The sequence below is a fragment of the Nicotiana tabacum genome, chromosome 22 (genome assembly GCF_000715075.1).
Source record: "Nicotiana tabacum cultivar K326 chromosome 22, ASM71507v2, whole genome shotgun sequence".
NCBI classification, from domain to species: domain Eukaryota; kingdom Viridiplantae; phylum Streptophyta; class Magnoliopsida; order Solanales; family Solanaceae; genus Nicotiana; species Nicotiana tabacum.
Window position 1 is genome coordinate 161,399,675 of NC_134101.1, and position 144,179 is coordinate 161,543,853.

Consider the following 144,179-nt stretch of genomic DNA (forward strand, 5'->3'; position numbering starts at 1 on the left):
GTTGAAGAGAGGAATGGCATTCATTTTTGTTGTTGAAGTTGGGAGTCCGCCCATAGAACAGAGGCATACATTTCAGTCTTTAATTTTCAAGCATTGAACTTGGGAGCCCGCCCAGATAACAGAGGCATACATTTCAAGTCTTTAATTTTCAAGTATTAAAATTGGGAGCCCGCCCAGATAACAGAGGCATACATTTCAAAATCAAGTCAGAGGACAATAAAACAGAGGGTTACAATAGGAATCCCCAGCAGGAAACAATAAAATTCCCCGGCACCGGGAAACAGAAGGTTGCAACAAGAGGTCACAGTACAAACTCAAGTACATGTGTCAAAAGAAGTAAAGCACCGAAAGAGAAGCAAGGCGACAAGGAAGCAAGGCAACAAAAAACAAATTGTACTCTAGCCTAGCTTCTTGTTTTTTTAAGCACGGTGTAACAAGGAGATCGGTAAGCAGTAGTAATAGCATGCAACAACAGTAACATTGCAGTCCAACGGTAGTCCCAGCTACCAAAATTTCTCGAACTACATTGACCTGATTCCTGTTTAGCCCAGGATATGTAGGAAACCTTTGAAGCAAAGGTTCGGTCAAATCTTTTTCAAAAAAATGCTTCAACGGAGTACTCGGATGGGCAAAAATCGCTCGCTTTATCTTTGCACGAAAACCCTTCGTGTCTCCGGGCAAAGAGGGGCAGCTGTAAGCACGTGATTTTTTCCCTATATGAGAATTACTCCCAAAAAATTCAAAAATAAAATGATTTTTCTTTGGTGTGCAATTTTGTGATATTTTGTGATATTTGGAAGAATTATTTGTATTTGTCTGTGCGTGTTTATTCGCTAAATTAATAAAAAATACAAAAATAAGTCGCATTTTGCATGTATGATTTAATTCTACAATTGTTAGTAATTAAAATTGTTTTACAAAAATTAAAAATTACAAAAATAGGCATCGTTTGCATTTTTAGCATTTAATGTCCAAATATACAATTTTATGCTTAATTAATACTTAATTGTGCGTTAATTGTTATTGGGAGTTAATTTGCGCCTTTATAACTTAATTTAGTTCTTAATAATAGTTTAAGTATTTTTATAATTTAGTTTTAGAAAAATAAAAGAAGAAAAGAGAGCGAAAATATAAAGAAAGTCGGAATTGGGCCTCTTCTTCAATTTCAAGCTATAGGCCCAAAAAATGGCCCAATCTTCCCTACGACCCAGTCCATTTCGAACTGGGTCGACCCAGTCCATTAACCCAACACCCCTTCTTCATTTTTGTCCAACACAAAACAAAACCAAAAAAATAAAAAAATAAAAATAAAAAGTGAATTATCACTATTAATAGTTTTATTTTTTGTTTTTTTTATATATATAAAAAAAAATCCGAAAATATTTTATTTTATTTATTATTTTTATTTTTAAAAAAAATATATATATATATATATATATAGTAATTTCGGAAATGATTTTAAAAAAATAAAAAATAAAAAAATAAAAAAAAGTAAAAGAATGTAGAAAATTTAAAAAAAAGTAAAAAGTTTTAAAAAATTTAAAAGTAAAAGAAGGTTGGAATTAAAAAATAAATATAAAGATATCTGAAAATTTAAAAAATTTAAAGTAATTGAAAGTAGCATTTTTAAAAGAAAAAGAAAAGATAGTGGTTTATTTTTTAAAGAAAAGTTAAATAAAGTGAGATTCTCTTTTAAAAAAATAAAAAGTGGGATTTTAAATAAGATAAAGTAATTAAAGTTGGAATTTTAAAAATAAAAGTAAATAAAGGTGGGATTTCTTTTTCTAAAAAAATAAAAGCAATTTGTAAGTGGGATTTCTTTTAATTAAAAAAATAATAAAATAATAAAAAACAAATCTGAAAATTTCAAAAATTTTGCTATAAATAGAAGAGAAAATTTAGGAAGAAGGGTGGAAAAAAAGAGAGGAAAAACTAGATAGAGAGAAGAAAAAAAGAGGGGGCGGAGTGAGAAGTATACACCCGATATACATTCTGGATACACTGAATATACAGGGGCAGAATTCATTTTGGAGAGTTTTGAAGTTGAAAAAGAATAGTTACTGCTTCATTGCCTCGCTTAAGATCTGAAATAGTCAGAACCTTCCTACCTTTTACTTCTTCACTATACTTGGAGTCGTTTATAGTCTCCTGGGTTTTCTGCTATTCCTACTGTACTGGTTTGCGATGTTGCTGAATCTGCTGTTGCTGTGTTATTACTGCTGCTGACTTCTCCTTCTTTTGTTCTTGTACTGCTGTTTCCAGGTACACATTTGTACAATCTCGGCTTGAAGCAAAAAATGAAATATTAATCAGGCTTTGTTCCTGTTGAATTCCTCCTGTTTAGATTTGTGGTTGAATATAATTTTTCTTTCTTCGTATAAAGATGTAGTTGAATGATTAATGAATAATGAGGTTGCATATGTATACTTTCTTCATCTAATAATGTTAGTTTAAATTACGGAAAATAATTAATCTGTTTTGATATTATGGTCAATCTCATGTTCTAGTATTATTGAATAACAGAATATAAAATGAAAGCAGTTTTTCTTTGTACAAACTCGATCGCAATTTTCCATTCGCATTAGCCGTAAACTAATAACTAATAAGTTACGTATTTCAGCATGTAAATAATTAAGAGATTTTCTTTTATTTTAGAGACGAACTTAATAGAAAATATAGTCATTGTAGGTTTATCCTTTAAAAATAAAAATGAGACGAGCCTCGCCAAATAAAACGTATAGATTGCGGGGCCCTCACAAAATGTATGGTTTAATTAGAATTCGGAAGGACCGTTTAGCGAATTTCACGGTCTTCCCCAAAATAATAACGCGATAGTCTCTTTAGGCGCGTGTTTAATATTTTACTTTCTTAAGCCTGGGTGTGCATTTCATGCGACCCGAATCCAAATCCCAAAACATCAAATAAAACGTGTTCCGGATTATGGGTGCATTTCATGTAACGCAGTCCAAAGACGTGTTTTAAGCGATGTTCATATTTCTTTTAAAAACAATAATAATAAAGCGGTTAAAAGATAAAATTTGCACATAAGTTCATATTTGTATAAAATCAGATAATCAAGCCGAATATAACAGTTGAGCGACCGTGCTAGAACCACGGAACTCGGGAATGCCTAACACCTTCTCCCGGGTTAACAGAATTCCTTATCCGGATTTCTGGTACGCAGACTGTAATATGGAGTCATTCTTTTCCTCGATTGGGGATTAAAATTGGTGACTTGGGACACCCTAAATCTCCCAAGTGGCGACTCTGAAATAAATAAATCAATCCCGTCTCGATTGTCCTTTAATTGGAAAAACTCCCACGCACCCTCGCGGGTGCGGAAAAAGGAGGTGTGACAGAAGTCACAGGCTTCGCGTGTCCCACCTTGATCCAAGGTTGAAGAATGAACCAGCGGTTACAGCTGACGAGCATCAAGATTCAGATCGGAGTCTGCAGCAAGAACCAGCCAAGACTCAAGATCAAGCTTCAAGAGATTTATAGATAGGAATCTTGTAACTCGTAGTTGATAGGTTTAGCTAGTTTAGTTTTTTCTTTACTTTCAATTTTGGTGTAATAAGGAGCTCAGCAAGCAGAAACAATAGCAACAGTAGTGAAATCATAGCTTCCCAGTAGTCCCAGCTACCAAAACTTCCAGAACTATATTGAACTGATTCCTTTATAGTCAAGGATATGTAGGCAACCTCTGAAGCAAGGTTCAGTCAGGCTCTTTCCAAAATGCTTCTCATGGAGTTTCAAACGGGCAAAAATTCCTCATAATTGCTCATTTTATCTTTGCCCGAAAACCCTTCGTGTCTCCGAGCAAAGAGGGGCAGCTGTGAGCACGTGATTTTTGCCTCGCAAGAATTACTCCTACAGAATTCCAAAGAATTAGATTTTTCTTTTAATTATTTGTTATTCTAGGAATTATTGTAGAATTTTTTTCAAATTATTTGCATTTTTCTATGCATGTTTAATTTTATTTAATTCATGAAAAATACAAAAATATATTGAACTTGCATTTAGGATTTAATTTTACGTTTTTAGATTAATTAGTAAATTAGTTGTTTTATAAAAATAAAAAATCACAAAAAATAGCTCATTTTTACATTTTTTGTCTTTAAATTTAGTTTATTGATTTTCCTCTTTTAGTTTAGAATTAAGTAATAATTACAATTTTCATAATTAGTTTAATTTCACATTTTCAAATAATTTAGGATTTTTTTTAATTATTAGGTTATTAATTAAAAAAAAAAGAAAAGAAAAGGAAATTAGAAATAATAGAGGAATTATAAAAGAATTGATTTGGGCCATCTTTAATCTAATTCCCCCAGCCCAAACATTTCCCTACAGCCCCAGCCCAAATCGGGCTAACCCGCCAACCCGACCCGTCTGTTTCCCTTCAAATCAGGAACCCTAGAGAAAATCGGAGAAGCGGCTCTAGGGACTGTTCATCGTCTTCCTCAACTCGCAACTTGCCATAACTCACTCGAGTTCACTCAAAATGGTCCCCCCTCCACGTCATTTGATTCCTAACGATTTTTGTCAGAAGGAATTCGAATATTCTCTCCTAAATCATACGAATTTCTGTACAAAAAGGACAATTGTTGGATGAATGGGAGCCGTGGATAGATGTGAATCAATCCACGCCCTCCATTTGTCCCAAAATTGTTCAAAAACTTGAGGGATTTTTCGGATTTTTGGGCAGATTTTCGAAAGTTTTTGAGGGCTATATATTTGAGGTAAGTCTTTTGTGCTAGGTTAGAAGAAAAATTAGAGGAAGAAAAATCGGAGAAAATTTTCAGAAAACTCAGTCAATTTCTAGGGTTTTTAGTCGTCACTATTCTTCAAGCCCTTTTTCTTCCTCAATCTGCTTCTTTTCTTTTCAGAAAATATATAAAAAAATGGTTTGAGTTCATCATTCATTGGAGTTTTATTTCGTCTGTTTTCAAGTGAAAAAATCCAAAGAAAATTACCATAAGGCAGTGTTTTATTCGGTTCAAGCTCGTGTTTCCTGTTGAGATTTAGCTATTGGTTCTCTTGTCCGGAGTTTGGGATTCGAAGTGTTGTCGACGATTCTTTGTTATTGGAAAAGGCTTGAATCTTTCAGGTTCTTGGCTTACCATTTCCTCTTGTCTTATATGTTATTCAAATGATATTAAAAAAATGTTGTTTTCTGTTGGATTTAGACAAATTAAATGCCTAAAATTATGTTAGTTTGATATGATGAATGTGCTCTGTTTTTAAATCTTTTGGATACATCTTGCTTTTGTTGAGATTAAGAGTGAGTCGATTTTCTTAACTTTCTTCATAAGGTTTTCTGTTTGGTCTCAGCCTCGTTCGTTTGGTTTAAGGTGCCAAAAATTAAGTATCGTTATTCTCATTCGAAAATCTGACCCCTTTAGGGTGTTGTCATTGAATCAAATAAATCATTATTTTCGAACAGAGATGTCAAGTGACTCTAAATGGCTGATGGTACTCGTATGTGCTTGATTTTGTGTTGTTTCCTTCAAATAAATATCCTTCAAATCTAATTCTTTGAAATAATATTTTGAATATAATTCTTTCAAATAAAAGTCACATTGTGACACCTCATTTCACAATCATAAAAATACGGGTTTCAGCCCACCTTCATATTTTTCGTAATACGGGCCTCACCCCACTTTCATATTTCCACGGCACCTCGTGCCCATATTTCTATCACAACTGCACGGACAACTCACATGCCAAAAATATCAATATATAAAAAAATATGCACGACCAATTTATTTTACAAATAGTTTGAGTGAAGAAAATGACATTGCACTTAAATTAAAGCATCATATAAACTATTGATTTGGATGTAAAACTTATTAATTTAAAACATAATAGTAATTTCTTTTATTTAAAACAACTCAATCATTGAAAATCGCTAAAACCAAAAATATAAATCTTCAAAGTCTCGTACTAAAAAGCCAAAGCGAACACAATGCAACAAGGAGCACAAAACACATAATAATAATAATGTCAACTAGTACATCACGGAAGAAGATAAGAATTTACATATTAATGAAACAAAATCACCAAAGACAAGAACATAAATAAAGATATATCAACAGGGCACTACCGAGGTACCGCCTCGTAGTCCTAAATCATAAATAAATTCACAATATCTCATTTTCTTATATCACCGCGGGAGCCTTCACATATAATTTTAAATAAAACAATTTTCCCCGAAATAGCATCCCGCGTTTTAGCCACCCTTATCACACCGCATGATTTCTAGTAGTTCTCCTACTAGCCACGCGTTTCAAGTCACCCTTATCTCACCGCATGCGTTTCAACACCCTGGCCTTATATCACCGCATGTGTATCAATATCACAATATTTCACAAATCGCACCTCAAGTGCCTAAATATCACAACATAATACAACTTGCACCTCAAGTGCCCAATTATCGCAACATAATACAACTTGCACCTCAAGTGATCACATATCAAAGCATATCACAAATTGCACATCAAGTGTTCAAATATTACAACATATCACAAATTTCACATCCAGTGCTCAAATCTTACAGCATATCACAAATTTCACGTCAAGTGCTCAAATATTACAACATATCACAAATTGCACATCAGGTGCCCAAATATTACAACTTGTCACATGAATCAACAATACATTATTTTTCCACAATAAGAAGCCCACAGCTCGGTCATAATGCGCACAAATATTCTAACAAAATATCTGGGAGTGAAAACTCAACAAAATAATATTTCACAATTTAACACTTCGCCTCAATATGATTTACAGCCTTTATAACTCAATATCAATTTCAACAACATGAATTGAAAAGAAATTCATCAAGGGACAACACATTTCTTTTTAATTCACAACTTCATGAAATAAATAGATTTATTCATCTTATTAACTAAATTTCTCATTTAAATTGTATGTAGATAAAATCAATAATGAAAATTATTTCCATAAAAATAGCAACTCAAACAAACACAGAATTCACATAAAAGTCAAGTAGCAATCGCACCAAATTATCATATAAAAATAATCTAGACAAATAAGAAATGATATATGACAAATAAGAGATTTAATAAGTCCCAACAATTTTCTAATTTAATACATAAGGTTGTCTATGAATTTTAACCGATATAGTTTGCACATATAAACCGAGTGCATACTCGTCACCTCGCGTACATGGTTTTCAATCACACAATTTCCACATAAGACTCAATGCCTAAGGGAAAATTTCCCTCACACAAGGTTAGGCAAGATACTTACCTCAAATCACGTTATCTCAATCCAATAATTGACATTTTTCCTCGATTATCCAACTCTGAATGGTTCGAATCTAGCCAAAAATATTTCAATACAATCAACACAGATTATTGGAATCAATCCCATGTGAAAATACCAAATTTTCCAATAAAATCCGAAATTAAATCAAAAATCGCCCGTGGGGCCCACGTCTTGGAATCTGACGAAAGTTACAAAATATGAATGCTCATTCAACCACGAGTCCAACCATACCAAAATTACTAAATTTCAACAACAAATCGACCTCCAAATCTTAAATCTAAGGTATAGAGAATTTCTACCATTTTCAACCCAATTCACTAATTTCATGATAAAAACAACAATAGATTCATGTATTTTAACCAAAATCGAGTTAGAATCACTTACCCCAATCCATATGGTGAAAATCGCCTCAAAAATTGCTTCAATCCGAGCTCCATAGCTCGAAATGTGTTAAAAATGACTGAACTCACGTTTTGTAATTTGTCCAGGTAAGTCGCAGGTGTCGAATACGATTTATAAATCGCATTGGGTAACTGCGATTTGCCTCTGCCCCAAAATACAGCATTACCCGCCTTCAATAAATCCATCATAACCTTTTGTACAAATGTCCAAATGATGAACGGTTTGAAGCGTTAGAAACTAGACTCAAAGAACTTTAATTTGATAGGTCGTGCATCATATAACACCTTATATATATGTAGATGTGCTCGTCCAAAGTGTGATCTTGTGCTTGCTCATTTAGAATTTTAGCCTATCTTGAAATTTTCCAACTTGGTTTAGACATAGGCTTCTCCTTAGACCCCAAATCACTTATAATATACTTCGTATGCTTATTATCATATCCAATTGATATTCATCATATTAATAGTCCGTATTTGCGCAAAAAATAATATAATTAGCGCACATCAACTTTCTTAATAGCTTAAGTACTTCAAAAAATTTCTGCGGTGTTACAGAGGGTGCCCGCATAGGATGAGCGGGTTGGGCACATGGGCGTTGGTAACCTCACTTGACCTGGGGATCAACTCAGGGTACCCAGGGATTGCACTTGGTGGTTCCCTACCATTAGACCAGGCATCCCACATTTCCAATATGCGGAGACACAACATCTTATTCTATTCAGCAGCTGCTGATTCTAGCTGCAGGATAGCCGATGTCGGGCTATCCTCAGGACCGATGATTGGTAGATTGCTTGCGGAGGCCATCTGTGCCTTTGGATCTTGTGAAGGAGGGGAGGCTAGACTACCAACAAAACCAACCACCAAAACCTGGCTAGTTTGCACACCCAACAACGTTGTTAGTTTTGAGATGCTTAACAAATAGGAAATCGCACGTTTGGATGCAATGCATCTAAACAGTTAAACGTTTCTACCATATGTTTGAACGGTTGCATGTTACATCCCGTCCTTAGTTAACCCTTTCAGTATGTACCCCTTTTCTTTTATTACTGCCTTTCTTAATCACTCTTGATTTTTTTTTTGTCGCTCTTTTATTTTTTGGCACTCTGTTTTCTTCTTCTTCTTTTTTTGTCACTCTCCTTTTTTTCACTCAATTTTTCTTTCTCTTTCTTTTTTTTTAGTTTATTTTTCACTCAGTTAATTTTATGGCTATGATCGAATCCGATGACGATTGTCTAAGTATCATGATGCCGCATGAATCAGATCTTGCATAGTTTGGGAAGATCGAAAATGGAGTAAATAAACTAACTTTTTTTGTTGGAATTTTTGAAAGAAATATTTTAAAAGAAGAAAGGAAATATTTTTTTGATTTTGATTTTTGTTTTGTCTTTGAAATAAAGACTTCTAAAAATTCTTTTGCTTTTGATTTGAACTTTGGAAATTTTAAAAGTAAAAAGAAAATATTTTTGTTTGAATTTTCATTTGTTATCTCTTTTTCTAAAGAAGAAAGAAAATATTTTTGGATTTTGGATGTCGCCTCTTAATTTTCAAAAGAGGGATTTTTAAGAAAATGTGTTGGATTTCTGAGTTTTTATTTATTTACGAAAGCACTTCCAAAGAAAAGCGAAAATATTTTTGGACTTCAATTTTTTCAATTTTGTTTTTTGAAAGAGAGACTTTTAAACAAGGAAAAGATTTTTTTTTAATTCATTTTTTTGAATTTTTGAGAAAATACTTCAAAATAAAGGAAACCCGTATTTTGGATTTTGATTTTTAATTGATTTTTTTATTTTATTTTTTTTCCATATGAAAGACTTCAGAAAGAAGGAAACTATTTTTTTTGAGTTTAAAATATATTTTTTTTGAATTTTCTAAGGAAATGTTTCTAAGGACGGAATTAAAAGGAAGTTATTTTTGGATTTTTTAAAAAAAATTGGGGCCGGAATTGATGAGGTTTGCCTACGTATCTCATATACGGTGATAATCAAACCCGCGTAGTTCGTTCAGTTTTGACATAATTGGGAAAAGCACGATATTGACTCACTTTCATTTTTTTATTTTTTTTTATTTCTTCTTTTTTTTCGAAATTTTTGGCAGAGTTTCGAGGCATTTTCAAATACCGGAATTTTCAGACTCGGGTGAATTCTCTATCCTACCTCACTCTTGGTTTTCTCTTGAGTTCCTTTCCCTAGTTGGTCAACCTGCAAGCCGAAACAAATAAATATTCACATAGCACGTAGGATGCATCAAGATGGTCTTTATTTTGGATACATCTGTCCTAGACGGACCCAACCCCTATGTTGAGTCCCCAAGGTTAAATGCACGTGATGCAAATAAACGTTCCTACTAGGGATCCAGCATGAGGTTATGTTATTCTAAGTTTAAACCTGGGGTTGTGTTCTAAACCTGGCTTACCCAAGCGGACAAACTCGAGTCGAGGAGGGGGCAACGTACTGGGAGCATGAAAGTCTGCTCGGCCTTATTGCTTGCCCAGCCCCGTTCTATTTGGCATAACTCTAACAGAAAAAGAGGGACACGCGAACGTGTGCACCGTTTTTTAGAAGACTCAGAAGGGAGGCGTAAGAAGACATTTAAATGCAGTTCAAGTAATATCAAAGCGGTAAATAAATGGCAATTAGCATATTAAGTCCACAAAATACAGTAATATCGACAATAAAGCCAAATAAGAAATCATATTAATAAGCTCGAATTCTTGAACCCTGAACTAGAAGTTCTGGGTTCTTATCTCCAGCAATTGCCAAAGCTGTCACACCTCCTTTTTACCCACCCGAGGGTATATGGGAGTTTTTCTAATTAAAGTGACATTATTCGAAATGGAATTATTTTATTTATTTAATCAGAGTCGCCACTTGGAATAATTTAATAGATGTTCCAAGTCACCAGTTTATTTAAAAATCCAAAATCGAGGAAATTTTCGACTTTATTTAAAAGTCTGCGAACCAGAAATTCTAAGTAAGGAATTCTATTAACCCGAGAGAAGGTGTTAGGCATTTCCGGGTTTCGTGGTTCTGGCACGGTCGCTTAGTGATTATTACTTGGCTTAAATTGTTTAACTACTCATTTTTAGGACCTATACACATTTTTACCTTTTACCACTTTTAATTGCTTGATTTATTTGTAATTAAAGAATTATCTAAAAATAAATGAGTCACGTGTATGTGTACTCATTTCGTTTGGTGCGTCAAAAATTATGTCACGCGAACATGTCCACAATTAACAACGCATTGTTATTAAAAATGTTAGGCCGAAGTTGTGCGAACGCATACCTCGATTTATTTTTTTAGAAAAAATCATAATTATGTTACGCGAACGTATACATAATCACGATAATAGATTAAGTCGCGCCTAAAGCAAGCTACGAATGTTCATGATTTTCTTAAAACTAATTTGGGATTATTGTGAGGCCAAGACTTATGGGAAGATGGGTTGGTTTATTGATTTGTGGGCTAAACTCTTTGGCTCAAATTCTTTTATTGTTATGTAGCCACGTAGCCCAAAGCCATTCTCCTAGTTAAGAATTAATTCCAATAAACCCATTATTAAATTGACTTAGGCCCAAAACTGATTTAATATCTTGGAGAAAACAATTTTTAAGATAATGAAATAATCTCCCACAAGATCTGAACTTAACTAACAAAAATCCCTTTCAAACTAAACTGAAGAAACAAAATTGAATTTAGCATTAAAAAGAGACATAGAACATATTTATGTATTCAAGCCTATCTAACAGATATGTCCAAATAAACAAAAACACATGTTGTTACCGAAGAATATAAGAATGAAGTGCACATGCATTTATGCTCCTTTATCATCACACTCTGCAAAACTCTACATTGAAATGTAACAGCAACTTACACGCAAAATCAAACACGAATAAGCACAATTCAACATGTATCACACAATATTGATTTATTTGTTTCAAAGATAAATAGAAAAATCGACAAATTATCACAGACAATTCAAACTCTATCAGGTATGTAAATACTAAACCAATCAAACATCATAATACATTTGGAGAAAAATCAGTATCAAGAGCTAATTGCACATGTTCTTATTAAGCTGTAAACGATACCTGGAGATACTCAAAATTTACACACACGTACACACTCTAACACAAGAAATATATAACACAGAATCACAATAAAATAAAACAACATCAGCTCATATAATATAATATTACCGTAATAAGAGAGATGTCAAGAAATGGACCTGAGATAGTCTTTTAGTTAATGAAAGTCAGCAATTACAACGACTAAATCGAACAAAATCGAGCAAAGTTTGCTTTTGAAATCTAAACGAAAAAAAAGCTAATTCAGAGCCGCGGGCTGCACCTCGGATGGCAACGGGAAACTCGAAGCGACCTCGGCTCCATCAAACTTGAGTTTCAACCAAAGCTTCCACACCGATAGGAACCAAGTGAGGAATTGTAGCAAAAATTTTCTATTTCCAAACTAAGTCCTAAGAATTCCAATTGTATGGTTAACCAAAACGTTGCTTGGATCAAACTTTAAAAATATTATTTATTAACAACTGCTTTGAGAAAAGTGGGTTTGAGAAAACCCCATGTGAAAATTTCACATTTTTGTAGCCCAAATGAATGTGTATCTGTGTATGAAAAGGCAAAAAAATTGATGTGGCTGAAAAGGGTGATATGAGTTTGCCTTGGGGTGGGTGACTGATTTTTTCGAAAATCAGAGAGCTCACGTTCTCTTTTGATCTGCCGTTCTTGGATTTCCTAGAGTGAGGAATTTTCTGTTTCGTTTTCTTGTCCACGAGAAGGTCTGTGGCTGATGATCTTTTGAAGAAGAAGAAAACGGTGGGGGTGGTCCTTGTGTTAAACGGCGCTAGATCTCTAGGTCTTTTTATAGTCTAAGTCTAGGGCTTTAGGGGTATTGGGCTTGGGCTATTATGGGCTAGGTCCGAAAATTAGGACTAAAAATGGGTTGTTTGAGCCCAAATTTATTCTTTCTCGGTGAACGAGACTAAAAATACGACCTCATTTACTAATTAATCTTACTTATGTAAAATAGCTATTAAAATAAGACTAACCGTTAAAATAAACTTTTTTTTGGTATTTTCAAATATCATATTAAAATAAGAATAAGGTACTATTTTTGTATATATTTTTTTTAGCTTTATGAAAGGTACATAAAAATAAAAATATTTTTTTTTTGTAATTTTCATTTTTGTGATGAAATAAAGTAAAAGAGTCGAAATTAGATGAAATAACTATATTAGGCCTAAACTAAATATTTACATGCTAAAATATGTAAAATCTTGGGGAGAGTAAAAAATCACATGTCTACAGCTGGTGGTACTGGTGGTCGTCCATCCTGACGGTAGCACGTGTCCTCACCATCTGTGAGAGAATAGAATAACAGAAGTTTAGTACTTGGATCAACAGATTCGCACGACAAGAATTTCAAGAATATGAAGTTTTTCCTAAAGGTTCTGCAGCCTCTCGAGTATAAATACAGACATCTCCGTATCGATCCATGAGACTCTACTAAACCTGCTCATGACTCGTGAGACCTATGTAACCTAGTCTCTGATAGCAACTTGTCACGACCCCAAACCAAACCCAGTCGTGATGGCGCCTCTCGTGAAGACAAGGCCAGCTGACATAACACCCAATTCATTTTAAGCAATTAAAATAATACAATTTAAGTCTTTAACATGATTAAATCTCAAATAAACAATGAAACAGTACAATTTGCGGAAAAACCAACACAGCCCGACATCGGGGTGTCACCAGTCATGAGCATCTACCATAAGTCTACAAGTCTGAAAGGGGTTTATACAGTCTATTATAGAACTAGGAACAGAAAGTAAGATAGGAGGGAGAAACACTGGGCTACGAACGCTGAGCAGCTACCTAGTGGACTCCAAATGGTCTGTTAGGAGCAATCAACCCTCACTGGCGGGACCTGAATCTCCTGATTCTGCACACAGGGTACAGGGAGTAAAGTTAGTACTCCAACTCAGTGAGTAATAATAATAAATGAGGACTGAGCGATAAGAAATCACGTAAAAACACAACAACATACTATAAAGAAGCGGTGTAAAACCAATAAAAGGCAATGAAACAGTGAAATCCTATAAAAAAAACACCTTAGTTTAGAATAAGCTTCTTTAAAAAATATTTTTAACAGTTAAACAAGTAAATGAAAAGCAACTAGAAAAGATAAACACATAAAATCCGCCCCTCGGGCACAATATCAACAGAATCAGCCTCTCGGGCAATAACATGGAACAGCACCAGCCCCTCGGGCTATATTTCATATCACAATGGGTACCCGCGCTCACTGGGGGTGAACAGACTCCGGGAGGGCCCCCCTACGGTCCAAGCGCAAATCAAGCCATCTCGTGGCATAATCAATAGGCTCTCGGCCTCATATCAAGCCACCTCGTGGCGTACAACTCAGACCCTCGACCTCATAATCATAATCAGTACAACACTGTTGCGGCGTGCAACCCGATCCCATAATAATCCTCACAACACAGGCCCTTGGCCCTACTAAGTCAGAAATCTCTAAAAGCCACTCGGACACAGTAAAATATGATGCTCAATCCAAAATATCATTTAAAGTGTTAAAACAGAGTAAACATGGCTGAGTTATGAAAACAGTACAATATAGCATGACTGAGTACAAATATAAAAATCAAAACAGTGAGGAAATAGCAGTAAAAATCCCCTAAGGGTCCAAATAGTTAGTACGAGGCTCAAATATGGCATTCAGCCCAAAACATGATGATAGCAAACAGTTTTCAATCAAATACGCGGTAAAACAGTCATTCGGGATGGACTAAGTCACAATCTGCAAAGGTGAACTACCCCATGCTCGTCATCTAGCGTGTGCGTCACCTCAATATAGCACAACGATGTGAAATATGGGGTTTCATACCCTCAGGACAACATTTACAATTATTACTCACCTCTATCCGGTCCAATCTTCAGCCCGCGATGCCTTTGCCTCTCGAATCGGCCTCCGGATGCTCCAAATATAACCAAAATCAGTGCAAAACCATCATAATATGCTAAGGGAACAAAGCCCACTCGAAAGAAATCAAATTACAACACAAATCCCAAAATTGGCAAAACCCGACCCTCCGGCCCACATCTCGGAATTCGATAAAATTTACATCAATAGACTCCTTAACACTTCCCGAGTTCATACATACCAAGAATACCAAAATCCGACCACAAATGGTCCCTCAAATCCCTAGATTAAAGTCTCAAGTTTCCAAGCCCTAACTCCCCAATTTAGGCTTCAAATCCCCCAAATTTCATGTTTAATTAGGTAGAAATCATAAATAGATCAAGTATTAAGTCCAAAATTCTTACTTCCAATAAGTTCTCTTTGATTCCCTCTTCAATCTCTCTCAAAAAGCTCCAAAACCGAGTCAAAACTGGTGGACTTAGGCCAAAAATTGCGAAAATGGCATTTTTAAACATTCTGCCCAGCTCTTTAATTTACTTAATCACGATTGCGAAAAATCCATCGCGATCGCGAAGTACAAATTCTGCTGGCCCAAAATTTCACTCTACGCGATCGCGTATACACCCACGCGAACGCGATGCTTAGAGTCTTACACCTACGCGATCGCGAATGAGCCCACGCGAATGCAATACATAGAAACCTACGCTCACACGATCGCAACCCTATCTACGCGAACAATAACCTGGATGCCCCCTGAGACAGCTCTATGCGATCTCGAGCCTTCTCACGCGATCACGAAGAAGAAAAACCTGCAACAGAACTAAAGCAAAAACCTGCAACTTTTTAACATTCAATTTGATCCGATTAACCACCCGAAACTCATCCGAGGCCCTCGGGACCTCAACCAAACATGCCAACATATTCCCTAGCATCATTCAAACTTGTTCAAACCTTCGGAACGCTCAAAACAACATCAAAACACCAAATTTGCATTGAATTCAAGCCTAAGAATTTTAAAAACTTCCAAACTCCGCTTTCTATCAAAAAGTCTATCAAACCACGTCCGAATGACCTGAAATTTTGCGCACACATCACAAATGATACAACGGACCTACCCCAACTTTCAGAATTTCATTCCGACTCCTATATCAAAATCTCGCCTATCAACCGGAAAACGTCAAAATTTCAATTTCGCCAATTCAAGCGTAAATCTACTCCGGATCTCCAAAACACATTCCGATGACGCTCCTAAGTCCCAAACACCTCCCGAAACTATCCGAACCATCGGAACTCACATTTGAGCCCTTTAACACATAAGTCAACATCCGATTAACTTTTCTAACTTAAGCTTCCTCAAAAGAGACCATGTGTCTCAAACCTTACCAAAACTTCTTTGAATCCGAGCCAACTAACCCGGTAACACAAAATACAGCTGAACAAGGCAATAAGAAGCAGAAATGGGGAAAACGGAACGGTAACTCATGAAACGACCGACCGGGTCGTTACAACTATCGAGGTAGCTACATGGCGTTCGCAGATCTTGACTCTCCTTCTTTATCTCTATCTGTTTTTTAGTTTTTATTCCCTAGACACTATAGTGAACTGTATTCTGGTTTAGACGCTCATGTACTCTGTGACACCCCGATTTTGGGATAGATTGTATCGTACTTTGGGTTGTTTCTGTTTTCAAAATGCTTTTTCTTAAATATTAATTGCTTCCGCCTTTATATTTAAAGTGTTTTACTGTATTGAGATGTTGAGTTGTAGCTGGCCTAGTTCCACGATAGGCGTCATCACGACAGTTGATTTTAGGTTGTGACAATTAGTATAAAGCTTGAGAAAATATCCCTTAGGACGATCCTTTATCAACTTTTGGCTAGCTTATTTTTCTTATAAAATTATTCTAGGAAAATAGTTTAAACCGTTGAAGTAACAGTAAAGTTTAAGAATTTATCAATTGAGGCTTTAAGGACGTCAATTTCTTTTTTTGGGTGTAAGATATGTTTTTATTGGAATCATTTTCCACTTCAACTTTGTCTTTGACATTTTCAGCTTTAGTGTTTGAAGTTGACATTCACAGAGTTTATATTTTTGCATGTCCACTATGTCACAAGTAGAAAAAGTTTACTCTTTTCATCCTAAGTTCTCATCGAATGTTAGGAAGTTGCTTTAAAATGAAAACAGTCTTTCACCGTCTCTAGAAGATTTATTTAATTTATAAACTCTCAAGTTGTACTCAAAACTGAAGTTGATACGTAAAATATCTTTTGTTATGTTATGATAATTCAATTTATTCTCAAAGGCTATTTAGAATTCATGTTGGGCCCGTGCAATAGCACGAGTATACAATACTAGTATATTTACTACAACGCTAATGGAAGCCAAATAGTTTAGCAGCTTGTTTTGATGGTTGTTACTTATTGTATCATATTGTATTGTTATCTCAAAATAATATTTGTTTTGATTCTTTCATTAAAATTGGTTGTATAATATTGTTAAATCTATTATTCTAGAACAATGAAAAGTCCCAATTTTTGAAACGACCGATTTGGTGTTGTGGGATTGTTCCTATTTTTCTTTCCATTATGCCCCAACTTATTATTCCATAATATTATTTTACTCTTTACCTTCTTTTTTTTTAACTCCAAATCTCTCACCTATAACCTACTTTGTCTTCGTCCCTTTTTTTCCAGAACTTCTGCCACTTCCAACTCCAACGTAAAATTCTTAATTTTGTTAGAATTTGCATGAATTTAATTGCTTAATCTATTTATAAGACATATTTGGTGATAAATTAGTAGAAAGGAATTTTCTTACATCATTTTATGCATAATTCTTGACAATTTAATAGTTAAACAATTGACGGTATTTTAGTAAACTTATTAGTTATAGTACAGTACGATACAGTCAAACCACATAGCAAATATTATTTAATAACAACAAATAATACGATCTATTCAAATATTGTATTTACAAAACGCTACAATACAATACAATACATTATAAAACGGTGGGTAACAACCATCCAAATAAGCTGTAAGCAATACCAATATTTCGCAATCCTAATTCCTAGATTTTAGTTTTTTTTTTGGCTGATGATTTTAGTACCTTTGTAATAAACAAGAATCCATTCTAAAGTCTATAACTAGTGTTTAGTGGGATCAAATTTTAGAACTATCTATGTTTATGTTGTGCCGAAAAAAATTAAAAGGTCCAACTAACTTCTAAGCATGTATAATAGCTATACAATTAAGAAATATCCACTCAAAAACAATAGGAATTAAGGGTGTGTTTGGTATAACGAAAAATATTCTCTACGGAAAATATTTTTCAAGAAAATATTTTCTTGAAAAATAAGTAGTAATCTTACTTATTTCTAGTGTTTGATACACAAATTAAGGAAAATAATTTCTCAATAGTATTCATAAATAAGTTAAATACAATAAACATAAAGCCATAAACTTTCAAACCAACAACCTTCTGAACTCACAAATTTCATAAACTTTCAAACCCGTAAACTCTATTGCTTCTAAACCCGCAAACTTTCAAACACATAAACCTCTGAACTCATAACTTTGAAACTCATAAAGTTTCGAACCTGTAAACTGAAAAATGAAAAATCAGAACTGAAAATATATATAAATTTTTTTTTGCTAGGCGTGTTGTTGGGGTGGGCGGGTGGTACAGAAAAATGAAAAAAAAATCAGAAAATACAAAATTTTCCCCCAAGGGGGAGGGGGCGCTGGGGGGTGCTGTAGAATTTTTTTTACAGAAAATTAAAAATCCAGAAAAAGAATTCGGGGGAGGGGGTTAGTAGGGTGGGTGATTACGGAAAAGAAAAATAAACCAAAATCTTAAAAAAAGTTTTTTTTTTGGGAGAGAGGGGGTGGGAGAGGTGGGGTAGGGGGTTAGATGTGAGGGTAGGTAGAGTTTTTGGAAAATATTTTACCAACTTTTTCTAGGGAAGTCACTTTTCTCCAATTTCATGAAAATGTGATATCTAGGAAAATATTTCTCAAAGTATTTTGTGCAACCAAACCGTGAAAAATGGAAAAACATTTTCCGCCATACCAAACACACCCCAAGTTAAAACACTTTTCCTAATTAGAGCAGCTATATTAGTTAAGTTGAATATTCCTTGCTTAGCATCGGTCGGGGATGTAGCTCAAATGGTAGAGCGCTCGCTTTGCATGCGAGAGGCACGGGGTTCGATCCCCCGCATCTCCATATTTTTTCTTCCTGCAATTTCGTTTTTCTCTTTTACGTAATTATTTTTCCTTATCGCTTCTCCTCTCGAAGCAAAGTCCTCTTTACTCCCACTCTCCCTCGCTTTATTTTGCCAATTTCGCCGAAGTTGTCAATGGCGTTTGTAGTTCCTCTCTGCAACCTTGCTCCAGATTTAACCGTCTCGACTCTCTGCTTAGGTTAAACTTTTTGCTTCATCCATGTCTTTAGTTGGTACAAAGCTGGAGAATACTGTCGTTTTTGACGCCTTGTTTATTCTCACAGGAACCATGACTTTCGGCGAGCAAAACACTTTGGCCGAATCATTTCAAATCCTCGACAAAGCCTTCAACTCCGGAATCAACTTCTTCGACTCTGCTGAAATGTAATCCTCAAACCTTACGTCTCTCTGCTCAATTTTATGCTAACACCTCAACTGTGGATTTAGTACTCCTCTTATGTAAGTTTCAAAAAGAAAAACTGGTTTTAAAATTGAATAAAGAATGAGGATTACTAAATTACTCTAACTATAATTCTTAAGCGGAATGGATGTAGAAGATTAATGTAACTTCTACTAATTTAGGATTGGAGCTTAATTGATTCATAGAATATGTTGATATTAAATTGCATTTATTTATTCTTTTCAAAATCTATGAAAACCAGGTATCCAGTACCTCAGCGTGCAGAAACTCATGGCAGAAGTGAGGAGTATTTTGGGCGTTGGTTTAGAGAAAGAAAAGTCCCTCGTGATAGTGTTGTTCTCGCTACTAAGGTCTTCAATATTCAAGTCTTCTTTATTTCCCTCTGCATTTCATCCTATAGATTAAAATATTGTATGAAAGATATACAACTGTGTTAGAAGATTGAATTTTCAGTTTAAGCGTTGCATGGTTAAATGTACTGTGTATGATGTGTAGGACTCGTTAGGAGAGTTTAGGCTGAATAGGCTAGATTTTCCAAAATATGTCTGGTCTTTGTGGTACTAAAATGTGACAGAAGAGTTGATTATGCAGGCAATTAGCAATTATTTCCTATGCCTAGCTGTCCATGAGGCAGGATTGAAAGCTTTGTTGCCATTAGAAACAAATTGCATTATGAGATGCATTCATGCTTGTTTGAGTCAAAAGGAGTAAATTTGTAGTTATCTGTGAAAATATCTCTTTTTTCTTCTTTAATTTCTTAATAATGAAAGTGCTTTATTTCTTTCTAACATGTGGTTAGTGGTATTTTTCCTTTTCTTTGTTCGGGGATCTTATTGCAACTGCACTAGCATTTTGATATTTTTTGCCCAACTATATTGGTACAGGTCAGTGGACCATCTGGACAGATGTCTTGGATCCGAAATGGACCAGAAAGCTTGGACGCTCAGAACATAACTGAGGCTATTGATAATAGGTTGAGTAAATCCTTGTTTGTTGTTTTGTTACCATTACATTGTCCATTCAGCTTTTGACTGCATCAGAATATCAGATGATTTTTGACAATTAAGCTTGCTTCTGGAGATGACCTCTATCTGCTATGATTTGTATTTTGTACTGCTTCTGATGTGGTACCTTATTGAATTGATGCAGCCTGTTGCGTGTAAAGACTGACTACATCGACTTGTATCAAATGCACTGGCCTGATCGGTTTGTGGATAAATCCTACTGTACATTTTCTGGCTTGTTTTCTCACATATGTAAATGCTAAAAAATTTTGATGTTTGAACAGATATCTTTAGACATTAGCTTCTTCCCCTGTCAACATCCAATTTGATGTTCACCATTTTAAACTTTCTGGCAGCTATGTTCCTATGTTTGGAGAAACTGACTATGACCCGCTTCGAAATTATGCGTCAATCAGTTTTGAGGAACAACTTGATGCTTTAGAAAGAGCTATTGATGCTGGTAAGGTCAGTCATGATGGCAAAGATGCTACCTTCACAAACTACTTTTCCTCATGAAGGCCGAGATATTAACTTCATAAATTTGATCATTATTTTCTATTGGTTGTTCAAAATATTCTCCTTAGATCAGATACATTGGCCTTAGCAATGAAACACCATATGGTATTATGAAGTTCCAACAAGTTGCCAAAAGTAGAGCTGGGAATCTTCAAATAGTGTCTGTTCAGGTGTTGTATTGCTCAATCCTGTATAACGTAGAGACTTCTTTGTCTTTGCCTCCGTCAAATATTTGTTCATCACTAATATAAGATAACACTTGATTCGGCTTCTTTTTTTCCAGAACGCATACAACTTGCTATGTCGAGATTTTGATTTAGCTATGGCTGAATGCTGTCACAATGAGAGGTAATCCTTGTCTTGTATGGATAAATTTGGGGTAGGCATTCTATATGATTACATGGTGTTGCTTTTTGTACTAGAACATCCATTTGTGCAAATGATGCATCTAAGAGTGGGAATTAGTGCAGTCTTGATTGTTGTCCTAGAAACACACATTATACTAATAATGGGGGTGAGATGCATATTATGGATGTACAATGGGAAATACCTGAGAGAATGGAGGGTGTGATGCATAGCTGGGCATGTAGGAGAAGGAGAAGATCATATAGAGCATCGATATAGCCTCACTAGCACTTATGTGGATTCTTTGGGGGGAAAGGAGGATAAGAGCATCCGAAGGGGTATAATATGATTTTGTACAGATTAGGGCATCTCTTTTGTTCTCGATTATTTTTGGTGCACCTCTGATTGTATAGATGATTGGGTGTCTTGTTATAGAGAACCATATTTCTGTGTAGGTTCTCAACCTATGGTATACTACTTGCGTATGGGGTTTCTTTCCCCAAACATCAATGAAATATTATCTTATCAATAAAATCATACTAGTCAGATTTGCACAGGCTTCTATGCACTCTTATCGCATGTAGGATGCATGATGAAGAGTGAGCATGCATTGGGAACCTTCTAGGATACTGTTTGCAGAACATGGATGACTCTAATAAGGGGATATTGGTCCTAATTTTTCTGACAAGATCAGGAAACAAAAAGGCATGTGTCAGGAAAGCACATTGTTTATCAATTGATTCCAACAATCTTCTTCTAACTTTCTGACTGTTCCGGGATCATCTAGTAACTCCTGTATTACAATTTAAGCTGCAACCATATTAGCACTGTTTAACATTCTTTACGGTTACACTAAGAGCCCGTTTGGACATAAAAAAAATCACTTTTTTCGAAAAATTTTCACTTTTTTTCGAAAACAGTGTTTGGCTATAAACTTTCTAATTTTCACTTGAAGATGAATTTTGGAATTTTTTGAAAATTTGAAAAACTTCAAAAAGCTGTTTTTCAAAATTTTCACTCAAATCACTCACAAAACTTCAAAAACAACCCAAAATAATATTCATGTCCAAACACAACTTTAATTTTCAAAGATCATTTTCACTTCTTTTTTTTTTGGAATTTTACAATTTTTATGTCCAAACGCCCACTAAAAGCTTTCTATTTTATGTCCTGTCATCTCATTTTTGTTAGTGATACTGGTATATCATTGTGTCTAGTAGTCTTTCCTGCAAAGGCATCATTAGTTTGTACTACATGATTACTGTCCCAGGAGCTAACTTGACTTGTTTCCGTTATCTTTGTGGCCAGTTTGACCATGATATGTTTTGCTACTTTTCATCACTGTTTGATCTTAGCATATTTATAAAAGATTTTCATGTACCCTGTTCTGAGATTCAATTTAGAAGAAAATGAACATGCTCTTTAGGATTTGAACCTATGGATCTTCTAGGGAATGACAAAAAGGATATTGCTGGTAGAATCTCTCTTCAGTCTGGCTGCTTTCTGCTATTACAACCTGCCTATTGTCATCTTAATGGGAAAAAAGTTGTTGTGAACTTACTGACAAAGATGAGGTTCATCTGTTCGGTTGAAATATTTGCGGAATTGACTGTTGCTGACCTCTTTGCTTACCTAATGCTGAATGTCTCCAGGATAAGCTTGTTGGCGTACAGTCCGCTGGCCATGGGCATACTTTCTGGAAAGTACTTTGCCGAAGATGGAGGTCCATCTGATGCTCGTTTAAATCTGTTTAAAGGTCAGATCAAATGCCAGTTTCATTGGAATATTTAACTAATGCCTGTAGATTTTCTCACTATACTAATCCCAAACCTCTGATAGGGAGGTATAGGGAAGGGGAGTCCAGATACAACCTGTCAAACTCTAATGCCTTGTATGCCGCCAAAGTAAGGGATTCTTCTTTCTAAAGCTGTCTTATAATTTTGCAAAACTCAAATATATATTGGTCAGTAAATACACAACTTTTGGCACCCAAGGGTTATGGTCTATTGGTCAATGAAGTTGGTTGAGAACCACGAGGTCTCAGCTTCAAATTCCAGCAGAGGCAAAGAACACTAGGTGATCTCTTGACCGAGCCTTGGTGGATAGAGTTACCCGGTACCTTTGCTGGTGGGAGATAGCAAGTACCCCGTGGAATTAGTCGTGGTGCATGAAAGCTGGCCCGGACATCACTGTTATAAAAAAAACACAACATTTGGTACAGAAAGACCACTGTTTCTGTACAAAGATGATGCAACACTTAATATGCGCGTGTGTGAGATCTAGTATCTGTTTGTTCATTTTCTGCTTGACAGTAGAACCCAAACTTCTTGGGGAAAAAAAGGAGGAGGATGCTCTTCTACAATAAACAAATTTTCTCATGGTTCTGATATAGTTTCACTATGTAGTTGAATACCTTTTATCTTTTAAGACTGTAAAACATGTCCTCTTATGTCTGTTCCTATAGTTTCCTATTGTCTTCACTAAAACATTTTAGTTTTTCTTAGTTTTATGTGACACACCAAATGAATTTTACCTTTGTGATGAATTTTGCTCACTTTGCAGTCATACCTAGAGATTGCAGACAGATATGGTATTCATCCAGTTTCTCTTGCAATTGGTATGACCAATCTTCCTCCGAATTCCCTATTCTAGTTTAAGTCATCTACTAATCACAGATTGGCCTTTATGGCTATTTCTTAATAGGCTAAACTGACATTATTATGCATTTGAATAGGTAACTTGCTTGTGCTGTTGAGTTTAATTTCAGATTTAAGATTTGTCATTTAGTCACCAAAACATATATTTCGTTTGATTTTGAATTATTTGGCCAGCCTTTGTTATGAGACACCCTGTTGTGGCTAGTGTTGTCTTTGGAGCCACAAAAGTTTGGCAGCTCGAAGAGGTTCTTGATGCGTGCAAGGTCAACCTCACTCCTGAGATAATTACTGAGATTAACAAGGTCCACGCGAGATTTCCAAGCCCTTGTCCTTGAAAAGTATTGCTCTATAGGTCCATAATCACCGCAATGTCCTTGCTCTGAAGAGGCAATTTAAAATACACTGCTTGAAAAGATTTTAGCTAGACCATTTGGACTTTTTCATTAACTGATGGAGGTCTATCAAATGTGTGAAAATGACAAATCACATGTGAAACCAACCAAGAATCTGGGCTGTCGATTGGTGCTTTGTATCTATCTAGCATGAAAAGAAAAAAAAAAAAGATAGGAATCTAGGAGTATTATAGCTTGTTTGGCCAAACTTCTTTTGAGTCAAAAGCGTTTTTTTTTTGTCAAAAGTGTTTTTTTCTTAAATTAAGGTGTTTAGCCAAGCTTTTGAAAGAAAAAAAAATGCTTTTGAGGAGAAGCAGAAGTAGTTTTGGAGAAGCCAAAAAAAATAGCTTCTCTCCAAAATTATTTTTTTGAAAAACATTTTTGAGGAAAATACACTTAGAAGCAGTTTTTTAAAGTTTTGTCAAACACCAATTGTTGCCCAAAAGTGATTTTCAAATTAATTAGCCAAACACAAATTGATTCTCACCAAAAGTAAATAAAAAAATTATATATATAACTTTTGAGAAAAGCAATTTTCAAAATAAATTATTTTTTTGAGCTTGGTCAAACGGGCTATTAATTGTTTCTTTTCCTTTTTGTATTAATTGTTTCTTATTATAGATTTCAACAAGGCAAGTCGGCAACCAACGCTGTTAAGTAGTCACTTAGGCCGCGTTGCCGGATGTTACTTCTTTTTGCAACAAGAATATGTTTATTTTCTCCAATGACTTTTCAAGGGTAATAGGTGAAAAGACAATGCCTTGGGACACTTAAAAGGATTCATATTTCATAGTAACTGAATTGTACAGTATTTATTTGTTGATGACTTCTTTAAGGAGGACTTGGGAAACAAAAGACTTGGGATCTGATGAGAAGGAATGCATGTGTTAACGGGGAAACAAACGTAGATAAATCAAATTAGTTGGTCCAACCGAGATAAGAGAAGAGGTGGACAAATTTTCAAGATGCACTAAACATTCCAACTCTTGTGGAAAATTATCGGGTAAATGGTCCAGAGGAAAAAGTTTAATCGGGGTGGGCATCGGTCGGTTCAGTTGTGAATATTATCGGTTTTACATATCGATTATCGGTTTACAAATATGATAAACCGATAACCAAACCGATAAGATATCGGTTAATCGGTTATTGACCATTATCGGTTTGGTTATCGGTTTACCCGATAAGATAATTCAATCTAGAGTTAAGCAAAAAAAAGAAGACAATTCACCGGAGTTAAGCAAAAAAGAGAAGAATTCACATATAGTATACTACCCATTTCTGCGTTCTAGCCACAACTAATATTTGAAGCATGCTTCATTTTGACAAATTCAAGACCTGTGCAATCTCAAAAATCGATACTACAACTCCACAAGCATTTCATCTCCAATTCGCTGGAAATAGAAGTTAACAGGAACATAAATAACAATTTTTTGGTTTCCTGCCAAACCATAGTCAAGAGATCAATGTCTTTTTCCAGGGTCTAATTGTAGCAAGAGCAACAAGAGTACTAGTAATTCAACAGGTGTCCAAGCACAACTGAAATAGTACTAATTCTTATTGGGTTATCGGTTTACCTATTAAGAAATTGGGCAAACCGAGGCCCGAACCGATAGTCCAATAGTGAAAAAATATTAAACCGTTACCGAACCGTTAACCCAATAACCCAATATCAATACCCCAATAAACTTTTTCCGGTTCGAACTATCGGTTATACCCGATATATGCCTTGCCCTAATCATAATATGGTAACAAATTTCTTTCAACCTTATATCTTTCGAATAATTAATGTGTCACCATTTCCTTTTGATGTGAAATATCGACATAGGTACATGTTTCTAAAGGAAAGTACGAAAATAAATACATTATTTAATTAATTTTCATGTATGAAGTCAATTGATATTTAGATAGACATTTATATAAGTGTAGGGAGAAGTACCTTTTCCATAAGACTTTCCCACAACAAAAGAATACGTAAGTGTATCACTTAATCATGGTTAATTAATTTTTTTTAATCTCAATTTATTACTCCACTTAGCCATAATAAGTAAACAAGATTTAAGCATGCACATAGTTGTGTAGATTTTTCCAGGGTTTCTTTAATTTTATTTTAGCTTTGAAGTCTAGAAGGAAATATGATTTAAGTTGATTTCAATGCTTCAAATTATAGACTTCCAAGTCTAAAATTTGACCAAGCAGGCAGCGTTTTCCTTTGGAAATAAGTTAGCAATAAGATATCTGGTTGACAAATCTTTCTTCCTCCCCACATTCATTTTTCCCAAATCAAACAACATAAAGGTAAAAACTTTATGATTCAACATCATCTTCATCACCATTTTTTGCACTTCTCTTAACAAAAAAAAGTAAAATAATCTCAAAAATATTAAACATTATTCCCATGCCGAACTTTGAAAAGTGAGTTAGCCAGCTACTCCTGCTACTACCTGTATTAGGAGTACTACTTTTAAGTCATTTCCTTTTTGTGTCCTCTCTCAAGATCGGAAAAACATCCACTTTTATGTTCTGTAATTCATAGTCTTTTTGCTCTTCAAATAAGAAGTTTGTTTGTTGTGCTTGTGTACAGTAGAAAGTTTGAAACTTTTTGGTGATGGGTTCGAAGCCGTGGCTACATCCGGCTCCAACCTATCGTATTTTGGAGACGTTTTGGGACACAGATGATGATGCCCCAGGTCCACGTTGTGGTCATACTCTTACTGCTGTAGCCGCTACCAAAACTCATGGTCCAAGACTCATCCTCTTTGGTGGCGCCACTGCTATTGAGGGTGGCAGTGGTGCTGCCCCCGGCATACGTAAAATTCTTCTCTTTTACCCTATTTACTTTGTGACCTTTTTTTCAAAAGATTGAAATTTCACTGTTTCTTGGACTGATACTTTGCTTAATTGGGTGTTAATCTTGATTTTAGGGCTGGGTGGTGTAACCAATTGTGTTCATTCCATATGATGTTTGCCCTTTTGTGTAAAGATTCAAACTTTACTGCTTTTTGGACTGATACTTAGCTTAATTGGTGTTAATCTTGATTTTTAGGGCTGGCTGGTGTAACCAATTGTGTTCATTCATATGATGTTCTTACCAGAAAATGGACCAGGTGTGTTTTCTCTACTCCTCTAATTCTTCTAGGATCTGCAGAGCTAAGTGTGTTGAAGGGGGTTCAATTGAATCCCATCGTCGAAAAATTACCCTGAAAAAATCGGGTAAAAACAAACATTTTTTTGGGTATATATGTGAATTGTTGAATCCCCTTGATAGTTAAGTGTATTCGCTTTCTATGCAAGTTTGTATTTTTGAATCCCCTTGTTAAAAGTTCTGGCTCTGCTACAACGTCACTCTTTTGTGTGGCGGGGTTTAACGGAAGTTTGTAAATTAAATGATGATAGTTTCTTAATGGTGGTGATATTGATCTCATGCTGTTTGAATTAACCAGAGTTAGACCTGCTGGTGAGCCACCTTCACCAAGGGCTGCACATGCGGCTGCTGCTGTTGGAACTATGGTTGTATTTCAGGTGATCAGAAAGCTAAATTAAAGTCTTATCATTTTTATTGTTAGTACTAAAATGATTATTAGAAACAATAACTACTACATATCTCTTGCTGTTTTGTTACTAGGGTGGGATAGGACCGGCAGGGCATTCAACTGATGATCTTTATGTGCTTGACATGACTAATGACAAATTCAAGTGGCACAGGTTAGCTTCTGGATATGCAGTTGAATTTCATCTCCTTTTTTTAATTATTGTACAGCAAAAGAAAAGATAGAACTTAATTCTGTAATTTAGTCCCTGACTAATTACCTCGTTTGTTTCTAGAGTTGTTGTTCAAGGTCAGGGTCCTGGACCGCGGTATGGCCACGTAATGGACTTGGTTGCACAAAGATATCTGGTAACTGTCAGTGGCAATGATGGTGAGCAGAATATTCCTATGAATTACTGATTGAGCAGGTTCTTTTTCTTATTACCTTATCAGAAGATAGAGTTGGCGTTCTTTCGACTTTCAACATAATTCACTGCAGGCTATATTTGCTATGACGATGAGTAGATGAGATATACTACCTATCTTCGCTCCCCCCCCCCCCCCCCCAAAAAAAAAAAAAAAAACACACGCACGCACCACAAGTTTGGTCAAACAAAAGTTGGAATCATAGAGAAGCACTCTAGAGAATTAGGGTTTTAGGACAAGTCGAAGTAGGAAAAAACATATATGTACTGGCTAGTTTAGCCGCTCTCCCCTCCATAAAAGAAGAACGAAGATGTAAGAGCGAAAGATAAAATGCTGATTTTATAGAACATTGATCAGACCAGCAATGTTATGCCAGAGTGAACATTGGCCTCTTAGGCCCAATATAGTCATAAGATGAATGTCCTAGAAATGCAAATGTTAAGATTGATGCGAAGTAAACAAGATTGGGCAAGATTACAAATAATCAAGTCTAACAGATGGTACAAGTGGCAACCATGAAGATGTTAGAGCCTACATTGGTTGAGGACATGAACTGTTGTCCTCCTAATAGTATTGGATAATCCTCACTTCATGAGCTACTCTTAGGATTGAGTTAGGCTCAAGGTTCATTTTCTTAACATTGTATGAAGGGTAAAACCCATCGCTATTCTTGGTTTATGTTGGGGGTCCTATTTTATGGTGTCCTTGCTCATAATTTTTTTTTTTAGGGGGGGGGGAGGGGGGATCCCCTTACCCGAGGTATGGATTGTTTTCTTCTTATATGATTTTGAACAATCTTCACCTCATTAGCTAGCTTTTTCATAGAGCAATAGCTAGCTTTTTGGGGTTAACTTAGACCCAAGGTGTATTTTCTTAACATAAGATAAAACAAAGAGTAGATTGCATTGAATAGTTTAGCCATGACTTACATAGACCTCCATATGTTCCAGTCCATATGCAATGTGAGCTAAAAAGGAGATAGGTATGAGTAAAATCATAAGGAGAGTTGTGTCAAAAGACTTAAAATCTCTAGGAACCAATGCATATTTAGCAAAGATCAGAACACAATGGAAACAAAGTAGGAGCCTGATGCAAATAAAGGATTTGTATAGGTGATACCAACTAGTTGGGATTATACTGATCGTCCATGTGGAGATAATTGTGAGTTTTAGAGAACCTCTCATTGCCTTAAACAAAATAATTTAGTCTTCGAATGAAATGGACCTAAATAGAGCAGAATTAGTACAGACAATTCGTATAGTTGACCATAATTGATTTGGGATTGAGGCGTAGTTCATTGATAGATTGTTTACTGACGGACTATGTACTCATAAATAGAATTTACATATTTGAAATTACATTATGGATAGTTATGTCTTGATCTAGCTTAGTTTTCCACAATTTTACTTCAATGGTGTCATAGCGTATTTCCACAATTTCCACAATCTTATATTGCTGGTATTTTATTATGCATTTTTATGGTACTAATATATCGGCTCCTGTTGCTTTTTTGAGCCGAGGGTCTCCTGGAAACAGCCTCTCTACCCTTCGGGGTAGGGGTAAGGTCTGCGTACATATTACCCTCCCCAGACCCCACTTGTGGGATTATACTGGGTCGTTGTTGTTGTTGTTGTTGTGTTAGCTTGAACTATTCGCCTAAAAATAAAATTCAAATTCTCTTAGTTTTTAATTAATTAGATTCCTTTGTTTTATTTACAGTTGTTAGGCATACCTTAGGAGCAGAAAAGAGACAGCAAAAAGAAATATGCAGTGGTAGCATTACTTTATCATTAAAAAATTTACCTTTATAAAACCCTGTAACGTGACTGATAAAAGATGATTGGAAGACCTCTTTTCCTTAGCTGTCCTAGACAAACATCCATTGTTTTGGATCAAGTTGACTTGATTGAATAATGCACGTCATATCTCATTCTGCAGCTTGCCTTTCAGATGGATTGAGAGTTCTATGCTGAACATATATATGCTGCATGAAATTTCCTTCTCAAAAAACATATATGCTGCATGTAGTTTATATACTGCTCAGAAACCTTATGTATGGCAGAGGCTCAATCCAGAAGGCGATAAACCGTCAGCTAGAATGTGAGTCTCCATGTTTAATCTCAGTTCCAAGTATTCTTGGTAACTTTGTGGGTCTTCCTGGTTGATTTTTCTTGATGTTATTATTGTTGTTAAGTGTACTCTCATTAGATAGTCCAATTCATGAATTTCAGACAAATAGATCTTCTATATCCATTTGGAATACTACCCTTTACAACAACAACAACAACGACCCAGTAAAATCCACTAGTGGGGTCTGGTGAGGGTAGTGTGTACCCAGACCTTACCCCTACTCTGAGGTAGTAGAGAGGCGGTTTCCGAAAAACCCTTGGCTCAAGAAGACGAAAAAAGACGATATCAGTACCACCAACAGATACCATAGGAATAATAAAAGCATCATAAAGACCAACAAATAGATGAAAAGCAAAAGCGATAGCCAGTAAATAGACCCGGCACTTTGAAAAACGAAAGAGTAGTGATGACACAACATTAACCACTAGCAGTCTAAGACAAAAATCCTATCAGACTAACCTCACATAGGTACGAAATAGAAATAGACTCAACTACCTCCTAACCTATAACCCTAATATTCGACCTCCACAGCTTCCTATCAAGGGTCATGTCCTCGGAAATTCGAAGCCATGCGATGTCCTGCCTGATCAACGCTTCCCAATACTTCTTAGGCCGCCCTCTTCCTCTTCTCATGCCTTCCAAATTCAGCTGCTCACACCTCCTTACCGGAGCATCTAGGCTTTCCCTCTGTACGTGCCTCGCTTCCCGCATCTTGTCGTCAATGGGAGCCACGCCCACCTTCTCCCGAATTTCATTATTCCTAATCTTATCCATCGTAGTGTGCCCGCACATCCACCTCAACATCCTCATTTCTGCGGCTTTCATCTTCTGGATATGTGAGTTCTTAACTGGCCAACACTCAGCCCCATACATCATGGCCGGTCTAACCACCGCTCTATAAAACTTACCTTTGAGTATCGGTGGCACTCTCTTGTCACACAGGACTCCAGATGCTAACCTCCATTTCATCCACCCCACCCCAATACGGTGTGTGACATCCTCGTTAATCTCCCACCCCCCGATAACCGACCCAAGGTACTTGAAACTGCCTCTACTTGGAATACTGCCCTATGTTCATGCCAAAAAGCTGTTTTGGGTTGACTATAGAAGCGTTTCTCAGAAAGTAGGTGATAAATGATAGACGGGAGTAACAAAAATAATTACTTGATGTTCAGGATCCTTTAATTCTGAGCAAGGGCTTGAGTCGCTTGACCCATTTAGGACATTCTCCTCTTTAATCTCTCTGGTCAGATCACCCATGTGTCTTCTATTCATACTTCGTCACTGTCATTGGGCATAAAATGCTACTTCGCAATTTATGGTGTTCTTTCAATTCTTTTTATTTTATTGCAGAAGCACATATCCACTATTATATATATCTCTTCCCCATATGCTATGAAAATGTGTTTCTGTCCTCGAAACTGTCCATTAAAAACTGTCTGGTGCTGCTATTGTCTTGCAGTTATTATTTACTCTTTGTCATACCTCTCTGAAGTAGTTGATCAGTAAATGTTCTTGACTTGATACCTCCACAAAGATTCTGCTTCTCACATAATTCTCTTCTTCAATCTTACCACGGTAGACTTCTTTTATCTTGCCCTTTTCAATCTAGTATCTATGATTGCTTCTCTATCTCTGTCGTTCTTTCTCTCGCTCTCTCTTCTTCTTTGTGCTTATTATTTGTTCTTGGTAGCCTACATACTCTTTCATGGTTTGGTTTTCTTACTCATACTGGTACTGAAAATTTATGTTCTCTTAGGTATGCAACAGCTAGTGCTCGGACCGATGGCATGTTTTTGCTTTGTGGTGGGAGAGATGCTTCTGGCACGGTAAGTAAGTTGTTTATAAATTCATCAACATTTAGACTGATAAACTCTTCCACTGGCTTGTTTCCTGCTTCAAAATAGCGAGTTCTTATTAGCTAATGCTCACAGTTTGTTAGATTTTTAACATTATTTGGATATTGTATTTTTAAAATGGCAGTCAAATTGTGTTATGTTGTGGCATACACAGGAAAATTGAAGTAGCTAGTTTTAGTTGTTTGTAAGCTCAATCTTCTTGGATATGTAATCATTCTTTCAGCAGTATATTGCTGTTGAAGCAACTGATAGTCCTAAATGAGGATGGCCTCTGATACTGTTGGTTACGACCTGGATAGTGCTTTTGATATGTAGCCTTTTAGATGATGTGGTTGCTGATTCCTGGATGTGCTTCCATGTGCAGCCCTTATCAGATGCTTATGGCCTGCTTATGCATAGGAATGGTCAGTGGGAGTGGACTCTTGCACCAGGAGTGGCACCATCACCAAGGTATCAACATGCTGCGGTGAGTACTACTCCCTCTGTTCTATTTTCTGTATAAGTGTTTGACTTCAGAAATTAAAGAATTTTTTTTACGTGTAAGCTAAATATATGCGAACTACCAAAATTGTCTTTTTAAATGAATGGTGGTGAGATTTCTACATGTCTTTTCATCTTTTCTCTCCTTACAAATGAATGAACTTCGATATCCAGTGAGTCCAAACAAGTCATATCGTTAAGAGTAAAATGGAGATGCTAAGATTAAATAAGAGAAAGGTGTCATTCTTTTTGGGACAGACTAAAAGGAATGAGTGTCAGGGAGTAATTTTTCTGCAGTTTGGGTCATGTCTATCCTGTTTGCCTCCCACAATCCACACTTTTTCTGAAATTTTTGGAATAACATTTTTGCTGGTAATCAGGTATTTGTTGGTGCAAGATTGCATGTTACAGGAGGTGTTCTTAGAGGTGGACGTGCAGTAGAAGGGGAAGCAGCTGTTGCAGGTAAATGTGGGATTTATCCGTTTGTGCATAATTTGATTGCGTATATATTGTCAATGGGATGTCATTAAATCTTTTCAATTTTATTGCTTTTAAAAAGTCTTGGACACAGCAGCTGGAGTTTGGCTAGATAGAAATGGACTGGTAACCGCTTCACGTGGTAGCAAGGCCCACACTGAACAAGATCCCTCTTTGGAGCTTATGCGTCGCTGTCGCCATGCAGCTGCATCTGTTGGTGTTCGGATATATATCTATGGTGGTCTTAGAGGAGGTAATGAATGCCGCTGGCAGATGCAGATTTTAGACTGTTCGAATGATGTCTATCCTTCTCCTTTTAGGAACCACACTCCCAACTCGTAGAAGAGCTTCAACTGGTTTATCTCTGTACACTTATCTTGCAGGATGCTCAATCTAGTGATAAATGTATTTACATGAGTTAAGCTATGAGAAGGTTAAGGTTTCTGTAAAGTTCTGTGTCACTAAGCAAAAATCTTCTGTTAGCACTCCATCTACAAAAGGATTGTCAAATGCTCAGAGTTTATTCACTTTCAGCAACAGATGTTTGCTGTAGGAATATTATTTTGGCAAAAGAAAAACCAATATTCCTACAGCAAACAGTACCCCCTCCATCTCATTTTAGTTTTTCAATGAATGATATTGTGAAAAGGACATTCATATGGAACATAAAGAACTTCATAGTAAGGATGGTATATGCTTTTGTTAGTCCCATGCTGATCAAGATACTCTCTGGATCAATTGGTTCTTAAATCAGATTATTTTTGCTGCAGATACGCTTTTGGATGAATGTCTGATTGCAGAAAATTCTCCATTACATTCTGACATCAATTCCCCAGTCTTAACATCTGAGAGAGTCCCAACCATTGGCTCTCCAATGTCAAACAACTCAAATCTTTTAACTCCAGATGGAAAACCAGAGACCCACCCATCTGGTGGGTTGAGGTAATATTTCGCTTTTATCTCTAGTTCTTGACATCATTTTTCATTCAGCTCATCCTCATTATTTGAAGCGTTACATTTTAACAGCATGGATAAAGATTCTATGGAAAAGTTGACCAAGGATTTTGCTGCTGAAGCTGAGGCTGCTAATGCTGTCTGGCAATTAGCGCAGGCTGCATCTGCCACTCCTGAAGAAACATCCGTCTCAGACGAGAGCTCTCAAGTTCCAGACATCGGTTCTGAGGGTAGCGACAGTGAGTCAGCTGTCCGCCTCCATACTAGAGCTGTATGTACTCTGCTCTTTCGTCTAGTGTTAGTTTATTTTGGCAGGCGGCGAAATCACTTTTCTAATACTGCAGGTTGTAGTTGCAAAAGAAACTGTTGGGAACCTGGGGGGAATGGTGAGGCAATTGTCATTGGATCAATTTGAAAATGAGAGCAGACGAATGCTTCCCTCATATAATGATATTTCAAATCCAACAAAAAAATTCGCGCGGCAGAAATCACCTCAAGGATTGCATAAGAAGGTAAGCCCCAGCAAGCTGCAATTTTTTTCCTCAATCCTTAATGATTTAAAAACAGTAATCTCTATTTGTTATATTCCTTTTGCTAATCTTTACTTGTCGGGATATGTAATCTTCTGTTGCTGTATTGCAGATCATATCCACTTTGCTTAGGCCGCGAAATTGGAAAGCACCTGTTAATAGAAAGTTCTTTCTCGATTCATATGAAGTGGGTGAGCTTTGTTATGCAGCTGAGCAGATCTTCATGCATGAGCCTACGGTTCTTCAATTGAAAGCTCCTGTCAAAGTCTTTGGTGATCTTCATGGACAGTTTGGTGATCTGATGCGGCTATTTGATGAATATGGATTTCCTTCAACTGCTGGAGACATTACGTAAGTCTGATCAAAGCTTGACCATTAGGTTTTTCATTTGTAGTAGCTTGACTGCTCTGAACAATTTCAACATAAGCTTGCGTTTCAGTTTCTAGCATGGTTCCCAAATCTAATTATCTCAACTCTGAACAAAGATGAGTAAAGGAAGTAATTATGTTAAATTTGAGATAAGTTGAAAGGAATCTGAAATTTAATTTTTCCAGGAAAGTTTATTCATCCTTATCAAGATCCTTCTGCAATAATCAGCCATATACAGCAGTAGTGGTGTAGTAAAATAACTTGGGGGAATAAAATCTTCCATGATCAGAGTGTAAAGAATGTCTCCTAGCACCAGCAGTCAGCGACAAACTTATAGATGACAGCTACCCCTGCCAAAGAAAGATTAGTTTGCTTAGCATATGATAGCTAAAATAATTGGGATAACTCCTCCTTAGCTTAAAGCGTTAGTTAGATTCTGTGGAATAGCTCCTATTTGCATCTAAACCTGCTCATAAGTTCATGGGTGTGCAGTTTCCTAATGCTTTTTTACTACTTAAGTATCCGGACAAGTGTTCGTTCGTTGGCCTTAGGTAGCCTGTTACAGGAATTATTAGGTGGAAGTCTGGAATATTGTACTTTTGATATAGTTTTACCACTATTGTTGGTTTGGCCAAACTAAATTGCTAGTAATCCATATTCTCCAGCCCTCAACTTTGGTTCAACATATGTAGAACAACGGGGGATGTGTGGTAGGCACACATCACAAGTTCGAATCCTGGCTGATGAACCAAGTCTGGTATTTCAGAGGTGGTTAAAGGGGTGGGTCCCATTATCCCCTTGAGTTTCAAAGCTGAAAACAACGAATCTCTGGAGTCTTACCACACACACAAAAAAAAGTGAATCCCCAGGTCGATTTTGCAAGTTCTTTATCCCGGTCACTAAGTAGAAAATCCAGTGTCTAGATATTTATATTTTGCTGAACAATATGCCGCAGACTGTTAATGATCCTATTAAATACTATTTCTTGTGCTTGAAAGATCAATCTCTTGATTCTTAAGGTCCGCCATTACTTGAAAGTTTTTTTTCTGCTATAATTCCATCGTCTATAAACTAAGAAGTTTGATGTTTGTCTTTCTGAGGCTCGAAAGTTGTTATCACTTTGTAACAATCAAAAGAAAATGTTAAACAGTTTTGAAATTTTTTAACAATTAATGAAATATTTACTATTGTACTCAATCTCCCGTTATCAACTTCTCTAGAGTCTGATGACACACTGCTTTGTGTGATTTCAGTTACATTGACTATTTGTTTCTGGGTGATTACGTTGATCGAGGACAGCACAGCTTGGAGACAATCACTTTACTCCTAGCTCTGAAGGTAATCCTTGACTTGTCTAACACGGTACTTTGCCTGTCATGTATTGATATCCCTTATTTAACCAAATCGTTAACTTGTTCTGAATTTCAGATTGAATATCCAGAGAATGTACATTTGATAAGGGGGAATCATGAAGCTGCTGATATAAATGCACTTTTTGGCTTCCGTATTGAATGCATCGAGAGAATGGTAAGTTATAATGTCGAATATATATCCTTAAAATGTATTGGGCTATTCTGATGTAAGACATCCATGTAGGGAGAGAGTGATGGGATCTGGGCATGGACGCGTTTCAATCAACTTTTTAACTATCTTCCATTGGCTTCCCTCATCGAAAAGAAAATCATCTGCATGCATGGTGGGATAGGGAGGTCAATTAATTCAGTTGAGCAGATAGAGAAGATAGAGAGGCCTATAACAATGGATGCTGGTTCGATAGTCCTAATGGATTTGCTATGGTATGTAGCTTTTTCAAAACCGTCTGGCAAGCAATTCAGGGAAAGATTTTTATGTCATTGATTTTATTTGCAGGTCTGATCCCACAGAAAATGACAGCGTAGAAGGATTAAGACCTAATGCCAGAGGGCCTGGTCTTGTAACATTTGGGGTATGTCACGCTTTTTTTTTAATTGAGTTCACTTGTCAACTAGAAAATTGATAGTAAAAGTTTCAGACAGCCTGCGATAACATAAATCATTTTAAGTGTTAAATTTCTTATTCTGTATTTTTCATCTTGTATGGTCTTCACTGAAATTTTTTCTTTTCTTTTAAACTCACTTTTTATTTATATTCGTGATTTGATCCACCATATTACGGATTAACTGAAGGATGCACATGTCTACTATCATATGGGACCTTATATTTTTCATGTCAAGTTTCATATGCAAACTACAATGTGGTCTTACAACAATTGTGGCTTTCATGACTTTGCAGCCTGATCGTGTTACTGACTTCTGCAAGAAAAACAAACTACAGCTGATTATAAGAGCACACGAGTGTGTTATGGATGGATTTGAAAGATTTGCCCAGGGGCAGCTGATCACTCTTTTTTCTGCCACCAACTATTGTGGTATGCATTAAATACTAAAGTTTTTTCTTTCCCGTGTATTACAGTACGCATTCTAACCAAGAAAGTACATTCAGGAACCGCCAACAATGCTGGTGCTATATTAGTAGTAGGCAGAGGGTTGGTTATTGTTCCAAAGTTGATCCATCCTTTGCCTCCTCCTCTTCAATCCCCTGAAACGTCTCCAGAACGAGTAATGGAGGACACTTGGATGCAGGTACACTAATATTACTTTAGTTTTTCCTGTTTGAGCAGACATTTTATTTTACAATTGTCATATTGTTTCCTACTGATGTTCTTTGTCTTTAGGAACTCAACATTCAAAGACCGCCTACTCCTACTAGGGGTCGTCCACAACCAGATCACGACCGGAGCTCACTTGCCTATATTTGATGCCCAGTCGTCTATTTTGGATATTTCATTTTGCTCTATTGTGGAGCCACAAATTCTGTTGTGATGCGTTCATAAATTGCTTGAAAATTCAGCACTGATCGACCATGTAACTATTTCCGTACAGTCTACAGAAGCCCTGTTGTATTCTACAGATACTAGTCAGAAGGCATCCAACATGTAACATAGCTGGAGAGGTAGAGGTTTAGCTGTTAAAGAGTGTGGAAAGTTGATATAGATTAGTATTAATGAAGTTTAAACAGGGTTAGTTATAGAAAAGGGAGTATTGTTAGCAGAGTGCTAGGTGTGATGTAAAAAGCTACGGATATTTTTTTCTTAACCTAATTATCAGTGTGGCTTCACTGTAAAATATTATTTCGCTGAAATTAGAAAAATCATCTAAGTCGATGTGTACCAGATCATGTCGCAGATTTTGAAATATTTGGATTTCAATCAATAAAAGTATCCAACTGCCTGAATATTAAAGTGCGTTGCATTACTTGGTACAGGCAGCTACCTCAGAAACTAATTGTGACAAGCTAGTAAACTGCACACTGATAAGCAACTCAAACTAGAGGAACAGAAAGAAATAAACAGTGTTTTGTAAGGTGAAATTGTGCGACATCTTAACTGCCATTTTTCAAACTTTCGGATGTTATACAGAATGTTGCATGAGAACAGTAATCTTGCAAATCCTAAACCTCCACAATGTACAGGGAGCAAATAACTGAGACTTGTCTTTGGGAATCTGGGCATGTTTTCTGCAGAAGTAATATCATCATGGCCAGCACCATGGACGGTAGGATGTGAACTATCCCGAGATAGTTCCACAACAAGCCACGAGGATAGTATCGCCTTTCACGAGAACTGGATAGTTTTCCAGTTCAGGCATCAGCTCAGTGACAGCATGGGAAAGATTTTTCATAAGACCGCCAACATGTGGACCTTGAATTCAGCGGGAATTATCAAATCTGTAACAAATCAGCAAGGAGTAACCAGCTAAAGTATAATATAGACAACTGGAACAAAAAAACTTAGGAAACATGCGCCTCCAGCTTTCGTTTTTAACTACTTGGAACACGAACTCCAGTGAGCAAATATTGTAACAGGTGTCGCTTCTTTAATCTATACATAATCAAACAGGTTTTAGCAAGAAGTTTCAAGAGTAACAGAAAAAAGAGTCCAACAATTCTTACCAGGAACTGAGGTGCTTTTGATTCACCGAGCTGGCAGCACAAAAAGTTTGTTGGACTGCCACAAGACTCGCATGAAGCCAAATTTTCTTTCAGCCTGATCAAATGATGTTCCAGTTAGTTCTGATGGGTAAGGAAGCTTAGCAGACCTGTCGACCTTGAGATCAATAATATCCACAACACAGGTCCCTAACTCCTCCAGGTCCCTTTGATACCACTTGCCACTGACTTGACATACCTTTCCTCTCCCTATCTCTTCTGCTTTGTCATTTACAAGTACAACGTACTGGCCTGCCATACACTTGGCCGTTTCAGTTGAAGCTACAGATACAGCGGCTGGGTTTTCTGTAAAACAAGTGCTCGGAGCCGGGCCAGTTACCCTCTGAACATTTTCTCTAGCAGCAGAGAGGTTACCGACATCCTCGACAGGACTACCAGGTGAGTCACAGGGAGGTAGTACGAGGGACCCACAATGTTTGTCAAGATTATCCCCTTCAGACAGCGTACGACCATCCTTAGCAGCACGAGCTAACCTCGCTTTCCGATTATTTAGCCTGTATGTATTCAAAATAGAAATGATTCTCCAGCGTGAGGACAAGACAAGAAACATAACTCATTAAATCAGATTGAGGCCTATTTGTAAATTGTAAGTCTTCTTTTCTTTTCTTTTCTTTCAGGAATAAGTGACTTATTTGTGCATTATCTCAATAGATGGCACACTTATTAGCTAGAGAATACATGAAGCAAAACAAAGTTGCATTATGATACACCAGTAGAACTCTGTTGGACCCTCAGATAACTGTGGGAGCAACACATCAAACCCTCAGACCTTTTTGTTGACTCAGCACACCAATGGAACAGGTACCTATCTTTCATAAGGTACTAGGATGTGTTCCCTGGGCAACAGTAACTTGGGTAGTCATGGATGCTGGCCCTCAATAGTGGGAAGGCAGTACAAAGAGGTGTGAAAAGAAAAAACCGTCTAGGTACTTCACGATAAACATATTTAGACCCCCACCATTCTGACAATGAAATAGTTTAAGATAAATTATTCAAAGGTGTTAACAAAAAGCATAAGGTTATCAGCATTAAGATAAATTATTCAAAGGTGTTAACAAAAAGCATAAGGGTTATCAGCATTACCAATTCTTGAGCTGTGACTTTGTAACCTCTGAACCCTGGAAACAAAGCAGGAACTTGTTAGGGAGGATTTAAAAAGAGAAGAAAAAAGAATCTATGTGAGGCTTGCAACATACATGAACACTTAATTCTTTAGCCCAAAATTCTAGTGACGCTTTATTTCGCTGCATATCAGGTTCGTCCATAAGGGCCTTCTCCATAAGTGATATCTGTTTTTCGTTCATAATAGTTCGCTTCCGTTTCCTTTGTTGCTTCTCTTCATGCTGTGAAGCTTCAGCCATTTCATCCTCTCTACCATCTCCAGGACCATTGCAATTTATTTTCTCAACTTTCCCAGCTTGATCTGTTGGGTGCCTACTTCGTGAGGAGCTGGAATCGGAGCCACTAGTTTCCACATTATGAGTATCTTTCTCAATATCCTTCATCTCTATATCTGTAGCAATAAATTTATCTTGTTCTGTCATTTCGGCTTTCATCCCAGCCTCACCTGATTGACCTTCGCCATTGATCCTGGAATTGAGCTGGTTCAGTCTGTTGTTAAGATCCATGGCTACTTCCCTGAGTTGAGGGGGCAAGCATGCCCCCAGGTTCTGAGCCTCCTAGAGAAAATGAAAATATTAATGCTCCCTCCTAAATAAATTGAGTTTAAGCCGATTAAAGAATGAAAACAAAAAACACTAGAATAAATTGGTATAAATAAACTTCAAGCCATCATTATGTCCAGTTTTAAAGTACTCCAGTCATTCTAGTCACTTGACAGAACTATATTTATTTCTGCTAACAAGGTGGTCACATTTGGCAAGAGTAATCATGGGTGGTTCACAAGAAATTCAATTTCATTATTTTCTCCCTAAAGAGATTTCCAGATTATGGAGGAGATATGCATACATAACTTCTTTTCTCTTCTTTAGAATAGTATAATTTATGTGCATGTGACCAATACCACCAACAGTAGACACAACCACTACCCTTCCCTATGGCCAACTGCTCTCCTCCTCTCAGCAAAACTTAGCATACGACCATTTTCCATAGAATAAATACCACTGCTGCCCTCCCCTCGCCCCAACTGCTCTTCTCTCCCTCAGCATGTGCCAAGTTCCTATTTTGTCACAATGTTACTATATGAGAAACTATGCCTCCAAGTTGACTAGGGACACAATCCTCTAGGAATAAAAAAGATCACAGATTTAAAATCTCCAACTTGGAGCTCTCTAATAATTCTGCCAAATAAAGTTGCGAACAAGAAATAGTCAGGATCTCATGTTGCCGCTATTCTCCCTACATAATCAAAACCAGCAAACTTTCAAGTATAAAGAGTAAAGAGCAGCAAAGGTTTCCTGAAACTAATTAAAGAAGTGAAACTGTATCCTCGAACCGCAATTTACTTGTGTTAAATCCTAGAAACATTTTATAAGAAGTTAAACAGTGCCCTCGAACCGCATTTTACTTTGTTAGGTCCTTGAAATGTTAAGAGTTTCTTCCTAGCAATTTTGCCACAAGATGGGGCCAGGTGCACATCATGTCACCAAACGAACTACCTTTGTAAAACCTAATCCCCCAACCTATTGATTATTTTTATATAACACTGTTTTTGATGAAATATTTAGTTATCATATAATTTAATATAAAAGAATACTACTCTGTTGATCCTACTTTGCCCAGCCATATCTTCAGCACTAATTGTCTTCTTCCTTCTCCACCCCCCTTCCCCTCCCTGCCCATGTTGTGCCCCTTATCCCTTCCAACCAGGAAGATAGGAAACAGACACATCAACGAAAGTCACCACCGAGCCCCCAAAACACACCTACCTAAGCAAAAAGGAAAAACAAAATGATAAACAATTAACCAAACTCCACCACATCTCATCTCTAAAACTGCAAATCAGCATCATCATTCCCCTGTAGCCTTTCAAGAAGCAGCACCATAGTCCATACACCTATTCTTCATTCAACCACTCCTTTCGTTAGAAATCCTAATCGTGCCCTTTAGGTTTTCGAAATGAATTGTCCAAAGGTTTCCCTGTACCCTTGGCTTTTTAATCTTTCTACTCTGTGCAGGTCTTTATTTTGCTTTACTGATTTCATTTGCTTTAATTGATTTAATCTATATATATAACCAAAGCCTCACTCTGATTATGTCGAGAGGCTAACCGAATCCAATCCATAAACAAAGAAATGAAACATCCTTCATTGCACACGGCCTTCCCTATGTATACATCAGTTCCTTTCTTATGAAAAATAGAAAAAAGTCCCCCTAAGTACTTCACTTAGCCTTTCTATAGTCTTTCTTCCATTCTTCCCTCAAAGAGCGCTCTTTCATCCATGCGCATGGTTCTTACTTTCATTTCCTGCTCGTTATTTAGAACGAAGTTGGTGAAATGACAAAATCTGCAAAGATTATTCAACATGCTCCGGAAGGAATTCCAGGAGGGCCTTACAGTTATCCTTGTACTTTGTTTGTTGCACATAGCCTATGTACACTTGCCCCTTTTTTCTTTCTTTTGACGGGGCAAGTGTACATTAGGCCCTCCTGGAATTTTGATGGGGCAAGTGTACATTTTGCTACCGAAAGACGGAATATATATTTGTCTTTTCTTAGATCATGAAGTTTCTTTTTTTAATCGGTTTTTCTTGGATGGTTAAGTTGGGCAGCTGGCTGTTATAGACGTTAAGGAAAGAATAAGGAAGAAAACAGTTGTGGGCAACATATGGGGGGCTGAATGGGAGGTAGAGGTGGCTGTAACGAGGCTATGTAGGCACCAGCCCAGGTTGGTGTTGTTAGAGGCTGCCTGGAAGTTGGGGACGGCAATGAAGGTAGTCAGAAAAATGAAGAAGAACAGTCCCTTCTTTTGGTTTAAATTAAGAGGAAGAGCATACTGGATTATTATGTAGTTACCTGATGCATGCCGCTCTCTAGTGGAAGAACTGATCAGATTTTGCACTTCTTAACTGAGGACTTAACGTGACATTTGCTCAATTTTAACACGAGTCTCACATTTATTACGAAGAATAGATAATTAATTCAGCAAGAAATACAGCTCGCGGGTAAAAGTCATTGGATTACAACAGCTGAAAATCCAAATACACCTAACAATCTTCTCCGAGATTGAGTTTTCACAGCTTCTCCAACGACAATGATTCCTCAAACATGCTTTCCTAAATGTTATCCAGCAGCATAGTTCAATAACACATTGAATTGGGACAAAATGACAATATCAACAAACTACTAAGAAGGAATAGTGAATGGTCCATGGCGACAGCAAGGTTCCAATAAATAAATAATGCAGTGTATATAACTAAGGGAAAAGAAGGATGTATCCAAAGAAGAAAACAAAGTAGAGATCAGAGGATTTACTTGAGTTCGATTTTCTCCGCATGCACGGGGAGTAATCAGAGATTCTAACTGAGTGATGAACACCCTTCAGAAAAGAAAAAAAAGTGACAATATTAGTATTAATTTATAGTAGAAACGATAATTGTTCTAATTGAGTTTCTTGCATAACCTTTTTACAAGATGCAGAGCTTTCTATAGAAGATGTTGTTGTTGTTGTTGTTTTTTTCTGATAAGTAAGATGTTGTCTTTAAGTCTAATGGATCAAGCACAGGGTACCATCATGAGCATGATTTTGCAGTTACAGAACACGACCACCGTAAAGCAAATCATATAAGATGCATACCTTACGGTTCAAATGCGAGAATAAGAAAGATGCCAGATTATTAGTCACCTTAAAAGCTGCACGTCCTCCTCATTCAGAAAAGCAGGTATCAGAGACTCTGCATGACTTAACAGGGAACCTACAAGGCACAAGTCAATGATAAAGCACATTGCTTAAAACTGGATGACACTCTACATATTAAAGATGCTTACCAAGGTTTCGGCTAACAGTGGCTGCTTTCTGAGAATCAGAAATGGATTTAAACCCTTCTGGGGTTTCGGAAACTTTTGTTCTCAAACAATGAACAAATTTATTAAGAAAAAGATCCTTCTCCTCTGCAATCAAAACTAGCATGATTTAGCAATAACCAGGCAGCAGTACTACACATCAGGACAGTCAAGAAGGTTTTATACCTTTGCATATATCAGGAACAAAACAATGGAGATTTGCTAATACTTTGACCAACAATGATGTTCTCTGATGTGGATAAGACAGTCGAGGCACATGAGAAGGAACAAAAGTTGGCTCTATACTCATTGCAGCACTTGACTGATCAGAAAATGGAAATAAATCCAATACCCATCCAGCTGCTGCAAAAGGGTCATATTCCAAAGTAGCATCTTCTTCACGTATTGGAAGGTCAGATGAGCACCAACTAGATACAAACTCTCCATGCGCTACCGAAAAGATTTCGGTCAAAACTTCAGTCTGAAGGAATGTATAACAAGGTAAACATGAAAAAAGGATCTCTTGGTAGATGAAAGAACAGGCATGAACATGGTGCAGAATTACCCAAAATAGTACTCCCTCCGTTTCAGTTCATGCGTCTTACTTTCCTTTTTAGTCTTGTTTCAAAACGAATGCCTCTTTCTATATTTAGTAACTTTTTAGCTTCAACTTTCCACATGGCATATTTAAGAGCGCAAGATTCAAGGACGTTTTGGTACATTACACACATCTTTAGTTTAAGACCACAAGATTTAAAAGTCTTCCTTACTTTCTTAAACTCCGTGGCCAGTCAAACTAAAATACATAAATTGAAATGGAGGGAGTAATACTGTTACAGGAAAATCCTTTAGCAGCTATTATAGGAAAAAATATCTTCTTACAAAGTGAGTGGTGATAAATGACCGAAAATTTGAGTCATCTGAGAAGATGTCAGCTAGCCGCATTGCATTGAGTTGTAACAGTCCTTTCGGATAAATTTTGTCAGATGGAGCAACAGATTGTTGGAAACCCGTTCTAAACATTTTCTTCAGCAAATTAAGAACCTAGACCAACAAAATTGCATCATACAAACTGTCTGCTTTAATAAACTTATTTCCAACTAGAAAGATAAGTAGCAGCATACAAAGCATGCAGTTCGAGACATACTACATCTCAACAAGCATCCCGCACACTTTAACATATAGTATCTGAATGAATAACTTATCTGAACCATTTAACGCAGCTACTTTTGTTTCTGGTGGTAACTATTCAACTTTCGGAGTGATTCCCATAAGTTGTCTTTGCATCACAAACAGGGGCAATACCCATCATGCCATGTTTTTTCAATGAGTGATTCCATTATCCTATCTATAAATATCCCTTCTTATACAATACCATCTCCGATCAATTATCTACTTTGTAACATGGAATTAGGCATCTCTAGATGAAAAGGGACAGTAACCCCCCCCCCCCCCCCCGGTATGCTGGGTTTTATTTAAGATAGAGTGCACATGATTCATCAACAAACAATCAACCCACGTATAATCAGAAATCTCAATTTTCAAGTATCCTAGAGTTTCCATGCCTTAGGTCACCTCACCACATTAAAACGGATTCAAAGCTTGATAGTTACAGTGTTGCTCCAAAGGGGCTTTCTTGTATTATTAATGTCCTTGGTCTATTCAGTCTTGCACAGATTAAGGTTAACTAACTTAAAAAATGGTATTGTCAAAATGAATAGGGAATGCATTAAGTAGTGCTCATGCCAACAAGATAAACTGTAAATGAATAAAGTTGAGCTTCTATAGGAATATCACTTAATGTCGTTTATTGTCTACTTTTGGTGCCTGCATGTAGGATATAAAATTAATTGAACTCTCACATCTTGGTTTTTACCAGTGGATCGCCGAAAGAACATAACAAGTCAGTGCGATGAATTTTGATTAAGGAAAAGAAGATAAATCTGACTTTTTTAAATAAAATAAGAACACTTTGTTATTAATGGCCATGCAGAAGCCTGAAGAATCACTGTCATACCAATAGTGAATCATCAACGAGACCACGAGAGAACTTGCTCTGTCTATCACTAAGCTATTCACCTCCTGAATTAGCAACTTTAAAAGAGAAAAGAAAAACACGATTAGTGTCCAGGGACAGACCTCGAGAGCAATAGACTTTGCTAAATCAAGGCTTGCAGGGGTACTGGCAACCTCATCCAGGTAGGATAGACTCTCTGCTTCACAGAGATTCAACAACTGCAGAAAATATTGCTTTAAATTAATTCCCACAAGAAATGCTTTTACTGACTGTTTTCAGCAAATTTACTAATTTTACAAGGCCTCAAGTAATAAGAATAGCAAAAGACCCCACTGATCAGTTGGACTTACAATAGATAATACTTTAGATTTCAGTCTTGATACAGCAGCAACAATTGAGGAGGATAATGTAACTAAGGGAGATACATCTAAGTGCATCACAGCTTGTGCCAACAAAAGAACTCCGCCTTTGCTGCTCAACTCCTGGCATAGATTTAAGAACAACAAATTCATTAAGAAGAAAACGCACAATGTTGAGTTTAGGAAAACTTTTCAAATCTCATCACACAGAACAGTTAAAAACACATTGAAGATGTCAAATGCTTGCAAGAATTATGAAAAAGATCCACTTCAAAAAAGAATTATGAAAAAGATCATCACAATAAATGCTCAGAAAATCAGTTTTCAACTGCTACTACTACTACTACTACACCTCAATCAGTTTTATATGCTGGTAAAATAGGTTCATAGTTCTATAAATGCAAAAATGGAACGGACACATGCTCGGACAACTTAAGTGAAATAACACAGCAAGCACAAAATAAAAATGTTGTAGTATGAGCTGGGACCATGCAGCTTTGCCAGGTTCAGAAAGACAGCAAGAGGAAGTTGAAGATAGGTAATCAAGTACTCTCTTGAACTTGCAGAAGTTAAATTTGGTCAAACTAATTTTGTTTAAAAATCATATTATTCTCGTGAGATAAGAAATTTGATTCTGTAATCCACTTTATACCATAAAGCATGTAAAGGGAACAAGAATGCCGAGTAAGGAAAGCAGGGTTCAAAAAAAAAAGGTTAATTTGTGCGTCATATTTGGTTCCATCAGACAATTGCAGACTCACCCTACTGAAGCTAAACCTGCTAAAAATGGTCTTTATCTAACTCTCCAGCAGTTATTTTCGTTTCAGGTGCTATAACTAATATAATTCTAGGAAAAAACCTTATTCTTAACAAGACGCTCCCGAAATGATTTTTGCTGACATAGTGACTGAAGAAACTGCAGAGAAGCCTCACACTGCTGGCAGAGATGGTTTAAAGTTTCTTCAGCTTTAAGACCATATTCTTGCTGGGAATGAGCATGATTAGCTGATAAATTCCTCCGCAGAATTTTAATATCAGCAGTAACAGCAGCAAAGGCAGTATCTATGAGTACATCTACCTGCCAAAGAATGTGGATGATCCTAAGCCCAAGAACAATCTCTCAAATACAAAAGTAATGCATACAAGTAGTACGTTATCTTTTTAATCCTACATGAAGGTCCTGTATTGTTCAATATTACCTTGTAATATGCAAGCAAAACTTGAGCAAGCTCATGCCATTGTGAAGATATACAAACAGTCAATAAATAGAGACTGGAAGCAACCAGAGTAGAATGCAAAAGGCCCATATCAATTGAAACCTGAAAATTTGAGATACCGATAAATAATCCTTAGCACAGTTAAAATAGAAACAAAAAGATAAAAAATCCAGGTGAGGGGAAAAACAACCTTACTGTAAGTACAGAGAATAACAAGAGAATAGAAGACGAGATCAAGCAGCTGTTCTGATACTTTCACATCATCAAGCAATATCTGGAACAAGCACATCAAGATTTCAGCGTGATCTTGTTCTATGTCACAAGATATAATAACAAATGTTCATGATCTGCTCGCCTTTTGACGAAAAATGCAGAAAATTGGAAATATACATGTGTATGTGCACTTATAACTATCTGGGACGGAAGATTGTAAGGCCATATATCCTATAGATATTTTAAGTTATCTTTCTTAATTAGTATATAGCTGTAGAATGTCAAAAAGTACAACCTTTGAGAAGAGAAATAAATTGACAGGTCACAAGATCAGCAACCCAAATAAGACAATTACACTCAGAAGAGCAACATATAACAAAAATATTCATGAGAACTTTGAAACCTAGCTCAATATACGCCCTTCATCCCAAGTAGAATATGAGTTCGAAATACAAGGCTTGAAGTATCTAGTTTTGGTATAACTCCGGACATCGATTCCTTAAATTTACGTGAAATAGATTTTACATATTTAAAACCCACATTGTTCAATATATTTGCAAATGTAAGAGATAATTGTAGTCAAAGAAAAACGGTCCAACTGCCTAACTAGTAATAATGTCATAAAAATGAGCCACATAGACTACTAATTGTTTATGATTTCTTTAGTACTAGCCTGCTAAAACCTTTCCTGTTTTTTTTTCTCCTTTCATTATCTCAATACATTAATATTATAGAGAAATACAAAACTCCATTTGGCCCACAAATAGAACAGGAGAAGCAGAAATGGAATAAAAGCAACCACTAAATCGGCTCTTGTACTAGCTAACAGTTGTGTAAACGAAATAAGAAATGTCCTTGACCACATAAATAAACCAACAAATAAGGTGCCAACCTGCTCTATTTTTGGATTACGTGATGCTAGATCACTCAAGGAGTGCAACAGTTGAAACCCAGATAGCAAGTATTTGAGTAAGCCTGCATTGGCTTCTGATGCCAAAATCACCGCAATAAGGTGCAAAGCAAGATATCTTGCAAGTTTTTCCACGTCAATCTACAAACTTAAGAATGTCTCAGAACGCATAAAAGACTACAAAACATAATTTAACCATAATGGAATAACAAAGAAGATCACACGTTGCCATGGCCATTAAGAGTTCCAACCTGTATGTTTAACCCATTATCAGGTCTGTGTTGAAGGATATTGTTTTCAGCTTCTCTTATAAACCTGCTCAGCTCTTGAGAGCTGAGACCATGTAGACCTTTCACAGCTGAAATCAGGTCAAGTGCCTATAATCAAAAGAATTTTATGAGTTAAACATGCACAATGGAGCACAGCGTAACTGTTGGCAAGCAGTCATAGGGCTCTCAATGCCAAACTAGTTGATTGGCTACGTGAATCCTCCATATCGATTCCAATCTACCCGTGCTCATTCCATTTACATCCATATTCTATCTTACTTCTACTCATCCAAAACCCCTTACACATTAAAGACACTATCCATGCCAGAGTACAGAATTAATCTGATGGCGCACAGCATACACGTGCATCAGCAGCTCAAACATTTATTTATCAGCTGCCTAAGCCTAGCTCGAACACTAGGTGATTTTTTCTTATCTGCCAAAGCCACAACCTTGCCTTAGTGGGCAGAGTTACCTGGTATACTGGTAGGAGGTAGCAGGGTATCCGAATGAACAGTCAAGGCACGCGCAGAGTGACCTGGTATACTAGTAGGAGGTAGCAGGGTATCCGAACGAACAGTCAAGGCACGCGCAAGCTGGCCCAACACCACAATTATCAATAAACATGTATTTCTTGTTAGATTCAATGTTGTTGGATACAATACAACTATGTTTACTATTTTCAGCACACAACAAATGTTCCCTTTTTGTGAAACCATGAGATTGATAATTTCAAAATAGCAAACACAAATGAAAAAAGAAAAAACATACATACAGGATAATAGTTGTTCCTTTTGGGTTTTGTTTTAATAACTGTAGTGTTTGGACGAGCTTGCGCGCACCTCGACTAATTCCACAGATACTCGCTATCTCAAACCAACACAGGTACCGGGTAACTCTATCTGCCAAGGCTGTTACTTTTGGGTTATTTCCTTCTTTTTTCTTTTTGGCTATTAAATCTGTTTCCCATTCTCTTCTTTAATAAGAAACTGTAACGCATGCATACGCCTTATGGACCAATATTATTGCCCCTTAAAAAGAGAGCAGAAATTAGCTGCTACTGCATCAGAAAATAAATCAAACAGTTAATCTTGTTAACTTACAGGGTGGATGGATCTTGCAACTGGGTCAGTGCTGCATGATGCTCCTTCTTCTTTCATACTTAGAAATCTGCACCAAATTCAAGAAAGCAGAATGCTCCAACCCAACTGATGACGTGTACCCAATAAAACATATAAGGGTTATAATTCTTTGGCAAAAATCTCAGATAAGACCAATATATGCAGCAAATCAGAGAAAATTAAAGAATCCCCCAATGCCTAACAAGTTTAAATTTCTTAATTCACAAAAAACAAAAGAAAAAGAAACACACTCAAAATCAGAAAGGTTAAAAAGATGAAGCAACGAGACCTGAGCTTCGCAAATTGCAAAATGAGAGATGGTTGAGGGAGAGAGAATGGGACGGAGCAAGAAAATAGAGCGAACAGTAATGAGACTTACTTCTTGTATTAATTTCTTGTGCTCTTCGATTATATAAATACTCCAGTTGACTATTAAGTCCTAATACTCCTTCAAGGGAAGTTTTATTTCTTTTTCTTTATATATATAATGGTCTTTTTAAAATAAATTAATAAAGTTTTACTTATGGTTGGGTATGAAATGTTCATATACAAGCAGTATATTAAAAATATTATATATATAATACTAGCTTTTTAAATTTTACTTCAGATTATCATATATTCTTCCTGTTCTAATTACTTCCTATTCTAATTAATGTAACGCTTATTTTATTTCAAAATATTACATATTTTTATTTTTATATAATTTTCAATATTTCAGTTTGTTCAATTATTCATATTCTAACTTTGATACACTAATTAATCTCTTTTCAATTAATATTTTTATACTCCCACATCACTTATATATTACTTAAGTCAAATTAATATTTTAAATTTTGTATCCAATCAAATAGTATAATAATGCGGGAAATATAATTTCACATACAAAATAATACTATTTTTTATAATATATTGAGTTATGTTCTCTTATCAATGTGATGATGTTACCATTTTCCTTTTTCTGAAATGAAGACTATGTGAAGCCATATATACCTTTTGATTTTTTATTTATTATATTTGCCTATTGAAATTTATAAATCCTGTAAGGAAACCAAAATCAAATCATTTAATTAGTCGTTTTTAATAAATTGTTGATTCTTCTTATTTCAATCAGGAATTGAACGTGGGCTGATTATTTTAAAATTCAAAAATAATTGGAATGTTTTAATATTTATAACTGAATACAAATGTTATTCCTAGCTAACATAAGTGGTAGAAGAAACTTAAACACCTACAATAGTTTAATACTGTAGGAAAAGTAAGGAGCAAGCACCAATCAATTACCAAAAGTGGAGAGATTTTAATTCCTGTCTAGGAAATGGATCTCAACCCTATGAACAACAACAACACACAATACCTTCTAAACCCCAGATATTGATCAAAGCATGATCAAACCTAGCTTCAAAGCTATGCTTACCACTTCGAACTATGGGTGTTTAACGGGCTAACCGGGCCCGGGCCTCCATTTTTTGGACCCGTACGGGTTACGATCCGGGCCGATTCCGGGTTGGTTCTTAACGGGTTTAACGGGTTCGGGTTTATCCGGGTAAAAACTTAACCGTACGGGTTACGGGTTGAGAGGGTCAGGCCAGGTTTAGTGTAATTTTAATTATTTTTTTTGGAATTTTGTATAAATATTGTAATAAGTGCATTACAAAGTACTAACATAAAGAATACAAGGGAGATGGGGAAAAAATGCACTTATTGCAAGTGCTACTTTTATTTCTTAATTCAAATTTCAAAGTTTCAAACTTACAAATTGAAAGGTTTACATTATTTTCAACAAGTAAAATAGTAAATTCAAAGGTTTTGCATTGCCTTAGTAAGTTCATCATAATCAATATGAACCGATTGACCTTCTTCTGGAGTGTTAAATTCGGATGAGTTACCATGTGTTAATATATCTCTAAGTTCCTCGTCTTCTGGGCTATCAAGAGTTACTATTCACTCTACCGGGTTCAACCGGTTAAATAGGCTATTTGTGCAATATTTCCGTTGGCCAACGGACCAAAACATGGTCTGACCGTTGCCAATGGTCTGTGGGGGCCCCAAGTCCGAAATTTTTTTAAAAAAAAAACTAGCCGTTTGAACCGGGTCGGTCCGGGCCGGTTAATCCGGTAAGAGTTACTATTTACTCTACCGGGTTCAACCGGTTCCGGTTACCCGTTTGGGCCAGCTGAACAGCGCCAACCCCCCAAACCCTCCTATCCAGCCCAGCCCAGCCCCTTATTACCGGTCTGGGCCGGTTTCGGGTTCTATCGGTCTGGGCCGGTCCGGAACCGGTCCAACCCAGCCCGTTTAACACCTTTACTTCGAACCCTTTACTCTTCACCACTATTGAAAATCATCAAGACATAGACCCCCCAATGATGGACTCAGAAGATCAAGTAGTTGATCAACCAACCTTAACGACCTCAAAGGGCATCAAATTGATAACACTCACTGATGAGGAGAAGGTACGAATCTATGAGCCATGGAAAAATTCCATAGTGGGCAAGCGTATGTTACACCACTATCTAAAGAGAAAAATTCAAGAACTATGGAAACCAACTGAAGATTTCCAGTTGATTGACCTTGGAGTAGACTACTACATAATCAAATTCAAGAAAAAGGAAAATATGGACAAGGTAATGAATCAAGGCCCTTGGTTCATTAACGGACATTTCCTCTCTATTACTAGATGGAAACCAAACTTTGTTGTCACTCAAGAGAAAGTCACAAACTCAGCAGTATGGATTAGGCTTCCTCAATTACCTACAGAATTTTACGATGGCAAAATTCTGGAAAAAATTGGTAATGCAATTGGCCGGCTCCTAAAAATTGATGTTTGCACATCAACAACTCTGAGAGGTCGTTATGCAAGATTATGTGTGGAATTACCATTGGAAGTTCCAGTTCAACCGTTCATCTATGTTGGCCACCACAAACAAGCAATACACTACGAAGGTGAAAATTTTCTTTGTAAAAATTGTGGACGATTGGGGCAAATAGCACAAAAATGCTCCTTTATTATTCAGAAAATAGAGATAGAAAAAATAAAGATACAAGCAAGGAATTATCAACAATTACAAATGATGGGGAAAAAGAACAATGGACAACGTTTTTTTTTCCAAAGGAAGACATCAAGGTGCAAAAGTCAACTGTCCCACTCTTTGCTCTTTCTCTTAAAAGATTTGCTTCGATCTATTGATAATTGGAGGGCAAAAACATATGATATTTGCACCATACCAATACATGCATAACACTTGTTTTGCACGTGAATTTCAAATACTTAACCATGATCAGTTATATGCATTGTCATGTCGTTAAATCGCTTAACTAAGTTAACATGATTTGGTGTAAACAGTCGATGTAGAGCAGGATTTGGAGCTTATTTAGGGATTATAGTTTGTTTAATTTATTGTGTTCTAAATTAATAATTTGTACATAATCAATAAATTTTTTAAAATAAACACAAAAGTTTAACCAATATTTCTCGGTTCTGCTGATACAATAATGGGTAGCCCTTGATTGCCAATCTAGCCGTACTTTAATGAGTAACTACTCCAATAATATCATAATTGTTATAAATATATTATATTATGGATGTTCATTTAGTACTCAGTTGTAAATAAACTTCCTGAAGAAGCTTATCCATATGGGACTCCACCGTAAATATGTTTATCTATTTAAGTACTCTATTGGAAATAAGTTTCCTGAAGAAGCTTATCATTTTGATACCCGATTATGGATAAACATTACCTCCGGTAGAAGATTATTCATACCGGGTATAATAAGTTTATCCTTTCAGTACTCAGTTATAGATAAATATTATCCCCGGTAGAAGATTATCCATACCGGGTATAATAAGCTTTCTTTTCAGTAACCAGTTATGGATAAATATTAACTCCGGTAGAAGATTATCCATACCGGGTATAATAAGCTTATCTTTTCTGTACCCAATTATGGATAAATATTATCCCCGGTAGAAGATTATCCATATCGGGTATAATAAGCTTATCCTTTCAGTACCCAGTTATGGATAAACATTACCCCCTGTAGAAGATTATCCATATCGGGTATAATAAGCTTATCCTTTCAGTATTCCGTTATGGATAAACATTGCTCTCAGTAGAAGATTATCCATATCTGGTATTGTATCAGCTTACACAACAGCTTCCTTTCTTCTATAAATAAAAGAGATTTCAATTCATTATGTACATCAGTTTGAATTCGAATAATATATCAGTTTCTCTCTATACTTGTTTTTACTTTATAGTCTTTATTTTATAACACGTTATCAGCACGAGACTCTGCCATCTCGAGCAAATATTTTGAAAGTATCTGAGGTAAGAACTTTCTTTTCCTAAATAATGTCAAATCTTTCTAAACTTAAATTTGTAGCCCTGGATATATCGGGCAAAAGCTACATGTCTTGGGTGTTTGATGCTGAAATTCATCTTGATGCGATGGGTCTAGCAGACACCATCAAACACAAAAATCAGGCATCAAACCAAGACCGTGTCAAAGCAATGATATTCCTACGCCATCACCTTGATGAGGGCCTGAAAATGAAATATTAAATCAGGCATCAAACTAAGATCCAGTCATATTGTGGAATAATTTGAAAGATAGATATGACCACCTGAAGATGGTCGTTCTTTCACAAGCACGATATGATTGGACTCATCTAAGACTACAAGATTTTAAATCTATCAGTGAGTATAATTCTGCTATGTTCAGAATTATTTCCCAATTGAAGTTATGTGGTGATAATATTACTGATCATGATATGTTGGAGAAAACTTTCACCACTTTTCATGCCTCGAATATGCTCCTGCAGCAGCAATATCGAGAGATGGGATTTAAAAAGTATTCTGTACTTATCTCATATATTCTTATAGCCGAGCAACATAATGGGCTATTAATGAAAAATCATGAATGCCGACCTACTGGTTCTTGTCCATTCCCTGAAGTGAATGAGACGAACTTCCACCAGGCTAAACATGGAAAAGGTCGTGGCCCCAGTCGTGGTCATGGTCGTGGTCGGGAAAGAAACTCTAATCATGGTAATAATAATGCACCAAAGAACACTCCTCACCACCAGCAGTGGAAAAGGAAGGAACAAAAGCATAAAGCGGTGCAAGCACCAAATGCAGAAAATGCATGTTATAGATGTGGAGAAAAAGGGCATTGGTCACGTACCTATCGTACGCCAAAGCATCTGGTTGAGCTTTATCAAGCCTCCCTAAAGAAGACAGAGAAAAATGTTGAAGCACATTTTATTTCTGAAGATAATTTAGACTTCATGCATTTGGATGTAACTGATTACCTTACACTCCCAGAAGGAGAAACAAGTCATGTAATCGGTGGTGAATCTGTAGAAATGTAAATATTTTAATTTTTGTTATTTGTAATAGATAGTACGGTTATGTAATTGTTGTACATAAAGAAAAATTATGATTTGATAATGATGTTTACTATAATATATCTTGTTTATGTCATTTTGAAGAATATGGATAACATTATTAGATCAACTTAAACTCTAGCAGAGTTTGCAAGAAATATACAACCACAAGAAGTGGTTATATTTCGTATATCTCATTGTAATTATATTTTGTTAACTACCAGAAGTGGTATATGCCTATGATCACCAAAAGTGATAATTTAGGCTTTCTATGGTTACAATTGAAGATAAGCTACATAAATATTCTCTATATTAAATGCACGCCTCGATTTGCTCCTGAAGTAGTAAATATTTTAAAAGAGGTTGAGGCATCACAATTTGATGTGATTAATGCGCATTCAGATAATTATGTTCGATTTCCTGAAGGATGAGAACTTTTGATAATATTAATCCATTCCCTGAAGTGAATGTGACAATACTAATAAGTCGGGTAAATATGAACGCGCTCTTGATGTGAATACATTACAATTCACCTCCAGAAGAGTTAATATAATTGAGAGAATATATACTCAATATTTCGTATTTTAAATTTGCTCCTGAAGAAGTAACACAATTGAAATTGCCTCCTGAAGTGGAAAAATATTATGAAAAGGAGTTTTCGTGTGCTTAAACAATTGTTTTACATTGTTTATTTGATTGTGATTTTCTCTCATGACACCAGCAGTGTCTGAGCAATATTTGATAGTACAAAATGTATCAACAACTCCTGAGGAGCTAAATGTTTGCCTAAAGAATACATGACACCAGTAGTGCCATATAAATATTAGATTGTGGATAATAAATGAAGGCTCTCGAAGAGCTTATATACAAATATGTCATTCATATTATATGATTATGGTCAAAACTTATGTTGTAGTAAACCTGAAGTTTACTAATACAAATGGCTATCATATTGAGACTACAAATGATTGGAAGATTGATAATCTTCATGTTTCCACAATCATAGGGGGTAAATTAATATGTATGTGAGAAGTTACCCGCCTTATTCTTTAATTTGTACTATATCATGTATCACAGTAAACCAGAAGTTTACTAAAGCAAAAGTTTATGCCATAGTAAACCAGAAGTTTACTAAGAGATAACACATGACATGATAAACTTGAAGTTTTCATTTGCCATTTTTAAATGAGCTATTTGAGAATTCAGATAAGCATATACTAAAGAACTAGAAGATTCTTCAGGAATTCTCATGTGTTGCTTGTTCTCATAATGAATTGATTATACCAGCTAAAGTTGGGACTAAGACCCCTGATTCTGAAATATATAAAAGGTGAATATGGGCACGTTCACCTATCATGTGAACCACTTATAGGTGCATATATGAGATGGTTACATGTGTAATTATTGTCAACCTGCAGTTTGGCATTTGGAATTGTTTTTCTCGATTAAGAGCATAATTTTCAGATTATGAAATCAAGATAGTTCATCTTGATAATGTTGGTTTATATCCAAGCTGGTTTAGCATTGAATACCTCCTATTAATGGCTAAACCATTGCTTATGAGAACAAAGCTTCATGTGTTGGTCTAAGATTTTCTAAATTGCATATAGCAGCACTTGTATGCATCATATCAACAATATATGATAAGTCCTCCCTTCACAATTGGTTTAGGATCAGAAACCAAATATTTTTACTATCTTTTGTTGCATGGTATATGATTAATTTCTCTACCATAATACACAAAGATATGTTTCCCAAAGATGATTGGGGATATATGTTAGTTTTTCTAACATTTGGGAGATGGAATAAACAGTTGAAAAATATGATATATGAATCGAATTATCATGATCCTCACTTAGAAGATAATTCAAGTCGAATGCCAGAAGCATTTGCTGATCCAAAATTAAATATCATATTTCAGCTGCAAATGCTCCTATTAAAATTAAAGTCCCTGAAGGATAGAGTTTACTGTACGCATGAAGCGTGGTAGACCAATCGGTTCCAAAGGTAACAATCCTTGAAAAATAGTAGGAGCTAATGATCAAAATGATCATAATGAGGAGGAAATAAGCTCTAGAAGAGCCCACGACATAACATTTCATGAAACTCCCGAAAAAGTTTAGGTACCTGAAAATAAAGAAAGTGATGAGATCTCTACAAGTTATGTCGCTTCGGAACTGACACAAAATGATCGTCGACGATATATTTAATACAATATAGTGCACAATATTGTAAAAGATTGTGAGGATCGGACTAGCAGTCCAGACACTTGAAAATGTCATACCATTTAGATACAAGTCTTAATCTATATGACTTATTTGGCTAAATCTATATGAAGATCCTTGAAGGATTGAAAATGCCCGAAGTATATAATTCAAAGTCTTGAGAAATGTACTCGATCAAATTATAAAGATCTCTGTACGGTTTAAAGCAATCTGTGCGCGTGTGGTATAATCGCCTCAGTAAATATTTACTGAAAGAAAGTTACATAAATTATGTTATTTGTCCATGTATTTTTATAAAGAAAATGTCATCAAAATTTGTTACACTTGTTGTTTATGTTGGTGACATAAATCTTGTTGGAACTCCGGAAGAGCTCCAAGAGGGTCTTAAAAATACTTTTACATGGACAAAGTGTACTCATTAAGTGCACCAATGAATATTCAATCACTTGAAGTGAATAAGGATTCGTTCCAACCTCTAGAAGAGGATGAGGAGCTCCTTGGCCCTGAAATACTCTATCTCGGTGTAGATGATGCACTTATTTATCTTGCTAATGCTAACAAAAGTGGTGCAGATTGTATTGATAATGCATATGCAGGTTATTTATCCGATACCCATAAAGCTCGATTTCAAACCGGCAAGCAGGGAGTGCATATGATTGAGATCAATGATTCATTCGAGAAACATGTGGGTTGGAATGTGATAAAAGACCCACAATATTATACGGAGACAATATTTCATGCATAACACTATTAAAGGGAGGATTTATAAAAGGAAATAGAACGAAGAACATTTCACCAGAATTATTCTACATACATGATCTTCAGGAAAATTGTGACATTGGTGTGCATCAAATTAGTTCAAGTGACAATCCAGCAGATTGTCTTTACCAACATCAATTTTTGAGAATATGGTATACAAGATTGGAATGCGGAGACTCAAATATTTGAAATAAGATTTTTTTCAGGGGGAGTAAAATGTGCGCTGTACTCTTTTTCCCTTACTAAGGTTTTTCCCACAACGTTTTCCTTATAAGGTTTATAATGAGGCAGCCAACAATGCGTATTACTAAATATGTGTACTCTTTTTCCTTCACTAGGATTTTTCCCACGTGGTTTTTCCTAGTAAGGTTTTAATGAGGCACATTATCTTTTAATGAACATCCAAGGGGGAGTGTTATAAATATATTATATTATGGATGTTCATTTAGTACTCCGTTGTAAATAAACTTCCTGAAGAAGCTTATCCATATGGGACTCCACCGTAAATATGTTTATCTATTTAAGTACTCTATTGGAAATAAGCTTCCTGAAGAAGCTTATCACTTCGATACCCGGTTATGGATAAACATTACCCCCGATAGAAGATTATCCATATCGGGTATAATAAGCTTATCATTTTAGTACTCAGTTATAGATAAATATTATCCCCGGTAGAAGATTATCCATACCGGGTATAATAAGCTTATCTTTTCAGTACCCAATTATGGATAAATATTATCCCTGGTAGAAGATTATCCATACCGGGTATAATAAGCTTATTCTTTCAGTACCCAGTTATGTATAAACATTACCCCGGTAGAAGATTATCCATATCGGGTATAATAAGTTTATCCTTTCAGTACTCCGTTATGGATAAACATTGCTCTCAGTAGAAGATTATCCATATCTGATATAGTAGCAGCTTACACATCAGCTTCCTTTCTTCTATAAATAGAAGAGATTTCAGTTTATTGTGTACATCAGTTTGAATTCGAATAATATATCAGTTTCTCTCTATACTTGTTTTTACTTTATAGTCTTTATTTTATAACAATAATCTTATATAGATTTCTAACAACAAACAGATAAAAGTTAACGTAGAGTATAATGGTAAATTCATGTTTACATTTTGAGTAGAAATTAGTGATTATGAAAGATTGATTTTTGTTAATGCAACAAATAATGGCCACATCTCACATCACCTTCAAATTTTTAAAATTTGAGCTTATGGATCTTTTTGACCGAAGAAAAAAGATGATTAACAACAACAACAAAGACAACTATACATAATTAGATATAGAAAAAACTTCGTTTGGTATGAGGGATAAGGTGGAATAAAATGTGAAATTAAATTTATATTGTGTTTGGTTCGCGGTATAAATTTAACCAAACACGATATAAATTTAATCCAAGACCTAATCTAGGATATCCCATCTTATCCCACCGTATTCTATTAAACTTGAAATTATTTTATCTCACCTCCATATGGTACAAATTAGTCCCGAGATTATTGTAGACATGTGATTATTGATCCTCCCCAAGATTTTTTATATTTTAGCATGTAAATATTTAATTTAGGCCTAACATCGCTATTTCAACTAATTTTGATTGTTTTACCTTATTTCGTCTCAAGAAAATGAAATTACAAAAATATTTTAGTTTGCGTATCTTTCATAAATTTAAATATAAAAATATACAAAAATAGTACCTTATCTTTATTTTTTGAAAACACAAAAATAGTTATTTTTGCACTTTTAATTTTAATTTTTAAACTTTGGTAGTTTTTCCTTTAACTTGGTTCTTAATTATTGATGGTAATTGTTATTAGGGTATTTAGTCTGTTAATCAATTTAATGTAGATTTATCAGTTTGGTTAATCCTGAATTAGTAAGTCAATTAGTATAATTTTAATCGTTGAAACCATTTCAGTATATGTGACATTTTGTGCTTACAATTTGATAATTAGATAAGGACTAGTTTTAGGATTGTTTAATCAAAAGAGGTTTACCTACTTAAAAAACTTCTATAATGGTAGGGATAGAATTGCACTAATTAAGTTAAGTGGAAGATTAAAAATGAAAAAGTTGAATTGATAATGGGAATGACACTAATTGAATGCCTATTAGAGGACTGGAAAATACAGATATAGAGAGGATAGAGTCCAAAGATAGAAAGAGAGCTATAGAGCCGCAGACCCTAAGAAATTGGATCATCTTTCACTTTGAGAGAACAAGAGCAGCGGCACACAATTGGGAAAGGGGAAAGCAGAGGGGACTCAGACATTTTCATAGAAGAGAGAACAAGCTTCAATCCCTAAAAATTTTGAAAAAGAACGCACACCCGCTTCGGCTCGAGTTGTCCGCTCTGGTAAGCCAGGTCTAGAATAATAAATTCAGGTTTTCAAACATAGTATAACATAGCCTCACGCAGGATCCCTAGTAGGAGCGCTTGCTTTCATCATCTGCATTTTGACTTTGGGGACTCAACACAGGGGTTTGGTCCGTCTAGGACAGGTGCACCCAAAATAACAGACCATCTTGATGCATCTTATGTGCTACATGTTGCATTTATTCAAGGGTAAAAGGGTCATTTGGCAGACCAATGATAGTTGAGGGCAAATGAAAAATGAAAAATGAGAAAGAAAAAAAAGAAAAAAAGAAAATAAAGAGTGAAGTGTGGAGATAAAGCTAGTTGGCTCAATTATGTTGTTAAAAAAAGAGTTTGAAAATTCAGGAAAAAAAAAAGATTTTGCACTTTTTCATCATTTTTCAAAAATCAGAAATAAAAAAAAAATCCTAAAAGATTTTGCATGTTTCATCATTTTTCAAGAAAAAGCAAAAAAAATAATGTTTTCTCTAAATTAGTTGTTTTTTTTTTAATTATCGCCCATATCCAAGCTGCCCGAACTACGCGAACCTGATTCTCGTCTCTCGGGGCGGCATACGTAGATAACCCACATAAGGTCCAGTCTTCCTAGTAAATCTTAGGTTCTTGGCTTTGCGGGGTCTTAGCCAAATTTTGTACTTCTAGCCACCTTTTGGCCAAATAAGCCATTTTGCAAAAATAGCCTCAATCATGTCTTGCATGTGTCCAGTAGAGAGTGTTATTGTCTCACATAGTGTTGGTTTAAAGTTTTCTCATACATGTGTGGATTTATTTACCGGAGTTTGAGCATGACAGACACCCCGTGACCATCCAGTCAGGATCGCTCAATCAGGAGTTGCTTAAGGAGATTTGTTTTATTTTTATGTTTTGAGTTCGTTCTTCATTTTATGTCGTCTTTTACTTTCTAGTTTTGTACAGTAATGTCAAGTCTTTTGTTATTGTATTTTCTTCTTCATATTTGAAAAAATGTGCTGCAACTCAAAAATCCCCAAAAAAGAGATATTGCATTTTATATTTCCGTTATAAGTTTTCTTTAGATTACTAATTCTAGAAATGAAAAAAAGAAAAAATTTTGAGGTTGTTTTTCCTTTAGGCAATTAATATCTAGGACTTAAAATGAATTGTTTTTATGTTTTCTTTAAGTATATTAGGATCAAAATTCAAAAAAATAGAGAATTTTCTTTTAGTACTTCTTTAAAAGCTTTGTTTAATGTGTTAATTCAAAATCCAAAAAGATTTTCTTTTGAGAAGTTTCTTTGGGAAATTAGTGAAAAATGAAAAAAAAATCTTTTTATTTTCATTAGAACTTTAGGATATTGTACATAGAAGAAAAAAAGACAACATACTTTATCTTTGATTTATTTTCAGAGTTTCTCTTTTAGGGAATCAAAATTGAAACCAAAAAATATTTTTTTTTGCTTGTTTCGAAATCTTGCGTCAATATATCAAATGAAAATTCAAAATATTTTTCTGTGGTTTATTTTTTAGATTTTCTTCCTAAAAAAAAAGAATCAAAAAAATATTTTTCTCTTCTAGGATATTTCCTTAATAGAATATTTGTTTCAAAAGGATAAAAAAAACATGCCCGTTAAACTTGAGTTTAGAATAGGTCATAGAACGTTAAGTCTAGAAAATTCAAAAAAAAAAAAAAGGATTTGTTGATTTCTCTCTTCTCATCAGAGTAGTCATTAAGGTAAAAAAGAAAAAAAAGAACGTTAGTTTGTTTGCTTTATTCTCGATTTTCCAAAACTACGCAAAGATCTGATTCATGCGGCGTCATGATACGTAGGCAACCTACATAGGGTTCGATCGAATCATTTTATTTTTTTACTATTAAAAGAAAAAAGGGTGAAATTATGGGATGTGAGAAATGAGACATGAGAAATGAGAGGAAAGAAAAGAGTGATAATTAAAAAAAAAAAAAGAAAAATGATCAAGCAAGAGCTAGAAAAGCAAAGAAAAGGGAGGTTGAAATGAACAAATTGGAATGATGCCAAGTGACCTTATGACCCTCGAAGTCATTCTAGAACCGTTAATTGTGGCTAGTTGCATTGCACGCAATGTGATATTTTGCTGTTAAATGCCCTAACGCTAACGTGATATTCTCATTTTGTTATATTCATAACATAAGGGTGGTTGGTTTGTGGTTTTTTAAAGCGATAACTCTTCTCTACAACACAAAGTCAAAAGGCAATGGCAGACAACAACAGAACTGAGTTGGTTGATACCGGTGCCCGAAAGCAGTTGGTTGAACAGGACAATGGGTTGGTTGAAGAGGTAAAGATATTAAGACAACACATGGCGGACATGTATCAAGCTTGGATGACTGGGAAGGCACCACCCCCGCCACCACCTAGCTTCCTAGATGCTGCCCTTACCCAAACTCCGGACACAATGCCAGATGATCCTCCATACTCTCCAGATCTACCCGCTTATCACAGTTTTCCCAGCCACCCTAGTAGCTCCATCACTCGTCCTCCAAATATCTTTTTCCCAAAAGTGCCCTCCTGTCATATCCACTATTCCCAACAATGAATATCCACTCAAAGCTCATGACCAAAACTACCCTGTAGAGGTTGCCTACAAGGTTCCTGATTCATACAAGAAGAGCCCTCGAGATAAGCTTTATGTTGAAAATGAAAGGTTCACAGGAAGAGAAGGGAAAGATGGGATATCCAGGAGGCTGAAAGGCATAGAACAATCCTTGAAGAACAAACAAAGAAGGGAAGACCAGGGTAGCATGGCTTACAAAGAACTGTCTGTGTCCCCTGACGTTCGCCTACCCGCGGGGTTCAAAGTGCCAAAATTTAACTTGTATGATAGGCGTGGAGATCCGGTAGCCCACCTGAGGGTCTATTGCAGTGAAATAAGAAGCGTTGGAGAGAAATATGACCTTTTGATGGCATATTTCAGTAAGAGCCTGACTAGAGCAGCTTTGGATTGGCATATTCGTCAAGATGTTAGTAAGTGGCCTACATTGGGTGACATGGCTCAAGATTTTGTTTGATACTTTCAATACAGATCAGACGTTACCCCAGACCGCTCCTCCCTATCTAGAATGGAAAAGAAGCCGGAGGAAAGCCTTAGAGAATTTGGACTCAGATGGAGGGAGCAGGCTGCTCGAGTCAATACCCCGATTGGTGAAGAAGAAATGGTTGAGCTTTTCCTAAAAGCCTAGGGGCCCACCTACTTCAGTTATTTGATCCCGGCCTTGGGAAAGCCTTTCAATGATGTGTTAAAAATGAGGGAGTTACTAGACGAGGGAATCAAGTCAGGCAAAATCATGAGTTGTTCGAAAGACATTCAGAACATCCCAATAAGCTTGGGTGGAAGAAAGAGAAACAGAAAAGATGATCCGATGGGCTTTCCCGATCAACACTTCCAGTCTCGACATCGCCCTCGTGGATATCCTTGTGCACCAGATGACCCTCCCCAATGCTACTTCTCTCCACAAAACTCCCAAAATCGCACATCACTTTCCCAGTACCCAGCTCCACAAAATGCCTATCTACCCCCACGAGCCTACCGAAAACCCTTTGGATCAGGTTTTCGGCCCAATCAAGCCTTTAAGAACGAGAGGTTACAGAAGAAGAAAACATTCAGTCCATTGGGAGTGTCATATGCCAGTCTGTTCCAGAGCCTAAAGAAATTGGACATGTTGAAGCCGACCTAGATAAAAATGCCAAATCCTCTTCCAAAGAAGTTTGATTTTTCTCAAAGGTGCGCCTATTGCTCAGATGCCCCGGGGCATGACATAGAGAAGTGTTAGAATCTGAAGAATGCAATTCAGAAGCTTATTGATACAGGCGACATTGTCGTGCAAAGTCCAGATGCAGTAGACACTAGCCAAAGTCCATCACCTGTGCATAATAAGACATATATGGTGGGTATGATTTGTCCTGAAAAGGAATATGAGAATTCTTCTGAAGTCCTCGGAGGTCCACGTGCTGTGAAACTTTCAATGCTATCAGAGGTTGATTTTAAGAACGAGATGGCAAAAGGAACCCAAAAGCAATTTGTTAAGAACAATATGATGAAGACTTGTGAAGTTTCTAGTATTGTTTATGCAGAATTCAGTGGCTAAGATACCGTGCTTGGCAATTGGAAAGACGCTCCATTTCTTGGGCAGCCGGAGGAGAGCTTTGGTGGCTTAGTTTATTGTCATTTCTGTTGTCTGGGTTATTTCAGGGTTGTAATCCAGATATTGTCTTGTAATCCAAACCCCTCTATCCTTTTATTTTGTCTAGCTCATTTAGTCGTAGTATCTCATTTAGTATTATCTAGGTTTGTTTTAGGGTTGTACCCCAGTTCATTTTGCTTATTTTGTTGTTCAAACCCTTTCACCGTCTGTCTAATGCAATTCTCTGCTTTCTGCTATTTATAGTCATTCTTTTAGTCCTCTTCTCCTTTTATAGTTCTTTTCATGATGGTTCTAGTGATATGACATGCATAACATAATTCTCAGCTTGATCTTTAAAAGTTAGTTTAGTCAGGAAACAATGAGACAATTTTGAAGATGATGGGGATATTTGAGGGAAATACGTAAAGGCATTATGAGATCACTTCAAGTCCGAATTGTGTGAAACTGGGGCAGATAGAGCATAAAGAAACTCTATTGAAACGCATCATGCCGCATCAGGTTGAAGCTAACGGCAAGTTTGCCCAAATTGACAGGGGCCGTTCGTGGTAATGAGAGTGAGGGTGTTGTCCAATGGTGCTTTGTAGTTAACAGATGTAGAAAGCGAATGTGTGGATATGGTTATCAAGTCTGGTACAATCAAAAGATGATACAAATATTTTCCTTGGTTTATTTAATTGTATAGTTTGCACTTGGCATGTTTTGGAGATTGGAATGACGAAGGTATTTTGTTCTGCTATCTAAATACTTTATCCTCCGTTACCCCTTTGAGCCTTATTTATTTTTTTTCATACCCTTCTTTCGGAATTAGTAGCAAAGATCAGAAATGCAAGCGTGAAAGATAAGTAAAGGAAAAAGAAGAAGAAAAAGAAAAAAAAAAGAAGAAAAAGAGAAGAAAAAGAAAAAAAACAACAAAAAGAGAAAAAGAAGAAAGAAGAGAAAGAGGAAGAAAAAGGAAAGAAAAATCACAACAACAAAGTAATTTCTATGACATGAACTACGTTCGACCTGATTCCTTTTAAGGATACGTAGGCAGCCTCACGGTTCAGTCCCATTAAAATAAAAATCCAAAAGTCCCCAAGCAAAGAAACTGGGGTAGAAATTGTGTTTACTGTAGGAAATCTGATTCTGAAAGTTGTAATTTTGAACCCATTTGAATTGTTTTGAGCCTTTTATACCTTTTTTTCTAATCCCGTCCAAAAGCCCATGTTATGGTCCAAAGAAAGACCTTCTGATCTGTCTTCGAGAGATGCCAAGTCGAGCAAATAGAGGTGATTCATATCAGGGGCAACACTCTGGTCCAAGTAGGAAAAATAATGAAAATGAGAGAGTCTTATCGGTGAAAACCCTTACAGGCACCGTAAGGCGACGGGAGTAATAAAAATGAGAGAGTCTTATTAAGGCGGCTGAAAGTTGAGAGAAAGAATCAAATGAAAGAGGCTTGATGGTGAAAACCCTTTGGGCACTACAAGTCGAATAAGTAGTGTAAATCAAATTGGATAATCGGAGCATTGAAGCCCAGTTTCACGGCTTAAAGGGTACAACAATAGTTGAACATCAGACTTGCTTGACAGAATAGGCCACATGTGCATGTCATGGTCGTTAGAGTTGGTATCCAATCTGATAGGTTTCTCCTTTGTAGTTTTCTTGTTATGAATCATCTCTTTCCCTTGTCCTTTACTCTATTTCTTTTGTCGTGTTTACTTCCTTTTTCTGAGCCTGTTTGGTCAAAACAAGCGAGAAATGACTTCAAAATTTGCCACCAACTTTCCAATTGCACAAAATGAGATCTGGCTAGCACATCAAAGCGTCATAAGTCAGGAAAGAACAACAAGCGCACTGAGCCGGTAACAATCAACATGCTTTGGGATCCTTGTGAAATACAAAGCTTTGGTACATATCAATCCCTGGACAATGCAACAAATGGAGGGTGTTAGGTGAACGGATCAAAGGTATCTTCTGTGGTAAGATTGAAAAAAGTGGTTAACCAGTGGCAAACGAGGTCTCCATGCAGAAATCAAAGTTATCATGGCAAGCGAGGGAGCATTAGACCTCAAGACCAAGGCCAGTGATTTAAATCAGGAAAGACCAACGTGCGCATTGAAGTTGGTAATAATCAATATACCGTGGGGATCATGTGAAACACAAAGGTTTGGTAGATGTCGGTTCATGAGTAATGCAACAGATAGAAGGTATAGGGTCTGAACGGATTAGAGGTATTTTTTGTGATAAGGGTGACAGAGAAAGTGGCCAATCAATAAACAGACAAGGTCTTTCAAGTTGAAACCAAAGTTATCATGGGAAGTGAAGGAGCAATCGCCCTCAAAGTCAAGGCCACAAACCAACCACCATATTTATAAACTCACAAGTTTTCTTTATTTAAAATAGGGATGAAAATTGTGTCCAAATCAAAGTTTGGAAGTTTGATTTTTTTTTTCAAGTGTCATGCCCAAATTTTGTCAGCACAAAGGCGGTTTGAGAAGGGGAAAGGAAAATTCGTTTGATCTGTAGGAACCCTCCATGAGGAAAAGCATGGTTCAGCGGCAGGGAATTTTGTTCGTTCTGTAGAGATCCTCTAGAAAGAAAGCATGGCTCAACTACCAAAGTGGGGCAGAATTTTTTTTTGTTTTGTCTATTTTGTTGCAATCAGGAGCCCACTTGAAGAACAAGAGAATACATTCAAGTTCAGCAATCAGGCGCCCACCTGGAGAGCAAAGGAATACATTCAAGTTCAGCAATCAGGTGCCCACTTGGAGAGCAAGGGAATACATTCAAGTTCAGCAATCAGGCGCCCACCTGGAAAGCAAGGGAATAAAATTCAAGTTCGGCAATCAGGATCCCACCTGGAGAACAAGGGAATACATTCAAGTTTCGGCAATCAGGAGCCCACCTGGAGAACAAGGGAATACATTCAAGTTTCAACAATCAGGAGCCCACCTGGAGAACAAGGGAATACATTTCAAGTTCAGCAATCAGGCGCCCACCTGGAGAGCAAGAGAGTACAATTCAAGTTTCAGCTTTCAAGTTCTTATTGATATTTGGTAATATGAACGGGTTAACAATCACATATGTACCCAGCTACCAAACTGGGGCAGAAAATATTCTTTGTTTTGTCTATTTTTGTTGAAATCAGGAGCCCACCTAGAGAGCAAGGGAATACATTTCAAGTTCAGCAATCAGGAGCCCACCTGGAGAACAAGGGAATACATTCAAGTTTCGGCAATCAGGAGCCCACTTGGATAACAAGGGAATACATTCAAGTTTCAGCAATCAGGAGCCCACCTAGAGAACAAGGGAATACGTTTAAGTTCAGCAATCAGGCTCCCACCTGGAGAGCAAGGGAATACAATTTAAGTTTGACAATCAGGAGCCCGCCTGGAGAATAGGGTCAGTCTTTACTTTAATCAAGCTTAGTTTATAGTTTTCTTAGTCTATTCTTTAGTTTACTCTCATCATTGTATAAATAGTACAAGTGGTTTACAATTTTACTAACAACTCACAAATCTTCCTAGTGCAAACTGGGGCAGAAAAAATTTCTTTTGTTTTGTCTGTTTTGTTGTAATCAGGCGCCCACCTGGAGAACAAGGGAAGACAACTCAAGTTTCAAGGGAAAGCAGTTTCGAAGGAAGACAACTCAAGTTTCAAGGAAAACCAGTTTCAAAGGAAGACATTTCAAGTTTCAAGGGAAAATGGTTCAAGGTGCAAGGGAAAACAATGTCAAGTAACAAGCGAAGACGGTCCAAGTTCAGCAATCAGGCGCCCACCTAAAAAGAAGAGAGTTAGAATGCAATTCAGGTCAGCAACAAAAGAAGCTCGCGTCAAGAATGCGAGTCAGCAGTCCGAGATGATCAACAGAAGTTAGTCACAATTCAGAATAAAAAGAAAAAAAAACAAAAAGAACGACAACAAGTGAATCCAAATACAGAAGTTAATGAAAGATGTGAGCTGCTCAAGACAGGGCTGAGGTCACAAGCTCTGCATGTCCCGTTTTGATCGGAAAAGTTGAAGAAGAATGAACTAGCACCTGTAGCTAACAAGCGCCAAGGTTCAAGTCTAAAGTCTGGATAAAGAACCATTCAAGACTCAAGATCAAGCTTCAGAAGACTTATAGATAGGAGTCTTGTAACTCGTAGCTGACAGGATTAGCTAGTCTTTTTCATTTCTTTTGATTTTGATGTAATAACAGGACCACAGATCGGAACCTCGGCGGAACGGCACCTCGATTGGCTCTCCACCTCGGCATACTCCATTATCTCACTCACTTCTGAACTACACGTGACCTATTTCCTTTATAGCCAAGGATAAGTACGCAGCTCAGATACCAGGGCTCGGTCACATTCCCCTTTTCTCTTAGTTTTAGTCTCTCCCAAATAAGGGTCGGGTCAAAAAACCTATCTAGTCGTTCTTTGTCTGAAAACTCTATGTGTTTCCAGTCAAAGAGGGGCAGCTGTAGACATGTGATTTTTGATCCTCCCCAAGATTTTTTATATTTTAGCGTGTAAATATATAATTTAGGCCTAACATCGCTACTTCAACTAATTTTGACTGTTTTACCTTATTTCTTCACAAGAAAATGAAAATTACAAAAATATTTTAGTTTGCGTATCTTTCATAAATTTAAATATAAAAATATACAAAAATAGTACCTTATCTTTATTTTTTGAAAACATAAAAATAGTTATTTTTGCACTTTTAATTTTAATTTTTAAACTTTGGTGGTTTTTCCTTTAACTTGGTTCTTAATTATTGATGGTAATTGTTATTAGGGTATTTAGTCCGTTAATCAATTTAATGTAGATTTATCAGTTTGGTTAATCCTGAATTAGTAAGTCAATTAGTATAGATTTTAATCGTCGAAACCATTTCAGTATATGTGACATTTTGTGCTTACAATTTGATAATTAGATAAGGATTAGTTTGAGGATTGTTTAATCAAAAGAGGTTTACCTACTTAAGAAACTTCTATAATGGTAGGGATAGAATTGCACTAATTAAGTTAAGTGGAAGATTAAAAATGAAAAAGTTGAATTGATAATGGGAATGACACTAATTGAATGCCTATTAGAGGACTGGAAAATACAGATATAGAGAGGATAGAGTCCAAAGATAGAAAGAGAGCTATAGTGCCGCAGACCCCAAGAAATTGGATCATCTTTCACTTTGAGAGAACAAGAGCAGCCGCACACAATTGGGAAAGGGAAAAGCAGAGGGGACTCGGACATTCTCAGAGAAGAGAGAACAAGTTTCAATCCCTAAAATTTTTGAAAAAGAACGCACACCAAGGAAAAGAGGAGTCGTTGCTCATCTTCTTTTTCCTCAAAAATCAATCAAACTGACCCATAAAACTCCACTAATCTCACACTTAAGAGAAGCTAATTCCTCCATTTCTACGGTTTGGTTGAAAAGATTTGAATGGTTATAAGGATAACAACCATTTTTCAACTCCACCGTAGGACAGCCGCGATTCCGTCCCTTATACAAAAAACGAAAAAAAAAAACATTCTAGTTTTCTTCTTTCATTTTCCGACTTTCGTTTCAAAACCAGAGGTGTTTTCCTTTGATTTTTGTTCCAAAATGGAGGTAATTTGAGTTCGTGTGTGGATTCGAAATTGATTGTGCCGATTCGAGGTTCCGTCGAGGTCCGAGTTTTGGTGCGATAAAGTTTTCTGTTTGGATCTCTTGTACATCGGCTTCGATTGATGAGAGGTTCTGTTTCCCTCTTCTTAATTTCTGCTACTATTGTTTCCATGACAAATTTTGTCAATTTATGAATGTTTTCAGTTGAAATGATGTTCTTGCTGGTAGCTATTTGTTTAAGGACTCTGTTGTAGTTGATGGATAACACATTTCCTAAGATCTGGACGTGAAGACTTTAAATTCCATAGCTATCTAGTTGTTCTGATGATATTTATAACAATTTAGGATAATCAGTCTAAAAAGCTACCTTCTTACTCGTGAAGTATTTTGAAGATTAAAGTTTGCCAATGTTTTAAAAAATCTTTAACAATTGAGGCTCGAGCTTTGAAAAAAAAAGAAGGAAAATTAGTAAATATTTCTCTTCAGAAACTAAGTTTTTTAAACTTCAGTTCAAAACGATTTTCCTTAAAAAGTAAGTTTTATGAATGGCCAAACAAATAGATATTTCTAATTTGAGTCAATGGATTTTTCACCTTTGACCATCTTAGCCTAATTTACTTTTTAATTGTTTAATTCTTTAAAGGTATGAATTACTAAGTCCAAGTCCTGGGTTCTTTGGCAATATTAATCTAGTTAATCAATTAGTGATATTATATGTATTTACTTACCGTATATTAATTAACTTAGTATTTGCTAAATTTACCATCGTTATTGCGTACACGTTCGCGTGACGTAATTACGATTCTAAAAACAAAACTGGAGTATGCGTTCGCGCAACTTCAGCCAAACTTTCTTAATAATAATAAAGCATTACTAATTGTGGACACGTTCGCGTGACATGATTTTCGACGCACCAAACAAATGGGTACACGTGCGCGTGACCCGTTTCAAGATAATTTTCTTAATTAAAAAGCGGTAAAAGGTAAATGCACATAGGTTCTAAAATCAATAACTAAAACAACTTAATAAGCCAGGTCTGATCAAAGCGACCGTGCTAAAATCATGGAACTTGGGAGTGCCTAACACCTTCTCCTTGGTTAACAGAATTCTTTACCCAGATTTCTGTGTTCGCAGACTGTATAACAGAGTCAATCTTTTCCTCGATTCTGGATTTAAACCGGTGACTTGGGATACCATAAATTATCCCAAGTGACGACTCTGAATTTAATAAAAATGATCTCGTTTCGATTGTCACTTAAATTGAAAAAAACTCCTTATATCCCTTTCGGGGTAGGAAAAAGGAGGTGTGACAATTATAATCCCAAGAATATAATTCCGCAATAATTTAGTTCGCGTACCAAAAGACCCCAAAGCAAATATTTAGTATCTAGATTTTGATATAAGATCTTAACAATCAAATATATATTTAGTATCTAGATTCAGGCCAGCCATCTTAATTCGTAAATACAAAATAAACCGAGTGTAATAACCTATTTGGCCAAGATTCTTATTGACTAAAAGTACTCTTTTGCAAAAAATATTTTTTTTAAGCTAAGGTGTTTGACCAAGCTTTTAGAAGGGAAAAAGTGATTTTGAGTAGAAGCTAAAGCAATTTTGATAATTAAAAAAAGTAGCTTCTCCCCAAAGATATTTTTTCCGATAACTTTTGAGAAAAATACACTTTTAGCTTCTGTTTGGCTATAAAATTTGGCTACTTGTTTTTTAATAAAAATTTAAAAATATTGTTTGTTCATGAAATATGATCAATTTTTGAGAAAGTTTTGAAAAAAAAATTCAAGATCCCAAAAACTGGTTTATGACAATTTTTGGATGAAATTCTTTCTTCCGCTCACAAAAACTTCAACTTTTTTTTCCAAATAAAATGCATGTCCAAACACAACTTCAACTTCCAAAAAGTATTTTTCAACATAATTTCAAAAATATTTTTTAAATTAATTAATCAAACAAAAGCTACTTCTTACCAAAAGTACTTAAAAATACGTTTGAGGAAAATAGAAATTTGACCAAACAGGCTATAGAACGCATTATTGTTCAAAGTATTAAAAAAAAGTAAAAGAATAAATACATGAAAAAGAGAAAAGAATTATTTTTAAATCATCAACGGAAATATAATATTCAAACAACAATGTCTCCTTAAAACTCAACAATACTTTTCTCTCATTTCTTGGAATCAAAATAATTTTTATCGGATTATTTCGATTAGTTAAACATTAAAAGAGCACTTCATGACATTACGTTTTTAAATTGGATTTGGTTTTTCTTTTTTCAATATTTTGAAACTATTTTGGTCAAAAGTTTAATTAGGAGGTGACATAGGAAAAATATTTAGTCGTACCACATTTACGTTAATCCAATAATTTAATTTTAATTGTTAATATTTAAAATCAAAATATATACATTCTCTCACTAGAACCAAACCCAATGGAAAACCCACCCAAAACAACTAACATACCACCGGAACTACCGGATCCCAACAACATGGAGGAATATATCCCTAATATTCACTCTTACAAAGAAATGCTTCTTGATAAGCAAACTACTTCACAAACAGATTACTTCGTAGCTGAGATGAGAAACACAGAAACTCAACAAAAAGGCAAAGGGAAAATGGACCCAATCTTACCATCCCAGGAAGATAAAAGCAGACTATATGAGCAATAGCGCCACTCGGTCATCATCAAGCTCTTTGGCCGGCGTATGCCACATCACTTCCTCCGAACCAAACTTATTGAACTACGGAACCTATCCGAACAATTAATTTTGATTGACCTAGGATGAGACTTTTTCATAGTCAAATTTGGTAAGGAAGAAAATTTGATTAAAGCAATTCATCAGGGGCCATGGTTCATTGCTGAGAGCTTCCTATCTGTTAGAAGATGGGAGCCAAAATTTGTCCCACAAAAAGCCACCTTATCTTTCAGCGCGATATGGGTTTGTCTCCCCCAACTGCCCACCGAATTCTATGATAAAGAAATCATAGAAAAAGTTGTCAGAAAGCTTGAAAAACTCCTTAAAATTGATACATGCACCTCTGCGACCCTGCGAAGAAAGTATGCCAGAATCTGTATCCAAGTTTCTTTGGAATTACCAGTTGCAACCTCTGTCACCATGGGAGACCACAAACAACTAATTTTTTATGAAGGAGAGAACATAATATGTACAGTATGTGAAAGAGTAGGCCACATCCTAAAAGGATGCTCTCACAGGCAAAAACAAACTTCACCATCACCTTCACAAGATATCCTGCTCCAACTCAAAAGCAACTACCGACGACAAAAAGGAATGGAAAATTGTGTCCTTCCTAAGAAGGCACAACCAAGGGCACCCCCCCACAATAACAATGTCCAACATCAAATCAGAATAGAAAAAGAAAAATAACCACTCAATCGGATGGAATTCAGGTTCGGTTGTTCGACGCCATCTCCGGTAAGTTTCTCAATACTCAAACCTTTAGATATGCTACAAAAACTAACCCAATGCAGGACTCAAGCCCAGCCCAATGCTCAAAAATATTACCCACCAAATGAAAAATCAAACTGCTCATGGATAGCCCACAAGGGATAAGCCCAACACAAGCATGAAGAGGAAAGCGCGCCCAGAAGACAGGGAACCAAAACTCTGTGTGGAGTCGGGGCCTACTCCCCAAAACCAAAACCAAACTGACCCCCCTCCCCCCTCCCCTAAAGCTAAACCAAACTGACCCACTCAGAATTCAAAAGTCAACCAGCCCAAGGGCCCAGAAGAGTATCTGACAATCCATTAGACGGAGACCCACTCCAACTCCCATCCTATTAACTCCCTAGTAATTACCAATAATGATCCCTACTACTTTGCATCACCGCTAAAAATGCACTGTGTGCAAACTCACTCCATAGAAACCCCAAAGCAAAATCTTAAAAATCCAAAATTGGCAACTGATTTGATACCAACAATCAACTCAACCAGATTTTTCCATAACCCAATAATTTGTGTATTAGACTTAGATACCGAAACATCCACGATGAGAGACGATCCAGATCCATCATCAACAAAAACTGTTGATTATCCTAATAACCCCCCATTTATTAGCAACCCAAAAAAGGGTAGACAGAAAAAACCCAAAAATGGAATCCCCTCCCAAACCCCCTATCATCCTGACTTCTGTTCCACCACCACCGGACCACGCGCCGACATCCTAACTGGAGATAGTCATCCATGGTCAGGCACTATGCTACAGTTTTCAGCTGGGCAACCAGCCCATATCCCTCATTATCCAAAACTCAGCACATCTAGCCAGAGTAACTGCGAAGGCCCTAAACAAGGGTTTGGCGATGTTTGTATCTCAGTTATGGCAGTCGATGGTGCTTCAGAGTAACCTCAATCCGATGCAACAAACCACCGACCCACCTTCAGTCCACAATATTATGCAACAGATGTCACACCTCCTTTTTCATCCGCGCACGCAGGGGCGCAGAGGAGTTTTTCCAATTAAAGGACAATCGAAATAGAATTTATTATTAAAGGATCAGAGTCACCACTTGGGAGATTTGTGGTGTCCCAAGTCACCGATTTAATCCCAAATCGAGGAAAAGAATGACTCTGTATTATAGTCTGCGAATCAGAAATCCGGATAAGGAATTCTATTAAGCCGGGAGAAGGTATTAGGCATTCCCGAGTTCTGTGGTTCTAGCACGGTCGCTCAACTACTATATCTGGCTTAAATTATCTGATTTTAACAATTATGAACCTGTGCGTAAATTTCAACTTTTAACCGCTTTTATTATTTATTATTCTAAAAGAGAATTGCAACGTCGTGAAAATGCATCTCGAACTGCGTCACATAAATGTACCCGCAGTTTTTGACACGTTCTAACTTCGTTGAGATTTAGATTTGAGTCACATAAATGTGCACTCGAGTTTAGGGAGATATTATTAAAAACCCGCCTAAAGATGCTAACGCATTATTATTTTGAGAAGGCCGTGAAATTCGCTAAACGGCCTGTCTCGAAATTTAAGCAATTAAAATAACCATTATTGAGGGCCCCACAATTTGCGTTTTTTATTTGGCGAGGCTCGTCTCGTCCATTTTAAGGATATCCTAAAGCGACTATAATTCTCTATTTATTTTTGTCTCTAAAGATAAAGAAAAGGCATAATTAATTACATGCGTATAATGGCCCAGCTTTTATTATTTGCTCCAGCAACTTAGCAATTTCAGCGGTTATACCAAACGAAAAGATACTGTTCAATTGAATTCCATTCAAGTTGTTCAATTCTACTAAATGCAAACTTAGGCGTGTATGGTAGACTGATGTAAACTGCAGTAAATTGAAGTTGATTCGGATTGATATACATGAGAAATTAAGTTGACAACTAACAGCTCAAGCTCTAACATTCATCAGATATTTCGAGTACTCTAAATCTACTTCCCTATTCTACTTCAATTCTGTTTTTCAAAAAATAAACTATGTCAGTTGAGATTATACTATAGCATGGCTAAAGGGCAAATATCCAACTAATAGTTCACTGTTTCCATCACGCACATGAATATAAATACACTAACACTCAACTAACAACCACGTGAACAACCTAGGCATAGGGTTTATCAGTTCATTTTCAGGCAACAATTTACATTAACTGAAGATAATTCTAACTAAATAAATCCCTATCCAATACAACTCAAAACCATCAAAAATAACGACTAGGCAGTAGCTATCAACAATCAGGCAGCACAGAGACTCGTATCATGCTTCATTTCATTCCAATAGCCAAGGATATACATATGTGTACCTGGTATTGACAATACAAGAAAAGGAAGAAGAGGATCAGCAACAGCAGTAGCAATACAATACATTAGAACAGCAAACAACCACTGCAAATACCAAACAGCAGGTACCAACAGCTATCACTGAAACAGTAACAGAAACAAATACTGATTTTTCAACAGTAAAGGGAAACAAATATCTTTAGTTCTTTTACTCTCAAAATACTGAACTCCCCCTTCTTCCCCCTCCCCATCAATGACTGATTTATAGCTCTTTTAATAGGCATCCCATTAGTGCTCAATCCACTAACATCTTATCTTTTCAATTCTTTAATTACCCACATTACCCTAGTGCTTTTACTTTAATCATTAATGCTTATTTCAGTCCCTAAAATCAGCAAGTGCATTTCCCACTATTATATGTTCCTTGCCATTATCTAATTCAATTGGTATGGGCATACTATATTTAAATCAATTCCCCTTGACCCATGTTACTTCTGACTTAATCCAAACCATCATTCCCCTTTTCCATCAACCAATTTGAATTAGTTTAATGGTATATTGGTACCCACTGACAAACCACTTAACCTTTTCAAGTTTTGGATCCTAAATTAACCCTGATGCCCTGTGATTAATGTCCTACCTTAACCCCGTTTAATGTGTACTACATCTTTCAGCTATAACCAATTCAACTCATCAAATTCAATCAGCAGTTCGAGCTAGAACTCAGATCGGATCAAACAGCATAGAAATAAAGACCAATGAATCCGAACAAAACCATATTGAACTACCAAGGTCAAATTTCAGACCATGATTGACACCGATACGCGGGAATGACTAACTACATTCTCAATTTTAAATTAAACTTAGACCAAAATGAACGATCACTGTAAACGCACTGAATCGACAAACAAACTGAATTCATATGCAAAAATGATGAACAACAAGAAAAAGGTCTGATGGAGAAGAGAGAAAATAACAGACCTAATTTAGGCAAACGAAGAATTGATTGAACTACTCAAACAAACATTGGAATATTTAATCTAACCAGAATCAGAAAAAGAAGTAGAATATATACTGGATTAACTTAAACTGAAAACCTAAAGAAGCGACTAATTACATAGACAAACAAACACATAGAAAAAAGGAAAAGAAGAAGCTAAGAAGAACTCACTGTTCTTTTCTCGGATCTCACCAATATGCCCTTTCGAACTTGAGTTCCAATTAGTATTATACGTCTATTTCATAAAAAATAGGCTTATAATACTAACCAGAACCCGTTCGACCCTGACAGCTTCGAAACAGTCTCAAACTGTCGAACCCTAGATCCGTCATTTGACGAATTTTACTCGGATTCGAGCCAATCGGGTTAAGGATTAGCGACGAGGAGGTCAAGGGGATTATTGGGGTGTGATTTTGAGGTTAAGTGGACAAGCTAGGGTTTGGGACGGGGGTCTTTGATCGAAGATTCGAGAAGCTGTCGTATGATTCGAGGTTAATGGAGTATGGAATCGTGTTGAGGGTGGTTAGGAGGTTCAGGGGTGTTATTTTCACGGCCATCAGAGCCGGCGTCGCCGGGTTTATGGTGAAGGGATGGGGTGGCGGCTATTAGGGTTCCTCGTCTCTGAAAGAGACGAGGCTTAGGAGAGAATGAGAGGGATGGGGGGCTTGGTTTGGGAGGGCGGGGTATGGTTTGGGAATATATAGTGGGGTGGGGATTTGATCCAAGCCGTTCGATCAAGTGAGATCAATGGCTTGGATCAATCCCCCTATAGGAAACAGTGTCGTTTGGTTTTGTTGGGGGGCTGGGTCGATTCGGGGGCAAATGGGTCAGGTTGTGGGGATTATTCTGAGGCGTTGGATCAAATGAAATGAATGGCCTGGATCTATTGGCTATATACGACATCGTTTGGATATATCTGGAGATGGACTGGACCATTCGATCGAGTGAGATAAACGGCCCAGATTCTTCATGGCCGAACGGCGTCGTTCCACCCATCTCCAAGACTAGTTGGATTGGACCGGGTAAAAGGGTATTTGGACTGGGCCTGAACTTTCTTTTAAAATTGGCCCAGTCCAATTTTCTTCTCTTGTTTCTTCTTTTTCTTCTATTTTCTTTTTAATTCCTAATTACCAAAAATTTGTCAAATAAATTGTAAAGCCAAAATAACTCAAAAATACTAATTAACCCTTAATAACAATTATCACACAAGATTAAATACAAAGATAATCACCCACTTTGATATTAAACACTTAAAATGCGAAGTACATTATTTTTCGATTTTTTCATTTTTCGTAAAACGAATATTGTTTAATCAATTCCTAATTGTGAAATTGAACCCTAACTACACATGCAACACATATTTTATATTTTTTCTTAATTAAAGTAAAAACAAACGTGCACAGGCAATTACAAATAAATCACCAACGACACAAAACTATTTTATTTTGAATTTCTGGGAATCGTTCTCGTGGGGCAAAAATCACGTGCTCACAGCTGCCCCTCTTTGTCCGGAAACACGAAGAGTTTTCGTGCAAAGATAAAGTGAGCGGATATGAGCGATTTTTTGCCCGTTTGGCTACTCCGTGTGAAGCATCTTTGAAAGATTTGACCGAACCTCTACTTCCAAGGTTTCCTACATATTCTTGGCTAAAAGGAATCAGGTCAATGTAGTTCGGAAGGTTTTGGCAGCTGGGACTACCATGGGACTGCATTTTTGCTGTTACTGCTATTGCATGCTGTTGCTACTGCTTTTCGATCTCCTTATTACACCGTGCCAAAAGAAAACAAGAAGCTAGACTTAAACTAGGAATTACAAAATCTTATCTATCTCCGACTTGCTCCTGTAGTCTTCTTTCTGATTTCTGAAATGGGATTCATGCTGGGGGTATTTTTGTTGTAACCCTCCGCATTACTAACTTTTGGCTTGATCTTGAAATGTATTCCTCTGTTCTGCAGGCGGGCTCATGACTTCAACTTGAATGTGTACTCCTTTGTTCTACAGGCGGGCTCCTGACTTCATCAACTTCAAATATAACAAACTCCGTTCTACAGGCGGGCTCCTGACTTCTTCAGCAATTTGAAATTTAACGACCTTCATTCTACAGGCGGGCTCTTGACTTCTTCGACTTAAAATTATAACAACCTCCATTCTACAGGCGGGCTCCTGACTTCGACTTGAAATTGAAACAACCTCTGTTCTACAAGCGGGCTCCTGAATCCAACAACAACTTTGAAAGTAAATCAGCCTCCATTCTCCAGGCGGGCTCCTGACTCCAACAACAAAATAATTCAGCCTCCATTCTCCAGGCGGGCTCCTGACTCCAACAACAACTCAAAAATAATTCAGCCTCCATTCTCCAGGCGGGCTCCTGACTTCATCATCAACTTTGAAAGTAAATCAGCCTCCATTCTCCAGGCGGGCTCCTGACTTCATCAGCACTTTGAAAATAAATCGACCTCCATTCTCCAGGCGGGCTCCTGACTCTAACAACAACTTAAAAATAATTCAGCCTCCATTCTCCAGGCGGGCTCCTGACTTCATCAGCAATTAAAAATAATTCATCCTCCATTCTCCAGGCGGGCTCCTGACTCCAACTTAAAATTAAACAATCTCCATTCTCCAGGCGGGCTCCTGACTCCAACTGAAAATAAACAACCTCCATTCTACAGGCGGGCTCCTGACTTCTTCAGCAATTACTTCCCTCAATCTGGTGTTTTCACTTCTCTGAAACCTGCCGGGGATAACACTGCTGGGGAATTATCTTCCTTCTTTAAGACTAGTTACTTTCCTCCTTTTAAAATGGTGGGGATTGTCACACCTCCTTTTTACGTACCCGCGAGGGTACAAGGGAGTTTTTTCCAATTAAAGGACAATCGAAACGGGATTGGTTTATTTATTTCAGAGTCGCCACTTGGAAGATTTAGGGTGTCCCAAGTCACCAATTTTAATCCCAAATCGAGGAAAAGAATGACTCTATATTATAGTCTGCGTACCAGAAATCCGGATAAGGAATTCTGTTAACCCGGGAGAAGGTGTTAAACATTCCCGAGTTCCGTGGTTCTAGCACGGTCGCTCAACCGTTATATTCGGCTTGATTAATCTGATTTTATACAAATATGAACTTATGTGCAATTTTAACTGTGAGCACGTGATTTTTGCTTTAATGAAAACTACTCCAAAATAAATCAAAAAATAAAATAAATTTCTTTTACTGTGTAATTTTTGAATTTGCATGATGCTAAATACTTGTGTTATATCCGTAAGTGTTTACTTTGTCATAATAAATGTAAAAATAAAATAAAATACATGTTGCATGCATATAGGATTTAATTATGCATTTAAAAGATAATTTAAATAAAATCACAAAAAATATGCAATAGTTCTATTTTAAATATTCCACTGTGTGATTGATGTCTTGTCTATGTGTTAAATAATTGTTATAGAGTAATTAATATATTTTTGTGAAGTTAAAATTGTTTTATAATTAAAATTGGAAATTTAAATTAGAAAAATGAAATAGTTGAAAAAGAAATAAAAAAATATATATATAATAATCGGACCTGGATTTAAATCCAGGCCCAAACCAAATTACCCCCTTTAGCCCAGGTCCGGTCCAGTCCGAAAAGAGTCAAAACGACAGCGTTTAGTCGTGGTTCATCATGGACCGTTCGATCAAATCCAATCAACGGCTGAGATACACTACCCTTACCCGTAACCCGTAACCCGACCCTTTGACCCAATACAGGCCGACCCTGAACTTAGACCAAACGACGACGTTTGGTTAAGTGGATTGATCTCAACCCTTCATTCTATCTAATCCAACGGATAATATCAATACACCCCACCCCTATATAAGTCTCAGGCCCCTACCCCGGCCCCAAACTAAACACCCCCCCCTCCTACACTGTTCATCATCGTCCCCCAAACCCCTACTCCTAACCCTAGCCGCCCTAGGATCCCACCGCCTGAAACCCGGCGGCATCAACGCCGCCGATCACCAAAATAACACCCTAGAACCCCCTGAACCTCCTCTATCCAAATATGTTAGCCGTTTGGCTCGAATCTTCCTGAAGGTTCTCGAATCTTCATTTGAAGATTCGAGCTGAGTTTATATCTAAACCTAACAGTCCCAAATCGACACCATAGCTTCCCCTAGCCACCCTGAGTATGGATCTATTGTTTGTTTGGCTCGAATCAGTTCTGAGCTTCTCGAATCTTCTTTTGAAGATTCGGACCAAACAAGAGCAAACTCAGATTTGTTTTAAGCTGACACCAAATGACCCCTAGGCTACCCTCACCCTTGTATCATGTTTGGTTCTCCTCGAATCTGACCAGAAATGGTTAAATCCCAAATCGAACTTTCAAGAACCCTAAAAATACCAAACTTTTGGATTCTGTTCATATTGAGTAAAGATTGAGGTTTAATCGACCTTAGTCGAAGTATTTTCAGTGGAAAATACTTCGACTAAGGTCTGTTTGATTTCAAACAAAATCCGAAGCCAAGATTGAGTTCGAGTCTGATTAAAATTCAGAGGTACTTTTCTATTTCTGTTTGTATATTCTGTATGTATTTTCGTTTGTTTTAATAACTAGTTAATTTTTCATATTTTATTTTGATTAATTCTGTCATCTTTGTCTCATGTCCGTCTTATGATCAAAATATGAAATTATTTCTGTTGGTTGTGATTGTTTACAATGTGTGTAATCGACTCGATTAAGTTCGTCGATTAGTTATATTACGAATTTTCATTTCTGAAAATGTTGACTGAAACAGTCTGCTTCTATTATTTTAGACTAATTATTGACAAATGTTGTAAATAGTCAACTGATTAATACTCGTCAATTAAATCATGTTTGTTTATGAATCAGTGAATTCAAATGTATGTTGTATATGTTGTTTTCTGAACAGGGCATTGTCAATATTGACAATGTTCCTATGTATGTTTGATTTTAGTTTAATGCTGAAATTCAGTTTGACTTGCTACGTTGAATTCAGTATAATTTGTTGTGATATTAGGTTTAATTTCAATTTCACAAATGTTGGTTAGATACCATTGTGTTAGAAAAGTGCATTCTCAGTCAAGATTCAATCCAGAACTTGATAGGATTGGTTATAGCTGTTTAATTCAGAAGGATAATCGATTTTGAACAATTTTTAAAATCTATTTTGTATCAGACTCTGATTTCCTTAAGGGCAGTAATAACAGTAAGCTTTCAAGGGTACTACTGGTAATGAAACAGTGAGGATAGTAGTGTGTTGATAGTGGAGTGTTAGTGGCTTTTAATTTAATGGAGTAATGGGAACAAAGGGTAGTGGGCTGCTTAAAACCAGGTTAGGATCATATAAAGTATTAAAAAGTAGTTTGTAATGGAATTTTCTGTTTTTAAAAGATAAAAGGGGGTCCGGGCAGCACTTAAAAAGGGGGGACAGACCTGTATAAGATGGAGGGAATTGGGACTGATTGAGGGGAGTTTTTCAGAAAACTTGAAGAGAGTTTAAGAGTTTTTTTTTTGGAGAGATTTCAGAACAGAATTTAGACAGACTTTAAGAGTTTTCAGAGAGAGAGAGAAATCAGTTTTCAGACAGAAATTTTAAAGTTCAGTTTTCAGAGAGATTAGAACAAGGAAAACTGAGATTTTGGGTAGATTTTAAGAGGAGAAACAATCTGATTTAGAAAGGCAGTTTTTGTTTTTCTTCAGGTTATCTGTTTAAGAGAGGCTGATTTCCAAAACATTAGGAAATACACACAGAAATACATACACATTTGTGAAAAACAGAAAGAAAGAAATGTGAAATAGGAATCTGAAACAGGAAGAGGAAAGAAACTGAAATCTGAAATGTTATCTTTCTAGAATCTGTCCGTTGTTTGCTTGTGAATATTGTTCAGTTCAAATCTGAAATTTTTTCTCAAGTCTCTGTCACTGTTCATCTGGGATAATTTCAGACTTGCTATGTTATTGGTATATTCTGTTGATTTTGTTACTACTGCTACTGCTGAAATTTACTCCTTCTACCTTCATTTTCAGATACATGTCTTTTAAATTTTAAGTTGGAAAGAGATTCAACATGACTCATCAATGAAGCTTGAATTGAAATTCTGTTTTTTTTCATTTGTCCAAGTTCATCAGTTTAAATTTCATTTTTTGTTTCATGTTAGTTAATTAGTAGTGAATTCAATTGGATAGATATGAGCTAATTGTCTTACTTTGAAAGTTCGTATAAAGCTTTGTAATAATGTTAGTCCTTCATCTCATTAGTTTAATCATATTTGAACTGTCAAGGCAAGAAACATGACATAAAGATTGGCCATTTACTAGGCCTTATGGCGTTGTTAGAATAGAGTGAAAATATCAAAACCATATTGCTAGTTTATTCTTATACTTGATTTAGTTATGGATGGAATGATATAAGTTGTACGTTCTTATGTGGTATGATAACAGGTATTTATAGAACCATTAGTGGATGGTGAGTTGAGTTGTTATGGCTCATTACGATGTTAAAGTGCTACGAATGTTTCAAGACGTACAAATAGGTGGCATGTAAGGCAATGTTGTTAATTAATTTGTACAATAATTCCCTTTATTATCAATTTGATGCCTATTTACCATCCTAAATAAATAATTAGGCCTATTAGATTAAAAGCAAGTATATGAGAATAAGATGAGATATACAAATTGTAACACTTTTTATCAACGACAATTAGAAATAGGACTTGCACTAAATAGAAATAATAAAAGTTCTTAAAAAAATATTCTTCCCTTTATAAATCATTTTTAGTTTCATATACAATTCATTATTGGGCATGTAGATATATATGTTGTATTTGTGAAGTATAGTATTAATCATGTTTTTATTCTTTATTTTGAATTTGAATAGTCTTGGATGAACATGTTATATGCGGAAATTATAATCAACGGGCAACATTCAATAAATTGTGAATTCTTTTTCAAGAATTAAAGGGTATCTTAAATGAAGATTTCTCATAATGTAATAAACAATTTGTGGAAAAATCCCTAATATCATTACAAATATTTTGCGCAATGAGGGATACGTTCGCGTACCCTGGTTATATTTTTAAAAGCAAAAATTCGGATTATGCGTACGCGCAATTTCGAGCGAATATTTAATAAAAGGATTTTTCCAAAGGCGTTAAATCAATTTCATAAAAAACCGAGATGTACGGTTCACTATTTAAGAAAAAAAAACAAATATTCTTGATATCAACACAATCTCGAAAAATGATTGTTTAATAAATATATTATCAAAAGTTATTGTGTACACGTACGCGTGACACAATTCCGCATCTTTTTTTAATTTATAACACGAATATACGTACGCGTAATTCGATTCAAAAGAATGGTCTTTAATCACAATAGGTAAAAGCGGTAGAAATAAAAATCACGTAACAAAAAGTATTTAATAAAAATCAAGATAATTAAGCCAATAATAAAAACAGTTAAGCGACCGTGCTAGAACCACGGAATTCGGAAATGCCTAACACCTTCTTCCGGATTAACAGAATTCCTTACTCAGGATTTCTGGTTCGCAGAATAATAAACAGAGTCATATTCTCCTCGATTCAGGGATTGAAATTGGTGACTTGGGACGCCTTAAAATTCCCAGGTGGCGACTCTTAAATAATTAAATAAATCCCGTTTCGACTGTCCTTTAATTGGAGAAAACTCCCCACGCACCCCGCGGGTGCGGAAAAAGGAGGTGTGACAGCTCTGGCGACTCTGCTGGGGATCAACCAGTGTTATTGTAACCCAAAATCTCTGGTTCAGGGTTTAAAGAATTCGAGCTTAAAATATCTGTGTTAATTGGCTTTATTTACTATATGATTTTTAACTGTTTATATGCTAATATGCTAAATGTTTTTTTACCGCTTTAATATTATTTGAATTGTGAATATATACAACTGCTACGAAACCCCCTTCTTTCTGAGTCTTCTGAATTTATGGTGTACACGTGCGCGTGACCCACCTTTCTGTTAAAGTCATACCAAATAAGACGGAGTTGGGACAAGTAACTAGGCCGGGCAGACTTTCGTGCTCCCGGTACGTTGCCCCCGCTTCGGCTCAAACTGTCCGTTTGGGTAAGCCAGGTTTAGAACAATCAACCTAAGGTTTTACACTTAGAATAACTCAGCCATGTACCGGATCCCTAGTAGGAACGTCTATTTGCATCATACACATTTTGCCTTGGAGACTCAACACAGGGGTTGGGTCTGTCTAGGACAGGTGAACCCAAAATAAAAAGACCATCATGATGCATCCTACTTGTTACTTGTGCATTCATTTGCCTCGAACATGCTTGTTGACCAGCTTAAATAAAATCATGGTAAGAAGAAAGGAATAAAATGGGTTGTTTTAAAAAAAATTCGAAAAAAAATAGTTTTAAATTTTGAAATAAAGGTATTTAATAAATAAAAAAAAATTCGAAAATGATTTTTTTTTTGTTTTAGTATAAATTTTCAAAAAATGAATTTTGACTTTATCAAAATTAAATTTCAGATACAAAATGAGCACCACACAAAGCCCCTCATCCACAAGTACGGAAGAATTTCTATGTCAGCTTCAAATGTGGTGGTATGATTTAGGCGAAGACGGTCAAAAATGGGTCGTCAAGCATTTGGGAAATCTCATGGACATTATGAAAGTTAAACCCCGTGATGATCTGATTACGGCGTTAGTAACTTTCTGGGACCCTGTTCACAATGTTTTTCGTTTCTCTGACTTCGAGCTTACTCCTACATTAGAGGAGATAGCTGACTATGCTGGTTTTGACGGAAGTCTAAGAAATCAAAGCTTGATATTCACAAAGGCTCCTTCGGTACATCGATTCTTCGGTCTTTTGAATATCAGCAGTCAAATCAGGAAAAGCAATGTCATCAATGGATGTTGTTCTTTCAACTTTTTGTATTCAAGGTTCAGAAAGTCAAATGGGTTCGAAATTCATGAGAAAGGCCTTACTAATAAGCAAAACAAAGACACTTGGCAGATGCACCGTCGATTTGCTTTCATGGTGGCTTTTCTAGGAGTCATGGTCTTCCCAAATAAAGAGCGAACAATTGATATTCGCACCGCAAAAGTTGTGCAAATCGTCACCACTAAAGAAAATCACACCCTTGTTCCCATCATTCTATCAGATATTTATCGGGCTTTGACTTTATGCAAATCAGGAGCAAAAGTCTTCGAAGGATGCAAAATTTTGTTGCAAATATGGGTGATTGAACATCTCCAACAATAGCCCAAGATCATACAGTATGGATCAAACAATGATAATTACATCGAAAGCTATGAGGAAAGAACAAAAAATTATCAGGTTCCAGAAGGGATAGAAGCATGGGTATCTCATCTTAAGGCTTTAACGGCAAATCAAATTGAATGGACCCTGGGATGGCTCCCGATGAGGGAAGTAATACATATGTCAACCTCAAATAGTTATCTACTACTATTGGGATTGAGAAGCATTCAGCCGTATGCACCACTAAGAGTCCTAAGGCAACTAGGGAGATATCAAATAGTTCCTGATGATGAAGATTTGAGTATGCAAGTAATCGAATTACACCCAGAAGCCACTATTCCCGAAGCTCTACTTCAGCAGATGTGGAATGGGTGCCGATACTTGAAAAGTGATACTCAAGTCCTAGACGCTACAAAGGGTGAGATAAATCCTGGATATGCAAGGTGGTTCGAAAAACGGTCTCGCGTGGATGATGTACCAGAACCTGAGCTAAAAAGGCCAACAAAAAGACCCCATGTTCAAAACTTCAATGATAAAATCCAAGAGCGGTTGATCTGGGGAGAAAAAGAAAAAGGGTACAAAGCAACTATCCATGCCCTAAAAGAAAATCTAAGAAGCCTCAGTTTGGAGAAAGATTTGCAAGCACAAGAAGCCGAAGGCGAGAAAAAGAGTCTAGCTTGTGAGAATGAAAATCTTCATGCTCGATTCCAAAAAATGAAAAGAGTTTTTGAAACGCCAAAGAGGAGCTGGAAGGATCAAAAAACCATCGCCAATCTCTTTGAAAGAATGGAAGATTATGATTCCATTCTTGCGGAAAATGAAAGGGCATTGAGCAAAGCAAAAGAAAGGATCCAACAATTAAACGAAGAAGCCAGATCTAACAAGGAACGCCAAGATAGGCAATCCGAAAAAGACAAGGCACAATTCAAGAAGGAAAAAGACTATTGGATGCGATCAGAAGACCAGCTTCGTGCACAACTAGAAGAGGCAAGAAGATGCAACAGAGAACATCAACAAGCAGACCTCGACAGGGAAAGATCGCAAGCAAGATTAGAGCAGGCCAGACTCCAAGCTCTGTTAGAATCAGCTCTAGATCGTGAAAACCGTGTCAGAGATATAGCCACCACTCGTTAGCAGCAATTGCAAGACCAAGACCAACGTCTCCAAGGTTTCAGGGCACAAATCCACGACCTGGCAGTCTTCACATCTCAAAGTTATGTAAACTGCCAAGGAATGGATTATGAAAAGTTTACAGAGCATGCGCCCACTTTTGCTCGTCATCTAGCAATGGAGTTGGAAAGGATGTATCGAATGCTGGGAGGCCATCCGGGTCAAGTCCCACATTGAGCAGATAACCCAATATTTGACAACAAAAGTGGAAAGTGGGGCACGTTGTGAGATGTTAAGAATTGTATCTTTTATTTTGATTTAAGTGTGTGTGTTTTCAAGCCATTTTCTTAAAGTTTTCAAATGTAATTCCATCTTTGTGTAATGAATAAAAGTGATTGCCTTTGGTCCGAACTACGCAAGGTCTGATTCATGTAAGACATGATACGTAGGCAATCTCTAAGATTCGACCACCACGATAAAAGATATATAATAAATAAAAGTGTATAACAATAAAAATTTCAAGAAAGCTGGGACGACACAAGCAGCCGAGCAAATGCATAATAGAAAGGGATTATTTGTCTAGGAGCATTGCATCTCAACGTGTGATTATATATGTGTTAAACTCTCAAAGCTAACAAGATTGTTCATTTTCAGAATTCAAGCAGTTAGTTTCTCTAAAGAGTATACTGGCATATTATCACTATCACACAAGATCAAAAGGACCAATACCCGAAAGTATGTCTATCCCAGATGTTGACACAGGTATGGAGATAGAGGAGATGGATGTCGGGAAAATGAAAGAAGAGATGTTTAAGCTCAAGCAGCAAATGGCTGAGATGTACCAAGCTTGGTCTACAGGACAGTTACCCCCATCTTACCCAAGTAACCCTGCTCCATCAATGACTCAAACTCAGGATAATATCACCACTGAATTATCCCCAAACTTCCCCATTTACCAGCACTACCGAGGCACCACCTCTCAGACACCACAGTCTCCACCTCCGAAACTCGTTCCATATTTTCCTCCACCTATGACTCCTGTTTTCGTAGCACCTCCCCCTGCTACATTCCACAAATCTCCTAGTGAGCCTACATTCCAGGCCCAGGACAACCAATATTACCCCCCGGAGCCCACCCTCAAAGCCTCCGAAATTCATTCAACCACTCCTTGTTTTGATCTCCCAACCGAAATTGACAAGCCAACCAAAAATGTTGAGCAAGAAGAGATGTTCAGGAAGGTCAAGAGTCTAGAACAATCATTCAGAGACATGCGAGGATTAGGTGGGCAAGTCAGTGTAGCCTACAAAGATTTGTGCTTGTTCCCCAACGTACAATTACTGGTTGGCTTCAAGATGCCCAAATTTGATTTATACAACGGGCACGGTGACCCAGTAGCCCACTTAAGGGGTTTCTGTAGCAAGATGCGAGGAGCTGGGGGAAAAGATGAATTATTAATGGCTTACTTCAGTCAAAGTCTAAGCGGATCAGCTTTGGAGTGGTATACACGCCAGGACCATGAGAGATGGTACACCTGGGATGACCTGGCGCAGGCATTCGCATACCATTTCCAATACAATCTGGAAATCATCCCAGATCGATTATCTTTGACAAAATTCGAGAAGAAACACAATGAAAGTTTCAGAGAGTATGGCTTTCGGTGGAGAGAACAGGCAGCAAGAGTGGATCCTCCTATGAAGGAGAGCGAAATGGTAGACTACTTCCTCCAAGCCTCGGAACCAACTTACTATGCCCACTTGGTTTCAGCGGTTGGGAAATCATTCAACGAAGTAGTGAAGATGGGAGGTATGGTGGAAGAAGGCCTCAAGACAAATAAAATCATGAGCTATTCAGCAATTAAGGCAACTACTCAAGCTATTCAAGGCGGGGTAGGAGGAATCGGAAGAAAGAAGAGGGAGGAAGCAGCAATAGTTGATTCAGGAATTTGGTCGGGACCCAGAGGTTCACCGCTTTACTATAATCAACAACGACCTCGCCAATCAGCTTACCACCATGATTCATCCTACTATCACCCTTCAGAGTCTCATTTTTCCATTAACCATGCTCAAGCATACAATCAGCCACCTGTTCACACCAATTGGCGTGCTCCTGTCACACCAAATACTTACCCACGATCCTATCCCGGACCAGGTTTCAGGCCTAGGCCAGCATTCAGGGGAGAAAGGGAACAGAAAAAGAAAACTTACACTCCATTGGGAGAATCTTACACTAGTCTGTTCCACAGGCTGAGACAGCTAGACATGTTGAGACCAATACAATCCAAGCTACCCAATCCTCCTCCAAAGAATCTGGATTACACCATTAGCTGTGAATATTGCTCCGGTGCACCAGGCCATGATACAGAGAAATGCTGGCATTTGAAAAATGCAATACAAGAGCTGATTGATACTAATAAAATCGAGGTTCAAAACCCCGAAGCCCCAAATATCAATAGAAATCCAATGCCAGCCCATCAAGAGGTTAATATGATAGAAATCATACAAGCTGATGGGGAGACAAAGAAGTCGTCACAAACTGTCATGATGATCAAGTCTCATGAAACCAAGCCAGACAAGTAGTTAATGGAGGAGAAGCCAGTGTCTAAGCAGAACAAAAATGGTGATGAACCGTCTATGATAGTCGATGAGGGATCATCGAGCAAAGTTGCCGCAAAACAAGAAAAGCCGAAAGTGATAGTACCAGGGGTTGCTAACAAACCCATTATATTCGTGGAAGGAGCCCGTACATATCGGGTTATTATTGCACCTGTAATCCAGCTACCGGTCATCAACAACAAAGCCATCCCATGGAGCTATGAACGGGTGACTGTAATGTACAAGGGCAAAGAAATCAAGGAAGAAGTGTGTGAGGTGCAAGACTTGACACGTTCGGGAAGATGTTTTACTCCCGAAGAGTTGAGAAAAACTAAAAACAATCCAACGCCAACAAAGAGAGCTGTGACGGAAGAAGAGGCGGAGGAGTTTTTAAGAAAAATGAAACTCCATGATTATTCTGTTGTGGATCAATTAAAGAAGACCTCCGCTCAAATTTCATTGTTGTCATTACTGATCCATTCAGAGGAGCACCGTCTGGCTTTGATGAAAATCCTGAATGAGGCTCATGTTCCTGAAAAGATCTCTGTAAATCATTTGGGAAAAATAGCCAACAGAATCTTTGAGACAAACAAAATTACATTTGCTGATGATGAATTACCTGTGGAAGGTACCGAGCACAACAGAGCTCTTTACCTCACCGTGAAATGTGAAAACTCCGTAGTAACCCGGGTATTGGTTGACAATGGGTCCAGTGCAAATATATGCCCTCTCTCCACTTTAAACAAATTAAAAATTAAAGAGGAGAGGATCCAGAAGAATAGTATCTGCGTACGAGGATTTGACGGTGGAAGCAGAGATTCATTTGGCGACATAATATTGGAACTAACTATAGGGCCAGTTGAATTCACAATGGAATTCCAAGTGTTGGACATGACTATTTCTTACAACTTGTTGTTGGGTCGACCATGGATCCATGCTGCTAAAGCAGTCCCGTCAACACTACATCAGGCTGTCAAGTTTGAATGGGATCATCAAGAAATAGTCGTGCATGGAGAAGAAAGTTTAAATGCTCACAACAGTACCATTGTACCGATCGAGGGAACAGAAATTGACCAAGGACCATGGGTATACCAAGTGTCCGACACGATGTCGGTAGAGAAAATTCCAGAAAGGAAATACCTTCCGAATCCAAAGATATCCTCTGCATCAGTCATGGTAGCTTATGAAATGTTAAAGAATGGCTTTATACCCAGCAAAGGTCTGGGCTTATCTCTGCAAGGAATTGTACAACCAGTATCTCTCCCCGAGAACTGGGGAACATTCGGTTTAGGGTTCATACCCACCGCCAATGACGTGATAAGGGCCAGGAAGTTGAAACACCGAGCATGGGTTCTTCCAAAACCAGTACCACATCTGTCAAAGTCTTTTGTCGAGACCAGTGCTAAAAATCGCCCGATAACAACAATTCCTAAATCCCGGGTCAATCCTGAAGAGGAATTAATTGAAAGGTTCGAGAAATTGTTTAGTGATGTGAATATGTTGGAAAGCGGAGAAGGGTGTAGCAACGCAGAAGTTCAATTCATTGGGCCAGAAACAAAGCTCAATAATTGGAAAGCCACTCCTCTCCCAATTCGAAAGGAGTCTTGGTAGTTTATTTTGATTTTCTTTCAGTTTGTTTGGGTTACTTCAGGGTTGTAATCCCAAAGCTTATCTTACAGTTTGTTTGAAGTGTGCAAACCTTGTTATCTTTCATCATCCAATAAAAAGCAGTTTCCTTTTTATTATCATTCCTGATAGTTTTCTTTTCTTTTTCTTCTTTCCTGTACAGTTCCTTTTACGCTGGCTCTAGTGATATGGCATGCATGAGGAATCCTCAGCCCAGTCTTAAAAATCAATCTGGTTCCGAAGTAATAATTCAAGAAATATATTGTGATTATGAATCAGAATATGATGAAGATGGGGTTTTTGAAGAGATTAGTAAAGAGTTAATTCACTTTGAGGAAAAAATCAAACCTAACTTGAGTGATACCGAGGACATCAATATAGGGGACACGAGTAATGTCCGGGAAACTAAAATAAGCGTCCATCTTGAACCAAAGATCCGAGAAGAGTTAATTAAAGCACTCATAGAATTCAAAGATGTTTTTGCATGGTCGTATGACGACATGCCGGGCTTGAGCACTGATTTAGTGGTCCACAAATTGCCCACCGATCCAACGGTGCCTCCTGTCAAGCAGAGGCTGAGAAAATTCAAGCCTGATATGAGTGTGAGAATTAAGGAAGAAATCACCAAACAATTGGAAGCAAAGGTCATTCGAGTCACTCGATATCCTGTTTGGTTAGCTAATGTCGTTCCTGTGCCAAAGAAAGACGGCAAAATTAGAGTATGCGTCGACTATCGCAATCTCAACAAAGCAAGTCCAAAGAATAATTTCCCATTACCCAATATCCATATTTTGATCGACAATTGTGCCAAGCATGATATAGGGTCTTTCATGGATTGTTATGCCGGGTATCATCAAATTCTAATGGATGAAGAAGATGCAGAAAAGACGGCATTCATCACACCATAGGGAACTTATTGCTACCGGGTAATGTCATTCGGTTTAAAGAACGCCGGAGCAACCTATATGAGAGCAATGACCACAGTGTTTCATGATATGATACACAAGGAAATTGAGGTATACGTGGACGATGTGATTATAAAATCAAAGCATCAGGCCGACCACGTTGGGGATTTGAGGAAGTTCTTCTTAAGACTTCGCAGGTACAACCTCAAGCTTAACCCTGCCAAGTGCGCATTTGGAGTTCCGTCTGGAAAATTGTTGGGATTCATAGTCAGTCGACGAGGCATCGAGCTAGACCCCTCAAAGATCAAAGCCATCCAAGAACTGCCACCTCCAAGAAATAAAACTGAAGTAATGAGTTTGTTGGGGAGGTTAAATTACATCAGCAGGTTTATTGCTCAGCTCACAACAACTTGTGAGCCAATTTTCAAATTGTTGAAAAAGGATGTTGCGGTCAAATGGACCGATGAGTGTCAAGAAGCGTTCGATAAAATAAAAGGGTACTTGTCAAACCCACCCGTGTTGGTCCCGCCAGAGCCAGGAAGACCTTTGATTCTTTACTTAACGGTTTTGGAAAATTCATTTGGTTGCGTATTGGGGCAACATGACCTCACTGGCAGAAAAGAACAGGCCATCTACTACCTTAGCAAGAAGTTCACAGCTTATGAGGTTAAGTATACCCATCTGGAAAAGACATGTTGCGCCCTAACATGGGTAGCTCAAAAATTGAAACACTATTTGTCATCCTACACTACTTACCTCATTTCTCGGTTGGATCCATTGAAATATATTTTTCAAAAGCCTATGCCAACGGGAAGACTTGCAAAGTGGCAGATATTGCTCACAGAATTCGACATCATCTATGTGACTCGAACTGCAATGAAGGCTCAAGCACTGGCCGATCATTTAGCCGAAAACCCGGTCGATGAGGAATATGAGCCGTTGAAGACTTATTTTCCTGATGAAGAAACAATGCATATCGACGAGGTGGAGCAAATTGAAAAGCCTGGCTGGAAACTTTTCTTTGATGGAGCCGCTAACATGAAAGGAGTCGGAATAGGAGCTGTAATCATTTCTGAAACAGGGCATCACTATCCTGTTACAGCTCAATTGCGATTTTATTGTACCAATAATATGGCTGAATATAAAGCTTGCATTTTGGGGTTAAGGCTAGCTGCAGACATGGGTATCCGAGAAATCTTAGTCATGGGAGATTCGGATCTTTTGGTACATCAAATTCAAGGAGAATGGGAAACCCGAGACTTGAAGCTCATCCCATACCTGCAATGTTTACATGATCTTTGTCAGCGGTTTCAATCAGTAGAATTCCAACATATTCCAAGAATCCATAATGAGGTTGCCGATGCATTGGCTACCCTGGCATCAATGTTGCACCATCCGGGCAAAGCTTATGTAGATCCGATACATATTCAAGTCCACGATCAGCACGCTTATTGCAATATGGTTGAAGAAGAATTTGATGGTGAACCATGGTTCCACGACATCAAGGAGTATATCAGAATGGGGATATATCCCACACAAGCCACAGGGGATCAAAAGAGGACCATTAGGCGATTGGCAAATGGATTCTTCTTAAGCGGAGGAATTTTGTATAAAAGAACACCAGATCTTGGATTATTAAGATGCATAGATGCCAGACAAGCTACAACTGTCATGTCTGAAGTACATTCAGGAGTTTGCGGACCCCACATGAGTGGATATGTGTTGGCAAAGAAAATCCTCCGAGCTGGTTACTATTGGCTTACCATGGAGCGAGATTGTATCAGTTTTGTGCGCAAGTGTCATCAATGCCAAGTACACGGAGATTTGATTCATTCTCCACCATCCGAGTTGCATACAATGTCGGCACCATGGCCCTTCGTTGCCTGGGGCATGGATGTGATTGGACTAATTGAGCCGGCAGCATCCAATGGGCACAGGTTCATTCTGGTAGCTATTGATTATTTTACCAAATGGGTTGAGGCCAAAACATTCAAATCAGTGACCAAGAAAGCTGTGGTCGATTTTGTCCACTCAAATATCATATGTCGATTCGGAATCCCGAAGGTGATCATCACAGATAACGGTGCTAATCTTAACAGCAACTTAATGAAGGAAGTATGTCAACAGTTTAAGATTACACATCGTAACTCTACCCCATATCGGCCCAAGGCGAATGGAGCAGTAGAAGCAGCCAACAAAAACATAAAGAAGATACTTCGGAAAATGATAGAAGGTTCAAAACAATGGTATGAAAAATTACCATTTGCATTATTGGGATACCACACTACTGTTCGCACTTCAGTAGGAGCAACTCCTTATTTGTTGGTATATGGCACTGAAGCAGTAATTCCTGCAGAAGTTGAGATTCCTTCCCTTCGGATCATCGCCGAAGCAAAGATTGATGATGATGAATGGGTCAAAACCCGTCTGGAACAGTTAAACTTGATTGATGAAAAACGATTGACCGCAGTATGCCATGGTCAATTATATCAAAGAAGAATAGAAAGAGCATACAACAAAAAGGTGCGACCCCGGAAGTTTGAAGTAGGTCAGCACGTGCTGAAACGTATTCTTCCACATCAGGTCGAGGCAAAGGGCAAATTTGCCCCGAATTGGCAAGGACCATTCATTGTGACCAGAGTATTATCGAATGGTGCACTATACTTAACAGACATTGAAGGCAAATGCATAGAAATGGCGATCAATTCTGACGCGGTAAAGAGATATTATGCATAACTTTTTGAGTGTTTGTATTTAGCATTATTTCGAAGATTGGAATGACAAAGGCAATTTGTTCTGCTATCCAAACACTATACCATTTGCTTCCCCTTTGAGCCATACTTGTTTCTTTCCTACCCTCTCTTGGAATCAATAAAAATCAAGTATGAAATAAGTAATAAAAAAAAATCACTATTATTTGGTGAACTACGTTTGACCTGATTCCTCAAAGAAGGATACGTAGGCGCCTCACGGCTCGGTCATAGGGTGCACAATATACATGATGTGCACAAAAAGTTATGTCAAGCGACCCTAATCAAAAAACTGGGGCAAAAATTGTGTTGGAAATAAGAAAAGATTCCAAGAGTTGTAATTTTAAACCCATACCAGAACTATTTAGCTGTTAATACCTTTCCATTTCTAACCCCATACCAGAAAGACCTTTCGACCAATCTTAGAAAAATGTTGAGTCAAGCAAATGAAGATGGCTCATAATACTCTGGTACAAACAAGAAAAGAAAGTAAAAATGAGAGAGTCTTATAGGTGAAAACCCACACGGGCACCATAAGGCGACGGAAGTTGAGAGAAAAGAAAAATGAGAGAGTCTTATTGGTGGAAACCTTCGTAGGCATCATAAGGCAAAAAGGAAGTGAGAAGTGAACAAATGAGGAAAGTTTATCAGTGAAAACTCTTTAAGACGTTACAAGTCCAACAGGTCTGTGAAATGAAAAATGAAGTTGGGTTATGGAAATTTTGGCAAAAACAAAAATGAGACAATTGAAAGGAGATTGATTAAAAGATTGGGTTGATTAATCTGAAATGCATACCCTGATCATTGGTGCCAGTAACTCCAATCAGATAAGTTTTTATTCTTTCTCCAACAGTCATCCAAAATTAGATTTTTCTTTTCATTCTATAATTGTCGAAATCAACGTGTTTCGTCACTAATAATCTTACTTTTCTAAAAGCTTTGAGATAAGTTTTATTTCAAACAAATAAGAAGGAATGTCAAGGTATACTACCAAGATTCAAGGTTATAAAATACAGCCACGAAAGGTGGGAAATAAAAGATATGGGTATAAGAAAGATGAAATCGAAAGTGGATCAGCAAAGTCAGAAGGGACATATGATTAAAGTTAAAAGGGTTTGAAGGAAAACATACAGAGGGGAATCCTATAGTCAAGGATCAATTACAAGAACAAAACAGTCTTTTCAACCATTCCAAGGCAATAAAGAGAGATGAGGAGAAGCCTCACCATCAGCAAGAAATACCTGGTAGAGAATTAAAGAAATCAGGCGTCCACCTGGAGAATGAGGATGAGAATTAAAGAAGTCAGGCGTCCACCTGGAGAATGAGGATGAGAATTAAAGAAGAAGTCAGGCGTCCACATGGAGAATGAGGATGAGAAAAGAAGAAGTCAGGCGTCCACCTGGAGAATGAGGATAAAGAAATTGAAGAAGTCAGGCGTCCACCTGGAGAATGAGGATGAGAAAAGAAGAAGTCAGGCGGCCACCTGGAAAATGAGGATGAAGAAAAGAAGAAGTCAGGCGTCCACCTGGAGAATGAGGATAAGGAAAAGAAGTCAGGCGTCCACCTGGAGAATGAGGATGAGAATTAAAGAAGTCAGGCGTCCACCTGGAGAATGAGGATGAAGAAAAGAAGAAGTCAGGCGTCCACCTGGAGAATGAGGATAAGAATTAAAGAAGTCAGGCGTCCACCTGGAGAATGAGGATGAGAATTAAAGAAGAAGTCAGGCGTCCACCTGGAGAATGAGGATGAGAAAAGAAGAAGTCAGGCGTCCACCTGGAGAATGAGGATAAAGAAATTGAAGAAGTCAGGCGTCCACCTGGAGAATGAGGATGAGAAAAGAAGAAGTCAGGCGTCCACCTGGAGAATGAGGATGAAGAATTGAAGAAGTCAGGCGTCCACCTGGAGAATGAGGATGAGAAAAGAAGAAGTCAGGCGTCCACCTAGAGAATGAGGATAAAGAAATTGAAGAAGTCAGGCGTCCACCTGGAGAATGAGGATGAGAAAAGAAGAAGTCAGGCGTCCACCTGGAGAATGAGGATAAAGAAATTGAAGAAGTCAGGCGTCCACCTGGAGAATGAGGATGAGAAAAGAAGAAGTCAGGCGTCCACCTGGAAAATGAGGATGAAGAAAAGAAGAAGTCAGGCGTCCACCTGGAGAATGAGGATAAGGAAAAGAAGTCAGGCGTCCACCTGGAGAATGAGGATGAAGAATTGAAGAAGTCAGGCGTCCACCTGGAGAATGAGGATGAAGAATTGAAGAAGTCAGGCGTCCACCTGGAGAATGAGGATGAGAAAAGAAGAAGTCAGGCGTCCACCTGGAGAATGAGGATGAGAAAAGAAGAAGTCAGGCGTCCACCTGGAGAATGAGGATGAGAATTAAAGCAGTCAAGGCACCCACCTGAAGAACGAGGGAATACAATTGAAGTGTTGAAATCAAAAGCCCGCTCATATGATAAAGGAGCACACTTAGAATCAATAAAGCAGAGGAGTCCAACAGAATCCCCAGCAAGAAACAACAAGAGTTCCAAAAGAAAATACGAGACACAATGAAAAGGAATACGGAATAAGCCAAATGCCCAAGAGTCACCAAGATATCAAGACAACCAGAAACGCGAGGGCATGATCTAGATAAGATTTTTATAATTCCTGTACCATAATCTAGTTTTTGTATTACCTTTGAAGTAAGGTGTAATAAGGAGGTCAGCAAGCAGTAAAAACAGCACGAAGCAGCAGTAACATCACAGTCCCACGGTAGTCCCAGCTACCCAAAACTTCCCGAACTACATTGACCTGATTCCTTTATAGCCAAGGATATGTAGGAAATCTTTGAAGCAGAGGTTCGGTCAAATCTTTCAAAAATGCTTCCCACGGAGTATTCGAACGGGCAAAAAATCGCTCGTATCCGCTCACTTTATCTTTGCACGAAAACTCTTCGAGTTTCCGCACAAAGAGGGGCAGCTGTGAGCACGTGATTTTTGCTTTAATGAAAACTACTCCAAAATAAATCAAAAAATAAAATAAATTTCTTTTACTGTGTAATTTTTGAATTTGCGTGATGCTAAATACTTGTGTTATATCCGTAAGTGTTTACTTTGTCATAATAAAATGTAAAAATAAAATAAAATACATGTTGCATGCATATAGGATTTAATTATGCATTTAAAAGATAATTTAAATAAAATCACAAAAAATATGCAATAGTTCTATTTTAAATATTCCACTGTGTGATTGATGTCTTGTCTATGTGTTAAATAATTGTTATAGAGTAATTAATATATTTTTGTGAAGTTAAAATTGTTTTATAATTAAAATTGGAAATTTAAATTAGAAAAATGAAATAGTTGAAAAAGAAATAAAAAAAAATAATATAATCGGACCTGGATTTAAATCCAGGCCCAAACCAAATTACCCCCTTTAGCCCAGGTCCGGTCCAGTCCGAAAAGAGTCAAAACGACAACGTTTAGTCGTGGTTCATCATGGACCGTTCGATCAAATCCAATCAACGGCTGAGATACACTACCCTTACCCGTAACCCGTAACCCGACCCTTTGACCCAATACAGGCCGACCCTGAACTTAGACCAAACGATGACGTTTGGTTAAGTGGATTGATCTCAACCCTTCATTCTATCTAATCCAACGGATAATATCAATACACCCCACCCCTATATAAGTCCCAGACCCCTACCCCGGCCCCAAACTAAACACCCCCCCCTCCTACACTGTTCATCATCGTCCCCCAAACCCCCACTCCTAACCCTAGCCGCCCTAGGATCCCACCGCCTGAAACCCGGCAGCATCAACGCCGCCGGTCACCAAAATAACATCCTAGAACCCCCTGAACCTCCTCTATCCAAATATGTTAGCCGTTTGGCTCGAATCTTCCTGAAGGTTCTCGAATCTTCATTTGAAGATTCGAGCTGAGTTTAGATCTAAACCTAACAGTCCCAAATCGACACCATAGCTTCCCCTAGCCACCCTGAGTATGGATCTATTGTTTGTTTGGCTCGAATCAGTTCCGAGCTTCTCGAATCTTCTTTTGAAGATTCGGACCAAACAAGAACAAACTCAGATTTGTTTTAAGCTGACACCAAATGACCCCTAGGCTACCCTCACCCTTGTATCATGTTTGGTTCTCCTCGAATCTGACCAGAAATGGTTAAATCCCAAATCGAACTTTCAAGAACCCTAAAAATACCAAACTTTTGGATTCTGTTCATATTGAGTAAAGATTGAGGTTTAATCGACCTTAGTCGAAGTATTTTCAGTGGAAAATACTTCGACTAAGGTCTGTTTGATTTCAAACAAAATCCGAAGCCAAGATTGAGTTCGAGTCTGATTAAAATTCAGAGGTACTTTTCTATTTCTGTTTGTATATTTTGTATGTATTTTCGTTTGTTTTAATAACTGGTTAATTTTTCATATTTTGTTTTGATTAATTCTGTCATCTTTGTCTCATGCCCGTCTTATGATCAAAATATGAAATTATTTCTGTTGGTTGTGATTATTTACAATGTGTGTAATCGACTCGATTAAGTTCGTCGATTAGTTATATTACGAATTTTCATTTCTGAAAATGTTGACTGAAACAGTCTGCTTCTATTATTTTAGACTAATTATTGACAAATGTTGTAAATAGTCAACTGATTAATACTCGTCAATTAAATCATGTTTGTTTATGAATCAGTGAATTCAAATGTATGCTGTATATGTTGTTTTCTGAACAGGGCATTGTCAATATTGACAATGTTCCTGTGTATGTTTGATCTTAGTTCAATGCTGAAATTCAGTTTGACTTGCTACGTTGAATTCAGTATAATTTGTTGTGATATTAGGTTTAATTTCAATTTCACAAATGTTGGTTAGATACCATTGTGTTAGAAAAGTGCATTCTCAGTCAAGATTCAATCCAGAACTTGATAGGATTGGTTATAGCTGTTTAATTCAGAAGGATAATCGATTTTGAACAATTTTTAAAATCTATTTTGTATCAGACTCTGATTTCCTTAAGGGCAGTAATAACAGTAAGCTTTCAAGGGTACTACTGGTAATGAAACAGTGAGGATAGTAGTGTGTTGATAGTGGAGTGTTAGTGGCTTTTAATTTAATGGAGTAATGGGAACAAAGGGTAGTGGGCTGCTTAAAACCAGGTTAGGATCATATAAAGTATTAAAAAGTAGTTTGTAATGGAATTTTCTGTTTTTAAAAGATAAAAGGGGGTCCGGGCAGCACTTAAAAAGGGGGGACAGACCTGTATAAGATGGAGGGAATTGGGACTGATTGAGGGGAGTTTTTCAGAAAACTTGAAGAGAGTTTAAGAGTTTTTTTTTGAGAGATTTCAGAACAGAATTTAGACAGACTTTAAGAGTTTTCAGAGAGAGAGAGAAATCAGTTTTCAGACAGAAATTTTAAAGTTCAGTTTTCAGAGAGATTAGAACAAGGAAAACTGAGATTTTGGGTAGATTTTAAGAGGAGAAACAATCTGATTTAGAAAGGCAGTTTTTGTTTTTCTTCAGGTTATCTGTTTAAGAGAGGCTGATTTCCAAAACATTAGGAAATACACACAGAAATACATACACATTTGTGAAAAACAGAAAGAAAGAAATGTGAAATAGGAATCTGAAACAGGAAGAGGAAAGAAACTGAAATCTGAAATGCTATCTTTCTAGAATCTGTCCGTTGTTTGCTTGTGAATATTGTTCGGTTCAAATCTGAAAATTTTTCTCAAGTCTCTGTCACTGTTCATCTGGGATAACAGGTCTTGTTCAGACTTGCTGTGTTATTGGTATATTCTACTGATTTTGTTACTGCTGCTACTGCTGAAATTTACTCCTTCTACCTTCATTTTTAGGTACATGTCTTTTAAATTTTAAGTTGGAAAGAGATTCAACATGACTCATCAATGAAGCTTGAATTGAAATTCTGTTTTTTTTTTCATTTGTCCAAGTTCATCAGTTTAAATTTCATTTTTTGTTTCATGTTAGTTAATTAGTAGTGAATTCAATTGGATAGCTATGAGCTAATTGTCTTACTTTGAAAGTTCGTATAAAGCTTTGTAATAATGTTAGTCCTTCATCTCATTAGTTTAATCATATTTGAACTGTCAAGGCAAGAAACATGACATAAAGATTGGCCATTTACTAGGCCTTATGGCGTTGTTAGAATAGAGTGAAAATATCAAAACCATATTGCTAGTTTATTCTTATACTTGATTTAGTTATGGATGGAATGATATAAGTTGTACGTTCTTATGTGGTATGATAACAGGTATTTATAGAACCATTAGTGGATGGTGAGTTGAGTTGTTATGGCTCATTACGATGTTAAAGTGCTACGAATGTTTCAAGACATACAAATAGGTGGCATGTAAGGCAATGTTGTTAATTAATTTGTACAATAATTCCCTTTATTATCAATTTGATGCCTATTTACCATCCTAAATAAATAATTAGGCCTATTAGATTAAAAGCAAGTATATGAGAATAAGATGAGATATACAAATTGCAACACTTTTTATCAACGACAATTAGAAATAGGACTTGCACTAAATAGAAATAATAAAAGTTCTTAAAAAAATATTCTTCCCTTTATAAATCATTTTTAGTTTCATATACAATTCATTATTGGGCATGTAGATATATATGTTGTATTTGTGAAGTATAGTATTAATCATGTTTTTATTCTTTATTTTGAATTTGAATAGTCTTGGATGAACATGTTATATGCGGAAATTATAATCAACGGGCAACATTCAATAAATTGTGAATTCTTTTTCAAGAATTAAAGGGTATCTTAAATGAAGATTTCTCATAATGTAATAAACAATTTGTGGAAAAATCCCTAATATCATTACAAATATTTTGCGCAATGAGGGATACGTTCGCGTACCCTGGTTATATTTTTAAAAGCAAAAATTCGGATTATGCGTACGCGCAATTTCGAGCGAATATTTAATAAAAGGATTTTTCCAAAGGCGTTAAATCAATTTCATAAAAAACCGAGATGTACGGTTCACTATTTAAGAAAAAAAAACAAATATTCTTGATTCAACACAATCTCGAAATATGATTGTTTAATAAATATATTATCAAAAGTTATTGTGTACACGTACGCGTGACACAATTCCGCATCTTTTTTTAATTTATAACACGAATATACGTACGCGTAATTCGATTCAAAAGAATGGTCTTTAATCACAATAGGTAAAAGCGGTAGAAATAAAAATCACGTAGCAAAAAGTATTTAATAAAAATCAAGATAATTAAGCCAATAATAAAAACAGTTAAGCGACCGTGCTAGAACCACGGAATTCGGAAATGCCTAACACCTTCTTCCGGATTAATAGAATTCCTTACTCAGGATTTCTGGTTCGCAGAATAATAAACAGAGTCATATTCTCCTCGATTCAGGGATTGAAATTGGTGACTTGGAACGCCTTAAAATTCCCAGGTGGCGACTCTTAAATAATTAAATAAATCCCGTTTCGACTGTCCTTTAATTGGAGAAAACTCCCCACGCACCCCGCGGGTGCGGAAAAAGGAGGTGTGACATTAACTTTTAACCGCTTTTATCATTTACTGCTATTTTTATCAAGAATTGCAACATCGTGAAAACATATCTCGAACCACGTTATATCAATGCACCCGTGGTTATCGACACATCTCGACTCGGTTGAGATTTGGATTTGGGTCACATAAATGTGCACCCGAATTAAGGAAAATAAATTATTAAAGGCGCGCCTAAAGCGACTAGCGTATCGTTTACTTTGGGTAGGGCCGTGGAATTTTGCTAAACGGTCCATCCCGAAGTCTAAGCAATTTTAAAGCAAATATTTACTGAGGGCCCCGCAATTTTGTATTTCTATTCGGCGAGGCTCATCTCATTCTTATTTTTAAAAGGAATTTGCAACGTCATGAACACGCATCTCGAACCACGTCACAATCAATGTACCCGTGATCAGAGACACATTTCAACTCCGCTGAGATTTGGATTTGGGTCACATAAATGCGCACCCGAATTTAAGAAAGTAATTTAATTAAATCGCGTCTAAAGAGGCTAACGCGTTATTATCTTCGGGGAAGACAGTGAAATTCACTAAACAGTCCATCCCAAATTCTAAGTATTTATTATGACTAATTATTGAGGGCCCCGCGATTTGCATTTTTATTTGGCGAGGCTCGTCTCATTGTCTTTAAAAGGATAAACCTACAATGACTATATTTTCTATTAAGTTCGTCTCTAAAATAAAAGAAAATCTCTTAATTATTTACATGCTAAAAAACGTAACTTATTAGTTATTAAGTTGCGACTAATGTGAACGGAACATTGCGATCGCGTTTGTACAAGGAAAACTGCTTTAATTCTACATTCTATTATTTACTAATGCTAGAACATGAGATAGATACACAATAATATCAAAAACAGATTAATTATTCTCCGATTAATTTAAACTAACATTATTAGATGAAGAAATTATACATATGCAACCTCATTACTCATTAATCATTCAACTACATCTTTATACAAAGAAAGAAAAATTATATTCAACCACAAATCTAAACAGGAGGAATTCAACAGGAACAAAGCCTGATTAATATTTCATTTTTTGCTTCAAGCCGAGATTGTACAAATGTGTACCTGGAAACAGTAGTACAAGAACAAAAGAAGGAGAAGTCAGCAGCAATAATACCATAACAACAGCAGATTCAGCAACACCGCAAACCAGTAACAACCAGTAGAATAACCCAGTAATAGATTGAAAACTCAGCAATACCAAAATGCAATCCCAATCAAAGCAGAGGAGAGAAAAGATACAAGATGCAGTAGTTTCTGATTTTTGAATAACACTCGAAGAAAAGCAAACGGAATTTATTCGAGTGAAAGTTCAAATTGCATTTCTCTTTTACTCTCAAAATGTTTCAAGTTTGTCCGCTCTTAAGTGTAAAAATCTGTTTTCTTTTAATGTTCAAATCGGGTCTCCTTCCCTCTTAATGTTCAAGTCCCAATTCCCGTCCCCCCTTTTCTCTCAAATCTTCTCAAAACTCGGTTCCCTTAATGTGTCAAAATGACCCTATATATGTAGCAAGACAAGTCTTCAATTCTCAACCCCAAATTATTCCTCCAAGGCATGTTTTGTCCCCACTATTAAATGTCTTCTTTATTTTAAACCTTGTCCCCCATGCCTACATTAAATAAGTACATCCACCCAATCCCATTATAATTTGTCCCCATGCTTACATTAAATAAGTACAATATTCCTTCCCATTATGTTTTGTCTTGTCCCCCATTATATTAAACAAGTACATCAAAAACCACCCCATTATATTTTGTCCCACATGCTTAACATAAAGAATCAAAATAATGTTCAATTACCAAACTACCCCTCCGACCTTATTGCAATTACCATTCTACCCCCGAATGCAATGCAATTTACCAAACTACCCCCATCAGCTCTAAACACTTAATTAATCATAACTTAACCAAAATATAGCCAAGATGACCCATTTCTCAACAATCTTCAACAACAAATTATACGAACACGATGAACAACACAACTCCAAATTAATGGAACTAAATTAACCATATAGGGAACCAATCATGGTTAATTTAGCAAGGATACAACAATACAAACAACAAAATACATGATTCAAACTAAATCAAAAACAAACATAAACTCACATTAAATCACTGGATTTAAACATGAACTTCAAACCAAGACGAACATGAATTAAATCTATTTTTAAGCAACAAAACATGACGGATTCACATGATTCAAACAACATTAATAATTTCTGGAAAATACATAACAACATGAAACAAATTGAATTAATTTTCAATTTGAATCTAACAAACATTAAACTAACAAATATTTACCTAAACAATAATACAAACATGAAATAAACATGAAAACAACTAATTAACTTCCATTTGAAATCTGAAAATTAATTTAACAAAGCACATGAACAAACTAATTAATTCAAACAATAGACATGAACAAAACAAACATTTGTTGATCTTAGATTCGAGAATATCAAAACGAAAATATGGATAGAATAAAACTCAAAATCTACTCACCGGATTGAAACGAAATACGTACGGACCAACGACGAACTCGACTAGGTGGGGACTGTTTTGACGAACATCGACCAAAGCTCGACCACACGACGACGAATGAACTTAAGAAGCAAACTAAAGCCGCGCCGAAACAGCAGCAGCAGCAGTTGTCGCGGCAGAAGCGCTGCTCGAGCAGCAACAGCCTTCATGGACGACGACGGGGAAGGGTCAGCCATGGAGTCAGCTGCGACGAGCTGCTGTGTCGATGAAACATGAAGAAGAAAGCAGTGTTCGGACTATTGTTCATTGGACGAAGAAGATGAAGCGAAAACAGAAATAGCTGGTTCGTTTTTGTCCGAGTTTCGGGACTGTTTGGTGCTGATTTTCAGCTGAGTTTTCAAGGTTGTTTTGACTGAGATTTGGGTTCATTTTAGTGATGTTTTGGTGGGCTCATTTGAAGACGTTTTGGGGGTGTTTTGGATGCATTTCACTGTTGATTTTGGCCAGCTTTCATGGTGGTGAGGTTTGGCTGGAGATGAACGCCGAAGCTCAGGCGTGGTGGAGCTGGATCTCGCGACTGGAGGAGGACGATGGTGGAGAGTGTGTTTAGTTAGCTGCTGTGGAGCAGATGAAAGCAGGAGAAGCGAGGTGGAAGAGGGCAGCCATGGATGTCGAGCTCAAGCTCGAGCTTGACGAAGGACGAAGAAGATGAAGCGACGACGCCGAGATAGCTGCGTGGTCAGTAGCAACTATGGCTCTTGGGGTCGTTTGGACATGATGAACTGGAGCAACAATGGTGGACTGCTTGTGGTCTTTGGTATTTTGGAGAAGAAGACAACCAAGGGAGGGGGGCGGTTCATTTCCTTAGTTTTAGGGTTTTCTCTTGTTTTTTTCCTTTTTTTTGTGTTAGGACAAAAATGAAGAATGGGTGTTGGGTATTTGGGTTAATGGGGCTGACCGGGTCTACCCGGTCTGAAGTGGATTGGGTCATGGGGAAGGTTGGGCAATTATTTGGGCCTTTGGCTTACAATTGAAGAAGTGGCCCAACCCGACTTTTCTTTATTTTTTGCTCTCTTTTCTTCTTTTATTTTTCTAAAACTAAATTATAAAAATACTTAAACTATTATTAAGAACTAAATTAAGTTATAAAAGCGCAAATTAACTCCCAATAACAATTAACGCACAATTAAGTAATAATTAAGCATAAAATTGTATATTTGGACATTAAATGCTAAAAATGCAAAAGATGCCTATTTTTGTAATTTTCATTTTTTGTAAACAAACTTAATTACTAACAAATTATAGAATTAAATCCTACATGCAAAATGCGACATATTTTTATATTTTTTATTAATTTAAGAAATAAGCAAACACAGACAAATACAAATAATTATTCAAAAATATCACAAAATCTCACAAAATTGCACACCAAGGAAAATCATTTGATTTTGAATTTTTTGGGAATATTTCTCATATAGGGCAAAAATCACATGCTTACCGCTGCCCCTCTTTGCCCGGAGACACGAAGGGTTTTCGCGCAAAGATAAAGCGAGCGATTTTTGCCCATCCGAGTACTCCGTGTGAAGCATTTTTTTGAAAAAGATTTAACCGAACCTTTGCTTCAAAGGTTTCCTACATATCCCCGGCTAAAAGGGAATCAGGTTAATGTAGTTCGGGAAGTTTTGGTAGCTGGGACTACCGTGGGACTGCAATGTTACTGCTGTTGCATGCTGTTATCACTGCTTACCGATCTCCTTGTTACATCGTGCTTAAAAGAAAACAAGAAGCTAGGCTAGACTGAAATTTGTTCTTGTTGCCTTGCTTTTTTGTCGGCTTGTGTTTCCTCCGGTGCTTTTCTTCCGTGAATTTGGGAATGATACTGGCCCTTTGCTTTTCTGAATACCAGTTTTCATCATTTTGCTCGGTCCGCTAGGGACATGGCTTTCTTCATCAAGCTTTTCGGCTGTTCCTCTGGTGGGTACGGCTCTCTTCATCAGACTTGTTATGCTGGGCATGGTTTAATGTTCACCAGTTGCTTCTTTCAAGACGCGTCCTTTCTTCCTTTTGACTCATGCGCCTGAACTTGTGCTGGGACCTCTTGTTGCAACCTTCTGCTTTCCGGTGCTGGGGATTTTTATTGTTTCCTACTGGGGATTCCTGTTGTAACCTTCTACTTTCCGGTGGGTTACTGATTTCAAGATCTGCAGTATAAGACTCAAAAGTATTCCTCTCGTTATACAGGTGGGCGCCTGAATGCAAAAATATGAAATTTATGCCCGCATTATACTGGTGGGCGATCTAGAACAGAAATGAAAAGACAGAAATGTATTCCCGCATTATACTGGTGGGCGACCTAGAATAGAAATGTATTCCCGCATTATACTGGTGGGTGACCTAGAATTTGAAATGAAAAGACAGAAATGTATTCCCGCATTATACTGGTGGGCGACCTAGAACAGAAATGTATTCCCGCATTATACTAGTGGGTGACCTAGAACAGAAATGTATTCCCGCATTATACTGGTGGGCGACCTAGAACAGAAATGTATTCCCGCATTTTACTGGTGGGCGACCTAGAACAGAAAGTATTCCCGCATTTTACTGGTGGGCGACCTAGAATAGAAAGTATTCCCGCATTATACTGGTGGGCGACCTAGAACAGAAAGTATTCCCGCATTATACTGTGGGCGACCTAGAACAGAAAGTATTCCCGCATTTTACTAGTGGGCGACCTAGAACAGAAAGTATTCCCGCATTATACTGGTGGGCGACCTAGAACATGAATGTATTCCCGCATTTTACTGGTGGGCGACCTAGAACAGATTGTATTCCCGCATTTTACTGGTGGACGACCTAGAACATGAATGTATTCCCGCATTTTACTGGTGGGCGACCTAGAACAGAAAGTATTCCCGCATTTTACTGGTGGGCGACCTAGAACAGAAAGTATTCCCGCATTTTACTGGTGGGCGACCTAGAACATGAATGTATTCCCGCATTTTACTGGTGGGCGACCTAGAACAGAAAGTATTCCCGCATTTTACTGGTGGGCGACCTAGAACAGAAAGTATTCCCGCATTTTACTGGTGGGCGACCTAGAACATGAATGTATTCCCGCATTTTACTGGTGGGCGACCTAGAACAGAAAGTATTCCCGCATTTTACTGGTGGGCGACCTAGAACAGAAAGTATTCCCGCATTTTACTGGTGGGCGACCTAGAACAGAAAGTATTCCCGCATTTTACTGGTGGGCGACCTAGAACAGAAAGTATTCCCGCATTTTACTGGTGGGCGACCTAGAATAGAAAGTATTCCCGCATTTTACTGGTGGGCGACCTAGAACAGAAAGTATTCCCGCATTTTACTGGTGGGCGACCTAGAACAGAAAGTATTCCCGCATTTTACTGGTGGGCGACCTAGAACAGAAAGTATTCCCGCATTTTACTGGTGGGCGACCTAGAACAGAAAGTATTCCCGCATTTTACTGGTGGGCGACCTAGAACAGAAAGTATTCCTGCATTTTACCGGTGGGCGACCTAGAACAGAATGTATTCCCACATTTTACTGGTGGGCGACCTAGAACAGAAAGTATTCCCGCATTTTACTGGTGGGCGACATAGAACAGAAAGTATTCCCACATTTTACTGGTGGGCGACCTAGAACATGAATGTATTCCCGCATTTTACTGGTGGGCGACCTAGAACAGAATGTATTCCCGCATTTTACTGGTGGGCGACCTAGAACAGAAAGTATTCCCTCATTTTACTGGTTGGCGACCTAGAACAGAAAGTATTCCCACATTTTACTGGTGGGCGACCTAGAACATGAATGTATTCCCGCATTTTACTGGTGGGCGACCTAGAACAGAATGTATTCCCGCATTTTACTGGTGGGCGACCTAGAACAGAAAGTATTCCCGCATTATACTGGTGGGCGACCTAGAACATGAATGAAAGGACAGAAATGTATGCCTCTGTTATATGGGCGGGCTCCCAACTTCAATACTAACTTAGGAGGAAATGTCTCTCCTATGGGTAAAACTAAACTTAGAAGGAAATATCTCTCATATGGGTAAAATAAACTTTAGGAGGAAATGCATCTCCTATGGGTAATAAAAAAACAAACTTAGGAGGAAATGCATCTCCTATGGGTAAAAAAACAAACTTAGGAGGAAATGCATCTCCTATGAGTAAAACAAAACAAACTTAGGAGGAAATGCATCTCCTATGGGTAAAAGTAAACTTAGGAGGAAATGCGTCTCCTATGAGTAAAAGTAAACTTAGGAAGTGCGTCTCCTATTGGTAAAACTAAACTTAGGAAGTGCGTCTCCTATTGGTAAAGACGTGGAATGTATTCCCTTGTTATACAGGTGGGCGCCTAATGGTAAAGACACGAAATGTATTCCCTTGTTATACAGGTGGGCGCCTAACTAGAATATGAAATGAACAGACAAAAAGTATTCCTCTCGTTATTCAGGTGGGCGCCTGTTTTCAACCACAACTTTGAGAATAAAATCCTATTTGAGGGCGGATGAACCCAACGTATCCTATTTGAGGGCGGATGAACCCAACGTATCCTATTCGAGGGCGGATGAACCCGACATATCCTGTTTGAGGGCGGATGAACCCGACATATCCTGTTCGAGGGCGGATGAACCCGACATATCCTATTCGAGGGCGGATGAACCCGACATATCCTATTCGAGGGCGGATGAACCCGAACTATCCTATTCGAGGGCGGATGAACCCAACATATCCTATTCGAGGGCGGATGAACCCAAAATATCCTGTTGGAGGGCGGATGAACCCGACATATCCTATTCGAGGGCGGATGAACCCGACATATCCTATTCGAGGGCGGATGAACCCGACATATCCTGTTGGAGGGCGGATGTACCCGACATATCCTATTCGAGGGCGGATGAACCCGACATATCCTATTCGAGGGCGGATGAACCCGACATATCCTATTCGAGGGCGGATGAACCCGAACTATCCTATTTGAGGGCGGATGAACCCAACATATCCTATTCGAGGGCGGATGAACCCAAAATATCCCGTTGGAGGGCGGATGAACCCGACATATCCTATTCGAGGGCGGATGAACCCGACATATCCTATTCGAGGGCGGATGAACCCGACATATCCTGTTTGAGGGCGGATGAACCCAACGTATCCTATTCGAGGGCGGATGAACCCGACATATCCTGTTTGAGGGCGGATGAACCCGACATATCCTATTCGAGGGCGGATGAACCCGACATATCCTATTCGAGGGCGGATGAACCCCACATATCCTATTCGAGGGCGGATGAACCCGACATATCCTATTCGAGGGCGGATGAACCCGCCATATCTTATTCGAGGGCGGATGAACCCGACATATCCTATTCGAGGGCGGATGAACCCGACATATCCTATTCGAGGGCGGATGAACCCGACATATCCTATTTGAGGGCGGATGAATCCCACATATCCTATTTGAGGGCGGATGAACCCAACATAACCTATTTGAGGGCGGATGAACCCAACATATCCTATTTGAGGGCGGATGAACCCAACATATCCTGTTTGAGGGTGGATGAACCCGTCATATCCTTAAGACTTGAAAATATCTTACCTCAAAACTTGCTGGGGATTATTTTGCTGGGGATGAATTTTCCCTTTCTTCCTTCCCCATTATGGGTTGTCCGACCCTCTTGAAATTTGGTCGAAAATCCGTCGAAGATGCTTCTACATTTCGATGATCCGCTGGGGATAACACTGCTGAAGATAACTCTGCTGAGTAAATATGTTATCTTACTCCTTCCAGAACTACTTCCTTTTGAGTAGGATGTTTCATTCCCCTGCAAACTACTTCCCCTTTTTATTATTATTATTATTATTATTATTATTATTATTATTATTATTATTATTATTATTATTATTATTATTATTATTATTATTATTATTATTATTATTAGCTTCTTCCTTTGAAGACTAACTCCCTTAAGACTCGTTTTGCCTTTTCCCCGAAAGGAACCGCTGAGGATACCGATTTTCACCAAACTTGTGTTGGACTCCTCGAAACCGCTGGGGATAACACTGTTGGGGAATTATTTACTTACCTGTTGGGGGGTAAAATGTTATCAGTTGGGGATAACGCTGTCGAGGATAACACTGCTGGGGGATTCTGATTCCTTCAGAACTAGTGCTTCACTCTTCGGAAGGCTGTTGGGAATGATGTTGACCTCTTGCTTTTTCTAAGCTCAAGTTTCATCCCTTTGCTGGGGAACAACTTCCTACATTGAAACTTATTATGTTGGGGCAACACTGGTTCTACGACCACTTCCCTTGAGACTGACGTTATCTTTATTCTTCCCCGAATGGGTACCTGACTTCCAGAAAATTTCCTAAATGGAAGGAAAATTTTCTGCCCCAGTTTGATAATATCCCTTGCGGCATGCATTTTGGCATCAATGCCATTTCCTTTACCTGTTTCAAATCAAACAAAATTTGTTAGTTTAAAACATGGTGGTTGGTTGTGGTACTCCTACTGGGATGGCTTTCCCTTTCTCCTTCCTTGCTCTGCGCTCCACAACTTGTTGGGGATGATATTATTTGCTGGGGATAATCCCATTCTGCTGGGGATATCCCTCTTCTTTTGTGGCATAGATGGAAACTGGCATTTCCCCGATCTTTTTTAGTATCATATGGATTTCCCAAACCATGCTCACTGCTCTCCTTGCTTTGTCCACGGGCCTCGGCCTTGAGGTTTATAACCTTTGATTTCGGCAAGGATATCCCTTTTTGACACTCGTCAATCCTTTTGTCAATTCCCTTTTACTGGGGATATTTTTCTTGACACTGGCCTCGCGCTTGTTCCTTGCTGACTAAACCACTTGGATGTACTAGTCAGATCTCATCTGGCATATTTGGAAAGCTGATGGCATATTTTGAAGTCATTGCCCATTGGTTCTGATCAAACAGACTCTACTGGGGAATGTTTCTATGAAAGGAGAAAGATAAAAGGGAACAGAATAAAAAGACAAAGGAAAAAATGACTCTTTAACAGAAGAAACTACAAATAAAACCCTATCAAATGCAGATACCGACTCTAATGGTCATGACATGCGCATGTGGCCTATTCTCTACCGCCAAACATCTTTCAAGATCTTCACTTGACGATTCCCCATCTGATTCTCAATCCTATTCGACTTGTAGTGCCCGAAGGGTTTTCACTATCAAGTCTCTCTCATTTTTTATTTTTCTCTCAGCTTTCATCGCCTTACGGTGCCTGTGAAGGTTTTCACCGATAAGACTCTCTCATTTGTATCACTTTCCAGCTGGGGATTTGGAGTGTCGCCGGTATGACTCTTTCTGCTGTGGAACAGAATGTTATGTTCACCGGTAAGACTCTCCATTTGTCTGACTTGGCATCTTTTGAAGACTGATCAGAAGGTCTTTCTTTGGACCGTAATGTGGGTTTTGGATAGGGCTAGAAAGAAAGGGTATTAAAGGCTCAAAAATGCATCGATTTTGGGTTATTAATTACAACCTTCGGAATTAGATTTATTTACAATAAACGCAACCTTTGCCCCAGTTTCTTGCTTGGGGATATCTTAATTGATTTTTTTTTCCATTTTTCAAAACTATGACCGAGCCGTGAAGCGCCTACGTATCCTCTTTGAGGAATCAGGTCAAACGTAGTTCACAATTCCTCTTTTTTCTTGTGACTTTCTTTTGATATTTTTTTGTTATCATTTTTCTTTTCTTTTCTTTTCCTCTTTTTTTCGTTTTGTTGTCTTGCTATTCTTTTTTTTTATCTTCCATGTTCGCATCTTCTAGTCGTTGCTACTGATTCCGAACGAGGGGTATGAAAGAAAATAAATAAGGCTCAAAAGGGGTAACGAAGGATAAAGTGTTTAGGTAGCAGAACAAAATGCCTTCGTCATTCCAGTCTTCAAAACATGCCAAGTGCAAACAACACAATTAAACAAAGATTTGTAGTCTCTTCTGATGGTGCTGGATTTGACAATTATATTCGCATTTGCTTTTTCATTTGTCATTTCTAAAGCACCGTTGGGCGACACTCTCATTATCATGCCAATTTAGCGAATCTTGCTTTTAACGGTTTTCTTTATATTTTACTTGCCCCAGTTTCATATGACTCGAGCTCTGAATAATCTCAACCGTCCTTATTTCCTTTAAATGGTCTGATCACCTTTTCGGGGTTTTATGATTAACTTTTAAGATTAGGCCCAAACTGTGTGTACATGTCATATCACTAGAATCGGCGTTGAATAAAAATGACAAAAGGACTAAACAAAAGAAAACTGGAAATAATAGAAGACCGGATTTTGCATTAGATTACCGGTGAAATGATTTGAAAAAAACAAAAACAAACCGGAATAAAATCCTAAACAACCTGGACAAAACTTAAACAAACCGCTATGACAAAACGGAAAGATAAGCGGAAAGATATTGACACAAAACAAAATCCGAATTACAATCTTAATAATCCGAACAACGGAAATGACAACAAAATAAGCCACTACAAGCTTCTCTCTTGCTAACCAAGGAACGGAGCGTCCTCCCACTTTATCAAAACTGGCATCTTAGCCACTGAGCTTCGCATCAATACTGCCAAGACCATTACCAGCTTCAATATCATCAACCTCCGTCAACAAGTTCCCAATAGGATTCAAGTGCTTCTGTTATCAGGCCTGATCCCCGCAGAGTGTGTATCATGAGGTGCAAGTAAATGATTCTGGGTGTCATTGTCCGGCTTACCACAAACCAACCACCTTAACTTTATTTGCGAAACAAACAGGTTAGGATGGACTCAGTCGGTCCTCATTATTAACAATATCTTTTTTCTTTTCTTTGTTTTTTTTCTTCTTCTTTTTTTTCGATTTTTTTTCTTTTTTTTTTTCATTTTCCTTCTTTTCGATTTTTTTCTTCTTTTTTTTTGTTATGGTCGAATCTTATGGAGATTGCCTACGTATCATGACCCCGCATGAATCAGACCTTGCGTAGTTCGGACCAATAAAAGATAAACAATACTAAACACCTTTTTTTTCAATTTTCATAGTAAAACAAACTGGGTTTCAAAGGTTTAAAGATGACCTACAAACTCGAAAATCAAACAACCCATATATTCTAATCAAGAGATTTATAAACTCAAAAACAAAAGGCTAGCTCCCTTTCTCTGTTCGACAAATGCAATCAAATGGTTATTTTTGCAAACGTGGCCCCTTCCAAATTCCACATGAATTTTGAGGCCAGGGAGGATTATTTTATGACACTTTACAAACTTGTCCGTTCTTTTACGAAAACAGCCTTTCGACAACTGAAAGATACTCTAAGGTTATTTCGGCAAGAACGGTTTAAGACGCGGCCGAAGCTGGCTTGGCTTATTTTGACAAAAGACGGTATTCACCTGACCGCTGACTCTTTGTTTTTTTTTCTTTTTTCTTTTTAAATTACAATAAAAACCTAGTGTTGCAAACACGGCCCTTCAGCGCCTCGGGGACGAAGATTTATAGGGCTGTGTGGGTCAACTAGAACAAAAATCCTAAACATGACCCAAAAGGTGGCTGTTTATGCAAAGTCAGCCTTCCGGCGTCCCTTTCGGGAACATTCGGCTATTTATGACAACACAACATCACCTGACTTATTTATGACTCTTTTTATCGTTTTTCGAATTTAGAAAAGTCAATATTGCAAACACGGTCTTTCCTTGTCTCAGGGACGAGGATTTTTAAGGCTGTGTGGGTCAACTAGACCAAATCTTAAAAATGACCCGAAGGTGGCTGTTTATGCAAAGTCAGCCTTCCGGCGTCCCTTTCGGGAACATTCGGCTATGTTTTGACAAAACAGCGTCACCCGACTTCTTTATGACAAAAATCAAAATTTGACATATTATTTTTTATTTGTTTTTGGCTATTTTAGCAAAAGGTGGGGTTGGGACATCACCCGACTTATTTATGACATATTTTTTTTATTTTATTTATTTATTTATTTATTTGTCTTTGGCTTGTTAGCAAAAGGGGGTTGGACCCGATGAGGGTTGCCTACGTACCTCACATCCGGTGAGAATCAAACCCGCGTAGTTCGGGCAGTCATGAATAAAGTAAATAATTTTTTTTTTGTTTTTTTTTTGAATTTGTGAAAGAACTGCTTTAGCAGAATAAAGGAAGTATTATTTTTTTTGGATTTTTGATTGATTTTCTTTTTGAAAGAAAGACTTCCAAGAATTCCTTTTCTTTTGATTTGAACTTTGAGAATTTCAAAAGTAAAAGGAAGATATTTTTTTCTGAATTTTCATTTTTTTTTCTTATTCTAAAGAAAAAAGAAAATATTTTTTTTTTGGAATTTTACCTTTAATAAAAGAAATGCTTCTAAAAAAATATTTTTTGAATTTTGAATTTTCTTTTCAATTTTAAAAGAAGAATCAAAATATTTTCGGATTTTTATATTTTTGTAAATGAAAAATATTTTTATTTTTATTTTATTTATTTATTTATTTTAACAAAAAACAATTAAAAAGACTTTCTAAAGAAATCAATAATGGAAAATAAAGATATATATATATTTTTTTTTGGAAATAAAGAAAAACTTTTTGGATTTATATATATATATATATATATATATATATATATATATAGATATATTTGCAACAAATAATAAAACCACTTTCAACGCCCGACTCTTTTTATTTTTTATTTTTTATTGGCATTTTCATAAAAAAAACTCTTTTAAAAATAAGACTCTTTTTCATTTTCATTTTCATGGCAAGACAAACTATTTTTTCTATTTTTTTTTTCTAATAGGACATTTTATTTTTTTTTATTTTCTCAAAATTTCGGCAGAGTTTTGATAGTATTTAGGTATTGTTTTTTTTTTCAAAAATAAACAATCAATTCCCTAACCGCTATTTCTTTTTTTTTTTTCAGTTTCAAAATATTATTCCTGATATTCACAAGTCAGTCAACACACAAGTCCGAATCAAATAAATGCGCAAGTAGTAGCAAGTAAGATGCATCAGGATGGTCATTTTCATTTTTTGGTGCACCTGTCCTAGACAGACCCAACCCATGTGTTGAGCCTCCAAAGTCAAATGCACGTGATGCAAACAAACGTTCCTACTAGGGATCCGACATGAAGCTGAGTTATTCTAGGTTCATAACCTGGGTATTTGTTCTAGACTGTGTACCCGAGCGGACAACTCGAGTTGAGGAGGGGGCTACGTACCGGGGACCCGCGGGGTCGTCCGGCTTTGTAACTTATCCGGCCTCTTTCTTATTTTAGGTATTGACACTAACAGAATAGGGAGTCTCGACCAGCGAGCTTCTCCCCGGAGGTAAGAAGAGAAGGGTTTCGGCACAGTTTATATGTACAGTTCAAATAATATCAAAGCGGTAAAAGCAGCATTTAGCACATTAGGCTCAAACATGTAAAAATCAGATAAAACCAAATATAACAATTTATCTAAGCTCGAATTTCTAACCTGAACCAGTGGTTCTGGGTTTTCTCCCCAGCAGAGTCGCCAGAGCTGTCACACCTCCTTTTTCCGCCCCCGCGAGGGTACAAGGGAGTTTTTTCCAATTAAAGGACAATCGAAACGGGATTGGTTTATTTATTTTAGAGTCGCCACTTGGAAGATTTAGGGTGTCCCAAGTCACCAATTTTAATCCCGAATCGAGGAAAAGAATGACTCTATATTACAGTCTGCGTACCAGAAATCCGGATAAAGAATTCTGTTAACCCGGGAAAAGGTGTTAGGCATTCCCGAGTTCCGTGGTTCTAGCACGGTCGCTCAACCGTTATATTCGGCTTGATTAATCTGATTTTATACAAATATGAACTTATGCAATTTTAACTTTTAACCGCTTTTATCATTTACTGCTATTTTTATCAAGAATTGCAACATCGTGAAAACATATCTCGAACCACGTTATATCAATGCACCCGTGGTTATCGACACATCTCGACTCGGTTGAGATTTGGATTTGGGTCACATAAATGTGCACCCGAATTAAGGAAAATAAATTATTAAAGGCGCGCCTAAAGCGACTAGCGTATCGTTTACTTTGGGTAGGGCCGTGGAATTTTGCTAAACGGTCCATCCCGAAGTCTAAGCAATTTTAAAGCAAATATTTACTGAGGGCCCCGCAATTTTGTATTTCTATTCGGCGAGGCTCATCTCATTCTTATTTTTAAAAGGAATTTGCAACGTCATGGACACGCATCTCGAACCACGTCACAATCAATGTACCCGTGATCAGAGACACATTTCAACTCCGCTGAGATTTGGATTTGGGTCACATAAATGCGCACCCGAATTTAAGAAAGTAATTTAATTAAATCGCGTCTAAAGAGGCTAACGCGTTATTATCTTCGGGGAAGACAGTGAAATTCACTAAACAGTCCATCCCAAATTCTAAGTATTTATTATGACTAATTATTGAGGGCCCCGCGATTTGCATTTTTATTTGGCGAGGCTCGTCTCATTGTCTTTAAAAGGATAAACCTACAATGCCTATATTTTCTATTAAGTTCGTCTCTAAAATAAAAGAAAATCTCTTAATTATTTACATGCTGAAAAACGTAACTTATTAGTTATTAAGTTACGACTAATGTGAACGGAACATTGCGATCGCGTTTGTACAAGGAAAACTGCTTTAATTCTTCATTCTATTATTTACTAATGCTAGAACATGAGATAGATACACAATAATATCAAAAACAGATTAATTATTCTCCGATTAATTTAAACTAACATTATTAGATGAAGAAATTATACATATGCAACCTCATTACTCATTAATCATTCAACTACATCTTTATACAAAGAAAGAAAAATTATATTCAACCACAAATCTAAACAGGAGGAATTCAACAGGAACAAAGCCTGATTAATATTTTATTTTTTGCTTCAAGCCGAGATTGTACAAATGTGTACCTGGAAACAGTAGTACAAGAACAAAAGAAGGAGAAGTCAGCAGCAATAATACCACAGCAACAGCAGATTCAGCAACACCGCAAACCAGTAACAACCAGTAGAATAACCCAGTAACAGATTGAAAACTCAGCAATACCAAAATACAATCACAATCAAAGCAGAGGAGAGAAAAGATACAAGATGCAGTAGTTTCTGATTTTTGAATAACACTCGAAGAAAAGCAAACGGAATTTATTCGAGTGAAAGTTCAAATTGCATTTCTCTTTTACTCTCAAAATGTTTCAAGTTTGTCCGCTCTTAAGTGTAAAAATCTGTTTTCTTTTAATGTTCAAATCGGGTCTCCTTCCCTCTTAATGTTCAAGTCCCAATTCCCGTCCCCCCTTTTCTCTCAAATCTTCTCAAAACTCGGTTCCCTTAATGTGTCAAAATGACCCTATATATGTAGCAAGACAAGTCTTTAATTCCCAACCCCAAATTATTCCCCCAAGGCATGTTTTGTCCCCACTATTAAATGTCTTCTTTATTTTAAACTTTGTCCCCCATGCCTACATTAAATAAGTACATCCACTCAATCCCATTATAATTTGTCCCCCATGCTTACATTAAATAAGTACAATATTCCTTCCCATTATGTTTTGTCTTGTCCCCCATTATATTAAACAAGTACATCAAAAACCACCCCATTATATTTTGTCCCCCATGCTTAACATAAAGAATCAAAATAATGTTCAATTACCAAACTACCCCTCCGACCTTATTGCAATTACCATTCTACCCCCGAATGCAATGCAATTTACCAAACTACCCCCATCAGCTCTAAACACTCAATTAATCATAACTTAACCAAAATATAGCCAAAATGACCCATTTCTCAACAATCTTCAACAACAAATTATACGAACACGATGAACAACACAACTCCAAATTAATGGAACTAAATTAACCATATCGGGAACCAATCCTGGTTAATTTAGCAAGGATACAACAATACAAACAACAAAATATATGATTCAAACTAAATCAAAAACAAACATAAACTCACATTAAATCACTGGATTTAAACATGAACTTCAAACCAAGACGAACATGAATTAAATCTATTTTTAAGCAACAAAACATGACGGATTCACATGATTCAGACAACATTAATAATTTCTGAAAAATACATAACAACATGAAACAAATTGAATTAATTTTCAATTTGAATCTAACAAACATTAAACTAACAAATATTTACTTAAACAATAATATAAACATGAAATAAACATGAAAATAATTAATTAACTTCTATTTGAAATCTGAAAATTAATTTAACAAAGCACATGAACAAACTAATTAATTCAAACGATAGACATAAACAAAACAAACATTTGTCGATCTTAGATTCGAGAATATCAAAACGAAAATATGGATAGAATAAAACTCAAAATCTACTCACCGGATTGAAACGAAATACGTACGGACCAACGATGAACTCGACTAGGTGGGGACTGTTTTGATGAACATTGACCAAAGCTCGACCACACGACGACGAATGAACTTAAGAAGCAAACTGAAGCCGCGCCGAAACAGCAGCAGCAGCAGTTGTCGCGGCAGAAGCGCTGCTCGAGCAGCAACAGCCTTCATGGACGACAACGGGGAAGGGTCAGCCATGGAGTCAGCTGCGACGAGCTACTGTGTCGATGAAACATGAAGAAGAAAGCAGTGTTCGGACTATTGTTCATTGGACGAAGAAGATGAAGTGAAAACAGAAATAGCTGGTTCGTTTTTGTCCGAGTTTCGGGACTGTTTGGTGCTGATTTTCAGCTGAGTTTTCGAGGTTGTTTTGACTGAGATTTGGGTTCATTTTAGTGATGTTTTGGTGGGCTGCTTTGAAGACGTTTTGGGGGTGTTTTGGATGCATTTCACTGTTGATTTTGGCCAGCTTTCATGGTGGTGAGGTTTGGCTGGAGATGAACGCCGAAGCTCAGGCGTGGTGGAGCTGGATCTCGCGACTGGAGGAGGACAATGGTGGAGAGTGTGTTTAGTTAGCTGTTGTGGATCAGATGAAAGCAAAAGAAGCGAGGTGGAAGAGGGCAGCCATGGATGTCGAGCTCAAGCTCGAGCTTGACGAAGGACGAAGAAGATAAAGCGACGACGCTGAAATAGCTGTGTGGTCAGCAACAACTATGGCTCTTGGGGTCGTTTGGACATGACGAACTGGAGCAACAATGGTGGACTGCTTGTGGTCTTTGGTATTTTGGAGAAGAAGACAACCAAGGGAGGGGGGCGGATCATTTCCTTAGTTTTAGGGTTTTCTCTTGTTTTTTTCCTTTTTTTTTGTGTTAGGACAAAAATGAAGAATGGGTGTTGGGTATTTGGGTTAATGGGGTGGACCGGGTCTACCCTGTCTGAAGTGGACTGGGTCATGGGGAAGGTTGGGCAATTATTTGGGCCTTTGGCTTACAATTGAAGAAGTGGCCCAACCCGACTTTTCTTTATTTTTTGCTCTCTTTTCTTCTTTTATTTTTCTAAAACTAAATTATAAAAATACTTAAACTATTATTAAGAACTAAATTAAGTTATAAAAGCGTAAATTAACTCCCAATAACAATTAACGCACAAATAAGTAATAATTAAGCATAAAATTGTATATTTGGACATTAAATGCTAAAAATACAAAATATGCCTATTTTTGTAATTTTCATTTTTTGTAAACAAACTTAATTACTAACAAATTATATAATTAAATCCTACATGCAAAATGCGACATATTTTTATATTTTTTATTAATTTAAGAAATAAACAAACACAGACAAATACAAATAATTTTTCAAAAATATCACAAAATATCACAAAATCTCACAAAATTGCACACCAAGGAAAATCATTTGATTTTGAATTTTTTGGGAATATTTCTCATATGGGGCAAAAATCACGTGTTTATAGGGATGACACTGATTCAAAGACCACTACCCTTAAAACTTGGGTTATCTTGCTTCTTCCAAGATTGCTTTCTTTAAAACTTGTATTGCCTTCTCCCGTAAACTGCTGGGGATTCCACTTCCTTCAAAACTTGTGTTATCTTCCATCTTCCTCAAGTGGATATCTGATTTCAAGAAAATTTTCGCAATGAGAGAAAATTTTCTGCCCCAGTTTGATAATCTTCTTTGTGGCCATGTCTTCCCGCTGTCAATAACATTTCCTTTCCCTGCTTCAAATCAAAGAAAAATTTGTTAGTTAAAACGTGGTGAGTGGTCGTGCCACTCCTGCTGGGGATGGTTTTTCCCTTTTTCCTTTCCCTGCTTTGCGTTTTATTACAAAACTTGTTGGGGATGATATTATTTGCTGGGGATGATATTCCAGCCGGGGATGGTTTTTCTTTTCTCTTCCTTCCCCGCTCTGTGTTGTCCGACCATCGCGGAACTTGGTTGATAATCTGTCGGAGTTGTTCCTGCATCTCGCAATTCTATTGGGGATCCTCTTGGAATTTGATCCATAACTTTTCAACTTCCTAATTTTCTGTTTTTCTCCAACTTCCCCTAAAAATTTGGTCCCCTTGGAATCTAGACTCATTCATCATTTGGTCTTGCGACAAACTTCCTTTCGCTTTGTCGCCTTATCTTTGGCCCGTCCTATCCACATTGTGTTTTTGCACCATCTTGGCGACTGGTAATAAGCTCTGAAAATCCATTTCAAAAACAAACTGCTGGGGAGGTAAAGTCTTTAGACCAAGAAATGAAAAAGTGATGATTTCAAAAGATAGAAAAAGAAGAAATCTTTCTGAACAAATGCTGGGGAAAAGGAAAGAAAAGAACTTATCTGAATGATATAACCGATCCCAACGATCATGTCGTGCATTCCGGATTAATCAACCCAGTCTATTTGTATCAATCAATCTTTCGGACGGCCTCATCTTGCTGCGGATAAACAGGCACTCAACTCTTTGCCAAATGCGGATCCTTTCCGCCAATCTTGTCTTGTCGCCTCACAGCGCCCTTCGAGGGGTTTTCACTGATAAAACTCTCTCATTTCTCTCAACTCCTGTCGCCTTATGGTGTCTGTGAAGGTTTTCACCGATAAGACTCTCTCATTTTATTTCTCTCAACTTACGTCGCCTTATGGTGCTTGTGGAGGTTTTCACCGATAAGACTCTCTCATTTTATTTCTCTCAGCTTTCGTTGCCTTATAGTGCCTGTGGAGGTTTTCACCGATAAGACTCTCTCATTTTATTTTATTTTTTCAGCTGGGGATTGGAGTGTTACCGATATGACTCTCTCTGCTGGGGATTCTTTCGGCTATCAATTCATTTCCAGCTTATGATCCTCTTCTCTGCTGGGGATCGTAGTGTTATTCCCGACTTCCGTTTGCATGACTTGGCACTTCTCGGATACTGATCGGGAGGTCTTTTTTGGACATCAATATGGGTTTTCGTGTATGGCTAAAAGAAAAAGGGGTATCAAAAGGTTCAACATAATTTTGATGAGTAAAACATTACAACTCTTGGAATCAAACCTTCTTCCCAAAATTACAAACACAACTTCTGCCCCAGTTTCTTGCTTGAGGATTTTTATTTTTTGTTACACTATGTTACACTATGACCGAGCCGTGAGGCGCCTACGTATCTTTCTTTGAGGAATCAGGTCAAACGTAGTTCCCAATTTCTTTGTTTTTCTTGTGACTTTTCTTTTGTCTTTATTATTCTCTTCTCTTTTTCTTTCATTTCCATTACTGATTCCAAAAGAGGGGTATGAAAGAATAAATAAGGCTCAAAAGGGGAAGCAAATGTTGAAGTGTTTGGATGGAAGAACAAATTGCCTCCGTCATTTCATTCTCCGAAACCATGCCAAGTGCAAACAAACAACAATTACAATCAAAAGAAATCATACATAATATCTCTTAACTGCATCAGAATTGATAGCCATGTCGACGCATTTCCCTTCGATATCTGTGAAACATAGAGCGCCATTGGACAACACTCTGGTTACAACGAATGGCCCTTGCCAATTCGGGGCGAACTTGCCTTTTGCTTCGGCCTGATGTGGCAGGATTCGTTTCAACACCTGCTGCCCCACTTCAAATTTTCTAGGGCACACTTTCTTGTTGTAGGCTCTTGCCATTATCCTTTGATACAATTGGCCATGGCATACTGCTGCCAATCTCTTTTCATCAATCAAGTTCAACTGCTCCAATCGGGCTTTGACCCATTCATCATCATCAATCCCAGCCTCAGCGATAATCCGAAGGGATGTAATTTCAACTTCTGCCGGTATCACTGCTTCAGTTCCGTATACCAACAAATAAGGAGTTGCACCTACTGAAGTACGAACAGTAGTGCGATAACCCAACAATGCAAATGGTAATTTCTCATGCCATTGTCTGGATCCTTCTATCATCTTCCTCAGTATCTTCTTTATGTTCTTGTTGACCGCCTCGACCGCTCCATTCGCCTTGGGACGATATGGCGTGGAATTATGGTGTGTAATCTTGAACTGTTGACACACTTCTTTCATCAAACCGCTGTTAAGATTAGCACCATTGTCCGTGATGATCACTTTTGGGATCTCAAATCTACAAATGATATGGGAATGAAAAAAATCTACAACTGCCTTCTTGGTTACCGACTTGAAAGTTTTAGCTTCAACCCACTTAGTGAAATAATCGATGGTCACCAGAATGAACCTATGACTGTTGGTAGCTGCCGGCTCAATAGGTCCAATGACATCCATGCCCCAGGCGACAAATGGCCATGGTGCTGACATTGTATGCAATTCTGTCGGCAGAGAATGAATCAGATCTCGGTGTATCTGACACTGATGGCATTTCCGCACAAAACTGATACAATCGTGCTCCATAGTGAGCCAATAGTACCCTACTCGAAGAATCTTCTTTGCCAATACATATCCGCTCATATGTGGCCCACAAACTCCAGCATGTACCTCTATCATAACTGTCGTGGATTGACGAGCATCTATACATCTCAACAATCCCAAATCTGGTGTTCTTTTGTACAACACTCCTCCACTGAGGAAAAATCCATTTTCCAGTCGCCGAATGGCTCTCTTTTGATCTCCGGTGGCCTGCTCCGGGTATATCCCCATCCTAAGGTATTCCTTGACATCATAAAACCATGGTTCGCCATCCATTTCTTCCTCTATCACGTTGCAATAAGCATGCTGATCACGAACCTGGATATGCAATGGGTCAACATGAATTTTGTCTGGGTGGTGCAACATCGATGCTAAAATGGCCAAAGCATCGGCGACCTCATTATGAACTCCTGGGATGTGTCTGAACTCCACTAATCGAAATCGTTTACTCATATCAAGCAAGCATTGTCGATATGGTATGAGCTTCAAATCCCTTGTTTCCCATTCACCCTGAATCTGATACACCAGGAGGTCCGAGTCTCCCAAGACCAAGACGTCCTGGACATCCATGTCTGCAGCTAGCCGTAGACCCAAAATGCATGCCTCATACTCAGCCATATTGTTGGTGCAATAGAAACGCAGCTGAGCTGTAATAGGATAATGATGTCCTGTTTCAGAAATAAGTACCGCTCCTATTCCAACTCCCTTCGCATTTGCGGCTCCATCGAAAAAATCTTCCATCCTGGTTCTTTGATCATTTCCAACTCATCTATATGCATCACTTCTTCATCAGGAAAATACGTCCTCAAGGGCTCATATTCTTCATCAACAGGATTCTCGGCCAAGTGATCAGCCAATGCTTGGGCCTTCATGGTCGTCCTCATCACATAGACGATGTCGAATTCTGTGAGTAATATCTGCCATTTCGCCAATATCCCTGTGGGCATAGGCTTCTGGAAAATATACTTCAGTGGATCCAAGCGTGAAATGAGATAAGTAGTATATGATGACAGATAATGCTTCAATTTCTGGGCCACCCAAGTTAGGGCGCAACATGTCTTCTCGAGTTGAGTGTACTTAACCTCATAGCCTGTAAACTTCTTGCTGAGATAATAGATGGCTTGCTCCTTCCTTCCTGTAATGTCGTATTGCCCCAGTACGCAACCAAACGAATTCTCTAGGACTGTTAGATAAAGAATTAATGGTCTTCCCGGCTCAGGTGGAACCAACATAGGTGGGTTTGATAAATATCCTTTGATTTGGTCAAATTCTTCCTGACATTCTGTCGTCCATTCTACCGCAACATTTTTCCTCAGTAGCCGAAAAATGGGTTCACAAGTTGTTGTGAGTTGCGCAATAAACCTGCTGATATAATTCAACCTCCCTAATAGACTCATTACTTATGTCTTGTTCTTCGGCGGTGGCAAACCTTGGATGGATTTGATCTTTGACGGGTCCAACTCAATGCCTCGCCGACTGACGATGAATCCCAACAGCTTTCCAGATGGAACACCAAATGCGCATTTGGCCGGGTTGAGCTTAATATCGTACCTTCGAAGTCTTTGGAAAAACTTCCTTAGGTCTGCTACGTGGTCTTCCTGATGCTTGGATTTTATGATCACATCGTCCACGTATACCTCAATCTCTTTGTGTATCATGTCATGAAACATAGTAGTCATTGCTCTCATGTACGTTGCCCCAGCATTCTTCAAACCAAATAGCATTACCCGGTAGCAATAAGTCCCCCACAGCGTAATGAAAGCCATCTTTTCCGCATCTTCTTCATCCATTAGAATCTGATGATACCTAGCATAGCAATCCACAAAAGACCCGATCTCACGTCCGACACAATTATCGATCAAGATATGGATGTTGGGTAATGGAAAATTATCCTTTGGGCTTGCCCTGTTCAGATTGCGGTAATCGACGCACACCCTGATCTTCCCATCTTTCTTCGGCACTGACACCACATTAGCCAACCAATCAGAATATCGAGTGACCCAAATAACCTTTGCTTGCAGCTGCTTGGTTACTTTCTCTTTAATCTTCACACTCATGTCTGTTTTGAACTTCCTCAATTTCTGCTTGACGGGAGGGCATGCCGGGTTAATGGATAATTTGTGAACCACTAAATCCGTGCTTAACCCCGGCATGTCATCATACGACCATGCAAAAATGTCTTTGAACTCAATAAGTGCTTTGATTAGTTCTTCCCTGATATTTGGTGCAATGTGGATGCTTATTTTAGTTTCCCTGATATCATCTGCATCCCCTAAATTGATGGCTTCTGTGTCATTTAAGTTGGGCTTGGATTTCTCTTCAAACTGGCTTAACTCTCTGTTTATCTCTTCGAAGGCTTCATCCTCATCGTATTCCGATTCATCATCATAATCGTCCTCTTGTACAATTAGTTCGGAATCAGATTGATTTTTTAGACTGGGTTGAAGATCCGTTGTGCATGTCATGTCATTAGAACCAATATAAAGAGAACTATTTAGAAAGAGAAAAGAAGAAAACAAAATTAGAACAAAATAAGAAGAAAAAAAGCTTTCACTTTATTAAAATACGGGATAACAGAGTTTCACACTTTGCCGAATACAAAACAAAACTGGATTACAACCTTGGAATAATCCAAAAAAACAAGAAAGAAAAAATCAGAGCCCACTACCAAGGTTCCTTCCGGGTAGGAAGGGGAGTAGCCATCCAATTGTTAATATTTACCCTAGGCCCCACAAACTTTACATCTAACCTACTGGACCTTTCTCCAGCTTCTATCATGTTGACATCGGCGAACAACCTTTCAAAGCCCTCATTCAAATCTCTATCTGGCCCAATCAGTGGTTCGAGAACTTTCGGGACCGACAACTTTCTGATACCTGCTCTGACAAATGATCTAGATAGGCGTGGGATTGGCTTGGGAAGGACCCAAACTCTTTTCTTCAACTTGCGGACCCGTCTCACATCCGCCGTTGTAGGCTTGAACCCCAACCCAAAGGTATCCAGATTTTTGGGCAAAGAAATCGGCTGAACAATACCCTGAAGATCAGCCCCTAAACCTTTGCCTGGCATAAACCCGTTCTTCAACATTTCTGAGGTTACCATGACAGTTGCAACTGCTATTTTGGGAAGTGGGATGCTTTCACCTTCGGGAACTTTGTCCACTAAAACTGTATCGAAAACCTGGTAAACCCACGGTCCCTTATCATTATCAGTCTCTATGAAGGGCACGATGGCATCACTTACGGTGCTTGCATTGTCTTCCCCCTGTACTACGATCTCTTGCCTATCCCACTCGAATTTGACCATCTGATGTAACGTAGAAGGCACTGCTTTGGCGGCGTGGATCCAGGGTCGCCCCAAAAGAAGATTATATGACACTGCCACGTCTAACACTTGAAACTCCATGGTGAACTCGACTGGACCAATTATTAATTCAAGTATGATGTCACCCACTGTGTCTGTACCACCACCATCAAACCCTCGAACATAGATGTTGTTCTTGTGAATCCTGTCATCATCGACCTTCAGTTTGTTCAATGTGGCCAAAGGACAGATATTGGCACTGGACCATTATCAATCAGTACTCGAGTGACTACCGAGTCTTCACACTTCACAGTCAAATAAAGGGCTCTATTATGTTCTGTTCCCTCCACGGTCAACTCATCGTCTGAAAAAATAACCCTGTTGACCTCGAAAATCTTGTTTGTTATTTTTTCCAGAGTCAAAGAGATCTTATCCGGAACATGGGCTTCATTCTGATTTTTCATCAATACCCGGCGGTGCTCGTCTGAATGGATCAACAATGATAACAATGAGATCTGTTCCGGGGTCTTCCTCAACTGCTCCACAATGGAGTAATCTTGCGCCTTCATTTTCTTTAAAAATTCTTCCGCCTCTTCCTCGGTAACTGGATTCTTTGTCGCTACTGGATTGGCCCTTCTTAACTCTGCGGGGGAAAAACACCTTCCCGAACGAGTTAACCCCTGTGCCTCACATATTTTTTCCACAACTTCCTTCCCCTTATGCATTACCATTACCTGACTATAGCTCTATGGCACAGCTTTCTCGCTGATTATCGGCAACTGCATTACTGGCCTGATAACAACTGGTCCTATGGATGCCCCCTTCACGGCTACTGGCTTGCTTGATATCCCTTGCATCGTTACTTTGGCCGGCTCTGGATTCTTGGTAACATCAGACGAACTCTTCCCTATCACCACCACTGGCTTACCTTCTACCCTTTCCGACTGTACTACCACTTTTCCACTGATCAACTTTTCTTTCGGACTGGCACGGATCATCATTACCGTTTGTGAGGGCTTCTTGAGCTTCCCTCCTTCGTGCACTAGTTCGATCATGTGGGCTTCATGGTGTGCCGGCAACGGGTTCTGATTGATGTTAGGTGCCTCTGGCTCCTGGACCTCGATCCTATTTGTGTCAATGAGATCTTGTACGGCAGTCCTCAACTTCCAACACTTCTCAGTATCATGCCCGGGAGCCCCCGAACAATATTCATAGCTTACCAAGTGGTCCAGATTTTTGGGAAGGGGATTTGGCAATTTGGGCTCCACAGGACTCAATAGGCCTAACTGCCTCAATTTGTGGAACAGAGTAGTATAAGTTTCTCCCAGCGGAGTGAATGTTCTCTGCCTCTGCACCCTTTCATTCCTGAAGGCCTGATTCCCACAGAAGCCTGGTCTCGAAGGATTCCTGTAGGCCCTTGGTGGTGGATATGTGTTTTGTGGAGGTGGATATGTATTTTGTGGGGGTGGATATGTATTTTGTGGAGGTGGATATGTATTCTGGGGAGCCAGCGCACGCCATTGCGGGCGAGCTGGAGGCTGGGTGTAAGTTTGGGCATGATGGACAGAGAAGTGTGGCTCTTGTGGTGGGTAGTAGGGCTGTGGAGGGCCGTATGGAATGTGTGGGTAATTTGAGTGATGGGGTCTAGGTTGGTAGTGAGGGGGGGACCTTTGGATCTGGACCAAGTACCTACCTTGACTGTTGCGACATCTTCCCTTTTCTTCTTTCCGAGTGCACCTCCCGTGCCGCTCTGGATGTCCTAAGTGGTTGCTTTAATCGCTGAATAGCTCAAGATTTTGTTGGACTTAAGTCCCTCTTCAATCATACCGCCCATTTTTACTACTTCGTTGAAAGATTTGCCAATTGACGTCACCAAGTGACCAAAGTAAGTTGGCTCTAGAGTATGTAGAAAGTAGTCCACCATTTCCCCCTCTCTCATAGGAGGATCAACTCTTGCTGCCTGTTCTCTCCACCGGAACCCAAATTCTATAAAGCTCTCTCCCGGCTTCTTCTCAATTTTCATCAATGTGAGACGGTCAGGGACGATCTCAAGGTTATACTGGAAGTGACCTGCGAATGCTTGTGCTAGATCGTCCCAGGTGTACCACCTGCTCGCATCCTGTCTTGTGTACCATTCCAATGCAGACCCACTTAGACTTTGACCAAAGTAAGCTATTAGCAGCTCATCTTTACCACTTGCTCCTCTCATCTTGCTGCAAAAACCATGCAGATGTGCCATTGGATCATTGTGCCCCTCGTATAGATCAAACTTTGGCATCTTGAACCCTGCCGACAATTGAATGTCGGGGAATGGGCACAGATCTTTGTAGGCCACACTGACTTGGTTGCCTAACCCATGGATATTCCTGAAGGACTGCTCCAGGCTTTTAAACTTTCGAAGCACTTCGTCTTGCTCTGGGCTCTTAGCTGGCTTTTCAGTCTCTACCGGTATCTCGAAGTGAGTATTATAAGTATGAGGCTCGGGTGCTTTGAAGGTTGGTTCAGGGGGGTAATATTGGTTATCATGAGCCTGAAACAACGGCTCGCTGGATGATCTTTGCAACGTGGCTGGTGAGGGTGCCACGAAAACAGGAACATTTGGTGGAGGAGGGTTCTGATTGGGTTGTGAAGCTTGGGGATCATAGGCATTTCTTCCCTGATAGTAGTGGTGACTGGGGAAGCTTGTCGAAGGGCCGGGGGGAGGGTATTCCAGTGTGTGTCCTGGTGGGAGAGTGGGAATAACGGGAGGGTTAGGCACTTTTTGTACCCTGGCTAAGGCCACCTACATTTCTTTCATCTCATGTCTCATCTTATCCATTTCCTCCTTCAGCATTTGATTCTCCGTCCTTTCATCCTCGACACTTTGGTATGAACTAGTCATGCTTTTTAGTACGGGCCCTTTGGATCTTGTTTGGTAATGGTAATCTGCCAGAATGTTCTAACAAACTAACTGGTTCGAAATCTCTGGATAAACAACAAACTTGTTCGAGTTAGAGTTTAACACATATTGCAATTTCACGTTGGGGGATGCAATGTTCCTAGGCAGTTTAACCATTTCTAACATGTCTTTGCTTTGACCGCATGCGTCATTCCGGCTTACTTTGTTTGTGCCCCGTTTAAGTGTTTCTGAAACTTTCTTTATCTTTCTTTTTATTTCTTTCTTTTCCTTTATTTTATTCACTTTGCCTTTTCTATTTTTCTTTTTAGTGGTGGTCGAATCTTATATGGATTGCCTACGTATCATGTCTCTGCATGAATCAGACCGGGCGTAGTTCTGCCACGAGTGCGGAACATAAAGACACCATTTTTGGATTTTTCAATCTTCGCTAGCAAAACGTTTTATTACAAGGCAAAACATTTTTGAAAGGAAACTGACAGGCTTGATACAGACTACAGACTCTATGCAAAAGGGAAATACAAACTCCAACGGACAACAAACTCTGAAGACAAGGAAAATACAGACTCCGCGGGGCGTCGTTCGGCCTCGTTGCGGGCTTTGGTGAAAGGCCCCTTTGCAGATCTTTCAAATCTTCCATGATCTGGTGGGCATAAATCATTATTGAAGCAAAGAAAGTGGTACGGTACATATCCTCACAAGCTAGGAACTTCTATGGTGATGTAGTGCCCGATATCGTCGATCCTTCCCTTGATTCTGTCCCTTTCCATAAGCAATCACTCTATTTGTTGATTCCGCGTCCCCAGTATTTGCGCGTTGTAAAGGAGTTGATCCTGAAACTCATTCATCTATTTCTCCATTCGGGCCATTAGATCATAGTAGCGCTTCTTATCTGCTCTGGCATCTCGGGCTTGTCTGAAGATCCGCTCTTTGAGAGTGGATATTGTTTCTCTCAATATAGTGATGTTCCTTTCGTAGTCCCTCTTCATTTGTTGCATAGACCGTGCTCGCTCTTATGCCTTTTTTATCCATTTCACCTGGATTCTCGCTAGACCAGCTTTAGATTTTTCCAGGTCTTCTTGATACTCGAGGACTTTCTTCTTTAGACCGTTTATGAGCCTTTCATCAGCCCAGCCTCTCTTCGGGTTTCTGGTAGCTATCTTCACTTCCTAGATTTGAGCTTTGAGGACCACGTTTTCCTGAGCTAGTTTTCTCTTTTCTCCCTCATCTACAGCGATATGCAAATCTTTCTCAAATTTCAAATCTATAACTTTCTTCTCCAACTTGCCTATTGTAACCCTGTACTCGTGCTCTTTAGCCAACCAATCCCACTGTTCTTTCGACGCTTTGATGAATTCCTGGAGATGGGGTCTTTTAGCCGGCCTTTCGTGCTCAAGTTCTCTCATGTACCAAGCAAGGTATCCTGGCGTCGCTTCGCCTTTGGCCTGATCCTGCACGCAAGTATCTGCTTTTAAATATTGGCATTCACTCCATATTTGACGAACTCTTGCTTCAGGGAACTGTCCGTCAGGGCTAATCTCAATTACTTGAGAACTAAGATCTTCCTCCTGTGGCACTGTTTGGCATCTCCCGAGTTGTCTCAAAACCCGATATGGCGCGTAAGGCTGAATGCTCTTGAGCCCCATCAATAGAAAGTGGGTCCTAGCTGTCTGCATATGGATGACCTCATCGACGGGCAACCATCCTAGTGTCCACTGTATTTGGCTGGCGATGAGGGTCCGAAAGAATGATGTCCATGCCGTAACTCCCTCGGGTAGACTGAGCCCCTTGATTCTTGTGTAAAACTCTTCTATGCAAGTTTTCTTCGAGGAGCCATAACTCAAGAGCTGGGAACGGTGGCAGAGATGCTCAGTCATCCATATTTGTAGCAACAAGTTACACCCCTCGAAAAAGTTCCCTCTGGCTTTGCAGGCTGTGAGAGCTCGGAAGATATCAGATACTATCATAGGCGCAAGAGTGCTTTCATCTTGAATGAGCAAGGTACTGACGATCTCGGCTATTTTCAGATCAATGTTTCCGTCTTTCCTTGGAAATACCAAAAGGCCCAAAAAGGTTATCATAAAAGCCACTCGTCTATGCTCGTCCCATTTCTGACGGTTACTTTTGCTACATAACTTGTTACCCGGGTTGTTGAATCCTCCGACATGACCGTATCTGTCGTATATGAAGCACGGATTACAAAAACCTGCGGCCAAATATGGGTTATGGACCGTCCTGGGTATCTTTAACGAATCTAAAAACTGATGCGCAGTGACAACTCTTGGAGCAACCAGGTATTTTTGCCTCAACGGAACTTCAGTATTTCCGATGTACCCGGTTATTTCCTCCAAAGTCGGGGTGAGTTCAAAATCGGAGAAGTGGAAGACATTGTGTACCGGGTCCCAGCAGGTGACCAAAGCTCTTATGATATCCCCCCGAGGCTGGATTTCCAATAAACCCGTAAGACCTTTTAAATATTTCTTGACCTCATCTTGCCCTTCACCACCTAAATCATCCCACCATAGCCGCAACTTGAAAGGGATTTTAGTCATTATTGAAAAAGGTTCATTTTGCATCGTGCTCATCCTGCACATTTATTAAGGTGATTAAGAAATAAAATTTATTTGACTTAGCAAATTGACTATTTTTAATTTTTCACAGATTAAAAAGAAGATCCGATTCCGCACACGGCTTTTCAGCGCTTCGGGAACGAAGATTTTAAAGCTGGGTGAGTTAACCGGTCAAAAATCCAAAAAACGACTATGAGTGGCCGTTTATGCAAAGTCAGCCTTCCGGCGTCCCCTTTTGGGAATATTCGGCTATTTTGACAAAAACGGCGTCACCCGACTTATTTATGACGAAAATTAAAATTTTGACATTTTTGTAAAGGGGAGGTTGGACCCGATGAGGGTTGCCTACTGTCACACCTCCTTCTTACATACCCGCGAGGGTACAAGGGAGTTTTTTCCAATTAAAGGACAATCGAAAGGGGATTTATTTGTTTATTTCAGAGTCGCCACTTGGGAGATTTAGGGTGTCCCAAGTCACCAATTTTAATCCCGAATCGAGGAAAAGAATGACTCCATATTACAGTCTGCGTACCAGAAATCCGGATAAGGAATTCTGTTAACCCGGGAGAAGGTGTTAGGCATTCCCGAGTTCCGTGGTTCTAGCACGGTCGCTCAACTGTTATATTCGGCTTGATTATCTGATTTTATACAAGTGTGAACTTATGTGCAAAATTTAACTTTTAACCGCTTTTATCATTTACTGTTTTTATCAAGAATTGCAACGTTGTCAAAATCTATCTCGAACCGCGTTACAATCAATGTACCCGTGGTCGTCGACACACTTTGACTCCGTTGAGATTTGGATTTGGGTCACATCAATGTGCACCCGAGTTTAAGGAAATTAAATTATTAAAGGCGCGCCTAAAGCGACTAGCGTATTTATTTTGGGTAGGACCGTGGAATTTTGCTAAACGGTCCATCCCGAAATCTAAGCAATTTGAAAACAAATATTTACTGAGGGCCCCGCAATTTTGTATTTTTATTTGACGAGGCTCATCTCGTTCTTAATTTTTTAAAAGGAATTTGCAACGTCATGGACACGCATCTCGAACCACGTCACAATCAATGTACCCGTGATTAGAAACACATTTCGACTCCGTTGAGAATTGGATTTGGGTCACATAAATGTGCACCCGAGTTTAAGAAGGTAAGATTTATTAAGGCGCGTCCTAAAGAGTCTAACCTATTGTTATTTTAAGAAGAGGCCGTGAAGGTTCATTAAACGGCCAAATCCAAAGTCTAGTCAATGGTTATGTATTTTATTGAGGGCCCCGGCGGTTTGTGATTTATTTGGCGAGGCTCGTCTCATTTTTATTTTAAAGGATAAACCTATAGTGACTATATTTTCTATTAAGTTCGTCTCTAAAATAAAAGAAAATCTCTTAATTATTTACATGCTGAAAACGTAACTTATTAGTTATTAGTTTACGGCTAATGCGATTGGAAAATTGCGATCGAGTTTGTACAAAGAAAAACTGCTTTCATTTTTATATTCTATTATTTACTAATGCTAGAACATGAGAGGGATACACAATAATATCAAAGCAGATTAACTATTCTTCAAATAATTTAAACTAGCATTATTAGATGAAGAAATCATACATATGCAGCCTCATTACTCATTAATTAATCGACTACATTTTTATATAAAGAGAGGAAAATTAATACTCAAACACAGATCCAAACAAAAGAATTCAACAGGAACAGGAGCGTGATTAATATTTCATTTTTCGCTTCAAGCTAAGAGTGTACAAATGTGTACCTGGAAATAGCAGTACAAGAACAAAAGAAGTAGGAGTCAGCAACAGTAATAACGCGGCAACAGCAGGTTCAGCAACACCGCAAAACCAGTAACAACCAGTAGAATGACCCAGTAATAGATTGAAAACTCAGCAGTGCAAAAGTACAATCGCAGTCAAAGCAGAAGAGAGAAAAGATACGAGATGCAGTAGTTTCTGACTTTTGAATAACACTCGAAGAAAAGCAAACAAAATTGTTCGAGTGAAAGTTCAAATTGTCTTTCTCTTTTACTCTCAAAATGTTTCGAGTCTCCCACTCTCAAGTGTAGAAATCTGTTTTGTGTTCAACCTCAAGTGTCAAAGTCTCTCAATAATAATCTCTCAATAAAAATGTTCTCTCCAAAATATGTCCTCTTTTCTCTCAATGTCCAAGTCCCCCTTTAATTTGTCAAATGACCATATATATATAGCAAGACCTTGTCTTGAATTCCCAACCCCAAATTATTCCCCCAATGGCATGCTTTGGCCCACTATTAAATGTCTTCTTTATTTTAAATTTTGTCCCCCATGCCTACATTAAATAAATACCACATTCCCAACCCATTACAATATGTCCCCCATGCCTACATTAAACAAGTACAAGATTCCTCCCCATTATGTTTTGTCTTGTCCCCCATTATATTAAACAAGTACATCAAAAACCCCACCCCATTATATTTGTCCCCCATGCTTAACATAAAGAATCAAAATAATGTTCAATTACCAAACTACCCCTCCAACCTTATTGCAATTACAAATCTACCCCCGAATGCAATGCAATTTACCAAATTACCCACATCAGCTCTAAACACTCAATTAATTATAACTTGACCAAAATATGATCAAGATGACCAATTTCTCAACAATCTTCAACAACAATTGTATGAACACGATGAACAACACAACTCAAAATTAATGGAATGAATTAACCATATCGGGAACCAATCCTGGTTAATTTAGACCATGAATGTATGAGCAAGAACACAACAATACAAACAACAAAATACTAAATTAACAAATCAAAGACAAACATAAACTCACATTAAATCACTGGATTTAAACATGAACTTCAAACAAAGATGAACATGAATTAAATCTATTTTTGGCAACAAACATGACGGGTTCACATGACTCAAACAACATAAATAATTTTTGGAAAATACATAACAACATGAAGCAAATTGAAGAAATAATTAATTAAATTTCAATTTGAATCTAACAAACATTAAACTAACAAATATTCACTTAAACAACAATACAAACATGAAATAAACATGAAAAATAACTAATTAACTTCCATTTGAAATCTGAAAATTAATTCAACAAAAACACATGAACATGAACAAAACAAAAAATCAAATATCTAAACATAGACATGAACAAAACAAACATTTGCCGATTTTAGATTCGAAAATATCAAAACAAAATACGGACGAAATAAAATTCAAAATCTACCAACCGGATTGAAATGACGAACAACGAACAACTAACGACGAACTCGAACAATGATCGATGACCTCGTCCAAGACCCATCCATGTGCGCGAGGCATAAGTGAAGAAGACGAAGTGAGGCAGCAGCTGAGCAACCAGTAGCCTTCTCCTTCATCGAAACGAAGCATCAGCTTCTGCGTAACTGAGGTCCGTGGAGGAGCATCAGCATCAACTCCTGCTGGGTTCATGGCAGGACTGAGTTGCAGCGGCGAAACGGAGGAGCTGGAGACTGGTCGACGAGGGCAGCGACAGCATGATGGGTCTGTTTGGTTCGAACTGGACGACGAGGAGCTGTTCGTCGAGGAGGAAGACGGAGCTGCTGGAACGGCGGCAACAACGACGCGTCGGAGCAGTGGTCGACGAGCTGTTCGTCGACATGGTGCAGCTGGGTATTTCAAGGACTATGGTCGTTTGGAGATGGAGCTGAAAGCAGAAGAAGCGAGGTGGAGGAGGGCAGTGTTGATGACGGGCAACGACGACGAGGGAGAGGACTGTTTGGTCGAAGGACTGGACGACGAAGGAGCAACGGGGTTATGGTCAGTGACGCCGACGAAGCCATGGGAGACAGCCATGGTTGTCTTGGGTTGAAGGTTTTGGAGAGGAAGAAGATGGAGGGGGGAGGGTAGTTTTTTAGGTTTTCTTAGGGTTTTTTGGTTTGTCTTTTGTTTTGTGTTTTGACAAAATGAAGAGTGGGTCTTGGGTTAATGGGTTAATGGGGCGGACCGGGTCGACCCGGTCTAAGTGGACTGGGTCATGGAGAAGATTGGGCAATTTTTTGGGCCTTTGGCTTACAATTGAAGAAGTGGCCCAATCTGATTTTCTTTTGTATTTTTGTTCACTTTTCTTCTTTTATTTTCTAAAACTAAATTATAAAAATACTTAAATTATTATTAAGAACTAAATTAAGTTATAAAAGCGCAAATTAACTCCCAATAACAATTAACGCACAATTAAGTAATAATTAAGCATAAAATTGTTCATTTGGACATTAAATGCTAAAAATGCAAAAGATGCCTATTTTTGTAATTTTTTAATTTTTATAAAACTAATTTAATTACTAACAATTATAGAATTAAATCTTACATGCAAATGCGACATATTTTTGTATTTTTTATTAATTTAGCAAATAAACAAACACACACAAATACAAATAATAATCCAAAAATGTCACAAAAATGCTCAAAATTGCACACCAAGAAAAATCATTTTATTTTGAATTTTTTGGGAGTGTTTCTCATATAGGGCAAAAATCACGTGCTTACACCTACGTATCCCGCACCCTGTGAGAATCAAACCGGTGTAGTTCGGGTAGATAAAACAAACTTCTTTTGAAAACAAACCTCGTTTTAATGGCAAATAAAACCATTTTTCATAAACAAACCCATTTTTTTTCATTTTCTCAAAAATTCGACAGAGTTTCGACGTTATTTGGACATTGATTTTTCAGAACAGGCGATTAACTACCTCTATTTCTCTTTCCTCAAAGTATTCAAAAGCCGGTCAGCATGCAAGTCTGAGGCAAACAAATGCACAAGTAGCAAGTAAGATGCATCAGGATGGTCCTTTGTCATTTTGGTACACCTGTCCTAGACAGACCCAACCCCTGTGTTGAGCCTCCAAAGTCAAATGCATGTGATGCAAACAAACGTTCCTACTAAGGATCCAGCATGAAGCTGAGTTATTCTATGTTTATAACCTGGGTATTTGTTCTAGACTGTGTACCCGAGCGGACAACTCGAGTCAAGGAGGGGGCTACGTACCGGGGACCCGAGGGATCGTCCGGCTTTGTAACTTGTCCGGCCTCTTTCTTATTTCAGGGTATGACACTAACAGAATAGGGAGTCTCAACCAGTAAGCAAAATCCCTGGAGGTAAGAAGAGAAGGGTTTCGGCATAGTTTATATACAATTCAGATAATATCAAAGCGGTAAAAGCATCATTTAGCACATTAGGCCCAATCATGTAAATATCACATAAAACCAAATATAACAATTTATCTAAGCTCGAATTCTTGAACCCTGAACCAGAGATTCTGGGTTCGATCCCCAGCGGAGTCGCCAGAGCTGTCACACCTCCTTTTTTCATCCGCGCAAGCAGGGGCGCAGAGGAGTTTTTCCAATTAAAGGACAATCGAAACAGGATTTATTATTAAAGGATCAGAGTCGCCACTTGGGAGATTTGTGGTGTCCCAAGTCACCGATTTAATCCCGAATCGAGGAAAAGAATGACTCTGCATTATAGTCTGCGAACCAGAAATTCGTATAAGGAATTCTGTTAACCCGGGAGAAGGTGCTAGGCATTCCCGAGTTCTGTGGTTCTAGCACGGTCGCTCAACTGCTATATCTGGCTTAAATTATCTGATTTTAACAATTATGAACATGTGCGCAAATTTCAACTTTTAACCGCTTTTATTATTTATTATTCTAAAAGAGAATTGCAATGTCAAGAAAATGCATCTCGAACTGCGTCACATAAATGTACCCGCAGTTTTTGACACGTTCTAACTTCGTTGAGATTTGGATTTGAGTCACATAAATGTGCACTCGAGTTTAGGGAGATATTATTAAAAACCCGCCTAAAGATGCTAACGCATTATTATTTTGAGAAGGCCGTGAAATTCGCTAAACGGCCTGTCTCGCAATTAAAGCAATTAAAATAACCATCTATTGAGGGCCCCGCAATTTACATTTTTTATTTGGCGAGGCTCGTCTCGTCCATTTTAAGGATATCCTAAAGCGACTATGATTCTCTATTTATTTTTGTCTCTAAAGATAAAGAAAAGTCATAATTAATTACATACGTATAATGGCCCAGCTTTTATTATTTGCTCCAGCAACTTAGCAATTTCAGCGGTTATACCAAACGAGAAGATATTGTTCAATTGAATTCCATTCAAGTTGTTCAATTCTACTAAATGCAAACTTAGGCGTGTATGGTAGACTGAAGTAAACTGCAGTAAATTGAAGTTGATTCGGATTGATATACATGAGAAACTAAGTTGACAACTAACAGCTCAAGCTCTAACATTCATCAGATATTTCCAGTACTCTAAATCTACTTCCCTATTCTACTTCAATTCTGTTTTTCAAAAAATAAACTATGTCAGTTGAGATTATACTATAGCATGGCTAAAGGGTAAATATCTAACTAATAGTTCACTGTTTCCATCACGCAAAGGAATATAAATACACTAACACTCAACTAACAACCATGTGAACAACCTAGGCGTAGGGTTTATTAGTTCAATTTTCAGGCAACAGTTTACATTAACTGAAGATAATTCTAACCAAACAAATCCCTATCCAATACAACTCAAAACCATCAGAAATAACGACTAGGCAGTAGCTATCAACAATCAGGCAGCACAGAGACTCGTATCATGCTTCATTTCATTCCAATAGCCAAGGATATACAGATGTGTACCTGGTATTGACAATACAAGAAAAGGAAGAAGAGGATCAGCAGCAGCAGTAGCAATACAATACAATACAATACAATACAGTAGAACAACAAACAACCACTGCAAATACCAAACAGCAGGTACCAACAGCTATCACTGAAACAGTAACAGAAACAAATACTGATTTTTCAACAGTAAAGGGAAGCAAATTTCTTTAGTTCTTTTACTCTCAAAATACTGAACTCCCCCCTTCTCCCCCCATCAAGGATTGATTTATAGCTCTTTTAATAGGAATCCCATTAGTGCTCAATCCACTAACATCTTATCTTTTCAATTCTTTAATTACCCCCATTACCCTAGTGCTTTTACTTTAATCATTAATGCCTATTTCAGTCCCTAAAATCAACAAGTGCATTTCCCACTATTATATGTTCCTTGCCATTATCTAATTCAATTGGTATGGGCATACTCTATTTAAATCAATTCCCCTTGACCCATGTTACTTCTGACTTAATCCAAACCATCATTCCCCTTTTCCATCAGCCAATTTGAATTAGTTTAATGGTATATTGGTACCCACTGACAAACCACTAAACCTTTTCAAGTTTTGGATCCTAAATTAACCCTGATGCCCTGTGATTAATGTCCTACCTTAACCCCCTTTAATGTGTACTACATCTTTCAGCTATAACCAATTCAACTCATTAAATTCAATCAGCAGTTCGAGCTAGAACTCGGATCGGATCAAGCAGCATATAAATAAAGACCAATGAATCCGAACAAAACCATATTGAACTACCAAGGTCAAATTTCAGACCATGATTGTAACCGATACGCGGGAATGACTAACTACATTCTCAATTTTAAATTAAACTTAGACCAAAATGAACGATCACTGTAAACGCACTGAATCAACAAACAAACTGAACTCATATGCAAAATGATGAACAACAAGAAAAAGGTCTGATGGAGAAGAGAGAAAATAACGGACCTAATTTAGGCAAACGAAGAATTGATTGAACTACTCAAACAAACATTGGAATATTTAATCTAACCAGAATCAGAAAAAGAAGCAGAATATATACTGGATAACTTAAACTGAAAACCTAAAGAAGAGACTAATTACACAGACAAACAAACACATAGAAAAAAGGAAAAGAAGAAGCTAAGAAGAACTCACTGTTCTTTTCTCGGATCTCACCAATATGCCCTTTCGAACTTGAGTTCCAGTTAGTATTATACGTCTATTTCATCAGAAATAGGCTTATAATACTAACCAGAACCCGTTCGACCCTGACAGCTTCAAAACAGTCTCGAACTGTCGAACCCTAGATCCGCCATTCGACGAATTTTACTCGGATTCGAGCCAATCGGGTTAAGGATTAGCGATGAGGAGGTCAAGGGGATTATTGGGTGTGATTTTGAGGTTAAGTGGACAAGCTAGGGTTTGGGACGGGGGTCTTTGATCGAAGATTCGAGAAGCTGTATTATGATTCGAGGTTAATGGAGTATGGAATCGTGTTGAGGGTGGTTAGAAGGTTCAGGGGTATTATTTTCACGGCCATCGGAGCCGACGTCACCGGGTTTACGGTGAAGGGATGGGGTGGCGGCTATTAGGGTTCCTCGTTTCTGAAAGAGACAAGGCTTGAGAGAGAATGGGGGGGCTTGGTTTGGGGGGCGGGGTATGGTTTGGGAATATATAGTGGAGTGAGGATTTGATCCAAGCCGTTCGATCAAGTGAGATCAATGGCTTGGATCAATCCCCCTATAAGAAACGGTGTCGTTTGGTTTCGTTGGGGGGCTGGGTCGATTCAGGGGCAAATGGGTCGGGTTGTGGGGATTGTTCTGAGGCGTTGGATCAAATGAAATGAATGGCCTGGATCTATTGGCTATATACGACGTCGTTTGGATATATCTGGAGATGGACTGGACCATTCGATCGAGTGAGATCAACGACCCAGATTCTTCATGCCCGAACGACGTCGTTCCACCCGTCTCCAAGACTGGTTGGATTGGACCGGGTAAAAGGGTATTTGGACTGGGCCTGAACTTTCTTTTAAAATTGGCTCAGTCCGATTTTCTTCTCTTGTTTCTTCTTTTTCTTCTATTTTCTTTTTAATTCCTAATTACCATAAAATTTTCAAATAAATTGTAAAGCCAAAATTAACTCAAAAATACTAATTAACCCTTAATAACAATTATCACATAAGATTAAATACAAAGATAATCACCCACTTTGACATTAAACACTTAAAATGCGAAGTACGTTATTTTTCGATTTTTTCATTTTTCGTAAAACGAATATTGTTTAATCAATTCCTAATTGTGAAATTGAACCCTAACTACACATGCAACACATATTTTATATTTTTTCTTAATTAAAGTAAAAACAAACGTGCACAGGCAATTACAAATAAATCACCAACGATACAAAACTATTTTATTTTGAATTTTTGGGAGTAGTTCTCGTAGGGCAAAAATCACGTGCTCACAACAGATATTCAACTCAATACCCTTCTTCCTGGATCCAGCAGTAGCGAACCCCTTTGTGACTTCTCAGTTCAAGGTCCTCCATCCTTGGACACACCAAGACCCTTTGTCTTCAACGCGGGAGAAACAAAGCTCCCCCCTAGAGAACAACTCGAAGGAAATATCAAAACACTTGGACATCCTAAAGAGCCACAAAACTCCTACGGTAAAGGAAACAATGCCATCATACAAACCATCGAGAACAGACTCACTATGGCTAGAGGCAGTGCGAGCGATAAAGTTCAGTGTGGACCACAGCGAGACCCTGATACTCCTTTGCCCCAAGACTCTTGTGAGATATGGATTGAATCTGTCCTCCCATCAAAGCCAAGGTGTGTTGAAGCCTCTGATGACACTAAACTCAGTGATGAGATCTCCGCCATCACAGACCAAGGGAAGAGATGTGATGCCACCCTAGGAAAGGGAGAAAGCATCGACGAGCAATCCCCATCAAACCCCCATCCTCTGATGAATTTCATAATATGGAATATTAGGGGGGGCTAACAGTGCTGAGTTCAGGTGGCATTTCTTAGAAATGGTCAAAATGCACAAACCTACTCTGATAGTGCTATTGGAAACAAAGATGGCAGATCACAAAAAGCTTACAGAAGAACTACAATACGACATGCATATCCAGTTCCCGGCAGTAGGCCACTCAGGAAGCATAGTCATCACGTGGAAGGAATCCTCCCTCCGGGTAGATGAAGTAGTAGTAACACCACAAGGTACTCTTGCTATGGTCAAGATACTCCCCTCAAACCCTCTTGGTTACTTTCAGCAATTTATACTAGTAATTTTCTTAAGGTTAGAAAAACCCTCTAGAATAACCTAATAGATATTTCTAAGAATTTTAGTGGAAGTTGGTTTGTGGGTGGAGACTTTAATGAAGTCTTGAAAGCTAGGGACAAATTTGGGGGCAACCCCATCAACACAAATAGGAGCAACCTATTTTAGAATTGTATTAATAACTGCCAACTTGTAGAAGATTCAACGGTAGCAAATACACTTGGTCTAACAAGCGTTACAAAAATAGGTCTTGCCTCATCCTAGAAAGGATTGATAGGTGTTTCGCTAATAACCACTGGGTAAATGAATACCCCGAGGCAAACATTTCTCACCTTGCAAGGACCCACTCTGACCACTATCCTGTGCTGGTAAAGCTCAACAATAACACTCATTTGGCCTCCACCAAGCCCTTCAGATTTGAATCCATGTGATGTGGCCACCCCACGTTGCAAACCCTCATCAGGGATTCCTTCCCATCACATTCCACCCTCACCCCTTCCACCACTAGATTCAAGGAGAATGTTACCAATTAGAACAAATTCACCTTTGGCAATATTTTCCACAAAAAAAAAGAGTTTTACTTGCCAGGATAGCTGGGATTCAGAAATCCCCTAGCTATCAAACTAGCAACTTCCTCCAAACCCTGTAGAACACCCTTATAGAAGAGCTTGATTCAGTCCTCAAGAATGAGGAAGACTTCTGGAAGCTGAAAGCTAATTAATTGGCTCTCTGATGGTGATGCCAACACCAGATTCCTCCACACATCTACCCTTAACAGGAGAATGAGAAACAAAATTCTCTCCCTCAAGGATGATTCAGGGAACTAGCAGTATGAGCCCCAGGAAATAAAAGCTTCAGTAACAAAAAATTTCCAGGAGCTCTACTCCACATCCCTCTCTCAATCCCAAAGGGACATAACCACTCAAAGCCCTCATGGACCCTCCCTTTATGACATCCAAAAATCATCCATGGCAATGCCTCTAAGAGATAGTGAAATAAAGAATGTCATCTTCTCCTTCAATCCTTTTAAAGCTCCAGGCCC

At 37.8% G+C, this 144,179-nt stretch overlaps 3 protein-coding genes, 1 long non-coding RNA gene and 1 other non-coding gene across 11 annotated transcripts; 4 read left to right on the top strand and 1 right to left on the bottom strand.

The window, feature by feature from the left end:
* Nucleotides 1-18,804: 18,804 nt before the first annotated feature.
* On the top strand, nucleotides 18,805-18,877 carry TRNAA-UGC (transfer RNA alanine (anticodon UGC)). Its single transcript has one exon. It is a non-coding gene; the product is annotated as a tRNA-Ala (tRNA).
* Nucleotides 18,878-18,915: 38 nt separating this feature from the next.
* Nucleotides 18,916-24,418, top strand: LOC107785859 (uncharacterized). 4 transcript variants are annotated; one of them, XM_075244028.1, is made up of 13 exons: nucleotides 18,916-19,074; nucleotides 19,160-19,259; nucleotides 19,538-19,646; nucleotides 20,181-20,269; nucleotides 20,446-20,502; nucleotides 20,657-20,765; nucleotides 20,885-20,986; nucleotides 21,100-21,164; nucleotides 22,814-22,917; nucleotides 23,001-23,065; nucleotides 23,724-23,778; nucleotides 23,865-23,895; nucleotides 23,993-24,127. In XM_075244028.1, the coding sequence occupies exons 1-12, from the start codon at nucleotides 19,011-19,013 to the stop codon at nucleotides 23,867-23,869; spliced, it is 924 nt and encodes a 307-aa protein (XP_075100129.1). In that variant the 5' UTR covers nucleotides 18,916-19,010; the 3' UTR covers nucleotides 23,870-23,895; nucleotides 23,993-24,127. The 4 variants fall into 4 exon arrangements, with proteins under 4 accessions (XP_075100129.1, XP_016462737.1, XP_075100131.1 ...); XM_016607251.2 differs by lacking the exon at nucleotides 23,865-23,895 and having other exon boundaries at nucleotides 23,993-24,418; XM_075244030.1 differs by lacking the exons at nucleotides 23,001-23,065; nucleotides 23,865-23,895 and having other exon boundaries at nucleotides 23,993-24,418.
* Nucleotides 24,419-26,624: 2,206 nt separating this feature from the next.
* On the top strand, nucleotides 26,625-38,167 carry LOC107785858 (serine/threonine-protein phosphatase BSL1). The gene is made up of 21 exons (XM_075244033.1): nucleotides 26,625-27,017; nucleotides 27,254-27,314; nucleotides 27,651-27,729; nucleotides 27,833-27,912; nucleotides 28,033-28,138; nucleotides 30,174-30,262; nucleotides 32,052-32,121; nucleotides 32,516-32,617; nucleotides 33,012-33,093; nucleotides 33,191-33,361; nucleotides 33,879-34,050; nucleotides 34,135-34,333; nucleotides 34,407-34,574; nucleotides 34,705-34,943; nucleotides 36,215-36,299; nucleotides 36,390-36,488; nucleotides 36,558-36,757; nucleotides 36,831-36,906; nucleotides 37,233-37,368; nucleotides 37,443-37,582; nucleotides 37,675-38,167. Exons 1-21 carry the CDS (start codon nucleotides 26,816-26,818, stop codon nucleotides 37,756-37,758), a joined length of 2,640 nt encoding a protein of 879 aa, XP_075100134.1. The 5' UTR covers nucleotides 26,625-26,815; the 3' UTR covers nucleotides 37,759-38,167.
* A 63-nt stretch (nucleotides 38,168-38,230) lies between these two features.
* LOC107785857 (nodulin homeobox) lies at nucleotides 38,231-50,465 on the bottom strand. 4 transcript variants are annotated; one of them, XM_016607246.2, is made up of 18 exons: nucleotides 50,366-50,465; nucleotides 50,059-50,125; nucleotides 48,938-49,063; nucleotides 48,669-48,827; nucleotides 47,754-47,837; nucleotides 47,546-47,665; nucleotides 47,206-47,424; nucleotides 46,338-46,469; nucleotides 46,110-46,205; nucleotides 44,853-45,014; nucleotides 44,157-44,451; nucleotides 43,956-44,078; nucleotides 43,813-43,882; nucleotides 43,443-43,506; nucleotides 40,205-40,687; nucleotides 40,092-40,126; nucleotides 38,952-39,502; nucleotides 38,231-38,726 (listed from the first exon to the last, which is right to left on the bottom strand). In XM_016607246.2, exons 2-17 carry the CDS (start codon nucleotides 50,113-50,115, stop codon nucleotides 38,974-38,976), a joined length of 2,754 nt encoding a protein of 917 aa, XP_016462732.2. In that variant the 5' UTR covers nucleotides 50,116-50,125; nucleotides 50,366-50,465; the 3' UTR covers nucleotides 38,231-38,726; nucleotides 38,952-38,973. The 4 variants fall into 4 exon arrangements, with proteins under 4 accessions (XP_016462732.2, XP_016462731.2, XP_075100132.1 ...); XM_016607245.2 differs by having other exon boundaries at nucleotides 50,059-50,163; XM_075244031.1 differs by lacking the exon at nucleotides 47,206-47,424 and having other exon boundaries at nucleotides 50,059-50,163.
* Nucleotides 50,466-62,704: 12,239 nt separating this feature from the next.
* On the top strand, nucleotides 62,705-79,872 carry LOC142176644 (uncharacterized). Its single transcript, XR_012705347.1, has 2 exons — nucleotides 62,705-70,672; nucleotides 79,267-79,872. It is a non-coding gene; the product is annotated as an uncharacterized LOC142176644 (long non-coding RNA).
* The last annotated feature ends 64,307 nt before the right edge of the window (nucleotides 79,873-144,179 follow it).

Excerpts from the sequence above, each read along its gene's own strand:
- LOC107785859 (XM_016607251.2), top strand. The coding sequence starts at position 19,011 with ATGGCGTTTGTAGTTCCTCTCTGCAACCTTGCTCCAGATTTAACCGTC. Across the intron at positions 19,647-20,180 it reads GTGTTGTTCTCGCTACTAAG|GTCAGTGGACCATCTGGACA; the intron begins GTCTTCAATATT and ends ATATTGGTACAG. Across the intron at positions 20,987-21,099 it reads TTCAAATAGTGTCTGTTCAG|AACGCATACAACTTGCTATG; the intron begins GTGTTGTATTGC and ends CTTTTTTTCCAG.
- LOC107785858 (XM_075244033.1), top strand. The coding sequence starts at position 26,816 with ATGGGTTCGAAGCCGTGGCTACATCCGGCTCCAACCTATCGTATTTTG. Across the intron at positions 33,362-33,878 it reads CTATGGTGGTCTTAGAGGAG|ATACGCTTTTGGATGAATGT; the intron begins GTAATGAATGCC and ends TTTTTGCTGCAG. Across the intron at positions 36,758-36,830 it reads GTCCTAATGGATTTGCTATG|GTCTGATCCCACAGAAAATG; the intron begins GTATGTAGCTTT and ends TTTTATTTGCAG.
- LOC107785857 (XM_016607246.2), bottom strand. The coding sequence starts at position 50,115 with ATGAAAGAAGAAGGAGCATCATGCAGCACTGACCCAGTTGCAAGATCC. Across the intron at positions 45,015-46,109 it reads CAAAGTCTATTGCTCTCGAG|GTTCTTAATTTGCTGAAGAA; the intron begins GTCTGTCCCTGG and ends TTGTTGGTCTAG. Across the intron at positions 43,883-43,955 it reads CACTGTTAGCCGAAACCTTG|GTTCCCTGTTAAGTCATGCA; the intron begins GTAAGCATCTTT and ends TGTGCCTTGTAG.